Source organism: Miscanthus floridulus, chromosome 16, assembly GCF_019320115.1.
Source record: "Miscanthus floridulus cultivar M001 chromosome 16, ASM1932011v1, whole genome shotgun sequence".
Taxonomy (NCBI): Eukaryota; Viridiplantae; Streptophyta; class Magnoliopsida; order Poales; family Poaceae; genus Miscanthus; species Miscanthus floridulus.
In genome coordinates, this window is record NC_089595.1 from 10,706,111 (window position 1) to 10,829,410 (window position 123,300).

The window sequence follows — 123,300 nt, forward strand, 5'->3', positions numbered from 1 at the left end:
AAGGAGATCAGAACCACTCTAGCCCCTGAGCCAGGCGCCATGATTGACCCGTCGAAGTACATCGTCCATTACTCATGGGTGACGTCTGGGGTCAGGAGCTAGACTTTCATCCATTCAGCGATGAAGTCAGCAAGAGCCTGAGACTTAATAGCAATGCGGGGGATATACCTGATGTCGTGGCCCATAAGCTCAAGAGCCCACTTGGAGATCCATCCCGCTGCATCGTAGTTGCGAATGATGTCTCCCAGCGGGTATGAAGTGACGACCATGACTTTGTGGTCAGTGAAGTAGTGCAGGAGCTTCCAGGCCACCATCAGCATGGCGTATAGAAGCTTCTGAACCTAGGGGTATCAAACCTTGGTGTTGGTGAGTACCTCACCGATGAAGTACACTGGTCGTTGGACCTTCAGGGGGTGTCTCGGCTCCTCCCTTTCGACGACCAGGGCGATGCTCACAACATGGTTGTTTGCCATGATGTAGAGGAGGAGGGGTTCTCCCTGTTCGGGACCGACGAGATTGGGGCCGACGTTAGTGATGCTTTGGGGCTTTCCAAAGCCTGCTGTACCTCCTCAGTCCAAACAAATGCGTCTATCTTCTTGAGAAGTTTATAGAGAGGCATCCCCGCTCACCTAGTCGGGAGATGAACTGGCTCAAGGCGGCCAAACAGCCAGTGAGCCTCTATACGCCCTTGATGTTGCGTATAGGGCCCATGTTGGAGATGGCTGTGATTTTTTTAGGGTTGGCTTCGATGCCACGTTCGGACACGATGTCTCCGAGCAGCTTCCCTTTCGGAACCCCAAAAACATATTTTTTAGGATTCAATTTGACGCTGAACCTTTGGAGGTTTGCGAATGTTGCAGCCAAGTTTGCGATCAGGTCACTAGCTTGAGCTGTTTTCACCACTATGTCATCTACATAGACAACGATTGTTGGCTTCGACCGCTCGACTTGGTCAGGTTGGTCGGGCGGGTCGATTTGGTCGGCGAAGCATCGCTGCATGCACCGTTGATAGGTGGCGCCAACGTTCTTCAGACTGAAAGGCATGGTTACGTAGCCGTATGAACTATACGAGGTGATGAATGAAGTTGCGAGCTGGTCGGACTCTTTCATCATGATCTGGTGATAGCCTGAGTAAGCATCCAGAAAGGAGAGGTTGTCACATCCTAAGGTGGAGTTGACTATCTGGTCTATGCGTGGCCAAGGAAAATGGTTCTTTGGACACACCTTGTTGAGGCCAGTATAACCAACACACATTCTCTATTTCCTAGTCTTCTTTTTCACAATAATAGTATTAGCTAGCCAGTTGGAGTGGTATACCTCATTGATGAATCTAGCTGCCAGGAGTTTGGTGATCTCCTCGCCTATGGCCATGCGCCTCTCATCATCAAAGCGACGCATGCGTTGCTTGGTGGGCTTTGAGCCCAGGACAAAGCATAATGCGTGCTCGACGACCTCCCTTGGTATGCCCGACTTGTCAGAAGGTTTCCACGCGAACACATCGTGATTGGCGCATAGGAAGTCGGCGAGCTTGCTTTCCTATTTGGCTAGGAGCTTGGTCCCAATTCGCACCATCTTGGTCGAGTCGGTGGGGTCGATCCCCACCTCCTTGGTTTCCTCGATCGGGTGGAAGGCACTCGATAAGGTCGGCTCATTGCAGTCTAGGACTACTACAGTCGATGAATTCCCGAGCTTCGAGAGCTCAGCGGAGTTGATGATGGCAGTGGCAAGCTCATAATGCTCATGGTCGCACATGTAGGCGTGCAAAAAGGTGCTACCCACGGTGATGACGCCGTTCGGTCCTGGCATCTTCAACTTGAGGTAGGTGTAGTTGGGGATCGCCATGAACTTGGCGTAGCATGGCCGCCCCAAGATGGCATGGTAGGACCCTAGAAAGTCCACCACCTCGAAGGTGAGGAACTATGAGTGAAAGTTAGCTCGGTCACCAAATGTGATGGGAGGTCGATCTGCCCGAGTGGGTACACCTACATCCCTAGGATCATGCCATGGAAGGGAGAGCTCAGTGGGCGGAGATCCGACCGAAGGATGCGCATGGTGTCGAGGGTGTCAACATAGAGAATGTTGAGGCTGCTGCCTCCGTCCATCAGCACCTTGGTGAGACGCTTCTTATGGACGATGGGGTCGATGACAAGCGGGTAGTGACCTGGTCGGGCGATGTGGGAAGGATGGTCTCTCTGATCAAAAGTGATCCTGGCGTCCGACCAGCTAAGGAAAGAAGATGGCTGACTCGGCGGCGCATGCCTCTCTATAGCGTACCTTGTGCTAGCGCTTGGAGTGGATGGCATCGGATCCCCCAAAGATCATGAGGCATTCCTCGAGGTCAGGGAAGCCATCATCATCCTTGCCCACCGCACCTCTTTTCTTGGCCACCTCATCCTTGCCTTTCCCTTCCTTCGGCTTGTCGGCGTGCCACAAAAAGTGTTTGAGTAGCTCACAGTCCTTGTAGAGGTGCTTGACAGGGTAGGCATGGTTGGTGCATGGACTCTCCATGAGCTTGTCAAAGTGGTCGGGCTAGCCCTGCTGGGCCTGCTTGCCCGCATGATCGGTCACAGCGACCAAGGCTGGGTTGGCCGGTCATCGCCGATCCTTCTTGTTTTTCTTACCCCTTTGTGTGGAGGGGCCTTTGCCTTAGTCCTCGCGTTTGGCCTTGCCCCTGTCTCGGCCGTCGCTAAAGACCGCTCCGACCACCTCATCACCGAAGGCATGGTTTGTGGCGATGTCGAGCAGGTCATGGGTGGTACGGTGCTTCACATAGCCAAGCTTGTGGATCAAGGACTCACAAGTTGTCACAGAGAAAAACACGGTGATGACGTCTACGTCAATGACATCTAGAAGGGAGTTGCACCGCTTTGAGAACCTACAGATGTAATCTCATAGGGACTCGCTGGGCTCCTGCTGGCAGCTCTTGAGGTCCCAGGAATTCCCGAGATGGACATATGTCCCCTGGAAATTCCCGACGAAGACCCTCTTGAGATCTGCCCAGTCATGGATGCTATTGGGCGAAAGGAATTCGAGCCATGCTCGAACATGCTCCCCACATAGATGGGGAGATACTGGATGATGAAATGGTCATCATCCACTCCTTCGGCTCGGCAAGTGAGTCAGAAGTCTTTGAGCCATATACCGAGGTTTGTTTCCTCGGTGTATCTAGTGATGTTGGTGGGTGGTCGGAAGCACTGTGGGAATGGTGCTTTCTAGATACAATAACTAAAGGCCCATGGTCTCGGGCCATCTGGGTTGAGACTCCGGCCGTTTGGTCGGCCACCATGCCTAGGGTGCATGTCCCCGCACTCCTCGATGGTCAGACCGAGGCCTGTATCGCCTGCTCTCGCCACCACTCAATAGGCATCATCATCGTGCCGGGCATGGCATCGATTGTTGATGATGCTACGAGCATCATGGTTTGGCCCAAGGCATTCACGCATAGGTGGTTAGTGTGGGGCGGGCGCTGGGTCGGGTTGTGGTGCAGCTGCAGCCTCCTGTCCCACCCCCGGCAATAGCAGTGGTGAGTGGACAGAGCGATTCGACTGGTGCAGCCCTAGTCCTTCGGTTGGGCAAGAGGCCACAAGCCGGTGTCGCGACGTGGAGCTCTCCGCCTATTGAACGGCGGCGGTCTCCACTAGTGCCCAGAGGTTCTGGTGGATTGCTTGTTCTTGGGGGTCGGCCGTATCGGGGAGGCCGCGTAAAAGCATCGCCGTAGCAGCGATGTTCTGGCCAGCTCAAGCGAACTGAGGGGGGTCGTTCCCTCCATCCATGATGTTGCATTGGACTTGATGGGCATGCCCTGGGCGCCACTCGTTGGGTTACGCATGCGTGGCGCAGCGTGCTGCACCAAGAGCGCCAGCGTAGGTGGTGGCTGGCTCTGTTGCCTTTGTCATAACTCCTCGTCGTGCTTCTGTGCATGCGCGAGGGCCTCCGCACGAGGGTCTAGAGGGGTGTGAATCTATAGAGACTCCGCTACCACTGGTGGCTATCCCGGAGTGTCTGCCATAGCGCACTCCTAGGACAGAGGGTGGCTAGGTGCCACGACATCGCCGATGCTGGAGCCGTTGCTTTCAACCTCGTCATCCACGAGGTCATGAAAGGAGGCAGGAGCGTAGCCCACCATCCCCACGTATTTGGATGTGAGACGGGGCGGCATCAACATCCTTCAGAGCCCCTGCGCGTACGCGTTCATGGGGGACATGAAGCCATAGGGGAACCAGTCGCACGGCGGTCGTGGTGGGGACAACGGGGTTCCTCCAGAGAGTCGGCGGAAGGTATTAAATAGCGAGCAAAGAACAACATGTACGTTACTAACCATGGAGTTTGTGCCTAGTATGGGCTCAAGGCGAAGCGCGAGTGTCTCGACATTGGGGTCATCGAGTGGCCCGGGGTCGGTGGAGAGCGCTCCTCCTCCAGTGGATGGTGGGACGGGCACCTCTTCGCAGAGGCGCAGTACGCCGTGCTGGTCAATGACAAAGTCTAGACTCTCGAAGAGGAAAGTCTAGAGCGGCTGGAAGACGGGAGTAAGCCACATCCCAACAGGTGAGAGCATAGGAAACTCCAATGAGCCGAAGCGAATCATATCGCTTGAGCCCGCCATGCCGAAGATGGTGGAAAGGTGGGCCATCTGATGACCAAAAGCGTGAACACACGACATCCTCCCCACGGACGGCGCCAACTGTTGGTGCGAAAAGTGACCAACAAGTAAATATTTATAGTTTTACCGTGTGTTGTGATCAGATGTGGCCTAGCACTCAATGACACATGATTTATACTGGTTCAGGCAACGTGACGTACATCCAGTTTTAGTCGGTCAATGACTTTATTCCTGAGCCCAGGTGCACAAAATTTGTTGTGGGGTTACAAACGAGTAGGAATGAAAAGGGGGTGTTAAAGGCCCGGTCGGACCCTAAACCGAACGACAGAGAATGACGTGTGCTCCAACATGCGCTAAGTATTGGAGCGTATGCGTTATGTAGCTTTAGAGTTCTAGAGCTATTGAGTTGTTCAAGTCCTCAGGTCGTCGAGTCCTCGAATCGTCTAGCTTCTCTTTTTGGGGGAGAGCCAGAGCAAGCCAGAGAGAACGTCCCCCAGAGAGGAGAGAGCGTATCGCCTTTTATAGTTGAAGGGGATAGCTTTACAAGTCAGAGAAAGAGAGAATGGATACATGTGATACCTAGTCTTGTTGCCCACGCTGTTGGGTGCGTGACGGTCGTCGGCGCCCACAATACTGTTTATGTCAGATGCATGTGGCAGGCTCTATCGTGTTCGCCTGGTACGGCAAACGTCGGCACCTACAATACTGTTTGTACTCTGACACGCCTGGAAGGTTGCATAGTGCCCGTCTGGCATGGCCTAGTGGCACCGTCCTGAAAGTGCGCAGGGCATGCCAGGGTACGGTCCTCGGTATTGCGGTTGACTTGAGCGCCTTACCTTATCTGCTCTGCCTGATCCCTGGGCCCTTACCGAGCGAGCGTCTCCGGTCGGTCGTCCCTAGTTGGCCCCGACCACGTTAGTTGGGGAAGAACCGTGAGCAAAGGTCCGGCGTATCTCTGGTCGGAAAAGGAGGTCGGAGTCGGACCTCACCTCCACCTTGGCCAGGGCTTCCGGTCGGGGACCGGATCGTTGTCCCGACCTGTCATTATGTATATGGGCCGGCCCGGGAGACGAGCGTTGTTGCTTCACCGTCTGCTAGGCCGAGTTTTTGCAAGAAAGCGGGTCCATTGGGGACCCCGGGTTTATAAACCCGACACATCTCGAGGCCATTTTAGTGCTTGAACAAAAAAGGTTAATCTTAGCCAATACCCCCATCCAAGTAGGTCCTGAGATGCGGCTATACTTCAGGGACTTTCTAGGCTTGTAAACATAAATGATATAGCATAACAAATATGCATTTGAACCTCCTACATCAACTCCTTTGAGATAACTTTCTCGAGTTAGCTGTAAAGGGATAAATAAAAATGATTTCTCACATCCTATGATGCTAACTGAAGATAACCTTGTATTCAGTTACCTGACAATATGAATACCATAAGGAGTGCATCATACCTTTTTGGCAATGGTCCTTGGGCTTTGAGAACACACGAGAGAGGAGTTTGAGACTCTGGGAATTTACAGCTTCCTGATCTCAACTGTGCTTTGAGGATAACTTATCGTAGTTACAGAATTTTGAGGATGACAAGGATATGTGGAGCATGCCGAAATAAATCCATTTATTATTTACTACTAAGTTGTTTTGTGCAGTGCCACACTATAGTTGCAAAATTTGAATAAGCTGGATATACAAGACGCTGCTTGCTTCCAAATTTGAATAGGCAACCTAATAATATGTATATAATGTATTAGTATTGTGGTGTTACTGAATGAAAAAGCATCGAGAACGTGAAAATTCAGCAGTGCAGACTGCAGATCCCTTTTGTCAAAACACTTGGATCTCCTCAGACTCCAATAGAACTGCACGGATGGCAAAGAAAAAAAAAAGGTTGGATGCCTCTAATGGATATACGGTAAGTGAATTTATGTAATATAATGTGCCTGTGAGTTTATAAGTTCTTCCCTTGCAAATAAGAATTAGTACAAATAGGTAAAGCGGAGGAACTGAATTTGTTTCTTTGCTGTTTCTTCGTGGATGCCCCTTCTTTCTTATGAGTTGTAATCTAACAAATGCAATGACAGCCTGTTCGCTTGCTCGTATAGGATCGTGGATTATAAGCTAGAACAATATTTTTCTCTCACACCAAACCAGCCAGCAGTAAATAATCCACGATCGTTTACGACGAAACGAACATGCTGTTGATCATTCTGTTAAGAAAATGAGATGGCTCTAGAATTCAAGGCAGCCTGAAATTAAATTATTTTCATCAGGAGCACGTCTTTCTAAGTTGATTACATGTTCATTTTACACAAGCGACAAATTTCATTTAGCTATACATGTGGTGTGCATTAAAAGTTTGAAGTAGGTTGTCAATTGTGACTTGTGACCCCTTACGAGAACAACTCCCTCTATTGACAAAGCTGGAACTGCTAGAGGGATTTCTAAACAAATTCTGTAGATGAAGACTCACCAGATTACATTAGAAAAATAATAAAAAGTATCAAGGGGTGAAAGCAATTTTTTAACAGGTGATAAAGATTCCTTTTTTTCTTTGCATATCTCTCAAACTTTTTGCCATTTTTGGAAAATGTATTGAGTACTAATGTCTATCCTTTCAAAATGTCCCTGAAATGATCAAGATGTCCAAAAGTAGGTGAATTGGGCTAATTCTAAATTTCTTTGCAATAATTAAGTCCTAAGGTTAGCCCAATTAACCCCTTGTGTCTAGAAAGTGTTTCTATTGATCTACCGCACAAAAATTTAGCAACCTAAGTTCCAATCCTACTCTAGCATGACAATTCTATGAATGTAAATGACAAGAATTGAATTGCTCAAAGTAAATACTCATAGTAAAGTGAGAATGAGGAACGCGGCGATGTTTTGCCGAGGTATCGGAGAGTCGTCACTCACCACTAGTCCTCGTTGGAGCACCCACGCAAAGGTGTAGCTCCCCCTTGATCCGCACAAGGATCAAGTGCTCTCTACGGATTGATTCTTCGACACTCCGTCGCGGTGAATCACCCACAATCGCTAACAATTTGAGTTGGGTCATCCACAAGCTCCGTCGGATGATCACCAAACTCCCAATCACCACCAAACCGTCTAGGTGATGGCGATCACCAAGAGTAACAAGCACAAACTCTCACTTCACCACGACAAGCCTAATGAGAAGGGTGGATGCACACTTTGCTACTCTTGATCTCACTAATGAGGGCTCTCTTTGGGATTCTAAAATCTCAATCACCTCACTAGGACATTGCTCTTCTTAGCACTCACAAAGGTGTTTCTCAGCTGTTGGAATGAGCAAAAGTACCCCCACACACGAATGAAGTATTTATAACCATGGCTGAAAAATGAACCGTTATGTGCCTCTGCGGGGTGACCGGACGCTCCGGTCAGTTCTCCCCGAGCTCCAGTGTTTAAGTGCTGACCGGCGTCCGGTCAGCACTGATCGGACGCGTCCAGTCATGATTTTCCCTCTCTGGAACCTTACTGGAGTCGACTGGACGTTGGGACTCAGCGAGCGTCCGGTCACTTCACCTCTCAGCGTCCGGTCACTTCCAGACGACTTCACCTTGATCAAATGAACTGACCGAACTCTGCGCCAGCGTCCGGTCACACCGAAGCCAGCGTCCGGTCAGCATTTGACCCTCCATTCACTTCCAACTTTTGATTATACGTGAATGAAGTTTGCTCCAATGGATCTAAGCGCTTTTTAGGAGCTACCTAGCGCTAGATTTAGCAGGTGTGCACCACACCTAACCCACTAGACTCACCTAGGTCAAGCTACCCGTCCATACCCCCTTAATAGTACGGCCAAAGGAAAAACAAAGTCCTAAACTACTCTAAGTGTCTCTTCAACTCCAATCGACACTTAGAACTAGTCCATCCTTAACCTTGTCGTCCATCTTTTGAAAACCGAAACGATTTCCATCGTAGGGGCATGACCACCATGATAGCCCAATAGATCTCCATTACCATGACCTAACTTAATTGCCTCTGCAAAATATACGTTAGTCATAGTAATCACATATTGTCATTAATCACCGAAACCCAACTAGGGACCTAGATGCTTTCAGTCCCTACAAAAAATACATGCATTGCTTTTTTCTGAAACAGTTTAATGCAAGAATAGCGAGGGATACACAATATATCATACTTGAACAATGTTACCTGCTAACTGCACAATACTTGACCCTTGATGAAAGCTAGAAATGTTAAATGCTATGTAGCTAATGCAGGCAGATGGGAAGTGCAAGAGCAGGACATTAGATTTAGGAAATATTTGAAACAATACAAGGATACAGATGGAATCGACTAATCAAAGGAGCAAACCAGAAGCTTAATGCTGAAGACAACGGACTTTGTTAGATCTTAAAAAAGAAAGGGGCTATGTCTTGCATACAATCAAGAATGCTCATAGGGCAACACTTTTTTCCCATTGTGTGCTGACTTGTAACAATGATTAACATAATATTTAAGGGGCATAAGTGAACTGAAACACATCCTTACACACGTCATTATGGTTCACAAGAATATGAAAGTCAGAATTACAAAAGAGATGCAAGCAAAAACAGGAAACCTGAGTTTACTATGTATCAATAAAACACAAATAAAAACCATATCCGGAGGCAACTACTCAGTGTCATTGCAGGTAAAAAAAAAGCATCAAACATACGGTATGAGTCTTAACAAAAATGTAGCAAAAAAAGATTAAGCACTGGGGTTCGAACCCAAGCCTTTGAGCTAAGTCATGCATGTCCTAACTAGCTAAACCGCAATAGTGTTGTTGTATGTTCTTCGGAACAATTATACTTGTTTCATTTCAAATGCCAAGAGCTATAGGGTAACAGCTCGGCGCCAAGATCTACGGCGCCGAGCTTGGTGCCAAGATCTATGGCGCCGAGGCCTTGTCCATGTCGGCGCCAAGTCACCGCCACGTCCGACGCCTTGTCAAGACCTCGGCGCCATTGTGACGTGTTTCCTCGGCGCCAAAAGCCATGTCGCCGAGATCATGGTCCATAAACGAAAATCAAACCAATAGAGGTCTATTTGTGAATATTTTCCAAAAAGACCGAAAAATAAAAAATTCGGATCCAACGGTGAATTGGGTATCACCGGCCCGGCCCAGCCCAGACCAGACCAGCTTAGCCCACTGGTGGGAATTGGACGAATTGGACCAAACAAAGCACGGTTGGGCCAAGAGCAATGGGCCTCCACCAACCGACCGACGGCCTGATGCCCTCCCAGTGTGCTCGCCGCCTTTACTCTTTTGCTGTGTGCTTAAACCTTTGGTGAAGAACTTATCCCAGAGCTTTGTTGCCTCCTTTGCTCTGGTTCCCTCCAAAACCCTGGAAGCAATATTCTGCTGCAAAGATGGCATCAGTGCCATGCCAACCACAATGTTCTGCTCATCTGATTCTGGTATAATCTGCTGATCCTGGACCTGGACAGGCCCATTGTTCATGTTAATAGAGCCTTCAGACAGTTGATTCTCATTCATTTGATTCATAGGTCCCTGTGGCTGCTGTTCATCAATCATCTGAATATCTTCATCAGCATGCTCAGACTGCTCAGGTTGTTCAGGAGAACCCTCATCTTCAGATCCCATCAGTTGGTCTAGTGGGATCTCATCATCAAGATAGTTGATAGGTGAGACTGGTGGCCCTGCATTGATGTTGATGTTGAGATCTGGAGCCTCCAGCTGCATCTCCTCATCAACTATCTGCATGAGTTCTTCCTCAAGAGGGTTCAGGATATAGACCTCTCCCTGTGGTTGCAACAGATGCGGTCAATCTGAAGTCCATTCGCATTTTCTTTAGGCATGACTGGGATAAAGATAACTGGGTGCAAATCTTGATTGATGTCCTGTTCTGGAGGAGGCAGATTAAGATTTAACTGTCCTTGCTGAATGTTTTCAGGCACTTCATTTAGATCCTGAACCATGAATGGACCATCTTGCACGAGCTGTTGTTGGGCCTGAATCTCAGCTGGCCACGGATCCCAGGCATCTTGCTGCTGGATACCATTCTTCTCTTCCTAATCATTGAGCCCAATCACAGGCTGTCCAAGGCCAAAGAAGTCGGAAGGGACTCCCACCTCCATATCCACATCTTCTGGAACCGGATCTTCAACTGGGGGCCCCTGCTGCTGAGGATGATGCTGTAAAAATCTTGCATTGCACTGTCCAGGACTCACCATCAATTGTGTTAGGGTCTGAGTACACAATAAACTGAGGCACCTTTTCGAAATCGGTAACTCTGGCCCGCACAAGCAGTCGACAGCGGAAGCGATCATCAGCCTTCCAGAGAAGAACCCTTACAAACTCTCCGACTACACTGTGAATGTGTCTCTCAGTCCAGTAGTCGTTTGGCAATCCGAACAAGAGCAACCAACATTCATGATTGAACATGGCTCTACGCCAGTTGCGCCCTTCGTTATGCTTGGAGAAAGAGACCGTGACATCTCCAAAGACGTGAGGGCTCTCCGCAACAATGGTGTCCCGATCATAGGCCTGATTAAAGCGAACCAGAGCTTGCCCCAAATGCGTGGGTTGGATATCAAGAAATGCAGTAGGACGCTCAAATCGCCGAAAGTCTCTGAGGACGGCCCTTACCGCAGCGAACTAAATCTCGTTGGCCGGCAGCGGATTGAAGGTGGTGATAGCAAGGTCCTCGTCCCTTGCCGGCGGCCTCGTCAGAGCAACCATGAACACGCGATTGGGGATGTCTTCATGCTGCATTCCTTCGGGAACAAATGTAGTGGGGTCGGCGCGCTGGAACGCCATGTTAGCAGCGGGAGCAGGCGGAGCAAAAGGAAGCGGAGGCGTAGAGCGAGGAGGTGGAGGAGGGTTTTCAGATAGCACTGTTGCCGCGCTTGGATTAGTACGGAGGTGGAGGGACAAAGCGCAGCGATATGCCCCCAACCCATGCACGCGCGACATCTGATTGGGCGACGACATTTGACTCTGGGATGACCCGCCGTGAGGCAGCGCAGGCAGGCCACAACTGTTAGTAATCCTAGAGTAATCTTCGGCATAGCATATCTATTTTTAGCACATGCATGCACACGAGGACCGGCTTGTGGTTACCGTGTGCGTAGGAAGTCATGGACGAGAATCGCTCGGCATGAACTCGAGCATGCAAGCCATGGCCGGCTGTTGCGGCGCATGGGGATGGACGTGCGCACTCTGCGCAATCGTGTGCGTCGTGGCTTGCATCTCTCTGCTTTGTAATTCAATAAATAGCAATACAATCCCAGAAAACGCTGCGCCCTTGGCAGCACCAAACTCTCGTGTTCATCGTTTGTTTCCTCGCTGCTGCTCGCATTCTCTCGCCGCCGTTCAGTTTCTGACAAGTGGTACCAGAGCCAAGTGTTCGAGGGACCGCGCCGTCGCCATGGCGTCTCCGCCGAGACCCCGCTGCCGTTCACCGGTTGGCAAGGGTGACGGCAAGAAGAAGACCGACGACTCCGGCATCTCCGGCGCCAAGACCCCGGAGCGCACTCCTTCACCGGCCAGATCTCCGCCTCGTTGATCCCGCACGCGCGACGCACGCCGCTCGCGCACCCGCGACGCACGCTGTCCGCGGGAGATCGTCGTCGAGCGCATCATCCGGGAAGGAAGCTCCGGCAACTGGCCACAGCTCACCAAGACTAATTACCATGAGTGGGCGCTTCGCATGCAACTGAAGATGGAAGCGCGCCACCTGTGGGACGCCGTCGTTGACGACGACGCGGAGTACGGCGACGACCGCAACGCCCTCGACGCGATCTGCAGCGGCGTTCCACCGGAGATGGTCCCCGTCCTGGTGGCCAAGAACACGGCCAAGGAGGCCTGGGAGGCCATCAAGACCTTCCGCATCGGCGACGATCGCGTGCGGAAAGCAACGGCGCAGAACCTCCGCGCCGAGTACGAGTCCATCGCCCTCCGCGACGGTGAGCCCATCGAGGACTTCGCCTTGCGCATGACTGGCATCGTGCAGCGCCTGGCGACGTTGGGCGATCCGGAGCCCGACGAGAAGGTGGTGGCCAAGTATCTGCGCGTCGTCCGCCCACGCTACAAGCAGTTGGTAATCTTGATTGAGACCCTTCTTGACATTTCACAACTGTCCATAGAGGAGGTCACAGGGAGATTGAAGGCCGACGACGACGTCGAGCCCTCTCCGCCGCAAACTGTGAGTGGAAAATTGCTCCTCACTGAAGAGCAATGGGTTGAGAAGTACAAGAAGAAGGACCGGGAGTCTGGCCGGGGCGGTTTCAGCTCCGGCAGTCGTGGCAAGTTCCGCGGCAGAGGCCGCGGCCGCGGCTCCGGCGGGTCAGGGAGCTCCGGCGGTTCCAGCTCTTCGCGTCCGCCGCCGGACGACCCCTGTCCGCGCTGTGGCAAAAGGGCCACTGGGCCCGCGACTGCTGCAGCAAGGAGGAGCCGGCCCAACAGGCCCATGTGGCCCAAGAAGAAGAGGCCACCCTGATGCTTGCCATCGGTGTGGCCCAGGAGGAGGACACCAGTTCCCCTCCGCCGTAGCCGCCGCGCTTCACCGTGACTCCGCCGCCTCCACCCGCGGCGCTCCTCGAGCTCCATCTCGTGGAGAAGAAGGTCCACGCCGAGTTCGACGATGCGGCGGACCGAGATCCAACGCGCTGGATTCTGGACACCGGCGCGTCCAATCACATGTCCGGACCCCGCGCCGCCTTCGCCGACCTCGACACCGGCGTCACAGGCTTCGTCCGATTCGGGGATGGCTCCATCGCTCGCATCGAGGGCACTGGCACGGTGCTCTTCCACTGCAAGAAAGGCGAGCACAGAGCGCTCGCCAACGTCTACTTCCTCCCTCGCCTCACCGCCAACATCATCTCCTTCGGCCAGCTCGACGAAGGCGGGTACCAGGTGCTGGTGGAGCACGGTGTGATGCGGGTTCGTGATGAAGACCGGTGCCTCCTCGCCAAGATCCCTCAGAGTCCAGGCCGGCTGTACAACCTCGACGTCACCATCGCGCGCCCGGTGTGCCTAGCGGCGCACATGGACGACGACGCCTAGAGGTGGCACCAGCGTTTCGGCCACATCCACTTCGCCGCGCTGCGCAAGATGGGGCACGAGGAGCTGGTGCGCGGGCTGCCCGTCATCGACCAGGTGCAGCAGGTCTGCGACGCCTGTCTCGCCGGCAAGCAGAGGAGGGCGCCTTTCCCTCAGAAGGCGCTCTGGCGTTCCACGGAGCCGCTGCAACTCCTTCATGGAGACATTTGTGGTCCCATCACACCTGCGACCCCGAGTGGTAACAAGTATTTCCTTCTACTTGTTGATGACTACTCACGCTTCATGTGGATCTCCCTGCTGCCATCCAAAGACGCCGCGGCCACCGCCATCAAGAACATTCAGGCCGTGGCGGAACGCAAGAGTGGCAAGAAGCTGCTGATGCTGTGCACTAATCGTGGCGAAGAGTTCACCGCCACCGACTTCACCAACTACTGCGCCCAACTCGGTGTTCGCAGGCAGCTCACGGCGCCGTACACGCCTCAATAGAATGGTGTCGTCAAGCGCCGCAACCAAACTGTGGTGGGCACGGCCAGGAGCATGATGAAGGCCAAGTCTCTCCCTGGTGTGTTCTAGGGGGAGGCGATGACAACGGCGGTTTACCTGCTGAACAGATCCTCCTGCAAGGCGATCGGCGGGCGCACCCCCTACGAGCTCTGGAACGAGCGCACGCCGTCGGTCTAGCACCTCAGGACGTTCGGCTGCATCGCCCACACGAAGGTGAACACTGAAAGGTCCTAATATGGCTAGAGGGGGGGTGAATAGCCTATTTAAAAATCTACAAATCAACTAGAGCAATTTGATTAGTATGACAAATAGCGTAATGCAAACTTGCTCTAGCTCTACAAGGGTTGCAAGCCACCTATCCAACAATTCTAGTTGCAATGATTACTTAGGCACACAACTTCCAATGTAATTACTCACTAAAAGCTCTCAATCTTGCTACTCTAAAGAGCTCAACTAGATGAATGTAAATAATAAAGCAAGCTCTCAATTCTAATTACACTAAAGAGCTTGTATCAACTAGTTTGCAAGAATGTAAATAAGTGAGTAGGGTGATTATACCGACGTGTAGGGGATGAACCAATCACAAGAAGAATATATAGCCAATCACCGGGAGAATGCCAAAGACAAGAGACAATCGATTTTCTCCCGAGGTTCACGTGCTTGCCAACACGCTACGTCCCCGTTGTGTCGACCAACACTTGGTGGTTCGGTGGCTAAGAGGTGTTTCACAAACCTCGTCCACACGATTGGACACCGCAAGAACCGACCCACAAGTGAGGTAACTCAATGACACGAGCAATTTACTAGAGTTACCTTTCGGCGCTCCGCCGGGGAAGGTACAACTCCCCTCACAATCACCGGAGATGGCCACGAACAATCACCAACTCGTGCCGATCCTCCACCGCTGCACCGAGCCGTCTAGGTGGTGGCAACCACCAAGAGTAACAAGCGAAATCCGCAGCGCAACACAAATACCAAGTGCCTCTAGATGCAATCACTCAAGCAATGCACTTGGATTCTCTCCCAATCTCACAAAGATGATGAATCAATGATGGAGATGAGTGGGAGGGCTTTGGCTAAGCTCACAAGGTTGCTATGTCAATGAAAATATGCAAGAGAGTGAGCTTGAGCCGGCCATGGGGCTTAAATAGAAGCCCCCACAAAATAGAGCCGTTGTACCCCTTCACTAGGCACACTGCGGGCTGACCGGACGCTTCGGTCAGACTTGACCGGACGCTGGCCCTCAGCGTCCGGTCACCCGATGGACGCCACGCATCACTAGCTTCAAACGCTATTCGTCAGATTTCAACGGCTACGAAGCTGACCGGACGCTCCGGCAAAACTGACCGGACACTGAAGCCCCAGCGTCCGGTCGTTTCCAGTAAGCTCCCTAAGGCATATTTTTTCGACCGGACGCGTCCGGTCCACCTTGACCGGACACAGACCAGTGTCCGGTGCAATACCCTAGGTACTGTGCAGACCCGTCAGTTTGACCGGACACAGCCTATTAGCGTCCGGTCGCTGAGTGACCCAGCGTCCGGTCAATGGACCGACGCGTGCACCCTCTGCTGCCACTAACCGGACGCACCGGTCCAGCCGAGGCCAGCGTCCGGTCACTTGCAGTGACCTCCAACTTTTCTGTCTAGGGCGCCGGTGGCACCGTCGGACTGTCCGCACTCCGCCGGTGGAGTTTCTTACCCTTGCACCTAAACTTCATCACCCTTGATCAAATGTGCCAACCACCAAGTGTATCACCTTGTGCACATGTGTTAGCGTATTTTCACAAACATTTTCAAGGATGTTAGCACTCCACTAGATCCTAAATGCATATGCAATGAATTAGAGCATCTAGTGGCACTTTGATAACCGCATTTCGATACGAGTTTCACTCCTCTTGATAGTACGGCTATCTATCCTAAATGTGATCACACTCACTAAGTGTCTTGATCACTAAAACAAAATGACTCCTACATTTTATACCTTTGCCTTGAGCCTTTTGTTTTTCTCTTTCTTCTTTTCCAAGATTAAGCATTTGACCATCACCATGCCATCACCATCGTCATGATCTTCACCATTGCTTCATCACTTGGTGTAGTGCTACCTATCTCATAATCATCTTGATAAACTAGGTTAGCACTTAGGGTTTCATCAATTAACCAAAACCAAACTAGAGCTTTCAATCTCCCCCTTTTTGGTAATTGATGACAACCCTTATACAAAGATATGAATTAAAGTTCATTTGAATCCATGTTGCTTGCCCAAGCATATTTACCATGTGTAAAGGATATGGACAAGTTTCATGAACTCCAAATGATAGCAATTGCTCCCCCTACATATGTGCTAAGAGTTTGGATTGAAGCTTTGCATATATGATTAGATAGGAAATATATGAGTCAATTTCTACCAAATGATGCTAAGGTATAAGAGATGTACCTTTGAAGCATGATACCAATCGGAGTGCACCAATATACCATCCTTAGCACCATTAGTAACTAGACATATACAAGAACTAGAATACCCCATGAGATCAACATTACATGCAAGGGTCTAGTTTCCATAGAATGAACATAAGTCTAGTTACTTAGCCTATGCATGCTAGTTTTTCATTTCAACATTCAAACCTACAACTAGCATACACCACACAAGCATAGATTTTTGAAATTAAAACTTATGCCATGCAAGCAAACATATGTAATGCTCATTCAAATGCACCATACAAGTTTATGAGCTTGCTCCCCCTATTTGTATGCTCAAAATTTGAATTAATCCCCTTCTTTTGTCATATATTATCTCTCCCCCTTTGTTTCACTATCTTTGTACACTATTTCTCCCCCTTTGTCATCAATGACCACAAAGGCTTAAAGTATAGATAGGGTAGGATTAATAGTGTCAATAATTTGCACAAAAGGTGGCCTCAAATTATAGATATGTTGGGGTGAGACCATGTGAAATGAGGATCATTTTCCTAATTTGTTCAATCTAGAGTACTTGCAAAAGTTATTTAACTCGGTTTGATCCAAGGACAAGCTTCTTCACACCTCCAAATAAGGGTTATCTTGTACCATGTTGAGTTAAACATTTATAGCTCATTTTCTAAATCAAACACTAGGTTTACAAGCCCACAATCATGTCATATGCTACCACTAGATCATTTTAAACATACAAGCAATAGTGGTACCATACAATCATCAAATTCATTTGATTTTCATGAATGAGCCTATTCAAGTGTAAAATGTGTCTAGATGCACTAATCATGTCCTTAGCAAAGATGTATGCCATGCCAATCAACTTTTACCTTGGATTGCTCGAAGGAGAGGCATGTCATATAAGTTGAAGGGGTGCATCAACACATATTGGAGAAGTCAAGTATGTTCAATTCATTCCTTAGCTTGCAAAACCTCTTCTCATCAAGTGGCTTGGTGAATATGTCGGCAAGTTGATCTTCGGTGCCCACACTCTCTATGCAAATATCCCATTTTTGTTGGTGATCTCTTATGAAGTGATGACGGACATCTATATGCTTTGTTCTTGAGTGTTGAACCAGGTTGTTGGTGAGCTTTATGGCACTTTCATTGTCACATAGCAATGGCACTTGCTTGAACTTGATTCCAAAGTCACTCAAGGTAGCCTTCATCCAAAGTAATTGAGCACAACAACTACCGGCCGAAATGTACTCCACTTCGGTGGTTGAAAGTGCTACACTATTTTGCTTCTTTGATGACCAAGATACAAGTGATCTTCCCAATAGTTGACATGTGCCCGATGTGCTCTTTCTCTCAACTTTGCATCCCGCATAATCGGAATCCGAATATCCAATCAACTCAAATCTTGCTCCTTTGGGATACCATAATCCAACATGTTGTGTGTGCTTCAAGTACCTCAATATTCTCTTTGTTGCCTTCAAATGACTTTCTCTTGGTGAGGCTTGAAATCTAGCACACATGCATACACTAAACATCACATCCGGTCTTGATGCGGTCACATAGAGTAGACTTCCAATCATAGACCGATACATCTTTTGATCCACCATGTTGCCATTAGCATCACTATCCAAGCTTCCACTTGTCCCCATTGGTGTACTAATAGCTTTACTCTCATCCATTTCAAACTTCTTGAGCATGTCCTTGATATACTTGCCTTGACTCACAAATGTTCTATTCTTCATTTGCTTGATTTGAAGACCAAGGAAGTAACTAAGTTCTCCAATCATAGACATCTCAAACTCACTTGCCATCATCTTGCCAAACTCCTCACAAAATTCTTGATTTGTTGATCCAAAGATGATATCATCAACATAGATTTGCATTACAAACAAGTCATTGCCAAGCTTCTTGGTGAAGAGAGTGGTGTCAACCTTTCCCATCTTGAATCCCTTAGAGAGTAGGAAATCCCTCAATCTCTCATACCATGCTCTAGGTGCTTGTTTCAATCCATACAAAGCCTTTCTCAACTTATAAACATGGTTGGGTTTCTTCTCATCTTCAAAACCAGGAGGTTGCTCTACATACACAAGCTCATTGATGTACCCATTTAGAAATGCACTTTTCATATCCATTTGGTATAACTTGATGTTGTGGGCACAAGCATAAGCTAGCAAGATCCTAATTGCTTCCAATCTTGCAACCGGGGCATATGTTTCTCCAAAGTCAAGACCTTCAACTTGAGTGTAACCTTGAGCCACTAATCTTGCTTTGTTCCTTATCACTATCCCATCTTGATCTTGCTTGTTCCGAAAGACCCACTTGGTTCCAATCACATTATGACCCTTAGGCCTCTCAACTAAATCCCATACTTGGTTTCTTGTGAAGTTGTTTAGCTCTTCATGCATAGCATTGATCCAATCAACATCCCTCAAAGCTTCATCTATCTTCTTAGGTTCAATGGATGACACAAATGAGAAATGCTCACAAAATGAAGCCAATCTTGATCTTGTTTGCACACCTCTTGAAATATCACCAATCCCAATGGATGATCTCTTGCAACATTGGTTGGTTGAAGCACTTGCACTTGATTGCTAGCATTTGATTGATCACTAGGTTGAGATGATGAACTAGCCATTTGTTGATCTTGCATATTGCCATCATTAGTGCTTGCTTGGATTTGATCATGAGAGCCACTAGCTTGCACATTTGAGTTAGAGAGCACTTGATGCTTGTCATCTTCCACATCAATCACCTCTCTAGGCCTTAACTCACCAATGTCCATGTTCTTCATTGCATTGACCAATTGAGTGCCTCTTACATCATCTAGATTCTCATCTTCCTCTTGGAAACCATTTGTTTCATCAAACTCCACATCATGAACCTCCTCAAGAATACCACTAGCCAAATTCCAAACTCTATAAGCCTTGCTAGTAGTAGAGTAGCCAAGCAAGAAACCTTCATCACATTTCTTTTCAAACTTGCTCAATCTAGTGCCTTTCTTCAATATATAGCATTTACAACCAAAAACCTGGAAGTATGCTATGTTGGGCTTTCTTCCATTCAATAGCTCATAAGGTGTCTTCTCCATCATGGGATGACAATAGAGTTGGTTGCTATAGTAGCAAGCCGTGTTGATTGCTTCGGCCCAAAATGAATGACTCATTGTACTCACTCAACATTGATCTTGCCATATCAATCAAGGTTCTATTCTTTCTTTCAACTAGCCCATTTGATTGAGGAGTATACTTGGCCGAGAATTGATGTCTAATTCCAAATTCATCACACAACTCATCAATTCTAGTGTTCTTGAATTCACTACCATTGTCACTTCTAACTTTCTTGATTGTTGTTTCAAACTCATTGTGAATGCCTTTGACAAATGATTTGAATGTTGCAAACACATCACTCTTGTCAACAAGAAAGAATACCCATGTGTATCTAGTGAAATCATCCGCAATCACAAATCCATATTTGTTTCCACCAATGCTAGTGTATGTGGTTGGTCCAAACAAGTCCATATGCATCAACTCAAATGCCTTAGATGTGCTCATCATGCTCTTCTTAGGATGTGTGTTACCAACTTGTTTTCCAGCTTGACATGCACTACATAGCTTATCCTTCTCAAATGTGACATCTTTCAAGCCTCTAACTAAGTCATGCTTAATCAACTTATTCAATTGTTTCATTCCAACATGACTAAGCCTTCTATGCCATAACCAACCCATGCTAGACTTAGTGATCAAACATGTTGATAATTGAGCTTCTCTAGCATTGAAATCAACTAAGTATAGATTCTCATATCTAAATCCTTTGAATATCAAGTTAGAGCCATCTACACTTATGATCTCTACATCATCCACACCAAATATGCACTTGAAACCAAGATCACACAGTTAAGCTACCGACAATAGGTTGAAGTTCAAGCTCTCTACTAGTAGCACATTGGAAATGCTCAAATCATTGGATATTGCAATCTTACCAAGCCCTTTGACCTTGCCTTTGCCATTGTCACCAAACGTGATACTATCAATCCCATTGCTCTTGCTTTCATTGATTGAATTGAACATTCTTGGATCACCGGTTATGTGTTGTGTGCACCCACTATCAAGCACCCAATGCCTTCCTCCGGCTTTATAATTTACCTACAAAAGAAGATCAATTTCTTTTAGGTACCCAAACTTGCTTGGGTCCTTGTAGGTTAGTCACCAAGGTCTTTGGTACCCAAATGGCCTTCTTCTTTGGGCCCACAATTGGTGTACCAATGAACTTAGCCTTCACACCATTGGCACCCTTATAAAGCATGTAACAAGAATCAAATTTAATTGAGGATATATTAGGTAGCTTGTTCTTGTTAGTCTTGCAATTTTGCTCTATATGCCCAACTTGCTTGCATCTATTGCAAAACCGACCATTGCCCTTCACAAAGCTAGCTTTGGGAGTGACAAAGGCCATCTTGCCTTTCTTGGGGGTATAGCCTAATCCCTCTTTGTTGAGAGAAAACCTTTGGCTACCCAAGCACTTTAGCAAGCGGGCATCTCCACCATAGGCATTGCCTAAGGCACGAGTGAGCTCATTCACCTCCTTCTTGAGGGTTTCATTTTCCACCATTAGTGATGTATCATTCATAGGTGGAGTGGTAATGGTTGTGCTACAAGAAGTGTTAGTGGGAGCAACAATAATGGGTTCATGAAAAGATTCATTAATAAGATCACATGTTAGTCCCACATCACATGTTACTATCACTTGCTCCTTCTTGACTTGCTCAATGAGAGAGGAGTGAGCCTTTTCAAGCTTAGAGTGAGCTTTGCCACGCTTCTCATGGGCTTCCATTAGCCTCTCATGAGTTGCATTGAGCTCATCAAGGGATTGCTCAAGAAATTTGACTTTCTTATTCAATTCCTTGCACTCCTTTCTCTTCATCTCAAAGCAAGTATGCACTTGCTCACACATGTCCATGAGCTCCTCCTTGGAGTACTCTTCATCATCATCATCACTCCTACAAGCATCACTTTCACATTCATCATCATCACTCACATCATATTTTACCTTGGTAGGTTTTGCCATGAGGCACGTTGATGGAGTGTCGAAGATGGAGGGCTTGTTGTTGATGGCGATGCTTGCTAGTGCTCTCTTGATAGATTTCTTGTCATCATCACTAGAGCTATCACTATCCGAAGAGCCATCACTATCCCATGTGACCACATAGCCTCCACCCTTCTTCTTCTTTTGGAAGGTCATTCTCTTCTCCTTCTTCTCCTTCTTTTCTTTCTTATCCTCCTTGTGCTTCTTCTTCTCATCCTCATTATTGTCACTATTGTATGGACAATTTGCTACTACATGATCGGGGCTTTTGCAATTATAGCATCTTCTCACATACTCTTTGTTCTTGGAGTGACCTCTTCTCTTTCTTGCGCCATAGCCCTTCTTCTTCATGAACTTGCCCATCTTGCACACAAAGAGAGCCATAGCTTCATCATCAATATCACTAAGATCATCATCACTTGATTCTTTCTTGGACTTGCCCTTGTTCTTTGATGATGATGAGCTAGCCTTGAATGTTATGCTTTTCTTCTTCTTGTCTTCTTCTTCCTTCTTGTCATCCTTGTCATCCCCCTCCCTTTCCACATGGTATGTCTCTTGTGTCATGACATCACCTAGTACTTGGTTGGGGGTAATATCCTTCAATCCTCCTCTTATGATTAGCAATCTTAACATCTCAAATCTTGGAGGTAGGCACATCAAGAACCGATGAGAGACGTCATCATCCTTGATCTTCTCTCCCAAAGCCTTCAAGTCATTGACAATTACTTGCAATCGATGGAACATCTCCGGAATGCTCTCATCTTCCTTCATCTTGAAGCTTGTCAATTTGTCCTTGAGGATATACAACTTGGCACTCTTCACCGCCGGTGTGCCCTCATATGTTTCCCCCAATCTTGTCCACACCTCATTTGCTCTTTCACAATCCTTGATTTGCTCAAACACTTTGGAATCAATGGCACTGTATATGGTGTTGAGGGCCATTGTGTTGCATTGCTTGTTGGTCTTATCTTGGTTGGTGGGATTATCAGGATCAATGATAGCATAATCATTTTTGGTCACTTCCCATACTTGATCATTGATTGAACCAAGATACATCCTCATCTTTCTCTTTCAATAATCATAGCATGTGACATCAAAGAACGGTGGTTTGCCCCCCACATGGTTGAACACAACTTGAGCCATAATTTGACACCGAGGTTGTTAAGCCTTCAATCAAACGGTGGCCATGGCTCTGATACCACTTGAAAGGTCCTAATATGGCTAGAGGGGGGGTGAATAGCCTATTTAAAAATCTACAAATCAACTAGAGCAATTTGATTAGTATGACAAATAGCGTAATGCAAACTTGCTCTAGCTCTACAAGGGTTGCAAGCCACCTATCCAACAATTCTAGTTGCAATGATTACTTAGGCACACAATTTCCAATGTAATTACTCACTAAAAGCTCTCAATCTTGCTACTCTAAAGAGCTCAACTAGATGAATGTAAATAATAAAGCAAGTTCTCAATTCTAATTACACTAAAGAGCTTGTATCAACTAGTTTGCAAGAATGTAAATAAGTGAGTAGGGTGATTATACCGATATGTAGGGGATGAACCAATCACAAGAAGAATATATAGCCAATCACCAGGAGAATGCCAAAGACAAGAGACAATCGATTTTCTCCCGAGGTTCACGTGCTTGCCAACACGCTACGTCCCCGTTGTGTCGACCAACACTTGGTGGTTCAGTGGCTAAGAGGTGTTTTACAAACCTCGTCCACACAATTGGACACCGCAAGAACCAACCCACAAGTGAGGTAACTCAATGACACAAGCAATTTACTAGAGTTACCTTTCGGCGCTCCGCCGGGGAAGGTACAACTCCCCTCACAATCACCGGAGATGGCCACGAACAATCACCAACTCGTGCTGATCCTCCACCGCTGCACCGAGCCATCTAGGTGGTGGCAACCACCAAGAGTAACAAGCAAAATCCGCAGCGCAACACAAATACCAAGTGCCTCTAGATGTAATCACTCTAGCAATGCACTTGGATTCTCTCCCAATCTCACAAAGATGATGAATCAATGATGGAGATGAGTGGGAGGGCTTTGGCTAAGCTCACAAGGTTGCTATGTCAATGAAAATGTGCAAGAGAGTGAGCTTGAGCCAGCCATGGGGCTTAAATAGAAGCCCCCACGAAATAGAGTCGTTGTAGCCCTTCACTGGGCACACTGCGGGCTGACCGGACGCTCCGGTCAGACTTGACCGGACGCTGGCCCTCAGCGTCCGGTCGCCCAATGGACGCCATGCATCACTAGCTTCAAATGATGTTCGTCATATTTCAACGGCTACGAAGCTGACCGGACGCTCCGGCAAAACTGATCGGACACTGAAGCCCCAGCGTTCGGTCGTTTCCAGTAAGCTCCCTGAGGCATATTTTTTTGACCGGACGCGTCTGGTCCACCTTGACTGGACACGGACCAGCGTCTGATGCAATACCCTAGGTACTATGTAGACCCGTCAGTTTGACCGGACGCAGCCTATCAGCGTCCGGTCGCTGAGTGACCCAGCGTCCGGTCAATAGACCGACGCGCACACCCTCTGCTGCCACTTACCGGACGCACCGGTCCAGCCGAGGCCAGCGTCCGGTCACTTGCAGTGACCTCCAACTTTTCTGTCTAGGGCGCCGGTGGCACCGTCGGACTGTCCGCAGTCCACCGGTGGAGTTTCTTACCCTTGCACCTAAACTTCATCACCCTTGATCAAATGTGCCAACCACCAAGTGTATCACCTTGTGCACATGTGTTAGCGTATTTTCACAAACATTTTCAAGGATGTTAGCACTCCACTAGATCCTAAATGCATATGCAATGAATTAGAGCATCTAGTGGCACTTTGATAACCGCATTTCGATACGAGTTTCACTCCTCTTGATAGTACGGCTATCTATCCTAAATGTGATCACACTCACTAAGTGTCTTGATCACTAAAACAAAATGGCTCCTACATTTTATATCTTTGCCTTGAGCCTTTTGTTTTTCTCTTTCTTCTTTTCCAAGATTAAGCATTTGACCATCACCATGCCATCACCATCGTCATGATCTTCACCATTGCTTCATCACTTGGAGTAGTGCTACCTATCTCATAATCATCTTGATAAACTAGGTTAGCACTTAGGGTTTCATCAACTAACCAAAACCAAACTAGAGCTTTCAAACACGCCGCACCAGAAGAAACTCAACGACCGCAGCCGCCGCATGGTGTTCGTTGGCTACGAGCCGGGGTCCAAGGCCTACCGGGTCTATGATCCCTCGACGCGACGTGTCCACATTAGCTGTGATGTCGTCTTCGACGAAGCAGCAGCATGGGCATGGTCTGCAGCGGATCCCGCCGAGCCGAACGACTTCACCGTCGAGGAGCTGGAACATCAAGAGCCCTCCGTGGTCACCACCACTAGAACAACTACGGTGATCTCCCCTACGTCAAGCCTGGTGTCACCGTCTCCATCGGGCGCGACCGCATCCCCAGCTCTAGGCGTGCCCATGGCTGACTCACTGGTGACACACGACGCTCCATCAGCATCCGGTTCCGCGGCACATCCTCAAGTGGAGTTCGCATCCCCACCAGGAGCTGAGATGGGGGACTACCTCGACGCTGATCATGATGATGACGCTCCTCTTCACTTCTGTCGCGTCGACAATGTACTCGGGGAAGCCCAGATGCCCGAGCTCGCTCACCGCGATCTGGAGGAGCGTCTGCTACTGGCGAGCGATGCCGAGCCAGCCTCTTTTGATGAAGCAATGCGCTACGAGTGCTGGCACCACACCATGCTCGACGAGATGACCTCCATCGAGGCCAGCGGCACATGGAGACTGGTGGAGCCGCTGGAGCGCACCAGGCCGATCGGCCTCAAGTGGGTGTTCAAGGCAAAGAAGGACGCCATCGGCATCATCACCAAGCACAAGGCCTGCCTCATCGCAAAGGGCTATGTGCAGCGGCAGGGCATTGACTTTGACGAGGTCTTTGCCCCCGTCGCGCGCCTGGAATCAGTTCGGCTCCTGCTCGCGCACGCCGCCTGTCAAGGATGGGCCATCCACCATATGGACATGAAGTCAGCGTTCCTGAACGGGGTGCTTCAGGAGGAGGTGTACGTCGAGCAGCCCCCCGGCTATGTCCTCCGTGGCCATGAGAACAAGGTGCTTCATCTCATCAAAGCACTCTACGGGCTACGTCAAGCTCCACGGGCGTGGTACGCCAAACTCGACAAGTCCCTCATCGGGCTCGAGTTGTGGAGGAGCGCCTCAGAACATGCCGTCTACCTACGTGGGGCTGGAGCTCGCCGACTGGTGGTCGGGGTCTATGTCGATGACCTAATCATCGCCGGCAGCAACCAAGTCGACATCGACACCTTCAAGGACCAGATGAAAGCTACACTCAAGATGAGCGACTTGGGGCTACTCCACTACTATCTTGGTCTGGAGGTGTCCCAGACTGAGGCCGGCATCACCATCTGCCAGAGCTCCTATGCAGCCAAGATCCTAGAGACAGCAGGCCTGGCGGGTTGCAACTCCAGCGCAACGCCAATGGAGCCTCGCCTAAAACTCAGCAAGGTGAGCTCGGCTCCAGCTATTGATCCTACCATGTATCGCAGTGTGGTGGGCTCCCTACGGTACTTGGTGAACACAAGACCTGACTTGGCGTACTCAGTGGGCTTCATCAGCCGGTTCATGGAGAACCCAACCACTGAGCATCTGGCGGCCATGAAGCGAGTACTGTGCTATGTCGCTGGTACCCTGCACTTCGGCTGCCACTACAAGAGGAAGAAGGATCCCCAGCTTGTCGGCTACAGCGACAGCAACTTGGCTGGGGACATTGACACGCGCAAGAGCACCTCAGGCACCCTCTTCTTTCTTGGCGACAACACCATCACCTGGCAGTCTTAGAAATAGAAGATTGTGGCACTGTCTTCGTGTGAGGCTGAGTACATTGCAGCGACGACAGGAGCATGCCAGGGAATATGGTTGGCGCGGCTGCTTGCCAAACTCAAGGGCGAGGAGGCCCGCGCCGTCACCTTGAAGATCGACAACGAGTCTGCCATCGCACTCAGCAAAAACCCTGTCTTCCATGATCGCAGTAAGCATATCGACATTCGTTACCATTTCATTCGTGAATGTGTTGAGGAGGACAGGGTGAGGCTCCAGTCTATTGGGACAACAGAGCAGCTGGCGGACATTCTTACTAAAGCTCTGGGGCATGAACACTTTTGTGAGATGCGCTCCAGAAATGGTGTTGTAGATGTACAACATATACACTAGGATTAGGAGGAGAATTTGTTAGTAATCCTAGAGTAATCTTTGGCATAGCATATCTATTTTTAGCACATGCATGCACACGAGGACCGCCTTGTGGTTACCGTGTGCGTAGGAAGTCATGGACGAGAATCGCTCGGCATGAACTCGAGCATGCAAGCCATGGCCGGCTGTTGCGGCGCATGGGGATGGACGTGCGCACTCTGCGTAATCGTGTGCATCGTGGCTTGCATCTCTCTGCTTTGTAATTCAATAAATAGCAATACAATCCTAGAAAACGCTGCGCCCTTGGCAGCACCAAACTCTCATGTTCATCGTTTGTTTCCTCGCTGCTGCTCGCATTCTCTCGCCGCCGTTCGGTTTCTGACAACAACCAACCGAGGAGAGCCGGCGTGCTACTAGTTGAGAGGGCTAGAATTAATGTTGGCGACGCCTTCAAAGACCGAACGCCAAGGAAAGAGGAGGCGGTTCCTCATGGTTTTTGAAAATTTTGGCTTTCCAAGGGGTTCACAATTGGCACCACATTAGCAAAAGATTTTTTGGCCGCAGTGCTTCGGGCAGCCGTCCAGGAAACCCGCTCCTCTTCTTGGAACGAACGAAACTCCATCTTCTAGCTCGGGCCGCCATTGCCCCAGAGGTGGAAGAAGAGGGAGAAAAGATCACAGGAGAATGATCGCAACTTGTGAATAAAGAAACCCACAGACTTGGATGAAACGAAGAATTTGAAGGTACGATCGCTAAGACACAAGACTTTGAAATGGGGGACAGAGCTGCCAATGGTGGCCTGAAGAATGAGACTAACAGAAACAGGGCAAAGCTTGAACTTGCAACGGCCGAAGGAGACCACAAGCGCAAACGAATCAGGGCCTAAATCCGGCCAAGAGATCGGCCGTTGCAAACTACTCCAAACATCCGATTGAACTTTCCGACCCGGATCAAACGAGAGCCCTGGGAGACATCCCCATGGAGGACAAACACAAGAATAAGGCGAGAGCGGAGCTCGAGAGCTCAAGGGTAGGACTCACCGAAAGCGCTAGGTCCCGGCCAAGGGCCCCATCCTTGGCAAAGGGATGGGCGACGGCCGCCAAACAAGCACTAGGCCATCAACACCGATAGCCGCTCAGCAAGGGCCCGCCTACCAGGCATGGACGCCACCCCCAGGCCCGAACATCAACAGAGGTCGTCGCCGTCAGGCTCCAGATCCGGCCTAACCAGCAGCAGGATGACGACGAGGGCCGGGCACGGAGGAGGGGCAGGGCTTAGAAGTGTTAAGTTTCGTAGGACTCAATCGAGTCAAAATCCTAGTAATCAAAGATCATAATACACGATCTACAAAGAGGCATAAAAGGGAGAAAAGGGATAGGTAGAGTGTGAAGTTGCAGACCATCGAAGGCCGTAGTGGTCGTAGCAGTCGGAGTGGTGGAAGCACCGGCCGCGGCCTCGTTCGTGGATGCCATCTGCGCGCCGGCAGCGACGTTCGGTGGAGAGAGGAGTCGGTGCAGTGGCGTCCTTGGCGGCGGCGTGTGCGTCGGGGTGGCGTTGCCGGCGTCGGTGGTGCTTCCCATCGCTGGCAGCGCCCCTTCTCAAGATTGGGTTAGGGTTAGGATGTCGGTGGGGTGAATGGCGGCGCGGTGAACCTCGTACTGCGAGCCCCGGCCCCCACCTTTCCTTTATAGCGCTGTGCGACGAGGGCCCACCAACCATGTAGGGTTGGGCGCCCCCAATTAGGGCGCGAGAACAAGGCCCAAAGGCCGTTGGGCCTAATGGCGTGGGAGATCAATTCAACATTCTCCCCCTTGATCTCTCATCACTTTCTTCGTTCTTTAATTCTTACTCAAAACTTTCGATTCATATTTTTCTTGCTTCCATCCTATTTCATCACAGATTAGTGCATAGAACTGTCCCATCGTCACAGCAATTATTGCCGTTAGACTAACAGCCACAATACACTTCTCTGTTTTGAAATGTAAACTTTCTTTGGGCCCTTCGTATGTTCAGGAATCATAGGCTTTCCCTTAAACCCATGCCGGCTACGTGTTCTCTGAACACGTTGGGTGGTAAGCCCTTTGTGAGTGGATCCGCGAGCATTTTCTCTATACTTATATGCTCAAGATTTATTATATGATCCCGAACTTTATCTTTCACAACATAGTACTTTATGTCAATGTGTTTGGCAGCACCACTGGACCTATTGTTGTGAGCGTACTGTACCGCTGGATTGTTATCACAATACAATCTCAGTGGTTCATTTATATTATCAATCACTTTCAATCCGGGTATGAATTTCTTCAGCCAATTCACCTGCCCTGTTGCCTCATAGCATGCTACAAACTCGGCATACATTGTCGAGGATGCAGTTACGGTTTGTTTGGAGCTTTTCCATGATATAGCCCCTCCTATGAGAGTAAATATATATCCTGACGTGGATTTTCTTTCTTCTCCCGCATAATCAGAATCTGAATACCCCTCTATCTGCAGGGAATCAGATCTTCTATACGTAAGCATAAGGCCTTTCGTACCCTGCAAATAACGCAGGACTTTCTTCACTAAATTCCAATGTTCAATTCCTAGATTCTTTTGATATCTGCCAAGTAACCCGATAACAAAAGCTAGGTCAGGGTGTGTACACACTTGAGCATATTGTAAACTTCCAACAGCTGAAGCATACGGTACCGCTTTCATTCGGTCAATTTCATATAGGTTCTTGGGACACTGATGTTCCCCAAATCTATCGCCCTTGACTATAGGAGCAGTTGAAGGACTGCACGCATGCATACTAAATTTCTTCAGGACCTTTTCTATATATGCCTTTTGCGATAATCCTAGAACCCCCTTTCTCCTGTCTCGGTGAATCTCTACTCCCAAAATGAATGAGGCCTCACCGAGATCTTTCATATCAAAGTTTGAGGACAAGAATTTCTTCGTTTCCATTAGTAGATTGATATCACTACTAGCAAGTAAGATATCATCCACATACAAAATTAGGAATATGTACTTTCCATTCTTGAACTTTGCATAAACGCAATTGTCCTCAACATTTTCTTTAAACCCAAAACCTTTTATCGTTCTATCAAACTTTAAATACCACTGTCTTGAAGCTTGCTTCAATCCGTAGATTGATTTCTTCAGGCGGTATCCCATATTTTCCTTTCCTTTTACGACAAAACCTTTCGGTTGTGCCATATAAACATTTTCTTCCAAATCCCCATTTAGGAAATCCGTCTTTACATCCATTTGATGTAACTCTAAATCATAGTGGGCTACAAGTGCCATTATAATTCTGAAGGAATCTTTACATGAAACTGGAGAAAACATCTCATTGTAATCAATCCCTTCTCTTTGCGTGAAGCCTTTCGCCACAAGTCGCGCTTTAAATCTTTCTATATTCCCTTGGGAGTCATATTTCGTTTTGTAGACCCATTTACAGCCTACTGTTTTGGCTCCTTTAGGAATATTTCTAAGTCCCAAACTTTATTGGTACTCATTGATTTCAATTCATCTTCCATGGCCTTAAGCCACTTTGATGAGTGATCGCTTCTTATGGCTTCTTCAAATGAGGTGGGATCATCCCCCATCTGAAATTCTTCTGTCTCATAAACTTCATAGTCATCAGTAATAGCTGATCTTCTTATTCTTTGAGACCTTCTAGGTGCCTCTGGCACTTGTTCCACATTGGGCTATTGCTGTTCTTCCTCATGTGCGACATTTGGTTCTATAGGTTCCTCAAGGACAGGTTCATCAAGGATAGGTTCCTCATGTTCATTTATTGTCGCCATGGGAGAACTTGCAACAGGAGTTGGCACTATAGTGTCCTGCACTATCGGTGCAACAGCAGCAGGTAGCGTGAAGAATGGTTCTTCAACCATCGGAGTGGGTACATGTACCCGCTTCTCCTGTAGGCTGATTTCTCGTGCTACCATGCTCCCCCTGATCATGTTATCCACCAAGAACACAGCGTGTCTTGTTTCTACAATCTTCGTATGTCTGTCAGGACAATAGAAGCGATATCCTTTCGATTTTTTTGGATAGCCAATAAAATGGCAACTGACTGTCTTGGAGTCTAACTTTCCTATGTTTGGGTTAAACACTTTTGCCTCAGCCGGACAGCCCCACACACGCAAATGGTTAAGTGAGGGTTCCCTTCCTGTCCATAATTCATACGGTGTTTTAGGCACCGATTTACTTGGTACTCGATTAAGTATGTGAATGACGGTTTTCAGTGCCTCCATCCATAAACTAATCGGTAATGTGGAGTAACTCATCATGCTTCTTACCATATCCATTAAGGTACGGTTACGTCTTTCAGCCACTCCATTCTGCTGAGGCTCCCCCAGTGTGGAGTACTGAGCAACTATGTCATTTTCCTGTAGGAACTTTGCAAACGGTCCAGGAATTTGGCCATATGGGGTATGTCGCCCATAGTACTCTCCACCTCGGTCTGATCGTACTATCTTGATTTTCTTATTGTGCTGATTTTCAACTTCAGCTTTAAATATTTTGAATTTATCCAATGCTTCCGATCTTTCTCTAATTGGATAAATATTGCCATAACGAGAGTAGTCGTCTGTGAATGTTATAAATGAATCATAACCATCCACACTTTTCACAGGAAAAGGACCACATATGTCTATGTGGATTATTTCTAAAATTCCTGTGCTTCATTTGGCATCTTTCTTAATTTTCTTGACATACTTTCCTTTGATGCAATCAATACATTGTTCTAAATCTGAAAATTCTAAGTGCGGGAGAATTGATTCCTTAACCAATTGTTCTATTCCCCCCCTCGAAATATGGCCCAAGCGACAATGCCATAATTTTGAAGAGACATTATCAATTCTCTTCCGCTTCTTAGTTACATTCGTAGATGGGGAATCATTCACATTCTCATCGCATACATTGTTCGCATTCTCAGCAAGAGATAATAAATAAAGCTTGTCTTGTCGGAAGGCAAGACCAACACATTTATTATCAACCAGTATCTTACACTTGCCACCACCAAAGTGGCAATCAATTCCATCATCATCAAGTTTCGAAACGCTTATCAAATTTCTACGCAAAGAGGGAACATAAAGTACTTCTTTAAGTCTAAGTACAAAACCATTATTGAATTCTAAAGAAAAAACTCCAATGGCTTCAACATTGGCTTGCACTCCATTTGCAACTTTAATCGTTCTTTCTCCTCTTTGCAAGGTTCTCGTCCCACTTAACCCCTGTAAGGAATTTGCAACATGAGTAGCTGCACCTGAATCAACCCACCAAGTGGATTTATCATAACATAAATACAGGGATTCATCTACAAATGTAATAAATTCATCACTTTTCTTTAGCAGAGATTTCAGGAAGTCTGGACAATCCCTCTTGTAGTGTCCCTTCTTGAAGCAGTGCTTGCACTGATCTTTTTTAGCTCCACCATATTGCTGATTCTCAGAATCCTAGAGTTTCTTTCCCTGTGAATTGGAGGAAGAGGCATTATCCCACTTAGGTTTCCCTTGTGGTTTAGAATTCTTGCCATTAAAGTTCTTTCTTTTGTTATCCTTCACAAAATGAGCGGATTCACCCTGTGAGGACTTTATCCTCTCCTCTTCTTGAGCACACATTGAGATGAGTCTTTCTATGCCCCATCTTTCAGGCTGTATATTGTAATTCACAATGAAGGTGTCATATTCTTTTGGCAAAGAAGCAAAAATCAAATGAATCAGGAAATCCTCCTCCTTCAAATTCATTTCCTTTAGCTTAGATGCCATAGTGTTCATCTTCAAAATGTGCTCTCTTATGCTACCACCAGTGAATTTCTCATTCACAAGCTTCTTAATCAACGAACTTGCTGTGGCCTTGGTAGACCCAGTAAACTGACTCTTGATTTTCTCAAGATATTCTGTGGTAGTAGCACATTCAGGGATTGAGCCCCTTATCTGTTCTTCTATGGTGGCCTTGGCCACCAACAGGCACTTGCGGTTGGAGAGAGTCCATTGCCTATGTTCAAGGTCATATTTCATTCTTATTTCAGCATGATCACGCTTTCGAGCAGCGAAATCTGCGTCAGATTCATTTTCACATCTCACTGGGTCCTCTGGCTCAGTAGGACACGGTGAGGTGATGGCAAAATCGACCTCTCCCAACGCAAGTTCCAATTCATACTTCTCCCGCCACACACGGTGATTGGTCCCATTGAGTGTCGGGATGTTGGCAATGTTCACAATGCATTTGCCTCCTGAAACCACACCAGAGTAAGTAAGAAACATTTATATATAAAATTTCATGCTTTAACTCAACGTTGGTCAAATTAAAACTTATAATTCATCCATGCAAAACATTTTACATCACCGTTGGGCAGAAGTAAAATTAATGCACAATTTCTCATAGATCAAAATTATAATATTGTTACTAACAACGTTGGTCAGAAAATAACAACATCATAATCTCATCAAAATTATCAGAAATTCATCACTTCTCATAAAATTAAATTATCCCGTTGGTTCAAATTTAATCAAAGAGAACAATAATTATCATGCACAACGGAAACATTAATAATCTTTTCATATTATTATTTTTCCAGAAGCACTAAGTACTTTACTATTTTCTGGCAAAATATCGTTGGATAAAATTTGCACAGAAAAAGTTGTATCAAAATCATTCAAATTCATCAAAAAATATGCATTAAAATTGCTCCCGGAAAATAATAACATTTTTTTCTTTTCACTTCAGCCCAGCGCGGCCCAGGACGGCAAAAACCGGCTCGGCCCAGTCCTCCGCGCGCGTGTAGGCCGCACCCAGGCCGCAACCTGGGCCTGGGCCGGCAAAGTCGCGCTGCCGCGCGTGCCCGCCTGGGCCAGCCGGCGGTCCAATCGCGCTCCACCATCGGATCGGATCGGACTGCCGAGCATTCGTTTCGGCCGGATAAAAACTCCGACGCCGCGCGGGTGCCTGAAACCCTAGGTCATTCGGCCGCTGCTTCTCTCTCTCTTCTTCGCCGCTCTCTCCTCTCTCTACCTCATCTCTTCTCAGCGCAACAGCGACCGACAGCGACGACGGCGAGCGAGCGTGCAGTGGGGTGACCATAGCGCCGTCGCCGGCCCCCTCGCCGGCGCGCGTGCTCCCCAACGGGTGAGCACGCCGCCGTCGAGCGGCCTGGCCGCGGCGCTTCCTTGGCCGAGCCCGGCGAGCCAGCTCCCCGGCTCGGCTTCTTCTCCCGCGTCGGCGAAGGGACATCCCGACGCACGGCGAGGTAGACCTTCTTCTCCCTTCGGATTCGTTTTCTATCTTCTTTCTTTTCTTTTTACTCGTTCACCCGAAAAGGGGATCTAGGGTTAGGGTTCGGTTGAACCCGATTCATGTTTTTTTTTGTTTGATTCGAGTTCTCCAAGATTGTCCCCTTTCCCCTCTTCGGATTTGGGTCTGCTTTTCTCTTCTCCGAACAAGGATTTAGATCTAGGGTTCGGAATCCGACCCTCCCCTTTTCCCCTTCTCTGATTTGATGTGGGGAATTAGGGTTAGGTCTTAGGGTTCGGCTTCGTGAGCCGAGGGCCCTATCTCTTCTCTGATCCGAATGGATCTGTTCTCTTTTCTTCTTTTACCCGGTTAGGGATACACAGAGGCACCTGGCTCTGATGCCATTGTTAAGTTTCATAGGACTCAATCGAGTCAAAATCCCAGTAATCAAAGATCCTAATACATGATCTACAAAGAGGCATAAAAGGGAGAAAAGGGATAGGTAGAGTGTGAAGTCGCAAACCATCGAAGGCCGTAGTGGTCGCAGCAGTCGGAGTGGTGGAAGCGCCGGCCGCGGCCTCGTTCGTGGATGCCATCTGCGCGCCGGCAGCGATGTTCGGTGGAGAGAGGAGTCGGTGCAGTGGCGTCCTTGGCGGCGGCGTGTGCGTCGGGGTGGCGTTGCCGGCGTCGGTGGTGCTTCCCATCGCTGGCAGCGCCCCTTCTCAAGATCGGGTTAGGGTTAGGATGTCGGTGGGGTGAATGGCGGCGCGGTGAACCTCGTACTGCGAGCCCCGGTCCCCACCTTTCCTTTATAGCGCTGTGCGACGGGGGCCCACCAACCATGTAGGGTTGGGCGCCCCCGATCTGGGCGCGAGAACAAGGCCCAAAGACCGTTGGGCCTAATGGCGTGGGAGATCAATCCAACAAGAAGAGCTTCGTCCGCACTTCCAAACCCACGGACGGAACAACCGCCGGCGAAGACTGAGGAGTGATCGGCGTGGTCAGAAGGACCAACGGCGATGGCTGGGGTGGACGCCGGGGCCGGAGTGGCCACCGGCGGGAGGGAGCAGAGGGCTCAGCGGGAGCACGAGAAGAGGGAAGCCCAGGTGCCCACTCGGAGCTTAGTTTCCTCGGAATGAGGTCGCGGCCCTATATATGTCCAGTTTTTCATCTCATCTTCATCCATCCAACATGAAGGTGTTTTTGGATTATTCTTTCCAACATTTTTACGATTTTGTACAGCTAACACTATCTTCCTCTCTTATCTAGCCCCATACATAAACAAAAGTCTGTGCAAGGCTTCGATACACTGCGGTAAAGGATGGAAACATGTGCTATTAGTAAACTATATGTATGTTCAGGCCTAGAGCTACGGCTACCCAAGAGCGTCTCACTAAGCACACGCTCATACGATGCAAGAACATGCATGCTCTACCACTCAAAACTCCAAGAAAACTAGGAACAAGCTACTGTCAACCATTATATTGCACAACGGGAATATAAGGCAATGGCGGTAACAAACAATACATGTCCCCCATCTCTGTTTCAACAAACTGGACAACTGGTGACAGGGTTTCTCTACAGGTCCACAGGAGTGCACTCAACCAAAGAACCTCAAATGAGTATACAGTGAAGGCATTGCTTACGACTGTATGTAGTATATATACACATCATGTGTGTTACGGAGCTCAGAAATAGAAAAATAAATAAATAAAAAGGCTCACATTGAACTAAAAAGAGACTCTCAGAAACTGTCCACATCTGTTGAATCCTCCATTCCCACATAGTTTTGCAGTGACCTGGGAACAGGTGGGACATCGACGCCCATGACACCCTCCAGTATGTGAACAACCTGCTCCATCATCGGCCTGTGATCTTCAGCATCCTGAATGCACCAGCATGCGACTCTACAGGCTCTCTTTAGCTGCTCCTCATCAGCATCGCCCTCCAGCCTACTATCTAACAGACACATGATATCTCCTTCACTCACCTTAACTGCAGCATAGGTTGGAAAGTAAGTGAACATCCCTTCCTTGATTTTCTCCGAATTCCTTCGCCCTGATACGATTTCTAGAAGCATCATTCCATAGCTGTAAACGTCAGCCTTGTGTGTAATTGGTAGCCCTGAGATCTACTCCGGCGCGAGGTACCCTGTAACACCCTAAAAATTTGCATAGTTTGGAATAGGAGAAAAGTGATTAATTTTGCATTTTGTGGGAATTTGAATTTAGAAAATAATAATTTTATTAAAAATAAAACCCAATATAAGGTCAACAAGGATGAGTGTGCATTCATGCTGTTGCATAATATTTTGTATTGATTGGTTTGAAGTCGGATTCCGAATTGAGTTGGAATTTCATTTTGAACTTGCTTTGGAAAAAGATTAGAAAAAGGAAAAAAAACTTACATTTCTTTCTCTTTCCTCGGTTTTGGCCCGTAGGCCTGATTTCCTGCCGTGGCCTTTTCTTTCCCCCGCCGGCCTGCTTCGTTTTCTTTCCTGCTGAGGCCCGCTCGGCCTTGCTCTGGTGCCGGCCCACTCTTTCCAGCGCTGCAAGCCGCGCCCCGCGCCAGCCCTTCCTTTTCCTTCCCGGGCCGCTGCTCTCCCTCTCCTCTCCGCTTGGGCCGAAGCCAAGTTCACCGGCCCAGCCGCGCGCCCAGCTGCTCCCTCCGCCGCTGACCAGCTAGGCCCGCTAGTCAGGCTTCCCCTTCCTTCCGCCGTGGCCGGGACGGACTCTACCTCCGCGCCGACGCCGCCGAGTCCGGAGCGGCCACGACCCGTGGTGCCGTGACGCCCAAGTATCTCGGCTCCATAAATAGCCGGCCACGCCGCCTCCCCCATCTCATCTGTTGCTCGGTTCTTCGCCCCGCAAGCTGCAGTCGCGCACCGCCTTAGCACCGCCGCGTTAGACGCCGACCGTCGTCGTCCAACGAGCACCGCATCGCCTCCGTGCTTCCTCCGCCGCCGTAATCTCCCTAGGTGAGTTCGCCTCGACCCCCTCTTCTCTCCCGTGCCCTCCGTTTATTTTTCCGTGGTCGGTAGCTCCTTTTCGAGGTTCGCCGCCGAGCTCTCCTTGCTCCGGCCATGGCACCGCCATCACTCACCTCGCCGCCGGCCAGACTCACCGCCCGATCCAATCCAGACCGCCCAGATCTAATCCAACGGCCTCAATCGGAGGATACCCCTTCGCGTGGCCGTTTTACTTAAGAGTCCCTGTATTTTGCAAAAATAGAACCCGCCATCCTTTGCGCATTCCACAGTTTCTGTTTTCTTTCTTTCGAAAGCGTATTTTCGTTCGGTTGGACTGAAATACGTTTTCAATTATTTACAGTTTTGCCATTCAACTTGTTTTAGCCATAACTTCTCCGTTTTAACTCCGATTTGATCCGTTCAAGTTGCGTTAGGTTCATAATTATATGATCTACATGTTTATGTTACTGTAAAGTAGATTTCCAACTTTTAAAATTCGAGCTTAGATTTAATCTTTTATTTTCCTATAGGAAATCTTGTTTAATTCATAACTTTTCCGTTTTAGATCCGATTTTCGTGATCTTCGCGTCTGTGTGTTCGTAGCGAGACGTAGATTTGTTTTCCAAACTTTTCATCTTGATTCTTTGCTATTGGTGTACTATTCTAATCTGTAGCCTTGTTTGCTTTGCATGATGGCTCCTGGATGATTGTATGTTGTTGTGGTTATCGAGTATAGACGGTGAGCAGTTCATGGGAGATCAAGGGTACGACTTTGACGAGCAGGACCAGCAGGAGTACTTTGCTCAAGGCAAGTATAGCATGGGATCATCCTTATTTCCTATTCACTTTAATTCATTAAATTCATGTTGCATGTGTCATCTTGATAGGGATTTTCCTAGAATTGGACTATTGCCTTGTCACCTACGAGTTATGCATTTGTGTAGCTTTGCTAGAGCTCAATTAAACCATGATCGTGTAACTTGACTAATGGTATATGCAATAAACATTAAAATATGATTTTTAGCAACATGAAAACAGGGGGTTGAAGTGTTTAGCTACTTTCTAAATGCTTCAGATTCCTCTCCCTAAGGACTTATCTGTAAGTGATCATCCGGGACTTACAGTACAGCTGTGAGGGCTACATGGCTCTGGCTTTAGCTCAGTATGAGGACCTTTCTAGCTTGTTAATGGTTACCTTCATTGGTGTAAGAATGGCTTGACGAATCGGGTATAGAGCGGCCTCTATCTCTATGTGTATAGGCTGCGTGTCAATGTGCCATCGGGAAGGGGAGCTCTATATCTGTTTGCCGAGTGAATCTAATGGCCCTAACTTGTTAGACGAACCTTTGAAAGGCTTCGTAGTAACCCCTGCCTGCTCACCTTAGAAGTGTTTTGGGAGTAATTCACCCGGGCATATGGGTATCATGACTCACAGTGAAAGTGTACAACCTCTGCAGAGTGTAAAACTGGTATATCAGCCGTGCTCACGGTCACGAGCGGCCTTGGAACCCTTATGGAATAGATGATCACTAAGTAATATCTGTTTATGCTATTCATTACTCATATTTACATTTGATCATGTGTTTTGCATTGGGAATTGGAAATAACTTGTTGCTACCCTTAAGCTAAAATTGTGACAACTAAAAGCTAAACATTGTTAAACCTGTGTCAAGCCTGAGCCTAATGAACCTCGTGTTACACTTGTTGAGTACGACATGTACTTACACTTGTTTATTTTCATTATTTGGATAAAAATCCCGGATGGGTAACAGATGACTTTGGGTATGATGATTTTTCTGAGGACTACTAGACTTGTGGTCAACCAGTCGACGTCCCTGTGAAATGGAGTTTCCGCGAGAGATCTTTTTATTACCTTCATTATAATTATGTAATAACTCTGTCTTATTCGTGATGTAATAAACATTGGTGATGATACTATTTATAATTTGTCGGCTTATGTGTGTGACTGATCTCTGGGCACACATAAGGTTTTGCACCCCATTTTATCCTTAAAATTGGGTGTGACAGATTGGTATCAGAGCCGTGTTGACTATAGGACGCAAGCCTAGCTAGCAATGGTCGTTTTAGCTTCTTTTGCTTCACTCATTTCATGCTTTCTATCACACCCTTGGTATTTGCTAAAGTTTTATGCTTCTTTTGTCTTATTCTATTATGAAAATTATTGCTTCTAACCTAATCTAACTAAGTCTAATTCTATAGATGCCTCGTGCCCACAAGATTACCCGCATCAGCACTGGGGGGTACTACCCGCCTCAAGATTTGTCCATGGAGCCTGAGGAGGAAGAACCCTAGGAACAGGAATTCGATCCGCCAACACCAGTATCTACGCTTGAGCCTGCTCAGGAGGAACCTCAAGAAGTCGAGGTCGTTGACTTATCCGAAAATGAAGAGGAAGACATTGTTGAAGAGGATGAGCTGATCCCGCCATTGGGGTGGACAATAAAGGTGTGGTATAATCCGGGGTGTGAATCCTCCATTTCACATCACCGACTTATGAGCCTGCTTCAGACCTACTACAGTGACTGGGATGTAGCTGTAGAATACGCTTGCGAGGAGCATACGCACCCTCTTGAAGACACCTACTGGAAGATTAGGGTGTGCATCACCATCAAGGATGAGCAGAAAGGCACGTATCAGCTGGATTCAAACTATGCACACCATGGTCACCATGCTACCATGGAGGACGGCATAGAAGATGTAGCCGCTGAAGCTTGCATAGGCCTCCGTGGTTGCTGATTCGAGGACATGAAGGATGATCAATATCGATTCCTCCCTCATCAACACCCAGAATTGGGATGGGTGATGATGGACCCGCAGGGCACGGATCCAACCACTGAAGCGATGGTACACTTTGGTTATGAGTCTGTGTCAAAGATTCGCCGATTGGAGAATCAATTGAAGGCACAGCAGGAAGCTATCAAGAGGCACCAGTAGGTGATAGACGAACAAAGGGTGTGCCTCAATTTGCCAAAGATGTATGAGGAGCTTCCCCATAAGTATCGCCCATAGATGTTGGAGTCCCTCTTTATGTAATAACACGATAGTAGAACGAGTAAGTTGAGTCTAGTCGAGTCTATTAGTGCGGTGTGAATATTGGTGTGTTTAGTTGATTTGTTATTATGTTTATGTGTGAGTTGGATCTTTGTAATGTGTGCTGGAACTTTGTGGGCATGTCGGCAAGTTCCATAGTTAAGAATATTAAAGATTGGGTCAATAAATGAATAGTTGGGTATGTTACATCTTGTTCTCTCGGAATCTGTTTTTTTGGAGCAGTCTGCCTTTATCTTAATGCCAATTAAAATCTACACGACCAAAGATTATGAAATTTTTATGGGAACAACTAGACTTAAGCATCTTTCCAATGCCTCTGGAATCACCCCCATATCTGATCTGGTTCGTAAGATATCTCTGGTTCAAGTTAAAGTTTCTGCGCAGTCTGGAATCTAGAAATAGTTTCGGTTGTATCCTATTTTTGAGTAATCTAACGACAGAATCTGGGAATGTGGTCTGAATATAAGTTGTAGATAATTTATTAAGCTTTCCAACCATATAAAGTACGCCTTGTTTGGAATTCGGGAACTCGAGATATGACTGTTTTACAGAGCTGCTGATGTTGAGATTCGTCCAGAAAATTTTTAGAATGTATTCTAACTTGGAAATGTATAAAATTTGAATATTTGATGGCAGATGTCTGGAAGAGGAAGAGGCCGAGGTCGTGGAGGTGTTCCCCCACATCCACCACCACCATCAACTATTGAATAACTCTTGGCAATACAGACGCAGCTCATGCAAACGTTGGTGCAGAATCAGCAGAACCAACAGGGTGGTGGAGCACCACGTGATAAGCGTGGTGAATTCTTGAAGGGCCGTCCCCTGGTGTTCTCTTGCGCCACTGATCCACTGGAAGCAGATGATTGGCTTCGAGCAGTGGAGAGGCAGCTCAACATAGCACAATGTGATAATCAACAGAAGGTGTTGTACGCTTCAGGACAGCTTCAGGGAGAAGCTCAGGACTGGTAGGAGTCATTCGAGTATGGACGTCCCGCCAACGCTCCTCCTATCACCTGGCAGGAGTTCAAGGAGAATTTCAGATCTTATCACATACCAGAGGGACTGATAGAGCTCAAGTAGGAGGAGTTCAGAGCTCTGAAGTAGGGATCCATGTCTGTCGCTGAGTACCGCGACAAGTTTGCTCCGTTGTCATGTTATGCTCCAAATGAAGTGGCTAATGATGCTGACAAGCAACGCCGCTTTCTCAAAGGTCTATATGATGGTCTGTAGCTCCATCTTATGTCCAATACGTACCCCAATTTTCAGACACTGGTGAATCACGCTATTGTTATTGACAACAAGCGCAAGGAGATGGAGGCCAAGAAGAGGAGGCTTTAGGGATCGGCCTTTGGGAGCAATACTCGTCCACGTACCAACCCTCAGCAAGGTTTTTAGCAGAGGTTTCAAGGACCACCCAATCAGTGGAATCATGGTCAGTATCCTCAGCGCAACCCAAACCAGCAGCAGATTGGTAATCAACATCCTCAGCAATAGAGTGGTCAGCAGACACCACGACAGGGAGCGCCCAATAACACTCCTATGAAGACTAGTGCCCCTAGCACCCCCAGCAAGTGCTTCCATTGTGGCAAAGAAGGTCACCTGTCTTATAATTGCCCTGAGAAGCCCAATCAGCAAACCCCTCAAAGGCAGAACAGTTATCAAAAGCCAGCACCCAACACGGGAAAGGTGAACCATGTGTCTATAGAGACGGCGCTTGCAGAACCAGAAGTCTTGCTCGGTACGTTCAATGTCAACTCAACCCCCGCTACTGTTCTTTTTGATTCTAGAGCTTCGCATTCATTCATATCACAAGCATTTGTTAGAAATCATAGCGTACCATTATGTGCCATGCAAAATCCCATATTAGTAAACTCGCCAGGTGGAAGTATGCAAGCTTCATATCGTTGTCTTTCGACTAGTCTATCCTTAAGGGGGTAGAGTTTAAAGTGAGCCCCATTATGTTGTGAGCATCTGGTATAGATGTGATTCTAGGTATGGACTGGATGATGCAACAACAAGCAGTGATTCAGTGTAAGGAGAAGGTAGTTGTGGTGACCGCACCGAATGGAGAAAGAATCAGGGTTGATGTTGTAATACAAGCACAGCCGATAGCCATAGTGAACCAGCTTGATGATAGCGGCAACAAGGAGGACCTAGTGGTGGATGAATTTCCAGATGTGTTCCCCGATGATTTGTCAGGTATGCCACCTGACCGTGATATTGAGTTTATTATTGAATTATTACCTAGAACTGCACCTATAGCTAAACGTCCATATAAAATGGGGGTTAAAGAATTAGAAGAACTTAAGAAACAAATTAAGGAGTTACAGGAGAAAGGTTTTATTCGTCCTAGCTCATCACCTTGGGGAGCACCGGTTATATTTGTTGATAAGAAGGATGGTACTCAGAGGATGTGTGTTGATTATCGGTCACTCAACGAGGTTACTATCAAGAATAAGTATCCGTTGCCTAGAATTGATGACTTGTTTGATCAGTTGAGAGGCGCTTGTGTTTTCTCTAAGATTGATCTTCGTTCTAGCTACCATCAATTGAGGATTCGTGCAACAGACATACCCAAGACAGCTTTTACTATGAGGTATGGTTTGTATGAGTACACTATTATGTCATTTGGTTTGACCAATGCACCTGCCTACTTTATGTACATGATGAACAAGGTGTTCATGGAGTTTTTGGATAAGTTTGTGGTGGTATTCATCGATGATATATTGATATTCTCCAAAACAGAAGAAGAGCATGCTAAACATCTGAGGTTGGTCTTGCAGAAGCTCAGAGAACACAAGTTGTATGCTAAGCGAAGCAAGTGTGAATTCTGGTTGAAGGAAGTTTCTTTCCTTGGCCATGTTGTCTCTAATGGTGGAATTGCAGTAGATCCAGGTAAGGTGAAAGATGTATTGAATTGGAAGCCACCAACAGATGTGGGACAGATTCGTAGTTTCTTGGGATTAGCTGGATACTACAGAAGGTTCATTGAAGGTTTCTCTAAGCTTGCCAAGCCAATGACAGCTTTGTTGGAGAAAAATGCTAAGTTTGTGTGGTCCGAGAAGTGCCAGGCTAACTTTGAAGAGTTGAAGAAGAGGTTGACTACAGCCCCAATATTGGTTTTGCCAGATCTGAATAAGAGCTTTTTGATTTATTGTGATGCATCTCGTCAAGGACTTGGATGTGTTCTTATGCAAGAAGGCAGAGTAGTGGCTTATGCATCCCGGCAGTTGAAAAAGCCTGAGTTAAATTATCCTACTCATGACTTGGAGTTAGCAGCAGTGGTTCATGCTTTGAAGATATGAAGGCACTATCTTATTGGGCATAAGAGTGACATCTATACTAATCACAAGAGTCTGAAGTACATTTTCACTCAGACAGATTTGAATATGAGACAATGTCGATGGTTAGAGTTGATCAAAGATTATGATTTGGAGGTACACTATCATCCTGGAAAGGCGAACGTTGTTGCCGATGCTCTTAGTAGGAAGAGTTATGCCAATGAGGTGCAAGTGACATCGATGTCAAGTGAGTTGTGTGACGAGTTTAAGCGACTAAATTTAGGCTTTGTCACTAATGCAGTGGAGTTGGTGTTGGAGCCTAAATTAGAGCAAGAAATATGTAAGGGTCAGTTACAGGATGCGAAGTTGAAAGAGATAGCGGAAAATATAGTGATTGGTAAGGCACCAGGATTCCGTATGGATGACAATGGAACTCTATGGTTTGGGAAAAGACTATGTGTGCCTAAGAACAAGGATATACGTGAGGCAATTCTTCATGAGGCATATGAGTCTGCTTATTCTATTCATCCTGGAAGTACTAAGATGTATTTGGATCTAAAAGAGAAGTATTGATGGTACGGACTCAAAAGAGATGTTGCTGAATATGTGGCTTTATGTGATACATGTCAGAGAGTCAAAGCTGAATATCAAAGACCTACATGATTGCTACAACCAATGAAGATACCTGAGTGGAAGTGGGAAGAAGTTGGTATGGATTTTATAGTTGGGTTACCACGTACCCAGAGAGGTTATGATTCAATCTGGGTAATAGTGGATCGGTTAACTAAAGTCGCTCACTTTATACTGGTCAAGACTACTTATAATGGACCAAGGTTAGCATAGTTATATATGGAGAGAATAGTTTGTCTACATGGAGTTCCCAAAAAAATTGTGTCTGATCGAGGTACCCAATTTATATCTCATTTTTGGCAGCAAGTACATAGTTCGTTGGGAACCAAGTTGAATTTTAGTACAGCATATCATCCTCAAACAGATGGGCAAACTGAGAGAATTAATCAGATATTAGAGGATATATTGAGAGCTTGTGCGTTGCAGTATGGTACAAGTTGGGACAAGAGTTTGCCTTATGCAGAGTTCTCGTACAACAATAGTTATCAGAAAAGTCTCAATATGGCACCTTTCGAAGCTTTGTATGGACGAAAGTGTAGAACCCCATTGTTTTGGAACCAGACAGGGGAAACTCAAGTGTTCGGACCAGATGTCTTGAGAGACGCAGAAGAGCAAGTAAGGTTGATCAGGGATAACTTGAGAGTGGCCCAGTCTCGATAGAAGAGCTATGCCAATACTAGAAGAAGAGAATTGGTTTTCAAAGTAGGTGATTATGTGTACTTGAAGGTGTCACCTATGAGAAGTGTGAGAAGGTTTAACATAAAAGGAAAGTTAGCACCAAGGTATATTGGACCTTTCAAGATTTTAGAGAGACGTGGAGAGGTAGCTTATCAGTTGGAATTGCCTGAGAGTTTGTCAGGTGTACATGATGTGTTCCATGTATCTCAGCTAAAGAAGTGTTTGTGTATACCTGAAGAGTAGATACCGTTAGAGGAGCTTACCGTTAAGGAAGATCTCACATATGAGGAGTTTCCATTAAGGATTTTGGAGACGGCAGAAAGAGTTACAAGGAGCCGAGTTATAAAGATGTGTAAGGTTCAGTGGAATCAGTACACAGAAGATGAGGCTACTTGGGAAAGAGAAGAGGATATGAGGAAAACATACCCACAGTTATTTGAGTAAGCATCGTTTGAATCTCGAGGACGAGATTCATTTTAAGGGGGGTAGAATTGTAACACCCTAAAAATTTGCATAGTTTAAAATAGGAGAAAAGTGATTAATTTTGCATTTTGTGGGAATTTGAATTTAGGAAATAATAATTTTATTAAAAATAAAACCTAATATAAGGTCAACAACGATGAGTGTGCATTCATGCTGTTGCATAATATTTTGTATTGATTGGTTTGAAGTCGGATTCCGAATTGAGTTGGAATTTCATTTTGAACTTGCTTTGGAAAAAGATTAGAAAAAGGAAAAAAAACTTACATTTCTTTCTCTTTCCTCGGTTTTGGCCCGTAGGCCTGATTTCCTGCCGTGGCCTTTTCTTTCCCCCGCCGGCCTGCTTCGTTTTCTTTCCCGCTGAGGCCCGCTCGGCCTTGCTCTGGTGCCAGCCCACTCTTTCTAGCGCCGCAAGCCGCGCCCCACGCCAGCCCTTCCTTTTCCTTCCCGGGCCGTTGCTCTACCTCTCGTCTCCGCTTGGGCCGAAGCCAAGTTCACTGGCCCAGCCACGCGCCTAGCTGCTCCCGCAGACCCACGCACCTCCCTCCGCCGCTGACCAGCTGGGCCCGCTGGTCAGGCTTCCCCTTCCTTCCGCTGTGGCCGGGACGAACTCTACCACCGCATCGACGCCGCCGAGTCCGGAGCGGCCACGACCCGTGGTGCCGTGACGCCCAAGTATCTCGGCTCCATAAATAGCCAGCCACGCCGCCTCCCCCATCTCATCTGTTGCTCGGTTCTTCGCCCCGCAAGCTACAGTCGCGCACCGCCTTAGCACCGCCGCGTCAGACGCCGACCGCCGCCATCCAACGAGCACCGCATCGCCTCCGTGCTTCCTCCGCCGCCGTAATCTCCCTGGGTGAGTTCGCCTCGACCCCCTCTTCTCTCCCATGCCCTCCGTTTATTTTTCCGTGGTCGGTAGCTCCTTTTCGAGGTTCGCCGCCGAGCTCTCCTTGCTTCGGCCATGGCACCGCCGTCACTCACCTCGCCGCCGGCCAGACTCACCGCCCGATCCAATCCAGACCGCCCAGATCTAATCCAATGGCCTCAATCGGAGGATACCCCTTCGCGTGGCCGTTTTACTTAAGAGTCCCTGTATTTTGCAAAAATAGAACCCGCCATCCTTTGCGCATTCCACAGTTTCTGTTTTCTTTCTTTTGAAAGCGTATTTTAGTTCGGTTGGACTGAAATACGTTTTCAATTATTTACAGTTTTGCCGTTCAACTTGTTTTAGCCATAACTTCTCCGTTTTAACTCTGATTTGATCTATTCAAGTTGCGTTAGGTTCATAATTATGTGATCTACATGTTTATGTTACTGTAAAGTAGATTTCCAACTTTTAAAATTCATGCTTAGATTTAATCTATTATTTTCCTATAGGAAATCTTGTTTAATTCATAACTTTTCCATTTTAGATTTGATTTTCGTGATCTTCGCGTCTGTGTGTTCGTAGCGAGACGTAGATTCGTTTTCCAAACTTTTCATCTTGATTCTTTGCTGTTGGTGTACTGTTCTAATCTGTAGCCTTGTTTGCTTTGCATGATTGCTCCTGGATGATTGTATGTTGATGTGGTTATCGAGTATAGACGGTGAGCAGTTCGTGGGAGATCAAGGGTACGACTTTGACGAGCAGGACCAGCAGGAGTACTTTGCTCAAGGCAAGTATAGCATGGGATCATCCTTGTTTCCTATTCACTTTAATTCATTAAATTCATGTTGCATGTGTCATCTTGATAGGGATTTTCCTAGAATTGGACTATTGCCTTGTCACCTATGGGTTATGCATTTGTGTAGCTTTGCTAGAGCTCAATTAAACCATGATCGTGTAACTTGACTAATGGTATATGCAATAAACATTAAAATATGATTTTTAGCAACATGAAAACAGGGGGTTGAAGTGTTTAGCTACTTTCTAAATGCTTCAGATTCCTCTCCCTAAGGACTTATCTGTAAGTGATCATCCGGGACTTACAGTACAGCTGTGAGGGCTACATGGCTCTGGCTTTAGCTCAGTATGAGGACCTTTCTAGCTTGTTAATGGTTACCTTCATTGGTGTAAGAATGGCTTGACGAATCGGGTATAGAGCGGCCTCTATCTCTATGTGTATAGGCTGCGTGTTAATGTGCCATCGGGAAGGGGGGCTCTATATCTGTTTGCCGAGTGAATCTAATGGCCCTAACTTGTTAGACGAACCTTTGAAAGGCTTCGTAGTGACCCCTGCCTGCTCACCTTGGAAGTGTTTTGGGAGTAATTCACCCGGGCATATGGGTATCATGACTCACAGTGAAAGTGTACAACCTCTGCAGAGTGTAAAACTGGTATATCAGCCGTGCTCACGGTCACGAGCGGCCTTGGAACCCTTATGGAATAGATGATCACTAAGTAATATCTGTTTATGCTATTCATTACTCATATTTACATTTGATCATGTGTTTTGCATTGGGAATTGGAAATAACTTGTTGCTACCCTTAAGCTAAAATTGTGACAACTAAAAGCTAAACATTGTTAAACCTGTGTCAAGCCTGAGCCTAATGAACCTCGTGTTACACTTGTTGAGTACGACATGTACTTACACTTGTTTATTTTCATTATTTGGATAAAAATCCCGGATGGGTAACAGATGACTTTGGGTATAATGATTTTTCTGAGGACTACTAGACTTGTGGTCAACCAGTCGAAGTCCCTGTGAAATAGAGCTTCCGCGAGAGATCTTTTTATTACCTTTGTTATAATTATGTAATAACTCTGTCTTATTCGTGATGTAATAAACATTGGTGATGATACTATTCATAATTTATCGGCTTATATGTGTAACTGATCTCTGGGCGCACATAAGGTTTTGCACCCCATTTTATCCTTAAAATTGGGTGTGGCATACCCGATGGTCCCTCGCATTGTCGTCAGGGCCCTGCTGAAATCTCGACCAAGAAGCTTTGCCATCCCAAAATCTACGATCTTGGGACAGAGACCTGCGTCAAGAAGTACATTATCTGGCTTCATGTCACAGTGCACAATACAATCCTTGCATCCCTCATGCAGATAAGCCAAGTCGCGTGCAATTCCAAGAGCGATCGAGTACCACTGCTCTCAGCTTAGCTTAGAGGAACTCCTGGAGAATAGGTGGTTACTCAAAGAACCATTTGCCATATATTCATACACCAGGAACCTTCCACTGTCTTTGGCGCAAAACCCAAGTAGACGAACAATATTGGCATGCTGAATCATACCTATGGTCTGCACCTCTGCTCGGAATTGTTTGTCTTCCTGTCTCAGGCATTTTAGCTTCTTGACAGCCACTACAGTGCAGTCTGGCAACACCCCTTTGAAAACGCAGCCAAAGCCTCCTTCTCCAAGTTTCTCGGAGAATGTTTTGGTTGATTTCCTTATTTGTACAAACGAGAATACCATGAGACTTCCATTGCCACCAATTGTTGTAGCCTTGAAAAGCTTTCTTCTGCATCTCAATAAAAGAATCAAACTAACAGCAAATACAGCTATCACACCAATCGCAGATCCAAGAACCAGTCTTCTCCTGAAAGAAAACAGTGGAGCAGTTCTAGAACCTGACTGTTGGTTGGTTGCTATGCGTATGTACATACGGTTGCCATTTGGACCGGAGTCAAGCACTACTGTATTCCGCAGCTCCCAAAACCATAGTAAGCAACTTGTATTGTAAGCAAAGGCAGTACAGGTACAGTCCCTTAAGCAAGAGGATTGCTACTCACTCATGTTTGTAGCTTCCAACTTCAAAGCATTCTGAGGATATGTATGGATGCCATCTATTGGATGAAATGCTACTTCGACACTCCCACAGTTTAGAGGGACCTTTCTTGAACAACCAGCAGCAATCCATGCACTGGTCAATGGTGGATCAAAACCAACAGGGCATACACAAGAGCATGATGTTGTGCAGAGGCCGTAAGGTCCACAATATGAATCAAAGTTGCATAAGCTATCTGGGGCAGACCATAAAATAGAATCACATTCCCCTTGTTTAAGAAATCTAATAAACCCGGATCTATTTAACTGTAGGTATGTGTGTGCGTCGTTGAATGTTAGGGCATAGTCTAATTCTTCATGAATGTCCATCCATCCAGGGAAGGTACCAGCAAACGTCAGACCATCAGGGCATGTACAGCGCGTCTGTATACCTCATCTGTACGTCGTGTATTTTACAAAAAGAACCCCCGAACTGAGCAAACGAGCTCGCCCCGGCGCTTCACGAGACGACGAGCGTGGCTCGTGGTCCAAGAAGCCGTCGTCTCTCTAGAGTCGCGTTGTACGCGGGAGTCGACGAGCGGAGGATCCAGTGCGGGCGTGCGCGCGCGCGGAGGAAGTTGAGGGCGCGCGGGAATGGATTTTGCGCGCCAAATCCACCGCCGTCTCCATATATTCTTCAATCTTTCCGGGAAACTTCACCAGCGAGATGGACCACCCTAGCACACCATCGGATTCAGGCACGGCGGCGGCGTTGAGAGTGGCGGCGGGGCGGAAGGGCAAGGTCGGCAGCACGCGGGCCTCTTCCTCCATTGGTAGTGGATCCAGCAGGGCAGCTGGCCTCTTCCCCGTTGGAGGCAGATCCGGCTCGGCGGCCGGCCTCCTCCCCTTTGGTTGCGGATCCAGCCCGCCGGCCGGCCTCCTTCCCTTTGGCCGCGGATCCATGGCTGCATCCGGCGCGACCGAATCCTCCCCTATCGGATTTCCGTTTCCTCCATCGCCACCTGCCGGCGCTAGTCCAGGGTCTTCCTCAATTCGGCATTCAGATGCAACATGGTAAGAGAACTTGTGAGCCTCTTCGTTGTGATGTAGATTACTGCATGTTTTTTTTCTAAAAATAGATATCAGTAGATTATCAGTAGGTGTCTTTGATTATTAGTAGATTACTGCATGTCTTTGATTATCAGTAGAGTAGTGCATTTGGTTGACGTGATATGTTTCCCAGAAGAGTAGTTTGCTTCTTCTCTTTTGTATCTGCCTTACGTGGTGGTTATTAACAATTGCTTAATCAAGAAGGTAGTGGTTATTTATTAAATTAGTTGTAAGATTATCAGTAGATTACTGCATGTATTTGATTATCAGTAGATTACTGCATGTCTTTGAAATGTTGGACTAGCAGTAGCAGTGAAAGATTACTGCATGATTATCAGTAACCGGATTACTGGCTTAAACCACCCAATAAAGAACCTTTTGTGTTCAATCTTCATTATTATGTTATGCCAAATGTATTCTTAGGAAAGTCTCTTATGAGAAAGCAAGCTTGTGTTATGCATTTTGGATAACTTTTATGGTTTTTTCTAGTTTACTGAACCTTAGTATGTGCAATTATTCTCTGCACCTCAAAGCACACTTAATAGCAATTCAATGATGATAAGGACAGCTGAATGCTCCCATTGTTGACTCATTTCTTGATAAGGACATGATATTTCATTCTTGTATGTTTCATGATGGTAGCTGCTCTGTCACTATTTCTTTTTACAGGGATAAAGACACACAAGGTGGTTTCATGAGGTACTTTGGCAATCAGCCACATAATTTTCATTTGGTTGGTACACCTTCTCACAATAGCCATGTCAATATATCTATTCCTGAAACCAATGGAGGAAGTTCTCAATCAGAGGTGGAATTCTTATCAGAGAAGCTACCTGTTCTAGTCAATGATGAGAACGAAATGGTTAGGACTGAGAAGCGGATTATGTGGACACCACAAGAAGATGAAAGATTGATGAGTGCTTGGATTGAAAATTCAACGGACTCAACCACTGGAGCCGATAGGAAGGGCGAAGCATATTGGGGTGATGTTATCAAGGCATACAACAAGGAGACCCCACCGCAAAGGAAAAGGAATGCAAAGCAAGCCAAGGATCGTTGGCACAAGATTAATAGGTGGTGTGACCTCTTTGAATCTGAGTATTTGAAGGCTCGCAGGGTGTTCATAAGTGGCTACTCCGATGAGATGTGGATGGATACAACCGAGAAGTTCTATTTGGATCACAAGCTTGGACCCTTTGTGATTAAGAATGTTTGGAAATTTTGTCGTGAAGTGCCGAAGTGGAAAACATACAACGAAGAGCTGAAGAACGCTCGTAAAAGGAAGTCATATCACCTCGAAGATGTGGAAAATGTTGACAGTGAAGATGAGATGCCAAAGCGGCCAATGGGACAAAAGGCAGCTAAAAAGTCCGCTCTTGCTGCAAAAGGCAAGTCAGAGGCAATGGGTGATGATGGAAAATCAGAGGAATCCGCAAATCATGTGGAAAAGCTTGATAAATTGAGCAAGATCCAAGAAGAAGTTAATGCAAACCGCATGAAGGTGCTAGAGATGCAGCAAAAGTTGTCTTCCGATAAAATTGAGACCACAAGGCTTACCCATTTAACAGCACAGGAGAACAGAGAGTCCAAAAAACTTGAGATGGAGGGGAGGAGGCTTGAGATGGAATCAAAGAAGCTTGAGATGGAGGGGAAGAAGCTTGAGAAAGAATCAAAGATGATGGATGCATATAACAACCTCATCTCACAAGATACAAGTTCAATGACAGACGATGAAAAGTCTGAGCGACTTGCTGCCATGAAGTGTTTAAGGAAGATGCTTTTTCCTGAAATTATCTAATGATTATTCTGAAGTTTTCCAGGTGCAGTGTATGCTTCCTGATTTTACATGTTATCTTGCTTCCTGATTTTATATGTTATCTAATGATTATTCTGAAATTATCTTGCTATATGCTTCCTGATCAGCAGCATGTCATCTCATATGTCTGTTGTTGGATTCTCAGTTAGCTTTCTCAGCTGAAAACTACTATCAGTTGTTCGTCTGATCTTCTCCTTTATTCTGTTTGTTTACAGGATGAGAATCAGAAAGCTAGTTGTTGTCAAAGCTCAACAAGATGCTGATGTATGGAGCTGTCATGCTTTTATTTTCTAATTTCATAGTACCTTGAAAATTTGCTAATTTCTTTGGCTGTCATGCTGATGTATGGAGTTGCAGAAATGCCAATGCATAGTACCTTGAAACATTTCTAATTTCTTTGGCTTCATTTTGTGTATTCAACGTAGCTGGGAATCCATTATCTATCAAACAGCAACACAATGGTATACAAAATGATATTCATGAATGATCTTGGTTACATGCAAAGTATTAAATAGTTTGCAGACGACCTCTGTCTGTGGGTTGTATGATCTGTCCTTCTAGCTATCTGTACATCAGATTCGAGGCTCTTGCAGACGACCTCCGGTCTGTGGGTTAGGATTTTGCTGGATAATAAAGCCTCTCCTTCTAGTTGCATCCAGTGACACGGTATATGTAAGTACACTCATGCCAAAAGAATAGGAATTAATAGTAAGCGTAGCATTCTTGCCGGTTATCCTATTGAATCCCAGGTATCCTGCAGGGAGTAGTATAGAAGTTGGGCAATCGAAACTCTGCCAAATCACTATGGAACTGTTTTCTTTGTCTCTTGCCACAAAATTTCCATTGTCAAGAAGCACTGCAACAGCAGAGATAGAAGCAGTCGTCATGTAGGATGATGAGGACCAAGACAAATAACCACCCGTGATCTGTAGCAATCCTTCCTCTTAGACTGAGAGGTTATATGGTGATGAGAAATAAGTGTTAGATATTTAGGCATTTTTATTGTCAATTTAATCCAGAAATATAATCGGCCTGTTCGCTGGTTGGTTTCTGGGCTGGTTTGGGCTGGCTGGTGCTGGTTCGTTGTGAGAGAAAAACACTATTGGCTGGCTGGTTTGGGCTGGCTGAAACCAACAAGCGAACAGGCTGAATATCAGCAGATTCGTGACGGCATATATGTGCATGTGTATATCTCTAACGAACGCTACAGCATGCAGAGATGACATAAATATGAATACAGTAAAAGCGCAAAGTACAGTAATCACAGATATTAGAGTGTACTCAGCGGAGGGTCCCATGCCGAGGGCATCGGAGGCTCCATTCGCACTAGTCGACATAGTGCGTTGCTCGAAGTTGCGGACCACAGTCTCGCAGTGCAGTCCCACGAACGGATCACCAGGAAAAAGACACAGTGTTGTTCTGCAGTCAATCACGGGAAAGAAGACGGGTTCCGAGAGCGATCGTCAACAAGAAGAAGGCGTACGTAGACGAGCAGTCGTGGATCGCTCCCCAAAAACCTAATCGCCGCACACCCCGTGCAAGGTTCTCAGGTGGACGAGGGTTCCGAAGGCACCTTCTCTCCCGCTACTCCGTACACGCAGAGGTACGGGACGGGGAAGCCAGAAGGCTGCTGAGATGTGGTGGTTTCTCTTAGGAGCGGTTGCGGAAGACTGAGATCTGGACTGACGGAGGACTATGGATATATGCCTGCGACGGGAAGAGAGAAAGGCAGCGGAGAATCCCAGGAGACGGAGAAGCGAAAGCGGAAAGGACGGTAACTGACGCAATCAGTTCGCCTCCACCATCAAAGGAAGTAACTCCCGTGATTATGTGGATTAAGTGGCAAAAGACTGGCCACGCCTGCCCGCTCGCTCGCTGCCTGCCTGGCCTCGCCTCGCCACGGCACGACCACGGCCATGGCCACGGCCTGGCCCGACCGGTGGCGACGGCGGCGCACACGCGCGCGTGTGGCACACCTATGTCCTTTTCTCAGCTTCTCAATTAAGATGAATAATTTCCAACCATATAAGCTGAGTCAACGTTCAGTCAAAATCCTGTATGATATTAAACCATACAACGCTTAATGTTATGTACCATATAGTTTTATTTGATTTATTAAATATTATATGGGTCAAGCCCATATTATATTCAACAATCCCCACCAAACTCTAGGGTTTATAACAAAGTAGTCTCAGAACCACATTTTTTATATACCAGTGTTTTGGTGGAGACTGTTAAGTTGAACATCCATCTAGAGCAATAGTTTCACTCAGTCATAACTGAACAATGGACTAGGCCTTGAATTGCCAGTTTTATGTGAGATGAATGTCACTAAAGTCCTTAGCTGATACTTGGCTGCAAAAGGCATCCCCTCTATTTGAAGCATATGAGTCATACTCTAGTGCCTTTCATGAGTATTTAGAGATCACCCAAATCTCATAGACTGTGACCAGCAGTCTAACTCATATAGGTGTGTTCCTCAAAAGATGTTATGTAGGACAACATCTTCGCTTTAGCAAGCCACTTAGAACACATTAAGGTAAAAACCAACCTGTCTTACAGATAGTAAAGATGTGCATAAAAAATGAGTCTTACTAAGGATCTTTCCTCACAATTTACTACTAGCTTGTTTCACCATTCTACTTCATGGGATCTCCGATCACATAGAACAGGTTACCACTATAGTAAATTTCAAGTGGGTCTCAAACCCATCTCTCTCGATGCACTTTCTATCACATTGCGTGATAGACCCTTAGTGAACTGATCTGCCAGATTGTTAGACGTGTGAACATAGTCCAACGCTATTACTCTGGAGTTTCTCAATTTTCTGACAGATTTTAGTCGTCTCTTAACGTGCCTTATGGACTTCATGTTATCCTTAGAACTGTTAATCTTCGTAATCACTGTCTGGTTATCATAGTTCATATAAATAGCCGGTATGGCCTTTTCAATAACCGGTAAATCCGTAAGGAGATCATGAAGCCACTCAACCTCAGAGCCAGCGGTGTCTAATGTTGTGAGTTCTGCTTCCATTGTAGACTTCATTAAGATAGTCTGCTTGCAAGACTTCTAGGAAACAACACCACCTCCAAGCGAAAACACATATCCACTTGTGGCATAAAGCTCATCAGCATCAGAGATCCAGTTGGCATCACAGTAGCCTTCTAGCACTTTTGGATGTCCGGTATAACGAATACCATAGCTCATAGTGCCCTTTAGATAGCGCATCACTCTCTCAAGAGCACACTAGTGATCATCTCTCGGGTTTGACACAAACCGGCTCAGCTTGCACACAGCAAATGAGATGTCAGGCCTTGTTGCACTAGCAAGATATATGAGCGAATCAATGATCTAGGAATATCTCAACTGATCCCTTGCTATTCTCCGATTTTTCCTCAATGGCATACTAGGGTCATAAGGTGTATGAGCAAGTGCACGGTCACTAAACCCAAAGCGACTAAGCACATTTTCCACATAGTGGGATTGTAACAGAGTTATCCCACCATTACCTTCTCTCAGAAGCTTGATATTAAGAATAACATCAGCCTCTCCCAAATCTTTCATCTCAAAATTATTAGTTAAGAATTCCTTCACCTCCTCAATCACTTTGAGGCTGGATCCAAAGATCACTATGTCATCAACATATAAGCACAAAATGACTCCTTCACCCCCACCATACCGATAGTACACACATTTGTCAGCTTCATTCACAACAAAGCCAGCAGATGTTAAAGTTTTGTCGAACTTCTCATGCCACTGCTTAGAAGCTTGTTTTAGGCCATATAATGACTTTAATAATTTACACACCTTGCCTTCTTGACCATTTGCTACAAACCCATCCGGTTGATCCATATAGATCTCCTCCTCCAACTCTCCGTTTAGGAAAGCTGTCTTAACGTCCATTTGATGAACGATAAGACCATAAGAGGCTGTCAGGGAAAGCAAAACTCGAATGGTGGTCAATCAGGCAACCGGTGAATAAGTATCAAAGAAATCCTCACCTTCCTTTTGAGTATAACCCTTGGCCACAAGCCTTGCCTTGTACCTCTCGATAGTACCATTAGGCCTAAGCTTTTTCTTAAACATCCATTTGCACCCTATAGGCTTGCACCCATGGGGACGATCAACTATTTCCCAAGTTCCATTAGACATAACAGAATCCATCACACTCCGTACTGCTTCCTTCCATAAGTCAGCATCATGAGAGGAATATACCTCTTCAATGGTCGTTGGTGTGTCATCCACAAGGTACACAATACAGTCATCACCAAAAGACTTTGCAGTCCTCTGTCTCTCTTACTCTTTCTAGTGACTATAATATCATCCTCCTCAGGATTTTGCAAATAGGGTTCCTCAGTTTGTTCTATCAGAGTAAAATTTTCATGCTCATGGGAAATTATAAATTCATGACTAGTCGTGCTAGGTGCATTTTTTATGGGAAACTCATTCTCAAAAAATGTAGCATCTCTAGATTCCATGATTGTATCAACAGCCATCTCAGGAACACTAGAATTTATGATTAAAAATCTATAACCCACGCTGTGAATGGTATAACCAAGAAAAACACAATCAACAGTCTTTGGTCCAAGCTTTCGCTTCTTGTTTAATGGCACATTCACCTTTGCCAAACAACCCTAAGTTCGCAGGTAAGAGAGATTTAATCTCTTCTTCTCCCATTCCATGAATGGTGTATTTTCTTTGTTCTTTGTGGGCACTCTATTCAGGACATGACATGCGGTCAATATAGCCTCACCCCATCATTCCTTAGATAGTTCCGCAGTCTCTAACATGGCATTTACCAAATCAGTTAGAGTGTGGTTCTTTCTCTCTGCAATCCCATTGGACTGTGGTGAGTATGGTGGCGCCCTCTCATGAATAATTCCATGCACCGCGTAAAACTCAGAAAATTCATTTGAGAAATATTCTCCCCCGCGATCGGACCACAAATGCTTGATTTTCTACCTCAGCTTTATAGACTTTATAGTAATGCAACGCTTCATCTTTAGTTTTCAATAAATACACGTAGCAAAATCTAGTACAATCATCTATAAATGTCATGAAGTATCGTCTACCGCCTTTAGTCAATTCACCATTCATTTCACATAAATCAGAATGAACGAGTTCTAATGGTGCCAAGTTCCTCGCCTCAGCAGCCTTATGAGGCTTGCGCGGTTGCTTCGATTACACACACCTGGCACTTAGAATCTTTGACTAAGTTAAATTTTGAGATTAAATTCAGATTTGCAAGCCGCATGAGACAACCAAAATTAATGTGACAAAGTCATGAATGCCATATATTCGACTCATCTGAAACATTAACATTGTTCACCACTTTATTACATACATCATCAAGCAAAGATAAGCAGAACAAGCCTCCGCAGTCATAACCTTTTTCCAACAAATGTACCATGTCTCGACACAAACACACTTATTGGACTCAAGCACAATTTTAAAGCCATCACGACATATCTGAGAAGCGCTAACAAGATTCTTCTTGGTGGAGAGGACATGCTGCATGTTCTTTAATAGCACCATCTTTCTCGAAGTAAACTTCAGAATGACCGTACCAGCACCAAGAACACGCGCATGCGAACCGTTTTCCATCAGCAAGGCTCTAGTCCTACCGACCTGATTGAAAGTAAACAAAGAAACATCAGCACACACATTGATATTAGCACCGCTGTCCATCCACCACTCAAGTGAAAGACAAACTGAAAGAACAAAAGGTAAAGAATTACCATACCTAGATGTTCCTCCTCCAGTCTCGCTAATCACCACGTTTGCTGATTTCTTTTCTTGCTTATATTTACGGTCTGGGCACGCACTTGCCTAATGCTCATCACTCCCGCAAACAAAGCAACCTCCACCTTTCTTGTTATTTTTCTTCTTAAATTGAGCAGTCTGCTTAGGCTTTGCATTGTTGTTCTCTTGCATGTTCTTCTTCTTTTTATTACGGGATGGAAATGAGTTTTTCTTCTGCACCATATTGGCAGAGGAAGACTCAACTCCTTTTCTACGGTTGTCTTTTGTTCTCACCCTCTCTTCAACATCAAGAGATCCGATAAGTTCAGCCACGCTAAATTACTGTCTCTTATGTTTTAGACAAGTAGCAAAATCCCTCCAAGAAGGTGGCAACTTAGCGATTATACCGCCGGCCACAAACTTGTTGGGCAACAAACATGGGAAATATTCTAGTTTCTTTGCTAGTGCCTATATCTCATGAGCCGTTCGACTATAGAACGGTTTTCAACCATTTTGTAGTCATACAGCTGCTCTATAAGGTACAGCTCACTGGCAGCATCAGAAACTCCAAACTTTGCCTCAAGAGCATCCCATAACTCTTTGCCTGATGTGCAAGATATGTAGTTTTTCTCATACTTGGGATGAAGTGCACTAATCACGGTGTCTCGAAACAGGTTATCGGCAGCCAAGAACTTTTGCTCCTCCTCAGGAGTAAACTGTTCAGGCTTTTCCTGTGCGGCGTGCTAGCAGTTCATCGCAGTCAACCACAATACCATCTTGGCACGCCATATCATGAAATTCTTGTCATCAAAATTATTTGGCTTCAAAGCAGCAGCAAAACCACGGATAGAAAATTGCCTAACATTAGGTTTTTGGATTGTTAGATATTTAGGCATTTTCATTATCAATTTAATCCAGAAATATAACATCAGCAAGTTCGTGACGTCATATATGTGCATGTGTATATCTCTAACGAACGCTACAGCATGCATAGATGACATAAAGATGAATACAGTAAAAGCGCAAAGTACAGTAATCACAGAGATTAGAGTGTACCCAGCGGAGGGTCCCATGTCGAGGGCATCGGAGGCTCCATTCGCACTAGTCGACATAGTGCGTTGCTCGAAGTCGTGGACCACAGTCTCGCAGTGCAGTCCCACGAACGGATCACTAGGAAGAAGACGCCTTGCTGTTTCGCAGTCAATCACCGGGAAGAAGATGGGTTTCGAGAGCGATCGTCACCAGGAAGAAGGCGTACATAGATGAGCAGTCGTGGATCGCTCCCCAAAAACCTAATCGCCGCACACCCCGTGCAAGGTTCTCAGGTGGGGCGAGGGTTCCGGAGGCACCTGCTCTCCTGCTACTCCGTGCGCGCAGAGGTACGGAACGGGGAAGCCAGAAGGCTGCTGAGATGTGGTGGTTTCTCTCGGGAGCGGTTGCGGAAGACTGAGATCTGGACTGATGGAGGACTACGAATATATGGCTGCGACGGGAAGAGAGAAAGGTAGCGGGGAATCCCAGGAGACGAAGAAGCAGAAGCGAAAATGACAGTAACTGACGCAATCAGTTCGCCTCCACCATCAAAGGAAGTAACTTCCGTGATTATGTGGATTAAGCGGGAAGAGAGGAGACGGAGAAGCGAAAGCGGAAAGGACGGTAACTGACGCAGTCAGTTCGCCTCCACCATCAAAGAAAGTAACTCCCGTGATTATGTGGATTAAGTGACAAAAGACTGGCCACGCCCGCCCGCCTGCCACGGCACAGCGGCCGGCGGCAGCGGCGACGTGCGCGTATGGCACGGCTATGTCCTTTTCTCAGCTTGTCAATTAAGATGAATAATTTCCAACCATATAAGCTGAGTCAACGTTCAGTCAAAATCTCGTATGATATTAAACTATACAACATTTAATGCTATGTACCATAGAGTTTTATTTAATTTATTAAATATTATATAGGTCAAGCCCATATTATATCAACAATAAGTACCAGGACCATAAGTATCCAGATCAGGATGACAAACTGGAATATGATCAGATCTGCAAGATGATGAGTTAGCAAACCAGACGCCGAAACCACAGAAGTAATCAATATCATCTCCAGGGTTGGTGCAGTCAACACCCAACTTGAAGGCGCCATTTTTGGAGACTAAACTCTGGTTAGCATTCAGGAATTGTCCTGGGAGGAGGGTTTCTGTTGCACATACAAGGCTGATCATCAGGGAGGGAAGTAGTAAAACGAAGGGAGATGGGAGCGGACCTACAATTGCGGATACTCGGTCCTTGGGAGTAGGGATGAAAACGGTACGGATATTTTCCGACCGTATTCGAAACCGAATCCGTTTAGAGGGGTTGAGATCTGTCCGTATCCGAGTCCGGATATCCAACATCCTATACTGTATCCGTATCTGAATACTCAAATCGCATATTTATTATGTCGATATCCAATCGTATCTTATCCGACATAGTTGACACTATTCGTATTCGAATCCGAATCCGGACAAAAATATGAAAACAAATATAATATCATTGATATCCGTTCGTATCCGATCTGTTTTCATCCATACTTGGAGGCAGGCAACCAAATGACCAAATCATCGATGCATATATCTGCAAACCAAAGTAAGTCCTCTGCTTGTAAGGTTGTCTCCGACACGAGATGCATCAGGAGATCAAAACTCAAAATGGGTCTTTAACAGAGTATCTATATGAAAAATCTATTTTGGGTGTCATAAGAGATATAACTCAAATCTGAGTATTCTCTCTCCTGGAGACCCATTTGTAGAAATATTCTCTTTTAGGTCTTGTTATTGAAGAAGACAAAAAAATATGTATTGATTGTCTGTAGCGCTACCTAAACATTAAATGGATCTTATATTTTAGGTAAAGTTTGTTGGAGACCCAAGTCAAAGACTCAAGAGTGTGGTCACCTATTTTCTAATGTGGTGGCAGTGAGCGAGTGACATATATGGATTGTTTCAGACACACACGGCACCAAAAGAAAAAAAACACTTACGTGAGAATCTGGCATTACCTTATCATGATGGCAGTAGTAAGGGTCCGTTAGGAGGAGCTCCTAGAGGCTCCGGCTCTGCGCTGTTCATGCACTGTAGCACGGAGCCGGCGGAGCTCGAATTCGTCGGCTCCTTTTCTTTTCGGTTTCTTTTCAGTTCATTTTGTGTCTCGATTTCTGAAATGTCTCTTGCTACAGTAAACCGTACCCACCAGTGAACCATCTCGCCTCGCCTGATTTTTTTTTTTTTTTTTTGACTCTTTCGCCGTCTTCTGTGGCCAGCAGGCCACGGCGCCCTGTTTGAGCTGACAGCTGACTAGCTGAGCGTGTTGCCTTGCCGTGTCGGGGAGCTGAGCTGAGAGACGCCAAACGGAATGGCGAAAGCGACCGGCCGCGCGGCGGGCAGCAGGAGCTGCATCTAGAGGCTGCCTGCGCCCCGCGCCCAATCCTCTTCGGGCCTAATCCCCTCCGCCTCGTCCCCCTTCAACCCCACGTCTCTCTCGCCGAAGGCTCCGGCCTTGGCCTCGGCCTCGGGAGCTGGTGCTGGTACTGGATCGACAAAATGGCGCCGCTCCACGCCGCGCTGCCGCCGCCCTCCGCCGCCGCCGCTCACCACCACGCGGCAGCCCCGCCTGTCTTCCTCGCCCGCTCGCCGTACCACCCCCGCAGGGCGGCGGCCTCCTGCTCGCTCGCCGCCGCCGTTCCCTCGTCGAGAAAAGGTATTCTTTCTTCTCCTCTCTTCGGCACAGCGATGATGATTACATATATATAGACAAGAAGAAAGGAACTTGGTGTTCTCCTGATTTCTTGCCTCGTCGCGCTGCCCGGCCCGCCGCCCAGCGTTCCTGTCATGCCCGCCGGACCACTGGACCACGGCCGCGCCGCCGCGCGCCATCCCGTCGTCGTCGTCGTCCCCGGCGCTCATCGCGTCCGTGCAGGACCTGTACGACTTCATCTACAGCGGCCCGCTGGTTGACAGGATCGGCTACACCGATGAGAAGATCGCCGAGTCCATCGACCGCTGGCTTCTCGCCGGGGCTCGGTTGGCGCGCCTCTTCCGCCTCAACGAGCTCCAGCTGTCGGAGGCCGAGAAGACCCGGATATACCACTTCTACATCCCCGTCTTCCTCTGGTGCGAGGACCAGGTCATGGAGCACAGAGCCAAGTACAACGACGGTGATGACATCCCACCATTGGTGGTACGCACTCCACCTCCTGTCCTCATCAAAATTTGCTTTTTTTTCATCCCATATCAGTTAGAACTATGCAATCGAGCTCATCAGAGCAGCAACAACGTAGTAACGTAGGCAGCATCAAACGTTGGCCTCAACAAAAAGCTACAGACTAGAGTCCACGTAGAAACAGATAAATTGAGGGCAATGGCAAACGCAGGCAACAACTTCCAGCTTTATGGCGGTCCCACCGCTCTCTCCTTTCTCTGTCTCCCATGCTCTGCTTTTCGGAGGAATTCTTCGCCACAACGCACTCTGGCTGCTGCTGCTGCTTTGCGAAACCACCGTTTCAGATGATATGCATGGCTGGTTGGTGTGTCGCGCGTGGGTGGGTGGGGGGTGGGGGGGGGGGGGGGGGGGTTTGAAGAAGTCCAGCGTGTTGCTTTGGGCCTGGGCTCTCCCTCCGCTGTAGTAAGCTTACCAACACACTTATTTACTATAGCTAGAGGTAGGAGAAGATATTGATAACAGCTCACACACATAGTACAAGCCCAGCGCTGGTCGAAAGATCTGCTTCTGGATGTGGCAAACTGAACTGATTTGGTGTATTGCCTTTGGATAGAATATATACAACTTTAGTTGTGTCTCTACCAGGTACATAGTTGTTGGTGAGTACACCAACTACCTACAATCAGAGTACACCAACTACCTACTCCTAAGGTACACAGCTTAGCTCAGCCATCTCCACTCTACATGACCGAAGTAAACCAATACTACCTTACTGCTACAGCTATAGGAGTTGGTTGGCAGAGCCGATCAGACTCCAACTCCCAACAGAGAGTGGTCGGCTGAGCCGACCATTCTCCAACAATGGAGAAACGGGAGCAGCAGATTATGTCTTATAATTTTTTCCCTAATCCTGCTGCTAACCCAATGCCTTGACCTCATCTATGTCAATCATCTTCTTCAGCTCTATGTGCATGATGTAGGGAGCAAAACCAGAGCCCTTGAGGGGCCTCTCTCCGACACTCCTGATCTCGCACCAAATGAAGTCAAAGACACTAAAGGGCCGTGCACCTGGAGCCATCCTGTGGAGCAAGTTCCTAGAGTAATCTGCAATGTTGCCCTTGTCTCCACCCTTGCAGTTAATGGTCTTCCTGAACATCCTGTCCAGGTATCTATAGGTAGGGTGAAGACCTAGAACCTTTCCCACCGCTCCTCTTTCACCTCCTGGTGGATACATGTAGGCGAGCTGCTCTAGAGGCAACACCTGCTCTATGTGGATCTTATCTTTCTGAAGATCATCATCTAAGAAGCCAAGTAGAGCTGCAAAAGCATCATAATCAACAATGTACCACTGGCCCTCAAGCATCCAGTACATACGTCTCTCATCCTCCTCAACATATAGAGTGGCATAGAATTGGGCAATCACCTCTGTGTTCCAGTCATGCTGGAACTCCATGATCTCATATACCCCTGTATACTCACAAATAGCAATAGCATGATTAATGGAGGACTTCTGCAAATCTCTGACGTACTGCCAGTCAATCCACTGAGATCTGGCAATCACTGGGTTCCTGGTGAGGATCACACTGGTGTAGAAGTCCATATGAAAGGCTGTCTGAAATCGATGATCAAACTGAATCCTAGACAAGCCCCTTGGATCAATTCTCCTCTCATCTCTGGTTCTTCTGGTCATGCCTTTCCTTCAATAGTCAACTCTGAAAACATAAGAGGGTACACTAGGTGGATGTGTCTCAAGTAAACCATAGTGCATACTCTGACCTGGCTGGTGCTGAGCTGGAGGTACTGGCTACTCCTCCTCAATCTCCTACTCATCATCTGAGCTATCACCATCTGAACCTCTGTCAGTGCTCTTCCTCTTTCTAGTACTGGGCTCCACTCTATACTCCTCTCTATCTGCGTCAGAGGAAGAACTGTTGTCTCCATCTTTGTACTGTGGAGCACCCCTAGTAGCCCTGGAGAGTCCCCTGCTGCTGCCCTGCTCCTTCTGACTGTATCTGGGATGCATTTCATGTCTTGCCTTCTTGTATTTCTCAAGTGCTGGATCATGCCTATGCATGGACATGGACTCCTGTCTTCCACTCATGGCTGTTGTCCTGTATTCAAAGATTTGCAAGGAATTTTAGATACATGACCAAAACTTAATCTCGAATTGCAATTTGACGTAGAATCTTTTATCCATGGTTTTACAATCACCTTGACATGCCACTGTCATTAGGTTTGCAAAACATAGATACAAAAGAAGCTAAGCCTAATAAACAATTCTCAAATTAGATTGAATCAAAGGGAAGTAGAGGGCCTGCTCTGCTAGGTCATATCGGACACGTCCAGTAGGCATACCGGACACGTCCAGTGTGCACGCCCAGCAACCCTAACCAGGGTCCCTGGATTCAAACATTCACGGATCAATTCCAAACTTTGGGCATTGCTTCTAGATAGGTAATGTAGCATCTCTACCGAACGAATTCCAAAATCATGTCCTAACCGCTTAGATCGGATGAGGTCTGGGATTAGGGTACCTTGAGAGAGAGAATGAAGATGCGATTGGAAATCCAAGTCCCGGAGCCTTCAATCTTGATGCAAAACTCCTCCGATCCAATCTCCCTCACTCCCTTTTCATGGTGGAAACTCGAAATCGCCGATGAAGGTCGAGGAGAGGCGGCTGGGTTGGCTGGACGAGAGGAAAAACTAACTTGGCCGAAGGGGTACCGGCCGTTTTATAACCCCGCTTGCATACCGGACACGTCCGGTATTTGCGGGCTGGCTGTTCTTGTTCCAAATTTCATTCACTTAATTCCAATCCCCTTCTCTATCATTTCTTGATCCAAAAACATGTATGTCCTTGATCCAAATAAGGTGTAATTACTTTTCTTATCCAAATGCCATGAGTATCACTTCTTTTTTTCAATTATTTGGCATATATAGATTTTGATTACATGAGAGAGATTGAGAGACATAGTAGATTGTGGACTTAAGAAAGCCATGTCATGTGTAATTAGCCAATCAAACAATCAAGGAGAGTTATAATTATCACATGACAAGGCTAGGTCACAAAGACCAAGATTCAAATAGTTTTTCAAATTCACACCACCTACACATGCTAGTTATGGGTTTTGAAAAACATCTCTCCTATATCACGATTTCTGTAGAGCAATCCCAAACTTGCTCCTTTCAATTTCTATCTTCAAATCAAACTGCAGGTATCGACTGGAGACGACAATATACACAGAGAACCTGCACAAGAGCTAGAGCAACAAATATCAAATGAAATACGAATTGAGATACGATATTTGTTTTACCAAAGTTCGGACTCGTTCAAGTCCTACTCTCCGTTGAGGGGGCTGCGGGCGACCCAGCGAAGGTCAGTCCTAGAGGGTACCACGAAGGTTACTCTAGCCGGAGTCTTTTCCAACTCCTTTTCCTCCTTCCACTAGTTATTCTGGGGCGGCGGAATCGACCGTTATAAACTTTTCGAGGCACACCACAATCTCTCGGGTGCTCTCCGGCGACGCCTAACCGTTTAGAACCGAAGAATCAAAGAGTAACAAATGCAAATCACAAGATTGACAATATGCACAAGTGTTCAAGTGGTGGCTTGCACTCTTTTTCAAATTCTCTCTTAACCCATAAATGGATTTTGCTATTTGGATCACACACTCACTAAGAGAGGGTTTATGAGAGTTGGCAAGGCTCAAAAATGTGTATAGCAACCAGCAGAATCAGCAGCCTCCAAAGATGGAGGCTTGGGGGTATTTATAGCCCCCTTAGAAAAACTAGTCGTTTTATAGCCGTTGCCGACTTACACTGCGCCAACGGTAACAGAGTTACCGAGACGTTGTGAGGCGTCGGAACTCCCGATGAATGCCAGAACTTCCGACCATCAGAACTCCCGACTCACGTCGGAACTCCCGACCCTCAGCACATTTGAAAACTACGGTAACTGAGTTAAAGTATGTGAGGTGTCGGAACTCCCGACTCATGTCGGAACTTTCGTCCATCGGAACTCCTGACTCATGTCGGAACTTCCGACCATCGGAACTCTCGACTCACGTCGGAACTTTCGACCGTCGGAACTCCTGACCCTCAAGGCATTTGAAAACTAGCCGTTGGCCTCTGGCCGTCCTATGACCACCACAGTGAACGCTCCAAGTCAGTTAAGCGCGAGACGTCGGAACTCTCGACCATTGCCAGAACTCCCGACCGTCGGAACTCCCAACGAACCAACCCGATATCAACAATATTACCATTGCTGGGCAAATACCGGACATGTCCGGTATCAATACCGGTATTGCCAGACCAGCAAAAAAACAGATTAGCTCTTTTGTCTCTAAAACACTCAAAACTCACATGGGTTGGCTTGAGCACTTATGAAACATTATCTATCAACATGATGCATCTCTCTTAATAGTACGACATTCCTATTTACTTAAATTTAAAGAGTACAATGATTTAAATCTTTTGAGTTGATCTCTTTCAACCGAAGCCGTGTATTCCAATCTTCATCAAGTGAGGGTGCCAACATGTCAACTTTGATCCTTTTCACTTGAGCATAGCCATCTTGAGCACGTGACTTGATTCCATTCACTAAATATGAATAACTCCAAATGCATCAAGTCACTTCCAACACTTTGTCCAATATAGATTTGATCCTCCACATCAATATGACCATCATAGCTTGATTAATACCTCAACTAAATGCAAGTACTTTCTTTTTCACCCTAGCTAGGTTCTTCGGGCGCTAAGCCGTCGCTTGCCCTTCACCCTTGTTTAGTACATCGAAATCTTTCCTTGCTATCTTCACCATCTCAAGCCATCAAGTCACATCTTGTGTTGAATCATCTATTCATTTGTATTGTTATATTTTTCATTTCAATTTAGCAAGCTTCAAATATGAAACAATTCCATATGCAATCCCTCATGTCTCATCAACTAATTTTTACCGGGGTTGCTTTCACATAGTACATGAAAATCCCACAATAAATAAGTCTTTGCATGAATTCCATTTGCATTGTTGTCTTGTGCTTGAACTAGATTGTTTATACAACAACACATTATTTTAGTTTTCATTAAATACCTGTGAGATAACCTATTACATATCCACACTTAGCAAACGGGTTAGACCTTTAATCACGTTGTCATTCAATCATCCAAAACCTAATAAAGGGCTAGATGCACTTTTAAATGCATCAACGAACTCGTTGATGTCGCTTGGAGGGGAGGTGAGCTCGATCGGTGGTCCTCGGCCTCCCTGTTTTGCTAGAGTGGTCGGCATCGCTGCTGTACCGCTCGGCACCACTGTCGGAGTGGTCAGCATCGCTGCTGGACCGCTCGGCACCACTGCCGGAGTGGTAGTGATCGGCACCACTCTTGGAGTGGTTGGCTCCACTGCTGGAGCGCTCGGCACTGCTGCTGAAGTGCTCGACACCCCCTCTGGAGTGGTCGGCATTGCTGCTGGACCGCTCGGCACCACTTCTGGGGTGGTCGACAACTCTTCTCCAGTGTCTCCACCACCGTGAATGACTAAGTGTTCGACGACGAAGGTGCTGCTCAAGCTGCCAGCTTCCCCCGTGCTCGGACCCTCTCAGTCCCAGACCGCCATCTCATCGAACACCACATCCCTAGGGATCACCACCTTGCCTCTCTTAGGATCATGAAGCCGATAGGCCTTGCTGCCCTCCTCGTAGCCTAGGAGCACCATCGGCGTGCTCTTGTCTTCCAACTTGCTGAGGTGAGGCTTGGTGTTCTTCACATGGTCGACGCAGCCAAATGTCCTGAGGAAGGATACATTCGGCTTGCGTCCATGCCAAGCCTCGAACGGCATCTTGCCCTTCAGGGCCTTGGTGGGCGCGCGGTTGAGGATAAACACCGCTGTGGTCACCGCCTCTCCCCAAAGCTTCATCGGCATCTTCTTAGCCTTCATCATGGATCGAGCCATGTCGACCACCGTCTGGTTCCGCCGCTCCACCACGCCATTCTGTTGTGGCGAGTACGGCGTGATGTGGTGTCGCACCACGCCCTGATCTGCGTAGTACGCAGCGAACTCCACCGAAGTGAATTTGTCGCCGCGATCAGTCCGCAGCACGCGCAGCTTCTTGGCGCTCTCCGCCTTCGCGCGCGCCTTGAAATTCTTGACCACTTCCGCCGCCTCGGTCTTGCTGGTCAGAAGCTGCAGCCACATGTACCGGCTGCAGTCATCCACCACCAAGATGAAGTACTTGCGCCCGCCGGGCGTCGCCCGCGTGATCGGCCCGCAGAGGTCACCATGGACTAGCTCAAGGGCCTCTGCCGCGCGGTACTTCTCCGTCTTCGGGAACGACAACCTTTTTTGCTTCTCGGCCAGGCAGCTGTCACATAGCTCGCCTGCGTGCTCGATGTGAGGCAGCCCAGTCACCATCTTTTCCAGCCGACCAAGAGCATCGAAGCTGAGATGTCCATATTGGGCATGCCAGAGCCACGGCTCCTCTGTGCGTCGTGCAGCCAAGCAAATGGGCTGCTCTACCTTTAGGTCGAGCAGATACAGCCAGTTCCGGGACCTCTTCACCTTGGCAAGAAGCCACTGCTTCCGGTCCCTGATCCTGAGGATGCCGTCCTTGATCAGTACCTCGCTGCAGCGCTCATCCAGCTGGCCAATGCTGATGATGCTTGAACGTAGCTGCGGGATGTAATATACATCCATCAATGCGCGGTGCTCGCCGTTCTAGCACCTGAAGATGATGGTGTCGCGCCCTCGGATCGCCACCCTTGAGCCGTCACCGAACTTCACTGTGCCGGTCACGTTGCCGTTGAGCTCGAAGAAAGCTGCCTTGGAGCCCGTCATGTGGTTGCTGGCGCCGGAGTCCAGGTACCATCGTTGCTCCTGCTTGCCGCCCATATGTCCGAGGTGGACTTGGGCGCACGGTTCATCGAGGTTGACAGCCTTCAGAGTCTTCCCGTGCTCCTCCACCGCCGTCACATCTCCCTTCTCCTTGGCCTCAACATCGTGCAGTGCACATAACGTAGCCATCAGGAGAGTGGACTCATCATCATCATCAGCTTGCGCCAGATGAGCCTTAGCCTTCTTCTCCTGCTTGCGATTTGGGCACTCCTTTGCACAATGGCCCATCTTCCTGCAGCGCCGGCATGTGTTGGGGTCGACCTTCTTCTTCTTCTTCTCCGAAGAAGCCTTGCCGCGGCGCTTAGCATCGCCATCGCGGCTGGAGGAGGCTTCCCCGGACTTCTTCTCCTTCATCTAGGCAGCCCACTCCTTCTCTGTCAGCAGTAGCTTGCCGCTGTCCGTCGTTGCTGTGGCCTGCTCCATGCGCTCGTCCACCGTCCGCAGACGGCCTGTCACATCCTCAATGGTGAGGGTGGACAAGTTCAACATCGTCTCTATGGAGAGAGCAATCTGGATGTACTTCGCTGGCACGGAGTGGAGGTACTTGGAGACCGCCTCTTCTTTGTCGATGGTGACACCGTGGCTGCTCAGCTTGCTGATGAGCGTTTGCAGGCGGAGGGAGAAGTCCTCCAACAACTCACCATCCTTGAACTTGAGGTTGGCGTACTCCTGCTTCAGCAGCTGGGCCGTCGCCTTCTTTGTGTGGTCGGAACCGACGCGCATCGCTGCAATGGCCTCCTACGCCTCCTTAGCAGAGCTCTTCACCCCCAATGGCTCCCTGTACTCCGCTGGCACAGTAGCGAGGATGGCTTCCAACGCCGACATGTAGTCGTCTTCGTTGTCGGTGCCCTTGTTAATGGCATTCCAGAGCCGTTGGGCTCTGAGCTTGACCTTTATGGTCACCGTCCATTCGCCATAGTTGGTGCGAGTCAGCGTCGACCAACTGGTGCCGCTGACCTCCCGTATCGTGCGCACAACGACCTCCTATCATGGCTAGGCAGCTACAGCAGCGCCGCTGCTGTCGCCCGTCTCCAAACCGTCCGTCATCGCCAGCGGTTAGTTCGGCGACGGCGCTTGTACGGCTCTGATACCACTTGTTGGTCCCTCGGCTGCCCTGCACAGGTAAGCAGTAAGCTTACCAGCACACTCACTCACTATGGCTAGAGGTAGAAGAAGATATTGAGAACAACTCATACACACACAGCACAAGACAAGCGCTGGCCGAAAGCTCTACTTCTGGATGTGGCAAACTGAACTGATTTGTTGTATTGCCTTTGGATAAAATATATACAACTCTAGTTATACCTCTACCAGGTACATAGTTGTTGCTGAGTACACCAACTACCTACTCCTAAGGTTTAAGAGTACACTAACTACCTACTCCTAAGGTATAAGGGTACACCAACTACCTACTCCTAAGGTATAAAGCTTAGCTCAGCCATCTCCACTCTACATGACTGAAGTAAACCACTACTACCTTACTACTACAGCTACAGGAGCTGGTCGGCAGAGCCGATCAGCCTCCAACTCCCAACAGGGAGTGGTCGGCCGAGCCGACCATTCTCCAACAATGGAGAAATGGGAACAGCAGATTATGTCTTATAGCCTCAGCACACATTTCTGTCACACGACTCTGTCCTTTACCAATGAGGATAGAATCCAAAGGGCTCATATCATGTTCCACTACACTATCCGTGCACAAGAGAACATGCATGTTCTTCTGAATTATGCGTCCACCACACACATGACACACTGGATGCTGCAAAATGTATATATCATGAAAAAGCGCATATACTGCCCATGAGACGTACTTAATAATGAAGAAATGTACGCCTGATCCCACACCTGATGGATCGAGAAAATCACTAAAGGAGATACTTTATACAAAACAAGATGAGATGGGAAGTCTGATTACAGAGTTTACAAGAATGAACAGCTTAGCAATTTCAGTTCACATTTGATAAATTAGTCATCTTTATGTAACGCAGATTGGGGTCAGCGCTCCCCAAGGAAGTGGAAAGACGACTCTTGTCTTCGCACTTGATTATCTTTTTCGGGTTGCTGGTAGGTGAGTTCTTCTTATCGAAGCCGATCATAGTGCGTCCGTTTGCTTGTATGAATTGGATCTAATAGCCAAACTTCTGTGTGACACAGGAATTCTGTCACTTTGTCTATAGATGACCTCTATTTGACAGCAAAAGAACAGGTGTGAAGCTTCTAGTAAATACGGAAAAAATGTCGGCCATATATTCAGAAATATTCTTTTGTTTTTTCGTGAGAGCGAGTGTTGAAATAGCTGACACTTATGTTTTTTTTTTCTATGTCCAGAATGAACTGAGGGACAGAAATCCTGGAAATGCTCTTTTAGAGGTACAAGCTCCCTCACTCTAGTAGGCTGCTAGGTTGTGATTTAATTTGAATTTTGTAAGAGAAGGTGAACTGAGAATTACTGACAAAAACTTTCCAGCTCCGTGGAAACGCTGGAAGCCACGATCTCCAATTCTCAGTTGAAACACTTGAGTCACTGATCAAACTAACAAAGGAAGGTACCAGTTCAGACAAGTATTTCAACCTTCTTCGAGCTATTTCTGTTTCTTCTTGATGAGTTGTTCATCGGGCCTCTCTTCTTTGCCTTTTTGGAAATTGTTATAATGTTTTGCATCCTTGTAAAATAGATTTTAGTGAACTGACAGTTGTTTTCACAATATCCTAGGTATGAAGATGAAGGTTCCACGGTATGACAAGGTAAAAGGTTGCAGTTAACGTTCCTCTAGCTGATGTTTATAGCTGATCAGCTGCATGATACAAGTCATGTCCATGTAGTCTACTTTTGGGGGAAGGGGTGACCGAGCTGATCCTTCTGTATGGCCAGAGGTTGAAGGGCCCTTAGAGGTAATATAATATTTAATTGAGGAGCATTAGTTTGAGAAATATGTGATTCTCAACTTATAGCGTATCTTCTTTGATGTCCTAGGTTGTTCTGTTTGAAGGATGGATGCTCGGATTTAAACCTCTTCCAAATGAAGAAGTGAAAAAAGTGGATCCACAGGCAAGTTTCTAATCTGATTTTGTTGTTTTTGTTTATTTTACCTGCAGTAATAGTATGACACTAATTTTGTGATCTTTCAGCTTGAGGTGGTTAACAAGAACCTTGAAGCATACTATGGTGCTTGGGACAGGTTCATCCAATCATGGATTGTTATTAAAATAAGAGAACCCAGTTGTGTATGCCAGTGGAGGCTGCAGGTCATTACTCGAATAATCTGACAAAGTGGCACTGTTGAACTCATAACAAATCATGAGTTGAAGTTTCTGAGTTTGGTATGTGATTTGCAGGCAGAGGTAGCTATGAGAGCAGATGGAAAACCTGGAATGTCTGATGAGGAGGTGTGTTATCTGACAAAGCTATTCACTCCTTAGAATAACCCCTCTGTTATGGTAGTGACGTTCTTTGTTGGAGCCTTACTGATGGTTGTGTGATGTGGTTTCTTCGGTAAATTATTTTATGTGACATTCATTATATCTACACATGCCAAAGGATGGCTAGTCCAGTTGGTTAACTGAGATATGCTAGTCACTCCGACGGTACCCTCCAGGTCCTGAGTTCGATTCCCAGTGGGAGCGAATTTTAGGTTGGGGGTTAAAAAAAACCTCGCCAGTTCCGGGTGCCAAAGCACTGGTTTAAAGGAGACGGCCTATCTCACGGGTTACGTCTTCCAGTGTCGAGCCGGGGCCGGGGTTCGGGGGTTTTCTCAGCCTGTGTGAGAAAGCCTTCTTCTTACGTATAATGCCTAGGGGGCGGCTTGCCCCTCGCAGGTCGAGTTTTTTTTATATCTACACATTTATCCAGTGACTAACTTTAGTTTTTTTTTCCAGAGCTATTGATAATATCTACAACTCTGCCTATGTTGTCTCAACATAGCAGGTCCCAAGCCCTGGTAAATGAGGAGGGTTGTGATAGGCGTGGCGAGCCAACGTTAAATCTACACATTCTAATGGAGATGAAACCCAAAAAAAAAACCGTTGGGGCGTAACCCTCTTAGCGATGTGCCATATCGGAACCCGGGTATGGTGTTAAATGAGCAAGGACTGGGTCGGTACCCTCTTGGTGACGCGCCGTGTCGCGATCTGGGCATGGTGTCAAGTGAGCAAGGATCGGGTCGTCGCTTCCTTAGTGGCGCGCTACATCGGCGCCCGGGTGTAGTGAAAAGTGAGTAAGGGTCTTCACATCTGAGTCGACGGGCGCGAAGGGTAAGGAAGCTAGTCGAACCAACTAGGATTCATTTAGGTAGTTAGAATGTAGGGTCGTTTACAGGTAAGTTAAGAGAATTAGTTAATATCGCGACTAGGAGCCGTGTAAATATATTATGCGTTCAAGAGACTAAATGGAAGGGTCAGAAGGCGAAGGAGGTGGACAATACATGTTTCAAGCTTTGGTACACAGGGACAATCGCGAATAGAAATAGAGTAGGAGTTTTGATTGATAAGAGCCTCAAGAATGATGTGGTGGGAGTGAGAAGGCAAGGAGATATGATTATCTTAGTCAAGCTTGTCATTGGTGATGTGGTCTTGAACGTAATTAGTGCATATACCCCCCAAGTAGGCCTCGACGAGAGTGCTAAGAGACAGTTCTGGGAAGACTTAGATGACCTGATTAGAGCTGTACCTGGTAATAAGAAGCTTTTTATAGGAGAAGATCTTAATGGGCATGTAGGTACTACAAAGCGCAGGTTTCGAGACAGTTCATAGAGGTTTTGGGTATGGTAGTATGAATCAGGAGGGGAAGGAAGTTCTGGACTTCACGGCCAACACTTTCTTTAGAAAGAGAGAATCTCATCTAGTGACCTTCAGTAGCGGACAACACTCTAGCTAGATTGACTTTGTCCTCGCAAGAAGAAAGAACAAACGAGCATACTTGGGTTGCAAGGTGATACTAGGGGAGTGTGTTGTTTCTCAACATAAGCTTTTGGTGGCAGACTTTTGTTTTCAGGTGCGGACCCATCGGGATAAACGAGCTAAGAGTGAAAGAATAAAGTGGTGGAAACTGAAAGGGGAGACGTCAGAGATATTCAGGGAAAGAGTTATCAAAGAGGGCTCTTGGAAGGAAGAAGAGGACATAAACAACATGTGAGAGAAGATGGCAACCAACATTCGGAAGGTGGCCTCAGAGGTGTGTGGAGTAACCAAAGAAAGTGGAGGCGAGGCTAAAGATACTTGGTGGTGGAACGAGGAAGTCCAAAGGGCTATTAAGGAGAAGAAAGAATGCTATAGACACTTGTACCATGATAGGAGTGTAGACAACATAGAGAAGTACAATGTGGCAAAGAAGACTGCAAAACGAGCTGTAAGTGTGGGAAATAGTAGAGCGTACGATGATCTTTACCAACATTTGAGTATGAAGGAAGGAGAGAAGAATATTTATAGGATGGCTAAGGTTCGTGAGAGAAAGATAAGGGACTTCAACCAAGTTAAGTGCATTAAGGATGAAAGGGAGCATCTCTTGGTGAAGGAGGATGAGATCCGACATCGATGGCAAGAGTATTTTGATAAATTATTCAATGGTGAGAATACAGACACAACCTTTCAGTTGGATGACTCTTTTGATGACACCAATAGACGCTTTGTGCGAAAAATCCAAGAATATGAGATCAGAGAGGCATTGAAAAGGATGAAAGGAGGTAAGGCGATGGGACTGGATGGTATCCCAATCAAGGTGTGGAGATGCCTCGGGGACATAGCTATAGTATGGCTAATCAAGTTGTTCAACCATATTTTTCGATCGAACAAGATGCCTGACGAGTGGAGGAGAAGTATATTGGTACCGATCTACAAGAATAAAGGGGATATTCAAAGTTGTACTAATTACCAGGGAATTAAGTTGATGAGCCATATTAGGAAGCTATGGAAGAGAGTTATCGAGCATCACTTGAGAGCAATAACGCGGGTCTCTATGAACCAATTTGGTTTCATGCCCGGAAGATAAACCATAGAAGCTATTTTCTTAATAAGACAAGTTATAGAGCAGTATAGGGAGAAAAAGAAGGGCCTATACATAGTTTTTATTGACTTGGAGAAGACTTATGATAAAATACTAAGGAATGTTATGTGGTGACCTTTGGACAAACATAAAGTCCCAACGAAGTGCGTCGAGCTCATTAAGGACGTGTACAACAATGTTGTGACTAGTGTTCAAATAAGTGATGGAGACACGGATGGCTTCCCAATTATGATAGGACTACATCAAGGGTCAGCTTTGAACCCTTATCTGCTTGCCTTAGTGATGGATGAGGTCACAAAGAGACATACAAGGGGACATCCCTTGGTGTATGCTTTTCGCGGACAATGTAGTGCTAGTTGATGAAAACCGGACACGAGTGAATCAGAAACTAAAGTTATGGCGGGAGACTTTGAAGTCCAAAGGTTTTAGACTCAGTAGAACTAAAACTGAGTATATGAGATATGACTTCGGCACTACTACTCGGAAGGAGGAAAATATTAGTTTGGAAGGTCAAGTAGTGTCTAAGAAGGATACCTTTCGATATTTAGGATCAATGCTACAGAGAGACGGGGATATTGATGAAGATGTTAGCCATAGAATCAAAGTAGGGTGGATGAAGTGGCACCAAGCATCTGGTGCCTTATGTGATAAAAAGGTACTATAGAAGCTAAAAGGCAAGTTTTATAGAACGATGATTAGACATGCTATATTGTATGGTGCAGAATGTTGGCCTACGAAAAGATGACATGTTCAACCGATAAGTGTCGCGTAAATACGTATGTTGCGTTGGATTTGTGGTCATACAAGAAGGGATCGAGTTCGGAACGATGATATACGTGATAGATTAGGGGTAGCACAAATTGAAGAAAAGCTTGTCTAACACCAGTTGAGATAGTTTGGACATGTCCAACGGAGACCTCTAGAGGCACCGGTGCGTAGTGGAATCCTGAGCCAGGATAGTAACGTGAAGAGAGGCAGAGGAAGACCGAAATTGACTTGGGTAGAGGCAATAAAAGGCGACTTAAAAGGATGGAATATACCTAAAGACTTAGCCTTAGATAAGAGTGTTTGAAAAACAACTATTCACGTGCCTGAACCTTGATTGCTTTTGCTGAGTTTCAAACTCTAGCATACCCTAACTTATTTGGGACTTAAAGGCTTTGTTGTTGTCGTCGTACTTGTATTGATAATCTCTACGGAACTATAACAGTGGTAATTCTTGCAGGTTATGGATTTCGTATCACGGTACCTACCAGCATACCAAGCATATTTGCCCGCACTATACAAAGAGGGACCAAATGGTTCGAATCCAGACCATCTGCTGGTCATCGACATAGATGAAAATAGGAATCCTATTTGTGGTGGATCATGGGATGTCGCATGTTTGTGAAACTACTTTTATGCCCATCAATAAACACCACTGGCCTCTTCTTTCCCACACTCTAGTTTAAATCTGTGAATTTCATGTAAATTGATGTCTATTAAAGGGAATCAGCATTCTGTTTTTGCTCCCTTGTTACCCAATTGTAAATATATGGCCTATGCTTGGCCTGCATTTTAAGTCAGTGACTCAATTCAGCATGTAAATAAATTTCGCTCCTGTCTGGTGAGGTACTCCCTCCATTCACAAAGCTTAAGCACTTTTTAATCTGGCATGGTTTTTAACTTAACTTTGACCATAAGTTTCTTATGATATATTGTTCCTAATTACAAAAATCGCATCGTATAATTAGACCTCGGGAGGGGCATGTGTCCTCTGTAATTCTGTTGTGAGATGTGTATTTCTGAATTTGCAAAGTCTGGATAGGAGTAGTAAATAAAGTTTGGAGCACAAGGGCCACGGAGCACTGTGCACAACGGTCAGCAGGTCAGGTAAATTTCTCCATAGATACTGTACATGTTTGTAGGAATTCAGAGAGAATAGTAAGAAGCATGTCATTGAGAATGTTAAGCAAGGTCTCCCTGCGTTCCAAATGGAGTCCACATCCACAGTAAAGGACGAAGCTGTGGGCCTATATCCCCCAGGCTCAAAACCTAGCAGAGCAAGTCTCTGCATGTGGCAGCAGTAGCATCTGCAGCGAAATTTCAGTTGATCATTCATAGCAATCTGTCCAGCTTGGGAACAATGCCCTCTTTGGCTGGCTGAAAAAATAATACTGATTTATCGAAAGAGAAAAATACTGTTAGTTATTTAGGTAAAACGGCTGATAAGTTCGAGCCAACGGAGCCGACGGTGTGGGAAGAAAGAGAGGCAACATCTTTAACAAGTTTTCCTGCTAAAAACAGCACAAAAGGCGCCAAAACCAGAGGGAAGGGAATGGAAAAAGGCGTGACCCTGACTAGGCTCCTGGCGACCAACCACTCTTTCGGTCTTCTCTTTCCTCTCCAACAAACCCCTTTTTTTTGTGCTTGTGTTTGACCCAACCAAATCCCAAAACCAGCAGGCAGCAGATGGACACAAAGCACAGCACACCAACTTTTATTGCTTGTCCCGTCCTGCTCCTCCTCTTCCACCTCTTCCCTCTTCCTCTTGCGCGTCGCCGCCACCAAATTCCAAACCGCAATCCGCTCCCTGTGCGCGAAATCGGCTCACGCGTCCTCCGCTTTTCGGCACACGGGTCGCTGAATTGCTCGCCCTGCTCGTTCGCTGACTTCCACTCAACTGCTCGCCGGGCCTGCTGCTGCTGCTTCAATCAATCCACAGAGTAGGGGACGTCAGCTCGCTCAAGGCTGCTGGAAGCTCGGCCCCTTCCGCTCGCTGCTAGCTGGCTGCACAGATCTTCCTCGCAAGGTTCCTCTTCCTCCCGTCGAATCGAATTCTTCCTCAAATTCCGAGTCTTTGGCCGCCCGGAGCTGCTCCGTCCGGTCCGGGTTCGTCAAGATCGAGGCAGACTCGGCAGCGAAGCGCTTTAGGGTTCCCGCGAGCGCCCTGTGATGTTCGGGAATGGCGCTTAAGGCCACGGCGCAGGGCGCCGCGGAGGCGGCCGTAGCGGCCATCGGCCGGGGCTACGACGTCGTCTCCGACGTCCGCCTCAAGTACTGCAAGGGCAAGCTCGCGGACCCGGACGCGCGCCTCATTGACGTCTCCCGCGATGAGGTCCAGGACGTCCTGCTCCCCGGCGGGATCAGGGTCGCCGCCGTCCCCAAGTCCATCAAGTGCGACAAGGGCGAGCGCACGCGCTTCCGCTCCGATGTCCTCTCGTTCCAGCAGGTTGATTCTGATTTGATTCTTCTATCTACTATAAAGCGTTGAACATACTACTGCCATTGCTTTGGTTCATGGATGGCCACTACTTTGTTCAGGAGAAAATTCTGAACCAACCAAGAAATGTACCTTTTTTTTCTGCAGATGTCAGAGCAGTTCAACCGGGAGCTATCATTGACTGGGAAAATTCCTTCCGGCATGTTCAATAGCATGTTTGATTTTTCCGGGTGCTGGCAGAAAGATGCAGCTAACACCAAGTCACTTGCTTTTGATGGTTGGTACATTTCGCTATACACCGTGGCGCTATCAAAATCTCGGATCCTACTGCGCGATCATGTTACTCAGGCAGTTCCTTCAACCTGGGATCCTGCTGCTTTGGCAAGGTTAGACACTTACTCTTACCCTCCTATGATGATGCCATAAGACCATATTGTGATTGTGTTTAGGACCCTACCTATACCTACATTCATATATCTTTTTTGTCCTTTGGAGTTTCTCAGCTAAATGTTTAATTGTACAAGTCGACATTGCAAAGGAATATACCAGTTATAATGCACCTGAACTTTTGATTCTTGCTGCTTCACTTTCCAGGTTTATTGACAAGTTTGGAACGCACATAGTTGTTGGTGTCAAAATGGGAGGGAAAGATGTTATCTATTTGAAACAACAACATTCATCAAGCTTGCAACCAGCTGCTGTCCAGAAACGACTCAAGGATATGTCGGACAGGAGATTTCTGGATGCAAACGGACAGTATGACATGAGTAACAAGGATGCGTATGGGAAGGACAAGGTACTATCCTACTCTGCATTTTGTTGTTGTTGTGTGTATTCCAAGCAATCAGCAAATATGCAGAAATCTGCTTGTAAACCTTACTATTGTAGTTTTGATAAATGATTGTTAAGTCTGTGAAAACTGCATGATGATCAGTGTTTCCTGTCTTTCAAAGACGAGTCTTCAGTAATTTGATGTAATGTCCTGTGCAGCACGATGTGAGAGACCAACGGCTAAGATTTGTGGAATCAAGCCCATCAAGTTCATACTGTTCGAAGGAGGTATTGAGTTTTTCTTTTCTTTTCTTTTCTAGGAAGTGTGCTTATCACTTTTCCTATTCATGTAACTCCTCTCTTGGTATTTCAGGACTTGGTGATGGTGGTTAAGCGGAGAGGTGGAAAGGAATGGGACAAAGATATGCCTCACAGTGAATGGATAAACACTGTTCAATCAGAACCTGATGTTATCTCAATGTCCTTTTTACCTATTACGTCGTTGTTGAACGGAGTACCTGGCTGTGGGTTTCTGAACCATGCAATTAATCTATACCTACGCTGTAAGTTTGTCTTTCACTTCCCATTCATGTGACTGAGCATCCCTTTGTTAATTCATTTTCTATACAGCTAATCGCTCATGCCCATTAATTTTATCAAATTGCTAGTATTCGGCACAATCTAGATGCTGTTACATGAGGAAGCTTAGACCATTGGCAATGTATATGGTTGTATGTCATGCATGCTTTCTGATCTTTGGATTGCCTTGTTTAGAGCTACTGCTTGCTCAGTGTGTCACTTGATGCTTGGTATAGGTGGAAAGTTATGACGTAGCATGCCTTCGTTGATGCTTGAAAGACTGTAATGTCTGTGAAAGGGGAAAAACACCATTAAATTCAACAAGCTGCACAGGAATTTGCTACATAACATGTTGATTTGTCTAGTAGATTCATATTATGTGTTGCATGCAGTTTACAAACATAAAAGTGGATGATAGATTTATTCAATGTGTTGCAGATAAGCCTCCGATTGAAGAACTACATCAATTTTTGGAGTTCCAGCTACCAAGACAATGGGCACCTGTGTACAGTGACCACCCTCTTGGCCCTCAGAGGAAGAAACAGAGCAGTGCATCTTTGCCCTTAAGTTTTATGGGACCGAGGCTCTATGTCTGCACTAATATGGTACCATTATTCTTGTGGCTTCATCAGTTTATACTTCATACATTGTCACTCTGCATGATTCTATTGTTTATACTTACAAGTAGCCATGAAGTGCTTCTATGTAATGTTACGAGGAAAAAAAAAACAAATACCTTCGTTAGCATTACAAAATTAGGTTCTAAAAAAATGTGTGGAAATAATCTCTAGTAAGTAGTTCCATGTCATATTTCTGCTAAAGAAATGACAATTCAGTAGAGAAATGTAAGCTGTTACTTTGTATGGGTTGTTGACTGACTCCACGTTGTCAGACCTCACGTACAGTCATTTAAGAAGCTTTGGTGTCTGGTTAGAAGTTTTATTCATGCTGTTTCCTTGCATGTTTCGTGGTATTTGATACAGGTTGATGTGGGTGAAAGACCTGTTACTGGAATTCGGTTGTATCTTGAGGGGAAGAAGAGCAACATGCTGGCCATCCACCTTCAGCATCTATGTTCGCTGCCTCAAATCCTGCAGCTCCAGGATGATCCATACAACCACCGAACTCCAGAACCATATGACCACAAGTACCTGGAACCATTTGGATCCTGGAAGCGTTTCTCTCATGTTTACACGGCGCCAGTGGAGTCAGACGACGACTCCTCAATCGTGACCGGGGCACAGCTACATGTGAGCAGCCATGGGTTGAGGAAGGTCCTCTTCCTCCGCCTCAATTTCTCCAAAGTCAGCAATGCTGCACTTGTCAAAAACCCCGAGTGGGAAGGGTCGCCGAATCTGGGGCAGAAATCTGGTCTCATCTCGACGCTCATCAGCACGCATTTCTCTACGGCGGCTCAGAAGCCTGCCCCTCGCCCTGCAGATGTGAACATCAACTCGGCTGTGTACCCAGGTGGTCCGCCAGCACCTGCGCAGGTACCAAAGCTTCTCAAGTATGTGGACACAGCAGAGATGGTGCGCGGACCGCAGGACACGCCAGGATACTGGGTGGTCTCTGGTGCCAAGCTGCAGCTGGAGAGGGGCAAGATATCGCTGCGGGTGAAGTATTCACTCTTGACAGCCATGGTACCTGACGATGAGTATCCACTTGATGAATGAACAGAGTTGAAGCTCATTGCCTCAAAAGGGGGCTAAGCTAATGTGCATTTGATCATGTGGTGCATTGCAAGTAAAGAGTTTCAGCATGCTTCTTAGGAAACCTGACTTGTATGTACATCGCTTGTCTTTCAGTTATGACCATTTTCTCGGCAGATCCGGCGGCTGTCTGTAGTACAATCTTTGAAATTAAATTTGTTTTGCAAAAAGGAGTACACTACATTTTTTTTGTATATAAACATGTATTCGCAACGCAACGAGGTGAAAACAATGGTCGCCTTGCTTGCTCTGACATTCTTTTGAACAACATTCTTAAACATTACATTGCCCTCATTGGTTACCTCACCAGGCTACCATTTCGTTCTGCAGCAACATAGCTATTCTCGGGTTCCTGTTTCTAACAGGCTCGCTCTAAGATTGACTCTAGCATGGATCACCAAAAGAACAAACTCTGGAATCCGAACTCTTACACAGTAATAACTGGATCTCAGGAATATATCAAAGTAACCATGTTTCAGGAAACATATGGTGTTAAAATCGCATGAGGCTGTATTTACCAGCACATCTATGCTTCTACGCAAACACTTTATAACAATTATAAGTAGTTTCAGTTGACCCCATATATAGACATGTCAGATGCAAATCGTTCTGTGAAGGACTGTCAGTGCCTTCAGCTAGTTCACTGACTCATCTTGATCTTTATTTCAGTTGTGCAGTGCAGTCATCTATATTTTGTATTACTCCCAATGCTCGAACAAACTCCAACTCTCCATGCTTCCCTCCAAGTTTTCCTGCAAATTAGGAATATCAGAAAATAACATATAGCAAAAATATTAGAGTAGGTGCTACACACACAGGATGAGGGTAATACAGACAGCAGAGTTCAGATTCCTGGCACCTGGCCCTCTGGCTTCAGGACCAGATGATTTCTGACAGAATTTGAACCTGCGTGCTTATTTTCTTTATTTCGGATAGACCGCCAGCGGCTGCATACAGGCTGCGTCTTTCTAAGAAAAGGGGTGTGCAAATCATCTATTTCATATTCAAAGATGCTACGCAATGCTACACATGATTTGCAGAATGCATCCAGTTCTATTATAAGGAACTCAGGTAGCAGAAGGTGCCCTTTGTCACAGCTTCACAGCTCTAAACACAAATATACATACCATAGGTTTCGAGTCATCAGAGAATCGAGCTTCATATGTCAACTCTGAATTTCCTCTCTTTTCAGCACGGCGTGCATTAGCTTTTTCTTCATAAAAATCAAAATCATCCAGAATTGATGTTCCCTGAGGATGATCCTTGAAAATTTTCAACATTTGCACACCTTGTGGCAGCCCGATCTACATAAAAAAAAGAGTGTGCCTAAAATGGTACAAAATTATGCCCTAAAAACGTATGATGAGAAAGCTTTTGATGTCTATTAGAGCATTCATAATCAAAAATGGGAAAACCTTAGAGCATTTCTATAAACCTTCTACTATCCTGCTTGAAAATAATATTAGTTAATGCTTTTAATGTAAAATCACCAAATAATTCATTACTTTCCATAAAACAGATTCTTTTTAGCTTCTATGTTCTCCCAATCCCCAACGTTTCCTGCTTGAAAATAATATTAGTTAATGCTTTTACTGTAAAATCACCAAATAATTCATTACTTTTCATAAAACAGATTCTTTTTAGCTTCTATGTTCTCCCAATCCCCAATGTGTTAATATAAGAAAATAACCTCATTTGCAATCTTTATTTTTCTTGGAACAGGGGTATCAGAAATTCAGAACGATAAGCTAGAAGCTTGATACCTCCTGCGTGTCCCTGCTAAAAGTAACCTGCCTGTTGTCATTGTTTTCAAGAATTATATGTTTGAACAACCGATTTGGAACATCTTTTATAATATGCCATTTTATAGGGAAAAAGGCATTCCATTTATCTTCTTCCCAAAAGTCCATGGTCTTCTTGAAATCAACAGGACCTAACATTTCAGCCAAACCTACGAACTGGCCGCTGGTGTTGACCTGAAAAAAAAGGGAACATGGGGAACATAAATGTATTGAAATTTACAAATTAATAAAATAGTCATGGAACTGCTTCACTTATTCTAATGGCAGGACAGTCTGGGCAAGAATCAGGTTAAAGTGGTCCGCTAAGATAATCGACTACAATTTGAAATAATGGCCACAATTGATACAGAAACCAAACAATAAATAGCAACAAATATCATAAAAAAGTAGCATGAAGCAATCTTTTCATGCTCGTAAGTAGCAACTAGCCAACAGCAATCCTTTTTTTCTTTAATTAGTCCTCAAATTACACAGGTCAAGCAAGCATCACCTCATACATGTCTTGGTCAAACCAGCGTGTATGATCAGAAGTTTATTCAACCTTTTGAGTCCTATGTTTATGTGAAAAAAAACTAAACAATTATCCTAAGAAACCTTCAATAGGGTACAAATTCGAAAGGAAAAGAAAAATGAAGCAGGTTGTCTATAGAATCTAGATTACAATTTTCTTTAATATTGTCACAAGTGCTCATTAGTAATCTGTAACAATAGTGAACTCCTAGCATGCCTTCTTTTATCCTTATGTAGCATCGTAGTGGGCCACTAAAGAGTAGAGACAACAACCAATCATCTAAAACTTTGTAACTTAAGACAAAACCAGTCTTAGAATCCCCTCACAGAGAGGCAGTGATATCTTAATTATCTTCTCAAACATTGATTTTACAAGATATTAGGACCACTGGCCTCTAAAAAATACAAGGCAGAGTAGTCTTTGCTACTATAAACTGTCATTTACAACTGTTACAACCTACAAACAGGCAAAAAGGTAATAAACAATTTGAAGAAAGCATTTGATCCTTACTGACCGAGAAGAATAGGAAGACAGGGCACCTTTCACCATTGTCCTTCATTAAATTTTGAGCTTCATGGTATGCAGCATCCAGCTTATTGTTCCCATTTGGTGTACTTGCCCAAACGTTATATTTGATACCTTTATGAATGTCATCTTCACTATATGACTTTATCATAAAAAACTTGGCCTGTTTATACTCAACTGAAAAATCTGATCTATTATACTGATTTCTACGGATCAATGGACTTATGATATCTTTCACAGTGGATGACACTAAAGCATTGTTCAATTTATTTGCCCTCAGCCCATGAACTTGGTCCCTTAAATCCTCAGAATTCCTCCAGCGATTACCTTTCATATTGATCATATGGTGGCTGCTACTGTTTACAACTCTGTTAACCACCCTAGGTTTTGCAAAAGAATGTTTGCTTGTGATAACTTTGGCTTGCTCATTGGTATTAATCCTGGCAAAATTTTGCCTCGAGTGATTATTCCCATGAGAAGTACCTTGCTGGTATCTTGACAGTATACGTGCCTCAGCATCATGGCACCAATGACCAGAACGCAAAGGGATCCTATCTCGGTAACCATGGTGAAGAGACAGTGACGGGATCTCATCACCATAGCCAAGTCTCCCTGAGGACAGTGCGGTTTGAGGACCAAAGTGCCACTGACTTGAGCGTGAAGGTGCCTCATCATACTTCTTTCTAGATAAAGAAGGGATCTCATCGCCATACTGCAGGCCTCTTGGTACTGAAGGTGCCTCATCATACTTCTTTCTAGATAAAGAAGGGATCTCATCCTCAAAGCACCATTGACATGGAACATGATTGATCGCATCTGCATAGCGGGACCCTCTGGCATATCCAATCATCTGTTTCAATGAGAACTTGTCATGATGAATTATGGATACACAGAAAAAGGTTAATTGCTATACTTGCGTCAGATAAAAACACAGGCATAAGTTGCCATTTTAGTACAGTCAGGATGATCAACAGAAGTACCTCTTTGCAATGTTCTACAGATCGACCATTGCGGCTTGAAAAGGAAGTAAGGTCTGATCTTCTGTAGCAATGTTCTGAATGATCTAAACCATAATCAAGTTCAACTGCTCCTGGACACTTCCGCATGTGAGGAGCACTAGTAGGATACGAAGCAAGATAATCTGGCCTTGCACTGATGGTGTTGGTTTTGGTTCTCATTGTCCCCAATGCATGCCCTAATGCATCTGGGCTACTTGATGCCGCTTCTAATGCAGAAGACTTCTCCCAAGAACAGGCTGAAGTAGGAAAGTGTGGCTTCTGCGTATGATAATCTCTTCCCAGTGGCAGTGGATCCTTCGAACATGCATGTGACCCAAGTTCAGTAACATATTTGGTGTCGACAAACTGTGCTTGATAATCCTGAGAATGGAGGATTTGTTCAAGTAGAGAGTGAACAAGAGTTTAATATAGATCCCGAGAACTTTATCCACAAATTGCATGGTTGAATTTAAAACATACACATCATGGTACATAGCTCTTTGAGTAACAATTTTATTCACTGATCTATCTAAACCACAGATATTGGCTGAGTAGCCTGGACTTTGGACGTATGACATAGAAAATGCAACTAGTAAGGAATGATATTCAACAAGCGAACATAAGAAGTGCACCAAGAATACAAGAAATCGTTCAGATGCGCGGGTTCGAAGCAACCTCTCCGCAGATTTTGCGGGGGGAAGGCTTGCCTTGGTTTTTCCCTTCCCCAGACCCCACTCATGTGGGAGCCTCCGGCACTGGGTCTGCCCTTTTGTTCATATGTGAATGTAACTGTTTATCTTTTTCTTAAAACCAAGTTGATCTTTTGAGCATATGCGAACAAGCTAAAGTGTTTGAACCCATCCAGAAATATCTAGTAAATGTTTTATTCAGCATTTTTGCTGAACTATTTCATATTTAAACATTGAATTGGTTACTCAGTTAATAATTTGTATGGCTAGGCAAGATGTCATAAGGATGCAAGCATTGTAACAGAAAAAAGGAAAGGATAGATATAATCAAGAGAGAGCCTGTACCAAATGTGACAAATCCCTCTTTGCCTGGGACAGCAAATGACCATCTTCTTCAAATTTCATACTGCCCCCTACAGAATGAAAGCAAAATTGGGTGGCGAATAAACACAAACCCAACGGAACCTCGCTAACAGAATTTGGTTTCTTTGGGAACTACCAGGACACATACATAATTGATATGAAGAACATGAATCTTGCTCGAAAATCATATCCTTCCTAATGGTTGTACCAATTTTTGTTTCTGCTTTCCTTTCTGTTTCTGGTGGATCAAAAACTTCCTGCATCTGTCAAGCAAAAGACAAGTACATGTGAGAACCGACAAATAAAATGGCTAGTCCTGAATGTGCTGTTACTTCTCAACTATCACAAGCTAACATGTAAGGTAAAAAAACCGAGCCATGGAAACAGCATTAACCGGACTGGTTACTTCTCAACTATCACACGCCAACATTTAAGGTAAAAAAAAAAACTGAGCCATGGAATCAGCATGTAATCAGACCGGTTACTTCTCAACTATCACACACAAACATTTAAGGTAAAAAACGAGCTGTGGAATCGGCATGCGATCAGACCAGTAACTTCTCAACTATCACAAGCCAACATTTAAGGTCAAAAAACCGAGCCGTGGAATCGGCATGTAATCAGACTGATTACTTCTCAACTATCACAAGCCAACCCTTAAGATAAAAAAACCAAGCCATGGACTCAGCATGTAATCAGATCGTTGTCTACCTTTAAGTCTGTGTTTGGTTTCAAGGATGGGATGAGTCGATCCAAAAATTGGTGGTGTTTGGATGAGGATGGGATCACCCCATTTGAGGAATATACCTCGTAGATGCGGGATGGAGCCAGCCCTCGGAATCGAGGGCACGGGGACATACCTCTTGGTCCTTGTCAAACATCGTCGCCCTTCTATTCCTTCACGCGTGCGGGCGAGACACGGGTAGTGCGGGGTTGGGGGAGGGGATGGCTCCGGCGTGGTGTGGCAGCAGCGTGGATCCACGATGGGGAGGCGCGAGTCGTGCGGCTCCACGATTGGTCGGCGTGCTTCGGGTTTCGGCGTGGACGCGTAGTTCTCCAGCACGGCACAATAGGGAGGCAGCGCCACTGCGGAGAGGGACGAGCAGTGCAGAAGAGGTGTGGCTGAGGATGATAGGTTGGGCCCATTAATGACAGGCAGGGTCTATGGAAACTGTAGCTGAAGGCGTTAAAAACTCCATCCATCCCTTTTCACTCAATCACTCCCACCAAACATAAAACAAGGATGGATCGATCCATCCCTCTAAACCAAACACTTGCTGGGACGATCCCATCCCTCTAAATAGGAATGGAACCATTCCATTTCACGTCGACCCGAAACCAAACACATGCTACTACAATGACATGGAGCTCTTTTGATTACTGGAGAAAAAGAAAACATTTAAGGTCAAAGTATCAATATTTCAAAAGCTGAAGTCTGTCTAAAGTAGGAGAAAATAATCAATGTTGCTGCAGAGGATGGGCACTTTCATTTCTCTCTCAAAACTGCCCATGTACACGAGGGCACATGCATTCCATGCAGTTGCCGCTCATGTACCTGTAGTTATGGCAATAACCTGGTTTCTCATGCAATACACACAGAATAACGAGATGTTTTATCTAGAAAGAGGCAAGGTTTCAAGCAACAACCGATATATTCTCTAGGACGGATACTGGTCGCCGGATCCGAACGAAGAAGAGAGAGGTAGTAGCAGTCAGTCGGTGGAGATCAGATCAGCATGGCCGGCACGAGTTGCAAGTCATGCGGCGATGACAGCGGAGTTGTTGCTTGGGACTTGGGAGTGGATATTTTTTTTAGAGAGAGACGGGGGGCGGTCCGCTGCGCCGGCCTGGGTCCGGAAGAAAGGACACCCGTGGCCAAGCATTGCCATTTTCAATTCGGTAGCAGCAATGCAAGGCTATTGCTGCCTCACATCACTACTTGTTCAAATAGCTGCCTCGGTTTTTGGAAAAAAAAATGGGCAAAAAAAGTTCATTCCTTACTACCTATATTCACCATACAATACATTATGGAAACCCTTAAGTAAAATAGGAACCTATATAAAAACCTTTCAAAAGAGAATAAAGTATAATTACATTTGACAAAGTTTTCTTCTATGGTTAACTAACTGTAAGATAGAACATGGCCCAAGAAAGAACTTACGTGATGAGCCAAAAATCACACTTGCTAGACTTAGGATACAACCAATGATCTCTCAAGTTCTGAAGTATATAACTCTAAGGTGATTGCAGACATGATCTTCCCTGGTCTTGGAGGAAACCATAATGTCATCAATGAAAATAGCCACAAAGAAATCTAGCTTTTCAGAGAATGCAACTGATGATATACATGAAGTATGTTGGGGTATTAATGAGCCCAAAGACATCACGATGCTCATAAAACCTATATATCGACTCTATAAAGTCGTCTTGGGTATATTCCTCAGCTCCAACCCTAATATGATGGTATACCAATCTTAGATCAATCTTGGGAAAAATCTAGCTCCAAACAATTGTTGAAACAAGATATTAATTTAGGGGGGGGGGGCGCTTATTCTTCACTGTCACTGTCACTTCATTCAATGGTCAATAGTCCACACACATACGGAGACTATCATCTTTCTTCTTCACGAACAACACCGAGCAACCCATGGTGATGAACTAGGATGATTTTACCCTTTATCCAATAAATCAGTTAACCGCCTTTTTAACTCATTATGCTATATACTCTAATCACTGACGGGCCTCAATTTCGTCACAGATGGGAATTTGCATGTCTGTGATGATAGTAATCATATACATGGATTTTTTTTTCGTCTCTGACGTGGGTCATTAGATAGCCAACACGCTGACAGTCATTAAAGATGCATTTTGGCTACACCCATCTCTCATGTGGGTCATAAGAGACGTGGGTTTGGCTACATCCATATGTGACGATCAGTTAAATAAACAAACAAAAAAAAATCTCAATGCATTAGCAATTAAAGATATATTACACACGCGGGTCTTCGCTGGACAAGATGGCACTGCATATTAGGGAGTATGTATATTAACTAGTTTCTAGCCTGAACATCAACGTTTCTCGAAACTCTCTGAAGGTAATCTGGGCATAGGCTACATTGTCTACTAGTATATTGCATCTGAACATGATAGCCATTGCATCTGTAAGTCCAAACAAAAGGGCATTAGTGAGCAGGATTTAGCTCTTGTTGATAGCAGCGTGTGTACTATAGTGGGCATGCCTTCCCAATACACCGAAGTTGGGTGCAGCCTCCGTCAGTTGTTTTGTTTCTTCTTCAATAAAAATAAAGGAAACCTTTTGTCTGGGAGAAAAGAGTTGTCTCTCAGCTCTCGTCTGGGGATGCTCTCTCTGTCCGCCGCCACACCCCCCCCCCCCCCCCCCCCCCCCCCCCCCCCACACACACACACACCCATAAAAGAAAACTTAAGTCATGGTTCTACACATGGTATAATAAGTCTCCCTGTTTGTTGGTGTTAGCTGTTGGGTGAAGGACTGAACCTACTGTAAGTCTGTGAGACTTGTCCTGTTGCATTGCATTGTTCATTGCTAATGGATGGAGGAGCCAGTTTGTTGGTGTTAGCACACAGAGACCCACTGGCTATGGCTGGTGTCTACTTCTCTGAATTCTCTCTTGAAAGGGAGCAGTAGAATAGAACGCCCAGGGTGCAAGGTATGATGCATGCTGAACCATCCATCAGACTGTCTCAGATGGATGAATATTTTTGAAAGACCCAGATGGATGACCATTATTTGTTGTTTTCCATGTATATGTATATATGTATCCTCTGCCATCGCAACACAGTCACAGATATATATGTAGGGCAGGGCACACCCAGTGTCGGAGGCTCCCACATGAGTGGGGTCTAAAGAAGGGAAAACCCGAGGTTAAGCCTTCCTCCGCAAAATCTGCGGAGTGGCTGCTTCGAAAATGAAACGATGTGTGAATTAGTGATGCAGGGCAGCAGCAAAAACGACAACAACGGCAACATTTTCGAGAGATGGAAAGAAAGGAAAAGAAAAAAAAGAGAGTGATTCCATGACTCGCAAATTTTCAGTGTTCTCAGAAAAGAGAAACGATGAAGTTACAGGCGAGCACAAACCTTGCGCAGATGAAACAACAGCATTCAGCCATACCTGGATCTTCAGGAAGCATATAACAACTTAATATCAAAGCATACAGTCTACAACTGTCCTAAAAACTGGAGTGTAATTTCCTATCAACTTTTGTCATCAGCTAATCCTTACACTCACCTATTCTATGATTCTGTTTGCCTATCACACGCAAAGCCTTGCAAAGGTTAAGTACCCAGTGTGCCCTTTAGCAGTGCTGCATGGCCTAACCAAAATGGAGGAGCTCCTTCGTGGGAAATCTGTGTTTTCACCTGGGGCTGTCAACATTCTTCTTTTCTGCGGAAGAGGCCCCACACATGCATCCTCGGAGGTGACACTCTTCAGAGCAACGTCTCGTACTTCATACGTGCGAAGAAGAATCTCAAAGGTTCTAATATCTGTGAAACACGGTTGATTTTCGTTAGCCCCTTGAGCAAGGCAATTTGAAAGCATGTGAAATAGTGTTGGAGTTCCATATAAAAGATCCTCGATTAGTACCAACATAAGTAAGACTCTGTAAGGTAAATGTATGCAATATGACTTAGGAGAACTTATTATGTAGTCCATTCAGGACACTTGAAAATGATATGAAATCACCTACTGTTGGACACAAATTTTATTTATTTATGCTCATGAAACAAAGCTGCAGTTAGGCAGCTAGTACTCTTCATGCTACAATAACACTGGGAGCAAGTATATAATAATAATCAAAGTTACTCTTTTAACATGTTTTACGAAAGTAAGAAACATTATCAATTCTATCTAGATGAAGCATAGTAAGAGAATGTACCATACCTGTGAAACATGTTTTCATGGCTTCACAAGCACGCTGCACTTGCTCAATACAAGGCGAAAAGGAGCATAGAACACCGTCTTTCTTTAGCATCAACCCAACAGATGGTATTGCAAGCCAAGGCTGGGGCAAGTCCAGGAAGACAGCATCAGCAGCACCACAATGTTCCTCTGGGAATCCTAACCCTTGTACATCCCTCACATTGACTGTGATGAGGCTGCTCAAGCCATTCTTCTCAAAGTCTTCCCTATTTGCCAGACGAAACTGAAACTATAATTGCACAAATAATAACTAACAACAACAACAACAATAATAAAGCCTGTCAGTCCCAAGCAAGTTGGGGTAGGCTAGAGTTGAAACCCACCAAGAGCCCCTAGTCACGGTTCAGGCACACAAATAATAACTAAAAAAAGTAAAAATCCATTATATTCCTCGAAAAACCTGTTCTTTCTACAACAGAAGCTTTAATTTGTCACCCATACTCGAAAAACCTGTTCTTTCTACAACAGAAGCTTTAATTTGTCACCCATATTTCTATAGAGTTAACATAGATATCTATCCACCCAAAGAAAGAGTGCGGACTGAAATTGCTGTTGCATCCTCACTTGAGTAAATTTTCCTACATGTATAAGCTGCACTTCACCAATACCGATATCCTTAAAATGCTTCTAACAAAATGGCGTTCCTGTATCTTGTATTTTGCGTCGTCTATCTCATTTCGAACACAGCTGCGAAATGCTGGATCACTAACTCCTATACGTGCTGCAAAGGCACAGGTTACGAAAACTTGTTTACTATAACCACATTTTTACATAAAACCTTCCAAGTTCTACATGTCCATATACTATAGAGGCATTTAATGGACGCCGTTATGCATCTTTGATGTTATAAGGCCAGTCTCAATGGAGTTTCATGGGGGGTTTCATGCACAATTAATAAGGTGCCACGTCAGTTTTTGCATGAAACTGGGAGGAGAGAGAAGAGATTCGTTTCATGGCCATGAAACTTATCCGCACTGTTTCCAAAACTTTGGAAACGCCGTGAAACCTGCACTGAGGCCCTTCCTTCGTTTCATCGCGACTTTTCTTCTCCGGGACCACGCGGGGAAGAGAGGGATGATAGGGATAGGTGGGACCCGTGAATAGTAAAATAAGGGATGAAACCGTGCCATGAAACTTTGCACTGTGGGAGAGACCTGTTTCATATCAAAGTTTCACGTGTTGGAAACTGGGAGGTGAAACTCTCCATTGAGACTGGCCTAAATAACTAATTGTACTGCAGGGATTTCAATATTGAAGCATGGATTTTGCTGTTCTAGCTTTCATGCAGCCTCAGCAAAGACCAGACCCAACCCTCACAGAGCTTAAGGGCTGTCCACAGTTCCAGGTACAAAATTCAATGTCGAGGCACATGGAAGTCTTCCACGTTTATTACATGGAATTTTCTCACACCAAACCCAGCTTTAACTCCTTTGATGGAAGGTGTGCAAGTTCAATGTGTTATCATTAGTTCTGAATTTGTCATCAAAACTGACAACACGTAGGACCCTGGTTCTTCAAGCAAAACTACAAAGCACAAAATTTTCACCAAATTTATTCTCCTATGAAGATCAAATTTTATTTCACTTATTATGCTATATGAGTGCGTAAGGTATTATTGTATTCCAGGAAAATTAATTCACATGCTTTATGGGGATTGTATCAGTAATATCCGACAATCATACATTATATGCTGATGACACAAGGGTTGCGAAAATCTAATGTATCCTTATTAGAGGCTAAGATGTTTGACACCAATTTAAAGCCTTGACCACAAAAAGAAAGCAGAGTGTTCCTTACCTAGCTGAGGCGGCCCTCTGCTCGTGGAAATCAAAGGTGTGGACACGGCCATGCGGCGCGACGGCGCGTGCCAGCGAAGTGGTGAGCGATCCACTTCCCGTACCCGACTCGAGAACGACGCAGCCGGGTACAAGCTCGAGGTAGGCGACGACGAGGCTGATGTCGGCGATGTAAAGGATCTGGGTGCGGTGGCTGAGCACCAGAGTCCAGAGCTCCGGGGTGGGCGCCAGGAGGTGCACGAACCCACCGCCGCCTGCCTTGGCCTTGCCTCCGCCCTTATTACTACCTCCGCCGCAACCGAATACCTTGGATCCGAAGGGGCGGCCGATCCAGTCGTCGTGGCGGAAGACGCCGAACCGGTTCTGGAGCACGCCGCCGGGGCGCACCGCGACGGCGCGCATCGCGTCGTGGTGCTCGTACACCACCACGGTGTCGCCCTCCGCGATGCGACGCTGCGAGGTGGGCTTGGACGAGGGATCGAGGGGGACCATCGTCATGGTTGTGGAAGGATCACGGCGACCGGCCGGGCGGGGAGACGGGTTGGGAAGAGTCGCGGGCGGCCTCACAAAGCGCGGCGGCGGGGGGGGTTTGGGTATAGTTTGCTGGATTTGAGGAATCGATAATGCTGGGGTGAGACAGTTTCCTCAGCGGCTGTGACGATGGCGCGGGCGGGGGCGCGGGGTTGGAAGGAGGAGGGAGGAGCGACAGGCTCGGTGGCGGCGCCGACGCGGCCAGGCCAGAAGCGGCGCGGGGGTGAGAGGAATTAGCAGTGCGGTGCGGGGCCGGAGATTAGCGGTGGGTAGGGTTTTGAGCCTTTTCCCCCTCAAAAGATGTCCAATTTCTGCGTGACGCTAAAAAGTTCACACGGATCCTGGTGTCATAACGCTAAACTCTTTTATGCAACACGTCATTCTGTCTCCATTCTGTTTGGTTTTGACTGTTTGACAGCTCATACATGTGACACCGGGCAGGAAAAATGTCCATGTTGTCCTTTTAGTCACGGGCATATGTGGAGGCTGTATTGACCGATATTGACCGGTATCTCCTTCAGTCTCTCACTCTCTCTTCTTGCTTGACTCCCTCAGTTCCCTAACCCTAGCGGCGGTGGATCCGGCGGCCGAGGCTGTAGCGGTGGCTGGGAGAAAAGACGATAAATCCCCCATGCTTGTGGCGGCGCATGGGGTAGTGGAGCGTGGATTCGACCGTAGATCCAGAGGATAGGCGTAGCATGGCGGGGAACAAGGGCGTGGGCGAGCGACCAGATTGGCTTCCGGACGAGTGAGTTCACTGCTTCCCCCTTGTTTCATGATGCCCCGTGTTTGTAGTGTTGATTGGTATTTAGTGCCCTGCGTTTGTGCCCCATGTTTGTAGTGTTGATTGCGTGCTCCTTGTTCATCTGTAGGATGGACACAGAAAGTAGCTACAACTTAGAAATCTGGATTGTTGCTCCTAATTCTCGTGCGCGGTGGTTTTCATTGAACAAAGTCATGGATGCTGACCGCACTAACTTCACAGACCTGGTTGCTGAAGTTGTTGACAAGTATTCTCGTAACTACGGTGACATAGTGAGATTGTTTTATTTCTGCATGGATAGTAAAGTGAACATCCAAGTCTGCACTGACCAAGATTTGGTTGAAATGTTTGCAAAACATAAGGCTTCTAAATGTTGCTTTTTGACTGTTGTATATCATAGCCCAAGTAGTGAGCCCCCTGTGATTCCTGATTGGGATTTTGGTAGCACTGTGAACTCTGTTGAACCCACATTCACCCTTTCAATTGCTTGTTCAAGCTTAGCAGAACCAAGCCATGCCATACACACTCAATCTGCTGAACCTAAATACCTAGCCAACCCAAACCCAATGAATGAGCATGTGGGTGTTGATGAGAAAGGATTGTATATTGACCTTGGTCTCCAATACCCCCACCTCCTCCCAATCCTCAGAGCCAAGGTGGGAGTAAAAATGGGAAGGTGAGAGTTCTGGTGCTGATAAATCCTCTGAGACAGTCTGATGATGAATCCTCTGATGATGAAGTAGAAGACATAGATGATATGGTTATAGATAGGGAGCCTGAACATATGCCTAATGTTGATTATGACAAGAAGGACCCTCCTATGTTAGTAGGAACAGTGTATTCAGACATGGATGCTTTTAAGATTGCTTTAGCTACTCATGATGTTAAACATGAGTTCAACTATGACATTGAGAAGAGTGATATAGGGATGTATAGGGTGAACTACTCACAGCAGAGTGAGGGCTACAGTTGGAGACTTCATGCCTCAACTCTAAGGGATGGGCACACTATTAAGGTAATATGTTAGTACATTGTTTTTATTGACTGCTCCCTGTTTTTCTTGTATTGTGTGGCTTGTAATAAGTGCATTACTTGACTGTTTTGCAGGTGAAAAGGAACCCTTACCCTCATGAGTGTCAGAGCACTAGAAGGCAAGAAATATGTGTAGAGGTAACACAGTTCTGGGTGTGCAGTCAGGTGATTGATTGGCTGAAGGAAGATGAAACTCTAGGTGCTCAAAGGAGGTTGAAGGATGCATACAAAATTATGGTGCCCTACAAAAGACTGTATAAAGGTAAAAATCTTGCCATGGATAAGATTTATGGGCCTTGGAACAAAAGTTTTGATAACTTGTATAGGCTTAAGGCCGAGTTAGAAGAATCAAGTCCTGAATCATTTCTTGTCGTTGATAATCACACCATCAACAATAAGATCAAGTTCAATAGGCTATTATTTGCACTGAAACCATGTGTTGATGGATTTCTTAGAGGCTGTAGACCATATATTGCATTAGATAGCACATTTTTAACAGAAAGATTTATGGGATAGTTGTGCATTGCTTGTGCAGTAGATGGGCACAACTGGATGTATCCAGTAGCTGTTGGTGTAATTGACTTAGAAACCAATGAGAATTGAGTGTGGTTCATGGAGACTAGCATTGAGGTTGCTACTCTATCCCAGATGGTGTTCCCACATAATGAGGTAGTGGTCAATGCTACACACAAGAAAAGGAAGAGGAAATCTTCTTCTTCTTCTGGTGCCAAGAAGAGCAAGGGGGCAGCTACCACCACTACTTCAATGACTGCTAATAGGTATGTTTACCAGCTCTTCAATTGATCATAACACTTCTATTTATAACTGCTAATGCTAAAGCACACTCTGTTTTTTTGCCACAAGGTCTGAAATTGGTTTCAATGACCCTGTTCCAATCCAACTGTGCACCTAGCCCCTTTCCATGAAGACTCCATTACAATAGAGACAGAGCCACTAGAGACTGTGCTGCCCCAGGCTTCACCGAGGAAGATAGGGATCAAGAAGAAGCTTACACCAAAGAAGCTCCAAGTTGCAGCAGCTAGCCCATCCAGCCCAGCCAGCCCTACTTCACGTACCAGAAGCAAGAAGAAGCTCCAGCTACAGTGAAAGGTGCCTGCTCAATGTTCTTTTGGTGATGTGGTTCTGAAAAAACACCTGCTATGTGATGGCACGACTGTTCTTTTGCTCTGTGATGAATGTTCTGTGATGGCATGACAGTACTTAGCTGTAGATGAAAACCAATAACTTAGCTACTATGTGATGAATGTTGGTGACATGTTGGTGCCATGAAACCTTTGTGATGAAAAACAATAAGGTAGCTGCTGTTATGTGATGAATGTTTGTTTACTGTTGCAATATTCTAATTGTTGTTATATTGTTCTCATATTTTGTTGCATTCTGGACAAATTAACAATCTTCATATTCATCATTTAACATTGATTCATTCATTCGTCCATCCATCCATGCATCCATTCATCCATGACTACTCACACATACATAGGCACCTACTTCTTCAAAATAGCATACAAAGCAAGAGGAGGAGCTCCCGTTCCGCGACGGATAGGGCTGAGGACCTATATATAGGAGGAGAAGCCCAGTGGCTCAATTGGCGCCAACAACCCTGGCTTTGGCGCCAAAATGCTCGGCCTAGGGCTGGCCTAGGAATGACACAGAAGCAAACCAACTAGTTCACAGAGCCTCTCAAGCCTAAAGGCATCTAAGTCATTTGGCTGCGCCGTTACCTACCGTTAGGAGCAAAACTGGATAGAATGACGTGTTGAACAAAAGAGTTTAGCGTCATAGCACCAGGATTCGTGTGAACTTTTTGGTGGCATGTAGGAATGGAGCATCTTTCATAATGGCACATAGGGAAAAGGCTCTAGGGTTTTGGACCTGGGTTTGTTATTTCTTTCTCTCCTTTTTTCTGGTAAATGTTGTGCGTAGTGCGTCTGTTTCGTCTGGACGCACGATGGTGGACCTCGATGCTCGAACGGCCCAACAGAAAACACTACCATCTGCACGGAAATAAAAATAAAAAATCACCGCTCTCACCTTCTTCTCGAATGGCTGTTGTTTCCCCATCCATTCTCGAACCAACCCTCCGCGTCTGCATTGCCGTGGCTTGCTCCACCGTGACTGCGCAGCAGCGCCCGCACCGCGCGCGCCCGCAATGTAGCGGCGTGCTACACCACGCCAGAGTGTCGCCGCCTACTTTCCTATCTCCCTACTGCCACTCACCACTCGTCGTCGAGTTCTTCGAGCCGACGCGGCGTGGTCCACGACGACTGCTCCCGCATAGCGCACCACGCCCAGCCGCTTACCTGCTGCCATCCTCTCTCTCCACTGCACCGAGCGTCGCTTGCTGGCTACCGTTGTTCCCCACCAGGTAGGCCATGGCTACCGGCGACGCCATGTTTTGTTTCAGGTGTGTTTCAGAAGTTATTTCCATGCGTTTCATCTGTATGTTGCGTATGTTGCAATGGCTATATACATATGTTGCAAGTATATTTTTCAAGTGTTTCAATTGTTTCATACATATGTTTCATGTGTTTCATCTATATGTTTCATGTGTTTCATCTGTATGTTTCATGTGTGTTCATCTTGATGTTGCAAAACGATCTTATTTTGCATATGCTGCAATGGCTACACACGTATGTTTCAAGTGTACGTTCCACTTGTTTCATCTGGTTTAGACGTATGTTGCAAATGTATGTTCCAAATGTTTTATCTGTTTTAGACGTATGTTTCATGTGTTTCATCTTGATGTTGCAATGACTATACAAGTATGTTTCAATAGTATATTGCATATATGTTGCAATGGTCGGATGGTTGTTGCAGAGGAGATGAGATGTTTGGCCACGGAAAGGGGTGTGGCTGAGACAGAGCGTGGCGGATAACGAGGGCGCGACGGGGATGGCGCCGCGGCGAGGGGAGGAGCGCGGCGTGGCGGGGGAAGGAGCGTGGCGGGCTTTACGTCTAGGGCGCAACCGAGAAGGGGATTGAGTTGTGGATGGTCTGACATGGTCACTGGCGCGGGATCGGTCGCGGGTGGTCGGACGGGATTTGTTGGCACGGAATCTGATGCGAGTGCAGGGGCGTCTGATACGAAGCGGTTGCAGGTGTCGGAGCTGCGTCCAAACGCGGGGCTGAGGCCAGACGTGCGGACACTAGCCCTGCTTTCTCTCTCTCCCTCTTTTCCGCCTTGGCACCTTGCGGTGTTTCCAGGGAGGGGACGGAGGCCTATCCCTCGTCCTATTGTGACCATACAAACTCCCAGCAGAGGGACCTGATGATAAAATAAAGGGATAAAATGCTGAATACAGACAACAGATAGAAAACCAACTACAGGCAATGCAAATTTGATTCTGTGGCTACAAAAGCTCTCCACCATCAGTTGCTTTCTTTCTTCCTTGCATTGGTTTTTTCTTCATCGTCATTCATCAGAGCCAGAGGAGAGGAGAGGAGGGGGCTGCCTGATACAGTGCTGTCTTGCTGCAGGTTAACCATCTTCGATTCGCAGACGGCAGGCCAAAGAGGAGCTGCTAGTCCACGTTGAGGTTAGTTGTCATGGAGCTTGCCATGGCCACTGGCAGCAGAAGCAGCAGCTTGGTCACCGGCTTGAGGTGCAGGACAGGTGCAGCGGCAGCGGCATTCAGATTCAGTAGTGGGGATCGCCGCCGCAGCTGGAGGACGACCCCAGTGACGGCGTCCGGCCGTGGAGCCCGCAGGCTGACGGTATGTACGTATGCCTTACATCACATCACTAGTTGTTGTTCTTCGAATCCGACCAATTCAGTTATACATGCTACTTGTCTGAAATCTCTCTTGTTCTTTCTTTCATTTTTCTGCAGGTCTCTGCAGCAGCCTGCAAGACATGTAAGGGAAAGGGCGCAGTAGAATGCCCAGGGTGCAAGGTATGATAGATGCATGGTGAACCTTCCATCCACCAGACTGTCTCAGATGGATGAATATACTACATGCTATCATAATTTGTTGTTTTTGCAACACAAGGTCACAGATATACTGAAATGAAACTGAATGATGCAGGGAACCGGCAAGAACAAGAAGAACGGCAACATTTTCGAGAGATGGAAGTAGGCTTTTTAAATACCATCATGTTACATTACATTAGCTACCTACTAGGGGCCATTTATTATATATACAAGTGCCAGATTGAAATTGGTATGTTCAGTTGAATTCCATCTCCATCCAGGTGCTTTGACTGCCAGGGGTTCGGGCTCAAGAGCTGCCCAACCTGTGGCAAAGGAGGTCTCACACCCGAACAGCGAGGAGAGAGATGAATCAACCAACCATACAACTACAAAAAATGCATACTACCAGGCTACAAGGCAGGCATGCAGCATTGGGATTTTCAATACATACACTGGACACCTGATGTATATGTACAAACTGCTTTCCATGCCTTAGTGCATTGCTGCCGCTGTACTGTACATCTAGAAACACCACCACTATTTTTCTCATATACTGCTGTCTGTGTATGCGCGTGGCCTACTGGCCTTGCCTTTGGATTCGTGAATGTTATGGTTGGTTTGCCAAAAGACAGACAGAAATCAAACTCTGAATGTTATATATGTTTGGATTAGTGAGTATTGTTCTGCTAAATCCGACAGGCAGATTGGATTGGTGAATGTTATGGATCTGCTAAACAGAGACAGAAATCAAACACTGAAGACTCTAGTGAGGGTGGCTAGCAAGACAATGTCAATCTGTATGTACATACATACATTCTCTAATGCATGAATGGATGCAATAGGAAAACAAACATACCAAGAGACAAATCCAACAATCTTATGCTGTTGTTGTCAACCAACCCAACATGACCAAGTGGATAATAAGCTTCGGAGATACTGTTCCATGTCACATGCAGGATAAGAGTCATCAGAGACGGCCTGAACATCTACTACTTACTCTTCCTTTAGTCATTTCGTCAATTACAGTGCCGTATTAGTATCAGCAACACATCAAGCAAGAGCGAGTCAGAAAATTGTTACACAGGCGCTACCAAGTAGTAAAACAAGTTTGCAGCTGCTTGCTGTCATACCATGCCATACTCTGGCCAGTATAACAGCAACAGATTGTATACAAGATACACATACAGTACGAAAAAGGCAATGAAAATGCCGCAGTGGAGTCCAGTTCGGGCAGTAGCTAGGCATGTGGCGGAAGAGTACGACTGATGCCCAGACAGACCACACCACACTAAGAGCCTCCTTCCTTGAGGTACGCAAGTCTATTGTCCGAGCAATTTGGAATCGCATGCCACAATCTTCACCTTGCCCACCTGCTCTGTTGTCTCCTCGTTCTTCAAACTTGCGTCTGTCAAGATGAAGGTCCACACATTGTCACAGAACCTGTACGTGTGCAGATGGCCCTGAAAATACAAGAGACCGGGCATCAGTGGCTGAGAAAAGCTAAAAGTGAAGTACAAATGCAATGGCAAACATGTCAATGAGAACAAGCCCCAGGTCTCAACCAGAGCTGCATTTAGTCGCAAACTGCCAGTATTACAAGCTGGGGAATGGGGACCGTCAAAATCATTAGATCCTCTCATGCACTTCTCATCACAATACTTACTGGAGAAGTGCATGGTTTCTCAAGTTCCATTGGCAGATTATTTTATTTTTTTTTAAAAGAAATGCATTGATGCCATTTCCAATTACATTTTGTTCCACAACAGGAAAACCTGAATCTATTACCTACTCATCTAAAACCAGAACAGAGAAACGCTAATGCAGGGCTTAACATGTACAGTGACCAAAACAACAGCAACCAAAGTACTTATTAGGCACAAACCCCCAAACACCAGCACAGTTCCACTTCCACCAACTATCAATGCAAAACAAAAAGATGAAACTGACGCATTACATTCCCTTCCTGGACAGACATCAAAGCACTCAGGATATATGATATAGATGCAATTCCTTCCAAAACTGCATTTTAGTGTGGAGTTATTAGACTGACTCCAACAAGGAGAAGGCAAAACGGTGACCCATTCCAGCATTTAGGTCGTGCACAGCAAATGGGTCATCAACCCAAAAACTTCGTTTTCCAACAGCGAAGGCAAAGGAGGAGCCTCCCGAGGTCCGCCCGTCTCCCTCTCCGTCGAGGTCCGCTCGTCTCCCTCCCCGCCTCTCTGCATGCGCCGCCCGCCCCCTCCCCGCTGACGAGCTTGCCGGAGAAGAGGGAGCCGCTGCAATCGAGCTCGCCGGGGAAGAGGGCGTGGGCCAGATCCGGCCCGAGCACGTGGGCAAGCTCGGGCGACCGCACGGGGGAGCTTCGGCCCACCGCTGCGCGGGTGACCTCCGGCCGGCCGCCGCGCGGGCGAGCATGTGGGGGAGCGCCGGCACCGCTGCCGCACGGCCAACCTCCGGCCCGCCGCCAAGCAGGCGAGCGCGCGTGGGGGAGCGCCGGCCCGCTGCCTTGAGGGCCAACTCCGCCACATGAAGGCACAGGAGGGGCTCGCTGGGGAAGAAGACCCGGGGCGGTCCTGCCTCCCTGCACCGGCCGCTCCACCTCGACGACGAGGAGGAGGAGAGCACGTCGCCGTCGTTGTCGGCTCCACCCCGACGCCTGGGCCCACCACTACCGGCGCAAGAGGATTTGCGTCGTGGGGAAGAGACGACGCATCTTTGAGTTCCGGCTGAGCTCGTACCCAAAATGGGTGTTCGGTTTGCATACTCCGTTGGATACTGTTTTTTTACCCAAAACACTGTGCGCTACCCAAAATGGGTTTGGGTTCCGCTTTGGCTGCTCCGTTGGAGACAGTCTTACTTATTAGGCAAAAAGGTTTCACATCCCATGCATCACAAGTTCTGCATGTTATCAACTAAGCCCATTATCATAAAGATAGCAGTTACATCCATCACATATTTATAGGCATCAAGATAAAGGAGCGAGGTTAATATATAGATTTTACAAGTAGTGATGAAAATTGCCTTAGTGGCGCGCTACATCGGCGCCCGGGTGTAGTGAAAAATGAGCAAGGGTCTTCGCATCTGAGTCGACGGGTGCGAAGGGTAAGGAAGCTAGTCGAACCAACTAGGATCCGTTTAGGTAGTTGGAATGTAGGGTCACTTACTGGTAAGTTAAGAGAATTAGTTGATACCGCGACTAGGAGGCGTGTAAATATATTATGCGTTCAAGAGACTAAATGGAAGGGTCAGAAGGCGAAGGAGGTGGACAATACAGGTTTCAAGCTTTGGTACACAGGGACAGTCGCGAATAGAAATGGAGTAGGAGTTTTGATTGATAAGAGCCTCAAGAATGGTGTGGTGGGAGTGAGAAGGCAAGGAGATAGGATTATCTTAGTCAAGCTTGTCGTTGGTGATATGGTCTTGAACGTAATTAGTGCGTATGCCCCCCAAGTAGGCCTCGACGAGAGTGTTAAGAGACAGTTCTGGGAAGACTTAGATGGCATGGTTAGAGCTATACCTAGTAGTGAGAAGCTTTTTATAGGAGGAGATCTTAATGGGCATGTAGGTACTACAAGCGCAGGTTTCGAGGCAGTTCATGGAGGTTTTGGGTATGGTAGTAGGAATCAGGAGGGGGAGGAAGTTCTGGACTTCGCGGTAGCTTTTGACCTGATGATAGCCAACACTTTCTTTAGAAAGAGAGAATCTCATCTAGTGACCTTCAGTAGCGGACAATACTGTAGCCAGATTGACTTTGTCCTCGCAAGAAGAAAGGACAAACGAGCATGCTTGGATTGCAAGGTGATACCAGGAGAGTGTGTTGTTTCTCAACATAAGCTTTTGGTGGCAGATTTTCGTTTTCAGGTACGGGCCCGTAGGGATAAACAAGCTAAGATTGAAAGAACAAAGTGGTGGAAACTGAAAGGGGAGACGTCAGATGTATTTAGGGAAAGGGTTATCAAAGAGGGCTCTTGGAAGGAAGAAGACGACATAAACAACATGTGGGACAAGATGGCAACCAACATTCGGAAGGTAGCCTCAGAGGTGTGTGGAGTAACCAAGGGAAGGGGACGCGAGGCTAAAGATACTTGGTGGTGGAACGAGGAAGTCCAAAGGGCTATTAAAGAGAAGAAAGAATGCTATAGACGCTTGTACCATGACAGGAGTGTGGACAACATAGAGAAGTACAAGGTGGCAAAGAAGACTGCAAAACGAGCTGTAAGTGTGGCAAAGGGTACAGCGTACGAGGATCTTTACCAACATCTGAGTACGAAGGAAGGAGAGAAGGACATTTATAGGATGGCTAGGGTTCGTGAGAGAAAGACACGGGACTTCAACCAAGTTAAGTGCATTAAGGATGAAATGGAGCACCTCTTGGTGAAGGAGGATGAGATCCGACATCGATGGCAAGAGTATTTTGACAAATTGTTCAATGGTGAGAATATGGACACAACATTTCAGTTGGATGACTCTTTTGATGACACCAATAGGCGCTTTGTGCGGAGAATCCAAGAATCTGAGGTCAGAGAGGCGTTGAAAAGGATGAAAGGAGGTAAGGCGATGGGACCGGATGGTATCCCAATCGAGGTGTGGAGATGTCTCGGGGACATAGCTATAGTATGGCTAACCAAGCTGTTCAACCATATTTTTCGATCGAACAAGATGCCTGATGAGTGGAGAAGTATATTGGTACCGATCTACAAGAATAAAGGGGATATTCAAAGTTGTACGAATTACCGGGGAATTAAGTTGATGAGCCATACTATGAAGCTATGGGAAAGAGTTATCGAGCATCGCTTGAGAGCAATAACGCGGGTCTCTATGAACCAATTTGGTTTCATGCCCGGAAGGTCAACCATGGAAGCCATTTTCTTAGTAAGACAAGTTATGGAGCGGTATAGGGAGAAGAAGAAGGACCTACACATGGTTTTTATTGACTTGGAGAAGGCTTATGATAAAATACCAAGGAATGTTATGTGGTGGGCTTTGGACAAACATAAAGTCCCAACGAAGTACGTCGGGCTCATTAAGGACATGTACAACAATGTTGTGACTAGAGTTCGAACAAGTGATGGAGACACGGATGACTTCCCGATTAGGATAGGACTACATCAAGGGTCAGCTTTGAGCCCTTATTTGTTTGCTTTAGTGATGGATGAGGTCACAAGGGACATACAAGGGGACATCCCTTGGTGTATGCTTTTCGCGGACGATGTAGTGCTAGTTGATGAAAGCCGAACAGGAGTGAACCAGAAACTGGAGTTATGGCGGGAGACTTTGGAGTCCAAAGGTTTTAGACTCAGTAGAACTAAAACTGAGTATATGAGATGTGATTTCGGCACTACTACTCGGGAGGAGGAAGATGTTAGTTTGGAAGGTCAAGTAGTGCCTAGGAAGGATACCTTTCGATATTTAGGATCAATGCTACAGAGGGACGGGGATATTGATGAAGATGTTAGCCATAGAATCAAAGCAGGGTGGATGAAGTGGCGGCAAGCGTCTGGTGTCCTATGCGACAAAAGGGTACCACAGAAGCTAAAAGGCAAGTTTTATAGGACGGCGATTAGACCTGCTATGTTGTATGGTGCAGAATGTTGGCCTACGAAAAGACGACATGTTCAACAGCTAAGTGTCGCAGAAATGCGTATGTTGCGTTGGATTTGCGGTCATACAAGAAAGGATCGAGTTCGGAATGATGATATACGTGAGAGATTAGGGGTAGCGCCAATTGAAGAAAAGCTTGTCCAACACCGGTTGAGATGGTTTGGACATGTACAACGGAGACCTCCAGATGCACCGGTGCGTAGCGGAATCCTAAGCCAGGACAGTAACATGAAGAGAGGCAGAGGAAGACCGAAGTTGACTTGGGTAGAGGCAATAAAAGGAGACTTGAAAGGATGGAATATACCCAAAGACTTAGCCTTAGATAGGAGTGCTTGGAAGACAGCTATTCACGTGCCTGAACCTTGATGGCTTCTGATGGGTTTCAACTCTAGCCTACCCCAACTTGTTTGGGACTTAAAGGCTTTGTTGTTGTTGTTGTTGTTGTTGATGAAAATTGCCTACTGCAAGCAGGAAAAGTTAGCAATCGAAGTTCAAACATGCAAGACTGAGGTCTGGTCAAGCAGCAATCAAGAAGAGAAAATTGCCAGGATTGTTGCAGAAACCATATGCTGGTCATTTTGGAAATGCATAAAGGTACTATTGACCTACTTTTCCACCTATGAGATCTTCTAAAACTTTGGGGTCTGCAAATCCTAAAAATATGAGGGGCAGAGACAGGTTCAGGGAGGGGACAGCAGCTGAAACATGAATGGTTCACATGGTTGGGCACCAGCAACATGTGAACTGGAAGGGCAGCCAAGTTGCTGTGACCTGTGATGTCTCCAGATCAGGTGTGCATCTGCACACCACCTAGCATGTTCAGCGTTTTCAAGCATGTTAATCCATGTTCTCCATTAAGAACATGTTATCCATAGGAGCATCATAGCCTTTTGTTATCCATACTCCAGATAAGCCCAGGTGCCAACCTCAATAGTTTTGCATAAGAGAGAACTACAATTGGACACAGGAAAACGGGATTCAAATTCTCATTACTCTTGCCACACAAAGGGTCAGCTATCTAACAATGACAATAGAAGGCATTTGACCCTACTGTTAGCGTAAAGTTTCATTTCAGAAGATTAATTTGGCTAAAGGAAGTGTTGACATGGATCATCCCAGAATCCACTTTACTAGTTTGTCTATTAAGCAGGCCAAGCAGGGGAAATAAAGCATTTAAAGGCTAGATCCCTATTCACAAGGTACTTTATTTCCTTGTTTTCTAAATCATGGTTCCCATTCCATCTCATCATATTTACGGCTACTTATGCCACGTGTCACAGACTCAAAGCACAAATTGGTCTAGCTTTCAAGTTGACAATATGAATCATGCCTTGAAAGGATATAACTATGTAATCAGACAAAATACTACTTGATACTAACTGCAAAACAATCTTGAAGCATACAAATGACAAACTGCCACGAAATCAGCTACAGTACACAGATTCAAGGTTAGTCGTATGCAACAATAGCAAGTGTGAATCCTTGCACTGGCCTGGACATGACGCCATGTGCTTTTTGCATCGTGTTACATTAATTACTAGTCTAGAACCCAAATTTATTCCCTCTCAACCCAAAGGAACGTGTGAAGTTGTGTACGGTGAAAGAACCACTTGATAAACCACTAGTGCACGAAAGAGGGAAGAAAATCATATCATACCTTGATGTTAACCTTGCTCTTGACTTGGTTCTCCAGAGCATCCGTCATGGACTAGACGAACAGCACAGAAGGGCAAATATCAATGACTAGATTTGCCGTTGGGAAACCACACACCGAGATAAAATTAGACGAGGAGCATTTCCACCTTGTCGAACTGGATGAGGACCTGGATGGCGAGCTCCGGGCTGAGGGTGCCGTTGGAGACCATCTCGTCGAGCGTCTCGGTGAGGCACATGCCGATGGTGGACCTCCGGTACAACTCGAAGGTGGCCATAGCCGGCCTGCGGGGGGGCACGCACGCGGCGATTAGATCAGATCCGAACACGGATGGCTTGCGCTAGGGTTTGGGTGCTCGGTCTCGCACAGTAGGAAGGGAAGGGAAGGGGAGAGAGAGGAGGGGTGGGCATACCTCCTGGTGGACGCACGTTGCCGGCGGAGAGCCCGACGAAGACCGGCACCTGGAGTAGGGAGTCGGCGGCGCTTGCGCAGTCGTCGCCGCGGGAAAGAAAGGGCACGAGAGAGGGAGAGAGCAGGCGAGACCGCGAGAGAGAAGAAAATGGCAGATTCAGGGCCGCTCACTCTACCTTTTTTCCGGATATGCTACAAGCATCGAAGGTTTTTTTATAGGGATTTTTTTTACACATACAATTCACTTATTTGGACATCGGCCATTATAATTTCAATTCTTCTCCATCTATACCATTTTCCAGCGACGGAGCTCGCAGGAATGTGCAGGGGGCCAATTCAAAGGTACACTGCTACAGTAATTACCAATAGTAGTACCGCCAATTGAAATTCTGTGGAAAATCTTTGTTTTTTCAAGTTCTATCTATATATACTGCAATGAACAATTGAAATTCTGTCAAAGAAAAATGAACAATATACGGATTTACATACTTGTAAGCTATGATCCACTAATCAGCAACAGCAAGCATGATACGAGAGATGCATGAATTAATTACATACATGCAGCGACATGCAAACCTATAGAGTGCAGCCAGAGAAGGGGGGGCCAGGACCCAGTTTGGCCCCCACATAGCTCCGTCCGTGTCATTTTCTACGTTTGCAGTGTATAAGGGCCCACTGTCAGGCACGTATTCTACCGGATTGCATACGGGCGTCGAGTTCCCGTCTCCTCCGTCAGACCGACCCGCCCACGGACGACCCGCCGCGCTCGCGTCGCCGTGCCTCGGACCTTCCGCCTCGCCGCGCCCCTTCGCCGTGTAGACGGCGACCGCCGTGGGGTTGGCCACGAGGCGCCCCTTCGCCGCCGCCAGCTCGTACGTAACGCCACCCTCCCAGAGGCAGAGCACGCGGTCGCCCCAGGCAGAGCACACAACCGCCCCCAGCGCAGCACCGAGAAGGGGCCCCGGTGCGTGAACAGCCACGATGCGCCGCCCGCGTCGTGCTCCTCCCGCTTCGCCGTCGTCTCCACGTACCGCGCGGAGTACGGCGCTGCGCCATCAGCGCCGAAGTGGAACGAGCCAAGGTAGCCATGGCCGTTGAGCAGGTGCACGGTAGACCCGTGGTCGTCGGCGAACATCCCGGGACCGACGAGGCGGGTGCATGGTGGCGGTCGCCGCGCGGTGCCAGCCGGCGTCACCATCGCCACCACCTGTCAATGGGCGTCTGGCCGGTGCCGTGGCTGTGGTTCGTCGCCGGCGAACTGCTAAGGCTGGGTGTCGGTCGTCGTGCAGAACGCGTTTGTTTCCATGTATATGCGCTGCAGAGACGGACAACCGTGTCGTTCTGAGATGCTGCCATGCTGGTGACCAGTGAAGCACAGCCTAATGCTGTGACCATGGCACATCTGTTGTCAGCTGTTTAAGCAAATGATTGCAGAATCAATGCGTCTAGATTCTGCAACAATGGCAAGCGTCATCTCAGCTTACGCAAAGTCTGCGGACCTGGTACAGACGAAGAACATCCACTGCCGTGGAGGAGATGGTGGCGCTGCTGTAGGTGGCCATGGCGTGCGTGTCCACCGCGCCCGATGCGCTCCTCTATTGCGGCAGGCCGCCGTGGGTGAGCATGGCCGCTCCGCGCTTGCGCGCCATGGTGGTGGTGCACGGCCTTGCCACGCTCACGCGCAGGCCGCCGCTCCACCTCTGGCCCCACGAGCAGGTGCCAGCACGGGAGAGGTGAGCGTCATTCGCGTGCGCCGTTCTTCTTCTAGCCCGCCGACGCCGCAGAGTGCGCCGCGCATGTGCGTGCCCAGCGCCGGGGTGGTGGAGGTAGTGTCCGTGGCGAATCGGCGCCATCGGCCACGGCATCGCGCTGGCCAACCCCACGGCGGTTGCCATCTACACGGCGAAGGGGTGCGACGAGGCGAAAGGTCCGAGGCACGGCGACGCGAGCGCGGTGGGTCGGTCTGACGGAGGAGACAGGAACTCGACGCCCGTATGCAATCCGGTAGAATACGTGCCTGACAGTGGGCCCTTATACACTGTAGACGTAGAAAATGGCGTAGATGGGGAAGAATTGAAATTATAATGGCAGATGTTCAAATAGGTGAATTGTAATGGCGTTTCGCCAAACTCGAAGAATTATAATGGCATGGATCCAAAAATCCCTTTTTTATTACAGCGTTGAAGGTTGATTCTTCGAGTAAAATGCACCAACGGCACTTAAACATAAAAGTGGATGTCCAATAAAAAAACATAACAGTGGATGTCCATGAACTTCTAAAATACACATCCACATATATGAGAAATAGCTACAGACACCAATAGACGAGTTTAGACAAACATGCCTACCTAAGGACTCATAAACATAATTTCACGCCAACGTCCGCGTCGTGCTCCTCCCGCTTCGCCGTCTATCGCAGAATCGACCAATTTATAAGAATACAAGTACAATGGCAATCCGCAAGCGGTCGCACTATTATACTTGAACCCATATAAACCCGGTAGTCCGTCGAGTACCACGACGGGTCTCGATAAATGATTTACAACAACCAAGATCGTATAGGATTCAACATACATGCCACATATTACATAAAGTTCACAGATACTTTTCATCATCAGAGTACGAATAAAAGTTATTACAAACCAAGTTTGATAAATAAAGCGGAAGCAAATAAGTTCGAAGATAAAGTTTTCCAACATAGTTTGATACAGTGCCAAACCAGATCACGGTCCATAAAAGCAAAGATAGGAATTATAAAAGAAGCCTGCCCAAGGCATACTCCTCATCCACGGTGGGATAGAAGCAACTCTTACAATACCCATGATACACAGTGCCATCTGCAATAATGGGAAAATAAACCCTGAGTACGAGAAGGTACTCAGCTAGACTTACCCGTCATAAACCAGAAATAAAATGACTCCAAGGATTATGCAAGGCTGTATAAGTGGACGTAACTTGACAACATTTTGCATAAAAAGGCAATTGACCCGTTGTACAATTATGATTCCTTTATCAAGTTAATTATAACTATCCATTTCTAGATTAGCAACTATCCTGTGCCAAACATGTGGTATATCATTTAGAAGCATACAATAGTAACCATAGCAGGTATTGTAATTCCATTTTCATCCGAACCATCATGTTTCATAACACAGTTACTACGATGTTGGAGCTAGTCAAGTTTCTCACTATCCGGGAGAGACGGCGATTCGAATCGATTTCAACCAGCTGGGAATTTATTCCTAACACAAACCCAGGTCTACCAGCCACGATAGCCTTAGGTCACCTTTGGTACAACTCCGGTACACATTTCGCGGGTCCGTACTACGCCGCACAATCTGGAACACCAGATGCCAGGATGCTCAGGCCAAGCCTGCCCTTGGGCTCAGTCTGATCATTTCCCGGAAGGAGCGCACAACAGAACGATTCCCGACCTGAGTTGAATTACTCGGCTTCGTGGTCGGAACGAGTTATCCGGCCAGCTAAGTGAGAGGCATGCGTTCAATCTTGTCAGAAGTTCCAACAACGGTACGGTCCTTGATCGACACAGATGGGGATAGATCCACACCCAAGACCTCCATGTCTTGTTGCTTCTCTATCGACCTCCCATCCGGTCTTGATTTACTTTTACCTCATGGTTCTGTTCCACGATGGCAGATATAGCCAACCGTGCTCCGGTATCCACCTATATCTCGTAGGTGACAGGATATCACCCGACTTCTACCGGTCTAAGCATGGCTAAGCATTTATTCGATCCTGGACCTATACCGGTTAAAGGTGTAATATCTGGACAAGAAATGTACATGCATCAAGTGGTTTCATTCAACTCTTATAACCTAATGTATCAACCATAAATACATAAGTAAACATTTGTAAATTACTGGGAGACTTATAATGCTCCGGGGCTTGCCTCGCAGAAAGGAAGTAGGGCGGTGGTCAGGACACTCCGGAAGCTCTTCAGGGTTCTGCTCCACGCCTTCGGGAGCTGCGGCTTGCGGATCCTCCTGCTGGTTCCCTTCCTCTGCTTCTTTGAATTCCAGCAATGTGATCTCTTCCTCCGATCCTAGATGCATGAGTATGGCATAAGTATTACGAATGCATAAATGTTAACAAGTGCATCATATTTATTGAGTAGGTGCATATCTCTTCTCGATTATTACTTAATTACTCCTACAATGCATCGACCATGCCACCAACAGTAGCTACTTGTTTCACTCATAACCGGAGTTCTACAAATCCAAATCCAGTGATCCTGGACTTTCTGGAAAGCTTATCAAATTCTCTACAACTTTGTTATTAACCATTTTTACAGTACACATCATTTTCCACATGTAACTCATCAAACTATAGAATCTACCCGGAAACTATTCAACATGCAATATAAAGTAACGATACTTCTACTTCATGTAATCATTCAAAATTTGACCACATAGAATCTACCAACAGTTTAAGCATACCAAATACATTTAAGATCATATAATGGTGAAGCCCAAACTATTCATTTAATTGCCTTTATTATTTTATTTATATATCTAGGTTAAATAATAAATATATATCAGATGTGCTTAATAAATTCTCAAAAATTTACAGTTCCTTACTAATGTTATCAAAGGACTACTATAAAAATTTCATGTCATTTTACCAAGTAGAACATCCTATACAAAAATGACAAGGAAGCAAGGCTTGAAATAGCATAAATGGAAAACCCTATTGAAAAGTGTCAAGCAACAGATTTCCTATTTTTCTTAGCATCCATATGGTACTAGGATTACCTCCAACAAATTTCATGAATTTTGGACTCATAAATAATTTATAAAAATTCATGCAAGGATTGACTATCCATAAAAGAAAAATCTATAACTATAAATCTACCTATGCACTGGTCCTCAAATTTTTACCAGAGCTCATATATGCTAAGATTAGCTTACCACAAAAATTTCATAATTTTTGGAGCACAGAAACTCTAGATATAAAATAAACAAATTTGAATGCATTTCAAAAGCACATTTTAAATCCCTATTTAAATCTCCAAAACTTTCTACTGTACATGTTAAAAACATATTTTTCCTAAATACTACACTTCCTAAGGAACACTACAAAATTTATTTCACAAATTTAGGAGCTACCAAACTGAAGATACAAAAATCACAAATCACACTTGAATCTGGAATTTTTGAACTAGCCCTCAACACTGCTGTCGCTGACCGGTGGGACCCACATGTCAGTTGGACCCACATGTCATCGAGACGAAACAGAGCAGCGGCGCTGCTTGGCACTGCGCGGCTACGGCTCGTCGACGGCGAGCTTCGCCGGCGGTGACATCTTCACCGAGCAACCTACTCGACCTGGCGCGTCTAATGAACCAGTTGGCCGGCCCTATTGTCGACTCTAGAGATGACAGCGGCGACCATGGCGGAGCGGCGGGGCTAGACTATAGCGGTACGCCGGTAGAGGCCACGGCGAGGCACAAAGGGGCGCGGACGAGTATCCCTGGGCTCAGGCGAACCTAATGCGAACGGCTACGCGGTCTATGGTGGAGGGACACGCCCCAGCCACGGTGACGGGCGCGGCGGGGAAGCTCCGGCGAGCACTTGCATGGCGTTGGGGCTTACCAAGCTCTGTCAGCGGGCACGGGAGGAGGCAGTGGGTCGCTGGGGATCTTGCGGTGCTGCTGTGGTGACGAAAGGTGGCTCGGCGTGAGCTTGCGTGGGCTATGGCGACGGCGGAGGTGGAACGAGCTCGCTGCTGCGCTGCGGCGAGGAGGAAGGCCGAGGAAAATGAAATGGGGAGCACGGGAGGGAGCGGGCGAGTGCGGGGGTGCTAAAGCCGTGCTCTGGCCTGGTGGAGCCACACGCGGCGAGGCGCCGGTGACGCGCGGCCGTCGCGGCCTCCACGCGGCGCGCGATGTCTGAAGCCGGTCGGCCATCGAGCTAGGCGATTCAGTTCGTCAGACAACGCGAAGCCGAGCCTGACGACGAGATTTCGAGTTGAATTTGCCATCGACACAGGGTGATTCAGTGAATGATTTGTAAACGAAAATTGTAGCCCTAAGTACCGTCTCCAATTGTTATTAAAGGATCATGCTCAAACACTCAACCAAACTCAAGTTATTTCATTCCAAAGTCAGGCTGTCAGACTGTTAGTGAACCAGGACTTAGCAAAATTTTCTTAAGTGTCGAATTGTTGATTTTTCTAATTTTTGTGATCCAATTTCACACATGTTAGGAGCTAAATCATGCAATGACCCAAAAATAAAAGTTGTTCCTTATGTCAATTACTACAACTTTGCTTTAGTGAACTCCTCCATGCAAGGTCTCTAACACCTAGTTCAAAATTGGTCAAACATGTCACATTTAAAAGATGAAACACATCAAAGCATGGCTTAATGACCAAACTAGCCCTAGCCCTAAATACCAAAGTTGTTCATGATGATACTCTAAACATGTTTAAGCTATTTGCAAGGTCACACCATGATTTCATGTATTAGTCACACATAGGGCTATCCAGGTCAACACATGTAACATTACTTAAGTGCTTGATCATGAAAGGTGACCTCCATGAACAAGGTTCCATTTGTTAACCTAAGTGTAGCTAAGGTGTTTTAGTGACTAACATTACCCACTTGCATTCATTTGCACATGATCATATGCATATGTTCCAAGAAACACGAGATAACAAGCAATGTTTCATATGTTTCAATCAAATGTTTCAATTGTAAATGATGATTTATGAATGCTTGATGCTCATGCTCATGTTATGCAAGTCAAGTTATGCAAGGCTAACACCCGAGGTGTTACAGCCCCTCCCCCTTATAAAAATCTCGTCCTGAGATTTGCAAGACCTACCATTCTTGGAAAAAGGCGGGATAAACTTCTCGTAGATAATCTTCTCTTTCCCACATAGCATCTTGTTCACTATGATTGTTCCACACCACCTTATAGAACTTAATAATCTTACTCCTTGTTACTCTCTCCATCTCTTCTAATACTCGAATTGGCTTTTCTTCATAGGTCAAATCCGATTGGAGCTGCACGTTGGTGGGTGCAATAGCTTCTTCGGGTACTCGAAGACATTTCTTTAGTTGAGCAACATGGAACACATCAAAGATTGCACTCATCTCTGGTGGAAGTTGTAACTTATACGCAACCTTCCCTTTTCGTTCCAAAATTTTGTATGGCCCTACATATCTTGGTGAAAGCTTCTTTTTCATCCCAAATCTTTTCACACCTTTCATGGGTGATACTCTCAAGTATATATAGTCACCCACTTCGAAGGTTAGTGGTCTTCTTCTGTCTGCATAACTCTTCTGTCTTGATTGAGCTACCTTCATATGTTGTTGGATGATATGTACTTGCTCTTCGGCTTCATTGACAAAATCAATACCAAAGTACCTCCTTTCACCGGGCTCAATCCAATTCAATGGAGTTCTGCACTTTCTGCCATACAAGGCTTCAAATGGAGCCATTTTGATACTCGCTTGATAACTGTTGTTATAGGAGAATTCAGCTAAAGGTAACCATTTCTCCCATGAACCTTTTGAAGATATAACACAAGCTCTAAGTAAATCTTCTAGGATTTGGTTCACTCGCTCTGTCTGTCCTGAAGTTTGCGGATGGTAAGCTGAACTTCTGATTAGCTTAGTTCCCCAAGCCTGGTGTAAGTGCTCCCAGAAACGAGCTATGAACTGTGGTCCTCGATCTGAGATTATGGTCCTGGGTACTCCATGCAGTCTCATGATCTGGGAAACATATAACTCAGAGTATTTCCCCATGTGATATGTTGAGTGCACTGGTACAAAGTGTGCTGACTTGGTGAGACGATCAACAATAACCCATATTGAATCGTGACCTTGTGGCGTCGTTGGAAGGCCTGTGATAAAGTCCATGCTGATTTCTTCCCATTTCCATCCTAGAATAGGCAATGGCTGAAGTAATCCAGCAGTTTTCATATGGACAGCTTTTACTCTACTGCAGTTATCACACCTAGCAACATAGGATGCGATCTCTTTCTTCATCTTAGTCCACCAAAAACGGGTTCTTAAATCTTGATACATTTTACTACTACCTGGATGGATAGACAATTTGGATGAGTGAGCTTCTTCTAAAATTTGATTCCTTAGCTCACGGTCTTTTGGTACCACTAGTCTGTCCTCAAACCATAATACACCTCTTTCGTCCAATCTAAAATGTTTGGTTTCTTGCTCTTGCATTTTTCTCTTGATGTGACTTATTCCTATATCTGTCTGCTGTAGCTCTATGATTTTGCCCTCAAGTGAACAACTGATTGTGATATTGTGTAGTATAGCAGGATGTAACAAGTTGAATCCATCTTCCAACAATGCTTCCACAGTGTTGCAATGGGACTTCCGACTAAGTGCATCGGCTACTACATTAGCTTTACCCGGATGGTAATACACTTCTAGATTGTAGTCCTTAATCAATTCTAACCATCTTCGTTGTCTCATGTTCAGTTCTGGCTGGGTAAAGATATACTTGAGACTTTTGTGGTCAGTATAGATATGACATACATTGCCCAACAAATAATGTCTCCATATCTTTAATACATGAACAACGACTGCAAGTTCCAAATCATGTGTAGGGTAGTTGACTTCATGTTTTCTCAATTGCCGAGAGGCATATGCAATTACTCTCCCTTCTTGCATAAGTACACATCCCAAACCTATTCCTGATGCATCACAAAATACATCAAATGGCTTTTCAATGTCTGGTTGTGCTAACACAGGTGCTGTAGTCAACAAAGTTCTGAGGGTGTGAAAAGCTATTTCACATTCTGGTGTCCATTTGCACTTCTCATCTTTCTGAAGTAGTCTGGTCATAGGCTTAGCTATCTTTGAGAAATCTGGAATAAACCGACGATAGTACCCTGCTAACCCTAGAAAACTCCGAACTTCATGAACCGAAGTTGGGGCTTTCCAATCCATGACCTCTTGTACTTTGGATGGGTCTACTGAGATTCCATCTCTTGATAAAATGTGACCTAAGAAAGGTACTTTGCTCATCCAAAATTCACATTTGCTAAACTTGACATATAGCTTATGCTCCCTTAGTCTGGATAGGACGATCCTCAGATGCTCTTCATGATCTGTCTCATTTTCTGAATAAATCAATATGTCGTCGATAAACACGACCACGAACTTATCAAGTTCGGGCATGAATACCGAGTTCATCAGGTACATGAAATAGGCTGGAGCATTTGTTAGTCCGAAGGACATAACCAAATACTCGTATAAGCCGTACCTGGTAGAGAAAGCAGTTTTAGGTATATCCTCCGGTCTGATCTTTATCTGATGGTAGCCTGATCTTAAGTCAATTTTGGAGAATACCTTTGCCTTCGCTAGATGATCGAATAGGATGTCGATGCGGGGTAATGGATATTTGTTCTTGATGGTCACCGCATTGAGTGGTCTGTAATCTACACACATTCTCAGTGACTTATCCTTCTTTTTCACAAACAAGGCTGGGCATCCCCACGGAGATGAGCTAGGTTGGATAAGACCCTTGTCCAATAGATCTTGCAATTGAACCTTAAGTTCTGCTAACTCATTGGGTGGCATTCTATAGGGCCTTTTGGATATAGGTGCGGTACCTGGCACTAATTCAATCTTAAATTCCACGTCCCTATCTGGTGGTAGACCTGGTAATTCTTCTGGGAATACATCCGGAAACTCACAAACCACGGGGATATCACATATTGTGGTGGTTTGGATAGCACAGGCTAAATGTTGGGGTTCGAAATCACGGGAGAGTGGGACTAGAAAAGCATTCCCTCCCATGGGTTCTCTCAACATAATAGTGCAGGTGCTAGTGTCAATAAGAGCACCATGATACTTCATCCAATTCATGCCTAAGATTACACTTATCGACAACCCCGGCAATATTATCAAATCTGTTGTGTACTCCCTCCCTTGTATCGAGATGAGTACATTTTTGACTATCTTTTTGGTAGTAACAGTTCCCCCTGCTGAACTTATATTAAAACCCCCTTTGCTTACTTCTATTATTTCTTGATCATGTCTAGATGCAAATGCTTGACTCATAAATGAATGAGAAGCTCCTGAATCAAATAAAATAACAGCGGGATGCTTGTTGACGAGAAACATACCAGCCGTGACAACTTCTCCGGCGGGCACTTCCTCCACAGCGGTATAATGCACTTGTCCCTGACGTGCCCTGGCATTCACCTGCCTCTGATTGTTCTGATTTGGGTTGCCATTCCTCTTGGGGTGGGGGCATTCCTTGGACCAATGACCCAGTTGGTTGCAGTTGAAACATGGTTGATTACTTCTGAATCCGGTGGAGCTGTCCTGATTGCCATTTCCTTTTGGTAAGGCAATAGTGAACGCCTTATGAAATGGTTTCTATGGCCTATTATTCTAAGCTTTCGGTGGTGGAGGCCTAAACTTGGGCGCAGGTGGACGGAATTGTGGCCTAGCTGTGATAGGTGCTTTGACTGGAAAGATCCGGATGCACCGGCCTCATATGCCCTCTTGCGACCTTTAGCAACTGCATGCATGTTGTTGTGGTTTTCTTGGGTCAAGGCATCACTAATAAACTCATTGTACGTGGCACATCGAGAATTTGCCATGGTCTTCATTAGTTTGGTACCCAAACCTCGCTTGAAACTCTCTATCTTTTTCTCCTCGGTATCCACGAAACTAGGAGCATATCTTGACAAGTTGTTGAATGCGTGCATATATTCTGTGAGTGACTTTGTTCCCTGAGTGAGCCTCATAAATTCGGCCGCTTTCATGCGCATCAGGCCCAGGGGAATATGGTGTCCCCTAAAAGCCAGCTTGAATTGTTCCCAGGTCACTCGCGCATTAGCAGGCAGAGACGATAGGAAATGTGTCCACTAGATCCCTGCTGGTCCTTGCAATTGATGAGAAGCATACTCTGCTTTCAGGTGCTCCGTGACCCTCAACAGACAGAATTTCTGCTCAATGGTATTCAGCCACTCATCGGCCTGCAGTGGTTCCTCAGCCACCTTAAAGATTGGAGGCTTTGTGTCCAAAAACTCCTTGAATGTACTGTGCTGATTTGGCTCGGCCCCTGGTTGATGTGGGTGGCCACGAGCAGTGTTTTGCGCGATAAGGCGCAAAGCTTCTTCCATTGTTCTCTGGCTCCCTAGGAACTGTGTAAAGAATTCCTGAGCAGACAGTGGCGGTGGGGGTGGCAAGTCATCATGGTTGCCATCCTGGCTGCTACTAGCTCCTACACGGGTGCGCATCATCTACGAAGTTGCAACAACAAGCGATTATTGGTGGATGTCAAGAGATTGCAGATGAATTAGGTACTCATGCCAAACTAAAATTACTGGAGAAAATTCTCAAAAGCACAATAAAAACAGAGGCATAACAATTCATTCTCGCAACATGACATCACCAATTTGACCACTTATTGCGCTCATAACGCATGCAAATTTAAATCGTGATCACCAACAAAGGACTGGAATAACATTGATATTCAACCAAACGTGCAATTAATCAACATTACATGATAGTCGGGTTACTAATACCAAACTTCGAACTATAGGTCCATTACATGAATAAAGGTGATACATTAGTCCTTCCACTAAGTGCTAAGCGATCTAATCCTCATCATGATCACTATCGAGGTCAGACGTAGGATCATCTCCTTCCTCAGGTTCTACTTCTTCTTCAGGCTCCACTTCTTCTTCTTCCTCGTACCCTTCTAGATTCATTTCTGCGGTTCCAGGTGGGACATAAGGGTGGAGTTGATTGTTCAGTAGATGAACCTCTTCATGTAGATTATCGTTGTATTCTTCCGCATTGGCTAGCTGCTGTCCCAGCTCAAACTATCGAGCTCTCAGGACATCTTCCCTGATCCAGGCTGCATTTCGCTGGTGAGTTAACCGAGTCATCTCTTCAGTGAGCCTCTTAATCTCGGCGTCGTGCTCCCTCTGAAGCTGACGTCAGTCCTCACAGGCATGACCAAGAGCACCAGACACACGTCTGAGGCTACCTTCTACTCCATCTAACACTCTCATCATTGTGAACATGGCACTCATGGCAGGGTTATCACTGTTCTGCCCTTCTGCTGCACCAATCTCCAAGGGTCTTCCTCTTGCCTGCTACCATGAGTCAATGGAGGGGTTGCCCCTCGGAAAAACTCCAACCAAAGCGGCTGCCAGCTCTAGAGGAAAACGATCCATTATATCTCTCAGGATCCCAAAGGCTGCCCTGCCAGCTGCTTCTTCAGCAGTCCTGCCAGTTGACTCATAACACCAGCCTGTCCACTCAGAATTGTCACCTCGGGGACGAACAACGGCTTCCACAGTAACTAAGAGACCTTCTCCCAACCGCTCATTCGCCTAGAAGTAGCGGGGTTCCATTCCATCAGGATAGCCTACATGGCTGAGCACTCTCCATAAGAGTGTAGGCATCCCAAACTCTCCAAGGAACGTGTGATGTTGATGGGTACGTGGAGCAAGCTGACGGCTAGGAGCTCTGCCTCCGGTGGACTTGCGAGCGGTCTGCTTGGTGCATGCCATCTGCACCATTAACATGTACCCCTTGGTGAGACAATGCCATAATGGATAAGAGTTACATAACCGAGTAAGAATTTTATAAGGGGAGGAACAATGTAATTATGTGAATGGTAATTTAACATGATGCATGCTCGTGCCGTACGTCCTCACAAACTTAGGAAAATTTTGTTTCTAACGGTAGACACGGTGGCATACATACGTTCTCTCATAAATAGCGTAACTAGTCGAGCTACACGTTTCGTGTTAGTGTACCTGCATAAAATTTCATTTCAGCCCTAAACCCATAATGAAATATGCAGAATATAATTGTAAATACTTTCATATATGTATACCCATACATATACTTCCGTATCAATCTACCCGACAAAAATTTAAACCCACAATTAAATACGTACCATATACACATGCAAGCATGCATACATAGCCGTACCAAAACTAACTCTTCTCGACCGCACGCTCACATCTTGCGGTTATATACTCATCATCTTACCTTGGCGTAGAGGCATTTGATCCATACATTACCACTCAAGTGAATGGCATCCATACAATAGCACGCCGTATGGACGATGAAGTAAAAACCCCCAGGTTAGTACTTAAATAGCCATCTAATAGTCCTTAATTTGGGCATAAGGAAAGTGATCATTGGCACACTTTAGATTTCAAATACCTATTATATAACTATTAGTTGCTAGAGAAGGGTTTTTGGAAAACAAAAACTTTTGTTTTAAATACACTTGTGACAATTAACGTTGAATCTTGCTCTGATGCCAGCTGATGTAACATCTTGGCCCAGGGCTTAACAGGATTAATAGGATACTCATACCAATAAGTTGCAACTTCTTTTCCGGAAGCCCATCTGCAAATAACTCCGAGGTTAAGCGTGCTTGGCCTGGAGCGATGGGTGACCGACCGGGAAGTTCTTCCCGGGTGCGCACGAGTGAGGACAAAGTGCGCAGAAAAGACCTGTGTTGGTCTGTGAGGGCAGTCTATATCCTAGAGAAGCTGTCAGATGTAAGCGGGCCTGGCCTCGGAGAGGCGGGACGTTACAGAATGGTATCAGAGCCGACTCTCGCGGTTTCACGGGCGCGTGTGTCGCAGTTGCGCAGGCATGGTGCGCATGGCTGGTGTGGATCTAGCGTGGTCACACAGCATGGCACATGCGCTGGCTCTGGACACACGAACGTGGCCAAGAGAGGACGCTCCTGGCTTGGGATTGATCGACGAGGACGTCGATCTCTTAAGGGGGCGAGGATGTAACATCCTGGCCCAGGGCTTAACAGGATTAATAGGATACTCATACCAATAAGTTGCAACTTCTTTTCCGAAAGCCCATCTGCAAATAACTCCGAGGTTAAGCGTGCTTGGCCTAGAGCGATGGGTGACCGACCGGGAAGTTCTTCCGAGGTGCGCACGAGTGAGGACAAAGTGCGCAGAAAAGACCTGTGTTGGTCTGTGAGGGCAGTTTATATCCTAGAGAAGCTACCAGATGTAAGCGGGCCTGGCCTCGGAGAGGCGGGACGTTACACCGTCATCTCCACGTACCGCGTGGAGTACTGCACCGCACCATCAGCGCCGAAGCAGAACGAGCCAAGGTAGCCATGGCCGTCGAGCAGGTGCACGGTGGACCCGTGTGATAGGAATTCTAGAACCTTTAGTTGCAGATCAGTGGGTAAATACATAACTTAGATAGACTTAGTGATGTATCTCGCCCTAGGGCAGTTGTGGCCATGGCGCCGCCGACGAGGGAGCAGCCTATAGAGACGTAGTGCTGGCGCGGTGTAGTGACAGCGACCGATGGCGATGTGAGGTGCCGCGGTCCGGTGGTGGCACTTCCCGCCGCTTTAGCACTCCCTAGATCGGTAGGGTTAGAGCAGTAAGTGGGGATCATGGTGAACCTCATGTCTACGCCCTGGCCCCCACCTCCCTCTAAATAGTGATGCGCGTCGGGGGCCCACCAATCTTGGTTTGGTTGGATGCCCCTGATCAGAGCATTAGATCAAGGCCCGACTCGACCGTTGGGCCGAGTCGGATAAGATCAACACTAACAATCTCCCCCTTGATCTCACCTCATATTTGAACTCAACTTTCTTTATCTTTGTCCCATTCCATCACAGATCAATGCATAGAGCGTGCTTCATCGTCATGGTCAGTTGCCATTAGATTTAATAGTTACAATGCACCTCTCTATTTTGAAACAGATACTCAACTAGGCCTTTAGTATCCAGAAATCATAGTCTTTCCCATAAACCCATATTGACTGTGTGTTCTCTGAACGCACTGGGTGGTTAGCCTTTGGTAAGTGGATCCACAAGTACTTACTCGGTACTCATGTGCTCAATGCTTTTAAAATGATTCTAGATTTTCTCCTTTACAACATATAACTTAGTGTCAATGTGTTTGGCAGCACACTTGACATGTTATCTTAGGAGTTAACTTACTTTAAATGGTTATTGATGTTGACTACCATTGTTAAATCCGGGTACAAATTCCCTTAACCTCCTTTTACCTATTCCTTAGGCCTCATGTCAAGCTATACTATGGTATGCATCACTGATGACACCACAACTGTTTCTTTGGAGCTTTTCCACAATAATACTCCAACTGCGAGTGTTAGCAACTGCTATGGATTTCACTACACATCTCACCAAGACTTAACTTTTGTACCCTCAACTATTTGAGAGCACTTATTCTTTCTTACTTAGCATGAGGCCTATGATACTTTGCTAAATTGCAAGACATTCTCAACTCAATTCCAGTGATCTATATCTGAACTGGACTTCTGTCAAAATATTCCGGATACATAAACTACGTCAGGGTAAGTTCTTACTTGTACTTGTACACACATCAAGCTTCCAACAGCTGAAGCATATGGAACCATATTCTTTTGATCGATCTCATATCGGTTCCTGAAACACTTAAAGTTTCCAAATCTATTACCCTTGACTATAGGAGCAGGCGTAGGTTTACTCGCATGCATACTTTATTTCTTTAGAATCTTTTCTAAGTATGCCTTTGCGATAGTCCTAATATCCCATTTTCTTCTATCTCGGTGAATTTCAATTCCTAGAACCAATGACACTTCATCAAGATCATTCACATTGAAACTTGAGGACAAAACTTCTTCTTCTCCAATGATAGGTCAACATCACTACTAGTGGGTAGAATGTCATCTTCACAAGATGTGAAAAATGAATTTTCCATTCTTGAACTTCGCATAAACGCTATTGTCCTTCTCATTTTCTTTAAAACCCAAACTTTCTTATTGTTTTCATCAACTTCAATACTAATGTCTAGAGACACACATTTAACCCATAAATGGATTTCTAGAGACGACATCCCATATGTTCTTTTCTTCCACGACAAAACCTTTTGGGTTGTGCCACGTAATCGTTTTCATATAAATCCCCATTGAGGAATGCCGTCTTTACATCCATATGATGTAACTCTAAATCATAATGTGCCATTAACACCATTATGATTCTAAGATAATCCTTATATAAGACTAGAGAGAAAACTCTCATTGTAATCTATTCATTCTCTTTGCGTAAAGCATATTGCCACAAGTCGTGCTTTATATCTTTCTACATTCCCTTTGGAGTCACATTTTGTCTTGTAGACCCATTAATAGCCTACTATATTGGCTGCATTAGGAATTTCTTCTAAGTCCCAAACATCGTTGGTATTTATTTCAACTTTCATTGCTTCTAGCCATTTAAACAAGTAAATGCTTCTCATGGCTTCTTCAAATGGGGTGGGATCACCCTTCATTCAAATTTCTTTACTAACATATACTTAATAGTCATAAAAAAACTGGTTTACTAATTCTTTGAGACTTTCTGGGGCCTCATCTACTGGCACTTTCATATGGGACTGTTGTTGCTCTTCATTGCTAAGAGACAATTGATTCTATAGGCTCCTGTATTACAAGATCTTTGTTTACATTATTCATCTTCTTCGAAAAGCTAACAACATATGTTGTATAAGTCATACAACATCAACAGGTATTGAGATATTCGTTGTTTTTGAATCACTAAAGTGGGCATGCAGTCCTGCTTCTCTTCAAAGTCTTAGGTCTCTACATACCTCTACATACCATGCTTTCCTAGATCTTCCCATCTTTTCTAAAGATAGTGTATCTTCAAATATCTTATTTTGGGTTTAATCTGTTAAACTCTCATATAACGCTTTAAGCACCACCTTAACATCTTTGAGACTGACTACACTATTTTCCTGTCGGAACTTTAAAAGGTCCAGGAATTTAGCTATTTCTCTACTTAGGGG

The 123,300-nt window shown here is 46.1% G+C and overlaps 9 protein-coding genes and 1 pseudogene across 9 annotated transcripts; 6 read left to right on the top strand and 4 right to left on the bottom strand.

Moving 5' to 3' along the window:
* The first annotated feature begins 12,288 nt into the window (after positions 1–12,288).
* On the top strand, positions 12,289–13,065 carry LOC136510255 (uncharacterized). The gene has a single exon (XM_066504771.1). It carries the CDS (start codon positions 12,289–12,291, stop codon positions 13,063–13,065), a length of 777 nt encoding a protein of 258 aa, XP_066360868.1.
* A 22,636-nt stretch (positions 13,066–35,701) lies between these two features.
* LOC136510256 (G-type lectin S-receptor-like serine/threonine-protein kinase At2g19130) lies at positions 35,702–59,791 on the bottom strand (annotated as a pseudogene).
* On the top strand, positions 49,870–51,816 carry LOC136513480 (glutathione S-transferase T3-like). Its single transcript, XM_066507480.1, has 2 exons — positions 49,870–49,982; positions 50,688–51,816. Exons 1-2 carry the CDS (start codon positions 49,870–49,872, stop codon positions 51,814–51,816), a joined length of 1,242 nt encoding a protein of 413 aa, XP_066363577.1.
* Positions 59,792–60,983: 1,192 nt separating the features above from the next.
* Positions 60,984–76,290, top strand: LOC136513568 (D-glycerate 3-kinase, chloroplastic-like). The gene is made up of 12 exons (XM_066507543.1): positions 60,984–61,304; positions 61,426–61,784; positions 70,644–70,723; positions 70,810–70,861; positions 70,984–71,025; positions 71,123–71,201; positions 71,369–71,400; positions 71,479–71,547; positions 71,630–71,704; positions 71,785–71,901; positions 71,992–72,042; positions 75,879–76,290. Exons 1-12 carry the CDS (start codon positions 61,148–61,150, stop codon positions 76,041–76,043), a joined length of 1,278 nt encoding a protein of 425 aa, XP_066363640.1. The 5' UTR covers positions 60,984–61,147; the 3' UTR covers positions 76,044–76,290.
* A 137-nt stretch (positions 76,291–76,427) lies between these two features.
* On the top strand, positions 76,428–81,211 carry LOC136513567 (MACPF domain-containing protein At4g24290-like). The gene is made up of 7 exons (XM_066507542.1): positions 76,428–77,864; positions 78,003–78,241; positions 78,450–78,651; positions 78,846–78,914; positions 79,000–79,189; positions 79,644–79,810; positions 80,189–81,211. Exons 1-7 carry the CDS (start codon positions 77,598–77,600, stop codon positions 80,879–80,881), a joined length of 1,827 nt encoding a protein of 608 aa, XP_066363639.1. The 5' UTR covers positions 76,428–77,597; the 3' UTR covers positions 80,882–81,211.
* Positions 81,212–81,352: 141 nt separating this feature from the next.
* Positions 81,353–86,897, bottom strand: LOC136513566 (uncharacterized). The gene is made up of 8 exons (XM_066507541.1): positions 86,666–86,897; positions 85,954–86,068; positions 85,788–85,855; positions 84,736–85,134; positions 83,745–84,605; positions 82,681–82,893; positions 82,045–82,221; positions 81,353–81,669 (listed from the first exon to the last, which is right to left on the bottom strand). The coding sequence occupies exons 1-8, from the start codon at positions 86,684–86,686 to the stop codon at positions 81,616–81,618; spliced, it is 1,908 nt and encodes a 635-aa protein (XP_066363638.1). The 5' UTR covers positions 86,687–86,897; the 3' UTR covers positions 81,353–81,615.
* Positions 86,898–89,932: 3,035 nt separating this feature from the next.
* LOC136513260 (uncharacterized) lies at positions 89,933–93,362 on the bottom strand. The gene is made up of 3 exons (XM_066507255.1): positions 92,566–93,362; positions 90,730–90,974; positions 89,933–90,332 (listed from the first exon to the last, which is right to left on the bottom strand). The coding sequence occupies exons 1-3, from the start codon at positions 93,060–93,062 to the stop codon at positions 90,100–90,102; spliced, it is 975 nt and encodes a 324-aa protein (XP_066363352.1). The 5' UTR covers positions 93,063–93,362; the 3' UTR covers positions 89,933–90,099.
* A 431-nt stretch (positions 93,363–93,793) lies between these two features.
* On the top strand, positions 93,794–95,406 carry LOC136510258 (uncharacterized). The gene is made up of 4 exons (XM_066504772.1): positions 93,794–93,843; positions 93,968–94,130; positions 94,571–94,873; positions 94,966–95,406. The coding sequence occupies exons 1-4, from the start codon at positions 93,794–93,796 to the stop codon at positions 95,404–95,406; spliced, it is 957 nt and encodes a 318-aa protein (XP_066360869.1).
* A 2,679-nt stretch (positions 95,407–98,085) lies between these two features.
* LOC136512213 (protein PHOTOSYSTEM I ASSEMBLY 2, chloroplastic-like) lies at positions 98,086–99,513 on the top strand. Its single transcript, XM_066506192.1, has 4 exons — positions 98,086–98,625; positions 98,742–98,804; positions 98,938–98,984; positions 99,104–99,513. Exons 1-4 carry the CDS (start codon positions 98,458–98,460, stop codon positions 99,189–99,191), a joined length of 366 nt encoding a protein of 121 aa, XP_066362289.1. The 5' UTR covers positions 98,086–98,457; the 3' UTR covers positions 99,192–99,513.
* Positions 99,514–99,794: 281 nt separating this feature from the next.
* On the bottom strand, positions 99,795–106,670 carry LOC136512214 (transcription initiation factor IIA subunit 2). The gene is made up of 4 exons (XM_066506193.1): positions 106,493–106,670; positions 106,229–106,364; positions 106,084–106,134; positions 99,795–100,282 (listed from the first exon to the last, which is right to left on the bottom strand). Exons 2-4 carry the CDS (start codon positions 106,355–106,357, stop codon positions 100,142–100,144), a joined length of 321 nt encoding a protein of 106 aa, XP_066362290.1. The 5' UTR covers positions 106,358–106,364; positions 106,493–106,670; the 3' UTR covers positions 99,795–100,141.
* Positions 106,671–123,300: the final 16,630 nt, after the last annotated feature.

Coding starts and splice junctions, on each gene's coding strand:
- LOC136510255 (XM_066504771.1), top strand. CDS start 12,289: ATGGAAGCGCGCCACCTGTGGGACGCCGTCGTTGACGACGACGCGGAG.
- LOC136513568 (XM_066507543.1), top strand. CDS start 61,148: ATGGCGCCGCTCCACGCCGCGCTGCCGCCGCCCTCCGCCGCCGCCGCT. Junction 71,202..71,368: donor GATCAAACTAACAAAGGAAG/GTACCAGTTCAG, acceptor ACAATATCCTAG/GTATGAAGATGAAGGTTCCA. Junction 72,043..75,878: donor CTGGAATGTCTGATGAGGAG/GTGTGTTATCTG, acceptor TAATTCTTGCAG/GTTATGGATTTCGTATCACG.
- LOC136510258 (XM_066504772.1), top strand. CDS start 93,794: ATGGCGGGGAACAAGGGCGTGGGCGAGCGACCAGATTGGCTTCCGGAC. Junction 93,844..93,967: donor CCAGATTGGCTTCCGGACGA/GTGAGTTCACTG, acceptor GTTCATCTGTAG/GATGGACACAGAAAGTAGCT. Junction 94,131..94,570: donor CTCGTAACTACGGTGACATA/GTGAGATTGTTT, acceptor CCTCTGAGACAG/TCTGATGATGAATCCTCTGA.
- LOC136513260 (XM_066507255.1), bottom strand. CDS start 93,062: ATGACGATGGTCCCCCTCGATCCCTCGTCCAAGCCCACCTCGCAGCGT. Junction 90,975..92,565: donor CAGAGGGCCGCCTCAGCTAG/GTAAGGAACACT, acceptor TCTGGCAAATAG/GGAAGACTTTGAGAAGAATG. Junction 90,333..90,729: donor CATGAAAACATGTTTCACAG/GTATGGTACATT, acceptor CGTGTTTCACAG/ATATTAGAACCTTTGAGATT.
- LOC136512213 (XM_066506192.1), top strand. CDS start 98,458: ATGGAGCTTGCCATGGCCACTGGCAGCAGAAGCAGCAGCTTGGTCACC. Junction 98,626..98,741: donor GTGGAGCCCGCAGGCTGACG/GTATGTACGTAT, acceptor ATTTTTCTGCAG/GTCTCTGCAGCAGCCTGCAA. Junction 98,805..98,937: donor TAGAATGCCCAGGGTGCAAG/GTATGATAGATG, acceptor TGAATGATGCAG/GGAACCGGCAAGAACAAGAA.
- LOC136513567 (XM_066507542.1), top strand. CDS start 77,598: ATGGCGCTTAAGGCCACGGCGCAGGGCGCCGCGGAGGCGGCCGTAGCG. Junction 78,915..78,999: donor GTTCATACTGTTCGAAGGAG/GTATTGAGTTTT, acceptor TTGGTATTTCAG/GACTTGGTGATGGTGGTTAA. Junction 79,190..79,643: donor AATTAATCTATACCTACGCT/GTAAGTTTGTCT, acceptor AATGTGTTGCAG/ATAAGCCTCCGATTGAAGAA.
- LOC136513480 (XM_066507480.1), top strand. CDS start 49,870: ATGGCTGCATCCGGCGCGACCGAATCCTCCCCTATCGGATTTCCGTTT. Junction 49,983..50,687: donor CGGCATTCAGATGCAACATG/GTAAGAGAACTT, acceptor TTCTTTTTACAG/GGATAAAGACACACAAGGTG.
- LOC136513566 (XM_066507541.1), bottom strand. CDS start 86,686: ATGTTTGACAAGGACCAAGAG. Junction 84,606..84,735: donor CTGTAGAACATTGCAAAGAG/GTACTTCTGTTG, acceptor TCATTGAAACAG/ATGATTGGATATGCCAGAGG. Junction 82,894..83,744: donor CTGTCTTCCTATTCTTCTCG/GTCAGTAAGGAT, acceptor CTTTTTTTTCAG/GTCAACACCAGCGGCCAGTT.
- LOC136512214 (XM_066506193.1), bottom strand. CDS start 106,357: ATGGCCACCTTCGAGTTGTACCGGAGGTCCACCATCGGCATGTGCCTC. Junction 106,135..106,228: donor TCCTCATCCAGTTCGACAAG/GTGGAAATGCTC, acceptor CTGTTCGTCTAG/TCCATGACGGATGCTCTGGA. Junction 100,283..106,083: donor AGAGCAAGGTTAACATCAAG/GTATGATATGAT, acceptor TTGTATTTTCAG/GGCCATCTGCACACGTACAG.